The following is a 144,179-nucleotide window of genomic DNA, read 5'->3' as shown; positions in this document are numbered from 1 at the left end:
GAAGTAGATGAGGCATATTAAGAGGAAGAGGACAAAAAGAAGCATGTATTCTTTCTGTGGGATGCAGTGACTTGCAAAATAATATAAATGGCATCCATGGAGGTCTAAGTCAAAGCAAACAGAATAAAAAAAAATGTATGAGATCGCTACTACCTACAATGTAGCTATTAGCCTTTTAGAAGAAAAGGGATTAAACTAGATGACTTCCTAACGTGAAATCCAGAGCTGTCATTCTGTCATTCCATGGTTCTTTGATGTCACAATGCAATTCAGAGCTTTTGAAGCACATTAGAAAACCCAGTATAACTTGCTGTCTCCTGGGCCACAAGCCAACACGAGTCTTGTGAAAGAAAGTGTCAGGATGGCATTCACTGAGGAAGCAAAAATCACTGCAAAAATAGATGAAAGCGGGAATCAGATTGTAAAGGACACACTATGAAGGGAAGTAAATTTTGGAGACATCACACATGCAGGCAGAAACCACCTGCACTAGCAGGCATAAGTGAACACTGGTGCTCACCTGGCTTCACCTGCTTCAGGTACCGCATCTCCAATGCGAAGGGGCTGCTGTGCTCCAGGGCTAGCAATAGGAAGCTGTAGAAATGTCTCTATGTAAACTTGCTAAAAGATTTTGAGAAACCAGGAAACCTTTAGAAGAGAGCGTCTTGATAATAAATGTGTGCATGTGTGAATGCCTCTGTGTGTGTGTGTGTGCGTGTGTGTGTACATACTTGTCTCAGGCAAATTTTAGAAGTTTATAGAAATGTCATTAAAAGAAAATTATTCTGCTGTGAAATGTTTAAAATTCATGCTTTTTTCATAATTCTCATTTTCATGAACTTTTTAAAGAGCCTTTGTATGAATGGATTTCCTGTCTTTTTTTTTTTGCATCAAACTTTCATTTTCATTCTATTTCCAAGAATGTCTGAAACACCCACCCACCCATATGATTAAATTTGAATAAATGTATGGGATGTTGGCACCATCAATGTTTCAAATGAATACTTATGAACGCTCATTAAGAAATTTTCAAAGGCTTTAATCTGGAAATAAGTAAGTAATGAAGAAAATCAAAACGTTTCTCGTCACAACAATATTCAGTCAAACCAGAAGTCAATTCTGGCCCCACGTGTCCTGCAGCTTCCCTCCAGTGCAGCCCATAGTGTAAGATGGCACTCTTGACTCTATATTTCATCTGAGTTTTGCCACTCAGAAGTACTAAAGCTGGACCAGAGGCAAACAAGGAAAGAGATGTCAGGTTATTCCTTTCTGCTCTTTATCTGCTGTCAGCCATTCTTCTAACACTGGCAATACCCTGAGTGGTTCTGCCTTCTTCCAGTGATCACCTTGCTCAGTTGGCATAACATACTGGACAGTTGTCTCCATGGTTTCAGTGTCTCCATGGTTTCAGTTCCCACTGATCCGCAGCAGTTTGGTGGTCTCATAGTATGGCCTTCTCCTCTTGTTTCTGCAAATTCCAAAGTTGCCAATATTTTAGATTTATGACCATTCACTTGACATTTTGGCTCTTCCAGACTCTCTATTAATTCAACTATATTGTGTGGATTCTGTTTCCTGATACCTGAATTCCACTATCTAACAGAAAAAATCAAATTGCAGGGGTTTTTTTGTTGTTGTTGTTTGTTTGTTTCTTCATTTGTTTGAATGAAGACTGGTTTCAAAAGGCAGAGCGACAAGGACAAAGAGAATGAGAGAGAGAGATCTTCTATTCCCTCTTCATCTTCTTCAAAAGGTTGTAACAACTAGAGACAAGTCATGCCAAAACCAGCAGCTTTGAACTTCTTCAAGAGGCTCCCATGCAATTGGTAGGGGCACAAACACTTGAGCCATTGTCCACTACCTCCCCAGGGACATTAGGAGGGGATATTGATGATATAAGCAGTGGTTTTATCTGTTGACTCAGAATATCAGCCCTAAGAATTGTTGATTTTGAATGTTATGGCTGTAATGGTTAGGGAAACTCACTCCTAAATCAAGGAAATTTCAGAGACACCAACACTGAAGCTTGGCCCTCACGATGAGTGGACATCAAGCAGTTAAAAGCTGAGAAAGAATTCAAACCTGGCAGCAACCCATTCAGAGGCACATGGAAGAAACTGAAGCAACACAGTGTGGGAGATAAATGTAGTCTAGACATTCTGTGTCCTGTAATGTTAGAGAACATGACAAGAATACATAGGCAGTTCCAAGTCAATGAAGGAACTCTAAGTTATGTGAAGTAATTTAGATGTTAAGAGACAGACTGAAACACGACGTTACTGGGAACCTAAAAAAACGTCTAACATCACCAGCAGTGGTCAATTTTACATTTGCTCAGTGACTTGTTTAAAGTCACTTTAGAACAAAAACGATTTAAAGGCTTTACATATCTTTTTGGAGACAATGGATGAAAGGAATTTGTTCATTTCAGAGATCGAAAGAAGGGATCAGAATCAGAGGCTGAGAAATATAGTTGTTAGGGTTCTGCTCTGATTGAATGAGAAAAATAAAGAAAGGTGTTTTTTGTTCTAGAGCAGAATGGATAATGGTGATACATTTATGCAAATGAACACTTAGTAAAAAATGTATCTTTTTTAAAAGAATTGTTTATTTTTATTGGAAAGTTAGATATATAGAGAGGAAGATCTTCATCCACTGATTCACTCCCCAAGTGGCTGCAATGGCTGGAGTTGAGCCAATCCAAAGCCAGGAGCCAGGAACCTCTTCTAGGTCTCCCACGCAGGTGCAGGATCTCAAGGCTTTGGGCCAACCTTGACTGCTTTCCCATGCCATAGGCAGGGAGCTGGATGGGAAGCAGAGCCACCAAGATAGGAACCAGCACCCTCATGGGATCCTGGTGCATGTAAGACAAGAATTGTAGACAATAGGTTATCGTGTCAGGCCTGTAAAGATTCATCTTAATGACAAAATGGAACTGGTATGATTAAGTCAATGTTAAATGTGTGTGTGTGTGTGTGTGTGTGTGTGTGTGTATGTATGTCTAAGCTGTTTCAAAGAAATTTTAGAGAAAGTATCTAGAAGGGAGTAGTTTTTAACAACCATGAAGCAAATACAGACACATAGACACTTTAGTTTAGGGAGGTATCAGCACATGCAAGTTAATGGAACTTGGAATCCAAAGATCAAGACAAGAAGATCTTGCTGTAAGAGAAAAGAAGGAAAGAAAAGTAGTACATTTAGAGAGTGGTGATGAAGGAAGAACTAGAAAGGGAAGCTGAACATCAGTGTAACTCAAGTACAAAGAAGAGAACGTATATCACGTCATAAAAATTAACAAAAGAATGTCTGCAGATGAAACAGTTTTCAGGAGTGTTGAATTCTTTTGAGACATAAGTGGAAGAGGAATTGAACATAAATTCCCGTTAGATTTAGCAATGAGTGTGGTAGCTGTGTCCTGGATGAGAGCTATTTTGCAGGCATAAGGCAGATGAAAAGCAGACTTCAGTGGGTTGACAAATGTGTACGCAGTGAACAAAATGAGACAGAGAGTCTAGATCTCTTTATGGAAGTTTATTTCTGGAAAAAGTCAGTTATGGAGGTAGCAGAAGGGAGAAGAAAGGTTCAGCAGAAATTTCGTATGTGTGGAATGGGGGAAGAAAAGACGGATCAAGGATTGTTGGAAAGAACTGGTAGAGATGGAATGGAAAATAAGAAAAAGTCACTGAATTGTTATTCAAGTTTACTCTAGAGAAAACTGATGAGAAATTGTGAATTCCAGAAAATATGCTCAGTAGAGATATGGTGGGTTTGGTAGACATAGTAAGAACAAACTAAAGACTACTAATCCGAGGCTTTGGTTTCATTTGTGTATTTGAGTTTTCTCCTAAAATTTTCCTGGCTAGGCACACATAGAGGCAATCTTTTCTTGCTAACTCTGTCCAAGATTGATATGTGCATCATATAATGAATGCAGAACAAGAGAAAAATCAAAATGTGTATGTCAACCGCTGAATTAGAAAAGCATAAAAAGTGGAATACAAACTGCACAAAGAAGCTGATTCAGGTTTTATTTGCCCTAGACGCTCCACCAGGGGGTAGTTAGTGCCACATAATCCTAACAGATGACTCCTGCACTCATGTGAATATTGCACAACCATGTATTTCCCATCCAATTTGACTATGAAACATGTACCTGAATACTGTCTTTCTCATCTTACATCAAGTAAAAAAGTATGACTGGAACACTCCCATGGTTTAGCAAGCTATGCCTCCACCTGCAGCAACAACATACTATGAGTTCAGTGGGAGTCCTGGCTTTTTCACTTCCAATCCAGCTTCCTGTTGAGTGACGTGGGAGTGTAGCTGAGGAGAGCACGAATCCTTCGAGCCTTGCATGGGGAATGAACCAATAATTGGGAGCTCCCTCTTTCTCTTGCTTTCACTCTGTCTAGCTCTGTCTTTCAAATAAAAAAATAAATGGATCTTTACAAAAATCCTTATGACGGACAAGCTCATCAGTTTTGCTTCTGTTGATATATCAAAAATATAAATTTATAGGATTTTCATCAGATGTAACCATAACATGTTGGTGACAGAACATGAGAGGCAAGTGCCATATGGCTGAAAGCTTCTATATTCTGTTTTAAGTCACAAAATGCTAATTCCAGGAGAGAACATAATTCGTGTGTAATGAAATACCCCAAGCAACCACTGTAACACTATTAAAAATATTGAATAAAAGGTAACAAACCCATGAAAATTGAATTCTGAAGATCAAGTCGGGAGTTGAGAATAAATACAGTAAGGCAAGGTAATCATTAGAGGAAATCAACATTAGAAAGGAAAAAATTAGTCTTACTGACGAAATAGAGATTATCATTGGCAAACAAGCCTGCTAAAGTTTAAAAAGTATAAGCTTGAGATTAACAAATGAATTTGGCAAGATTATACGTGAAAAGATTTAGCAAGGTTATACTGAAAGAAATAGAGGCAAATGATAATAGTAATAGTAAAATTTACTAGCAATTAAAAATAGTTAACATTAAGAAAAAGGAACCACTGACAATAAATATTTAGATGCAAACATAGCAAAATATTTTCATCATTTGTATGTTGAATATTACAAGACACTAAAGAAGGAAATTAAAGCAGTTTTGGATAAATAGAAAGATTAAACTACTCTCTTAAATCACAAACTTGGCAACACCAAGGTGTGAATTCTTCCAAACTTTTGTATACATGTGACAGAATTCCAATGAAAATAAAAGCTGAATCCTTTACAAGAAATCAGCCTTAAGTTATTATTAACAAATACTTCAGAGTGTATCTTGTTAGAGGCTACCACATGAATCCATATAGTATTCAATAAAACCTCAGCTATTAAATGGAAGCAGAAACATAAATCAAACATTTGCGTGTAGTCATACATTGTACTGTTCTAAACAATGTATATAGCGTCCATGAAATGCTGTCTTTGCTATAAATGTGCATTCTTTAACTCATAATGATGATAGAACTAGGATTTGCAGCAGTGAAGTAAAATGGATAGTTTTCTACCTTGTAAGTGGCAGTAAAGTAGAAATATGGCACTTTTGATTATAAAACATTCTACTTTCTCCACTCCTGAATTCCTTTCTAAAGGCTCTTTTATGGATAACTTTTGAGGCTGGCATGGTGGCATAGCAAACTACCCCTCTGCCTGTTAATGCCGCCTTCCCATGTATGGGCGCCAGTTTGAATCCTGGCTGCTCCACTTCTTTGCTTATGGCCTGGGAAAAGTGGAGGTGGAGACTGGGAAGAAGCTCCTGGCTGCCCTCTGCAGGTCAGCTCAGTTTTGGCGGTTGCAACCATTTGGAGAGTCAAAACAAAATAAAACACAGATCAAAGACCTTTCTCTCTTTTATTCCTTCTTCCTCTACAGAATAAATGAAACTTTAAGAAAAATGCATACTTTGCATTTGTAAAATATACATGATATTTACATCACAATGCTGCGTTTGTGTGGTTCCTTAGCTCATGATAATCACCACCCCATACTGCTATTATTTTACACACATATTTTTTCAAATGTTTATGCTATTTTAATTATTTTGGATTTTAATAAGTCCAAATAGTAGAATTTCATTGTAGATATATGAAAGTATTCTTTACATACATTTTACATGAATATACATGAATTTATATTATGTATGTATATACATATCAGTTTTACCATGTACTATGTCTTTGCAAATGTTCACATAATTCTACTCTATATTTAATCAGCTGGTTCTCACTATTTCTAATTTTTGCAGTACTTTGAATAAAATAATTTAAAAGTTTCTTCTCACTATTTCTAATATTTTCATATGTAAGATGATATTGAAGTTACATCTTGTACACTATTACACTATATTTTCCTATACAAGTTCATTTTCTTTTCATTTACTGCCACTACAACTTTCTCAGAATCTGACAATCAAGTATCTTCTCATATTTTTCTTCATAATCACATGGGCTGGTACATAAATGATTCTGAAAGCATGAGATCCAGAGTAAGTGGTTAAGCTAGCAGTTAAGCACCAGTTGAAAAACTCAACCCCACATTGGAATGATTGGTTCAAGTGCTACATCCCTGGCTTCCGCTCCAGTCCTGCTAATGCTCCTGGAACCACCAGACAATGCCCCAAGTACTTGGGTCTCCTTTCCACAGGGAAAACCTGGGTGTAGTTCCAGATGCTAAGCTTCAGCCTGGCTAGGTCCTAGCTGCTGAAAATAAGTGTTAAAACTGCATACTGCTTTTATTTTGTTAAAGATTTATTTTTATTGGAAAGTCAGATATACAGAGAGGAAGAGAGACAGAGACAAAGATCTTCCATCTGATGATTCACTCCTGAAGTGACCACAACGGCCAGAAACCAGGATCTAGGATTCTCCTCCAGGTCTCCCATGCGAGTGCAGGGTTCCAAGGCTTTGGGCCATCCTTGACTGCTTTCCCAGGCCACAAGCAGGGAGCTGGATGGGAACTGGAGCTGCCAAGATTAGAACCAGTGCCCATACGGGATCCTGGTGTGTGCAAAGTGAGGACTAGCCACTAGGCTACTGCACCAGGCCTTGCACATTTTTTTTTAACATGAGTGCTTCATATTTACTCAGCAGTCTCATATTTTTACAAGCATGAGCAACTCTTCCACAGTCATCTTTATGTACAGATGTATTTATTATGTGTTCCTTCAGGAGAGAATGCACCACAAAATAAGTTACTTGGTATAATGCATATTTATTTCTCGTTAGGTTAACTTTCCATGCCCCACTCCTTGGGTTTTGTTTTAACTGATACGAGCCCACAGACTGATGCAGCTTTCTTAATTTTTTTTTCAACAGTCTTTGAACTTTCAAATATTTATTTTATTATCAAGTTTCTCTTGCTCTCTTTCATTACATTTATTTTCAATTTCTTTCACAGATTCCATGCACGAATCCAGAATTCCCAGCTTCTAGCATTATATTTCTGGCACCTCTCTTGGATACTTTTTTAGTTTATGTTTCACATTTACATTGGTTCAGCTTATATTCCTACGGCTCTCTTCATTCTGTTCACATTTTCCTTAAATATGTAAGCATGCTGGTCATGATAATTATATCTCTTTGAGATTTGCTTTCTGTTTTTCTCATCATTTTTATCATTTCTTCATCCTTTTCCCAGGATTTGGAGATTTTTTTTGCTACTTCCTAGCATATATGGTGAGCTTTGATTGGATAACAGGTATCGTGAATTCTAAATATTTGGCTATTAGATTTTTATTGTGTGGCTTTTAACACAGTTTTCGCTGACAGACTGTTGAATTACGTGAAATTCTTTTAACTATTGCAAATGTAAAAGAGAAATCAGTAAACATTGTTTGTTTTGTAAATAGTGAGAGGTATAGCTTTTATGCCTTGTATATAGGTCATTCAGACTCTGTCATAACTATTGAACCCCCATGTTGTACTGCAAAAGCTCCATGGCAAATTCTTTAAAGAGCCTTTCTGCAAATAAACATGATTAGTGGTTCAGACAGGTCCTTGATTTATGGCTTACTGGTCTAAAGTAAGCCAGTCTATGGGGCATTTCAAACGGATCAGTAAAATAAACTTTCTTGCTTCTCTGCTAACTACCCACACATCCAGTGACCTTTCTCCGTATAAGTTTGTGGGATTTGGAGTCAATGGTTATGCTGGAAACACAGAAATTGGTTTCTGTACCTAGAAATCATTTTTTTCTTCTGAAATTGTTTTTCACCAACTTTCACCTTCACATAGAGTTTGGAATTAAATCAAAGATTTCATAGGATTCTAATGTCAATTTCTGGAGCTCTTGTTCTGTGTAGTCCCCTACGTACTGTTGATCTGCTTCTAAACATTCTAGCTCTCTCAATTTCTCACATTCTAAACTGTAAACACTATCTCAAGTCAAACACTCAGATGGTGTTTTGACAGATCACCCCGCAACAGGATTTACAAAATGAAATGCACAGAACACCAAGATGATCGTTCAACGCCACATTTTTTCCCTGGTTTCTGCCAGGGTGACTGTGTGAAATCACCTTGTTTACTTTGTAAATGTCATGGTCTTATGCTGAATTTTTGTCTAGTTTCTGAAAACACATCTTGTCTAATAATCAACGTATGGAGTAAAATAAGACCATGTGAAAGCAGAAGTTCTCTGTAGCTTTCAAGAGGAGCTACTTTGATTTTATTTTTAAATTAAGAAAGTCATTTTCTATGCATATTTCTGCAGGAATATTTGCAGCACCTTTGAGAAAATAAATGGAGAACAGAAATATTATTTTTCTTCCACAAAATGTACAAAAATGTCACCGGCTTGCACCTGTGCTCTGTTTTAGGATGACAGACTCCGACTTTGGAAGTTTACCTTGGGATTTTTACTGTGTCCCAGATTGTTTCTTTGCATCAATTATTTAGCTTAGGTGTCATAAAATTAAATTACAATTACGCAATTTTGAAAATTTATATTGTATTATATGTTATAACTTGTTTATTTATCTGAAAATTCTGAAGCAAGAGACTCTGAGAGAAAAAAAGCCTGATTTTTGTCAGTGATTTTAAAAGACTTCGCCTTACCTTGCCATTCTACATCTATATATAAAAACTTTTTTCTAGAACAGGTGATATTGATATTTTTAGCTGCTTTTAATTCCCTCTTCCATCCTTTCCATTTTCTAATGCAGTATTCTGGGACGTCAGACATAAAAGAAATTGCTTGCATTGTCATTTTCTTGAGAGATAGTTGGTGTGTCATAAAACTGCCCTGGCAATGAAATCAGAAATATAATTTCTCCATTAAACATACTCTGCTCTCGAAGCAGAAAGCATTTAAGGACCTAGGATATGTCTGAGGAAGGAAATGAGTAATTTGATCGTTCTTAGATTTTTTTTTTAAATACACATATATCTAATTTGAATAAGTTTTATATAATTGAAACATTAGGGCTTTCCAGAGGAAGAGAAAAAGTAGGAGGCATGTGTAGGCATGAATATATTGAGAGAGATGTACCATAAAAAATTGGCTCCCTGGATTATAGAGCCTATTAAGTTCTGATTTGCATCCTGGGCTATGAGCTTCAAGACCCAGGAGAGTCAATGGTGCAAGAAAAGTCCAAAATAAGTTTGCAGGAAATTCCCCTTTGCATTTAGAGACCAGGATTTGTGGTATTTGGCAGTCAACTGAATGGCTGAGGTGCTTTCACATATGGAGGAACATTTGTTTTACCCAGATTAAGCAGATTTAAATATTAAAGCCATCCAAAAATGTCCCTCCAAACTGATATTTTAGTATCATTATAGTTTTTATATTAATGTCTCAGGGTTTATGAAATTGGTGTCAAGAAAGTAGACAAGTTACAGCAGATGTGACTGTTGAACTAATAACAAAATATCTGTTTTGGTGTTGATGCGGCGGCGTAGTGGACTGATTCTGCTTACGTGCCTGTTCAAGTCCTAGCTGCTCCACTTCTGTTGCAAGTTCCTGCTGTTGCACCTGGGAAAGCAGCAACAGGTGGCCCAAATGCTTAGGCCTCTGCAACCATTAGACCAGGAAGAAAACCCTGGTTTCTGGCTTTGGGCTAACCCAGCTCAGCTGCTGTGATTATTTGGGGACTGAGCCAAACCAACGCTTAGGAGATTCTCATTCTCTCTCTCTCTCTCTCTCTCTCTCTCTCTCTCTCTCTCTTCTCTCTCTCTCTTTCCTTGTGTGTTTCTGGGTAAATTCATCAATCAAATAAAAAAATAAGCCTTTACAATGCATCTATTTTAGTATACAAATGCAGAAGTGACTTTGTGGGGAGGAGAGAACAGGAGATGCTGGACAGTGTGGAATTAGGCTGGGAAACACTCGGGGGGGGGGGGGGGAACGGGAGGTGAGATAACGGGAAACAGTAGGAATGTTCTGTCTTCTATTGCTTCTATTCTCAAGGGCTTCCTTGAGAATGGCTGTGAGGAGGCATGAGAACTAATGACTTGATATTCTTCAAGGAAAATATGTGAAAGCCTTGCAATCCATGTGATAATTAATTAGCAGTTTTAATCACACAAGGAATTAAAGTGTTTTAACAGTAGCCTTAGGTGCAGACATTCCCACACAATAATGAAATAACTACAGAAATTTCTGTTCTACTGTTCAACCTACCAAAAAAGTCAGATTTATTTATATTTATTTACTTTTCTAATGTTCTCTTGTCAGTCTTAACACAACTGGGAAAGATTCAGTGTATTCTTTTTGCTTATAAACTCATTCGCTTGTTGCCACTGAACAATATAATTTCCCTACTTATTTTTTGATACTAACTTCTTATAAAATACATGGTTTGCAAATAATTTCTCCCATTCTGTAGATTCTTTTTTTATAATACTTATTATTGCCTTTCTGGAAAGAAATTTTAGTTTGGTGCAATTCTAATTGTCTATTTTTAATTTGTTTGTATCTATAGTATCCATATTTTTTAAAGTCCAGAAAAATGTCAAAAAGTGGGGGAAGGGGATGAGGCCACTCTTTGCTGCCAAACTACATAGGCACCCTGGTATGCAAGACAGTCCTTTGATGATGCCTTAGAGACCCCAAAGTAAGGGAGGGTGTCCCAAGGGTGTTACTTGAAGTGTTTTTGACTGTTAAGAGATGTCCAGCTTCATTGCAACATTGTTGATAAAATCCTTCAAGGTCTGTTGGCTGACCAGGTCCACCTTAGGGCATTCACAGGCCCAGGAACATGTTGCAAAGCTTGGCCAGGAGAGTAGTCCTACTTACTCACTTTTCATCCTCTGACCAGGCACTTGTCGTGATCTGCTGGTCTGGAGGTGCTGGTTGTCTGGGCATGCTTTCCACTGTAGTATCAACACCTAAGAAGTCATAGTTTCGATACATGCTGTGTAAGGTCAGACAATATGCATTGTGATTATCCTTTTCTCAAAGCTGAGTGCAGTCCTCCAGTTTGGGAATCCCACCAGAGACCTTAGCTGGGGTGACCACAGAGTTGACTCTTGTGTGATCCAGTGACAGTCAGGTTTGGTCTATCACTGGCATCAGCCAATGCACATATCAGAGGACACAACTGCTTCTCTAATTCACCCACCAGCCCTGTCTGTCACATGAACTGATGGAGGCTGTGGCACAGCCCATCTCAGCCTGCCACAGGCCCACCAATGAGTTGCATGGCCTAATCAGAGAAATTCCCAATAACCCCCACCATGTTCAGTACCAGATGCAGTTCTAAATCACATGTCATCAGGTATGAAGAAATTCACATAAGGGAAAGGGAGTCACATTGTGTATCAGAATAAAGCCATGTGTGTCTAAAATCTTTCTTTGACATGTAATCTGCACTTCATCTATTTTTGCTATGGATGGGAATTTTAAATGAGCTCTGCACTCACAGTTTAATTTTGATGTCAAATATACTGTCTATAACACATTCATTGAAATACAATTTTTATCTTTTACAAAGCCGATGGGCATGCATTTCTCTCAACTACATAAACAATATTAAAATAAAGGACAATTTTTAAAATGAGTAATCCTATTCAGAAGAAATCTAATATCTTGGAATAAATGTAGGCATGAATGTGAAATAGTAAAACAACTAAAATTACCAGATACTAAAGAAGGAAGCTGAAGAATTGACAAAATAATGGAATAGCTTCCAATGCTGGTACATTGGAAAAGTCATTATTAGTAAAACTGCACACTACCAAAACAAAGGTTTATACCTTTAAATAATCCTAATCAAAATATGAATGACTCTTACCACAACATTATAAAATACAATCCTAAAACTCATACTGAAACACAAAATGAACAATGTTAGAATCATTACAATAATCAATTTTGACACAATACAGATCCATAATATCTAAAACAATATGGCACTGGTGTAAAAAAAGAAACCTGGGCCAATAGAAAAGAGTAGCAATAAATGAAATAACCAACATATCTGCAAATAGTCCTCAAAAAAGTCTTACAATGCTAAGTATTTTGAAATTTTTATATGTAATGTTATCTAATATCACTTATTGAAAAGACTATTCTTTCCCCATATGTATTCTTTTTTAAAAAAAGATTTGTTTTATTTTTATTGGAAAGCCAGGTATGCAGAAAGGAGGAAAGACAGAGAGGAAAATCTTCTGTCTGATGGTTCACGCCTCACGTGATTGCAATGCCTATGCTGCATCAAAGTGAAGCCAGGAGCAAGGAGCTTCCTTCAGTTCTCCCAGACAGTACAAGATCCCAAGGCTTTGGGCCATCCTCGACTACTTTCCCAGGCCACAAGCATGGAGCTGGATGGAAAGTGGGGCTGCTGGGACTAGAACCAGTGCCCATATGGGTTCCCCGTTCATTCAAGGCTAGGATTTCAGCCGCTTGGCCACTCTGCCAGGCCCACCCCATATGCATTCTTGACATCCTTGTCAAAATCATCTTATCGGAGATAAATTAATTAATTTCAGTTCTAGAATTCAGTTGGTTTGTACAAGCATATCCATTTTTTCATGTGTGAATTATTAGTATTTGATTGGTAGACCTTTTGTAACACACTGTGAAATCAGGAAATGTGACGGCATCGGCATAACACTTGAACAGAAATCTATCTTAAAAAGCCATATAAACAGTAAATAAGTGCAAGTGAATGCATTGAGCATCATTAATTGTCTGAGAAATATAAATCCAAGTCACAAATACCTATTACCTCACACCGAGTAGAATGGATGTTATTGAAAATTCAAACATTAGTAACAGTAAGTATGTGGGGAAAAAAAAAGAATCCCTGTTCTATAATGTTCATGGGAGATTTTAATTAAATGATACTGTGAATGTTCTAGTAATATTTTAAGCTCCTCACATACCTGAAAATTATTCAGTCTTAAAAATTAGGAAAGAAAGTTTTAGCTTTTGCACTACCATTAAGGACATCAGGCTGAGTAAAACAAACCTGATACAGAAGCCAAATATTGTATGACCTGATGTATATGTAGCATCTAATCTGTTTCAAAGCTAAAGAAAGAGAACATGGGAAAGTTCTACCAAGAAATACAAAATTTTAGTTTGTAAAAGAATGGATTCTCAGGCCTTGCACTGTAGCCCAGTGGCTAAACTCCTCAGCTTGAATGCACCTGGGTCCTATATGGACATTGGTTCCTGTCCTTGCTGCTCCACTTACCTTCCAGCTCCTTGCCTGCGGCCTGGGAAACCAGCAGAGAATGACCGAAAGCCTTGGAACCCTCCACCCAAGTGGGAAATCCAGAAGAAGCTCCTGGCTCCTGGCTTCAGATTGGATTGGCTCTGGTTGTTGCAGCCACAGTGGATGGAGGATCTTTGTCTCTGCTTCTCCTTCTCTCAATAAATCTGCCTGTCCAATGGAAATACATACACCTTTAAATAAAACACATGGATCAGCAGTCTAACATACAGTTTATATATATATATATATATATATATATATATATATATATATACATATACACACACACATACATACACTGAGTGTACATTTAGAGTCTACCAGGATAGTAGGTCTAACGCGTTTCCACAAAATACAAAAGGAACAATAGGAGGGATGTTAATGAGATTGATTGTGATTATTTCCAACTATGTAAAGCATAAAGCTATGCCATAAATACATATAATTTTCAACAGCAGTTAACACTTTGACGTGGCTGAAATAAGAGTTACTTGTGTTCTTAGTTGACTTGTGGAGACCTCTCTTGGTTACCTGGTTTTCTTTTGTCCCAATCCCCAGGAACACTAGGAATCTTTAAAATTCTTATGTTCTCTTGAATTGAACTCTCCCCCCCCCAAAAAAAAATGCTAAATACTTTGCTATGCAATTAAGAAATTTTGTTTCATTTGGGCAATGCCACTGGGTGGGTCTGAAGACAAAGGCACAGCTTCCCTTTTTCTTGATTTCAACCAGGGCACACCAGCAACATACTCCAGGTTTTCAAAAATCTATTGTCACGAGATTTAAAGCACTGCTTAGAAAGCTGCCTCTTATTATATTTCATTAAACTATGAAAAATACTAAAATGGTTCCTGATTCATTGTATTTTCATTTCTTGATTCTTTCAGAATGACATGTAAAATATTAAATGTATTTCAAGATATTTTCTCTGAAGCATTGTGAATCGAATTTCTCTTATAATCTCTCACAGCTTTCATATCACATCTTAGTTTATATTTGAAACAACAGAAAAACCTACATGAACATTAGCGGGATAAATGATGCTAAAATAAAATCAACTAAGCCCGTTTTCATTAATCATATATTCAAATGTGTGCCTCAAGCTTTTTGTATGTGAATGCATCTCATACCAATATGAAAACATTCAGGTAACTGCAGCTGAACATAACGTGCAGCCATGTGATCATTCATAGACATTTCTATGAATTTTTCATTGCTCATCTAAATAAATGCCATTGAGTATTCAATAGGTTTGAATGTGCAATCTCTCACAAAAAGTACTCTTTCCCTAAACTATATATGCATCAACTTACTATACAGCTTTTAAACATTGTGTTAAGAGTATGATTCTGCACATATTATCTTTTAGATTCTGTGTGATGAGCCATATGATGCTCTTATACTCTAGTGCTTGCATCAGTGGACCCACACTTCATTATCTCACTGCAAAGATACAGTAAAGCAGAGCTAACATCATTGACATGAATTTCTCATTTGGATTGCTTCATTTAGACAATAGGTCTCAATAGCATTAAAGTTATCTGAGCTTCAAATATTGTAAGACATATATTTTTTCCAAATTAGTAGTAAGCTTCTGTGAACTGTAAGAACAAAACTAGAGGCAGTAGTTAAGATTTCTCAAAACAGTGGTCAATAGAATGTCACTGGCAATCACTTTCCATAATAAATAATATGATGTCTACTCAGACATTCTGAACTGGATTGAGAAATCTGTTCCTGCCCCTCTTTTGGGAGTGTTTGTATTTAAGGCACTCTAGAAACTCCATTTTGCTAAAGAGAGCATCAGTATTGTGATTACTACACCTCCAAAAATAGGAACTTCTGAATTTCCAACACAAGACTATACAGTGATGACTTTTCTTTCTCAAAGCAAGATGATTCTGAAGGGCCATTTTTTTGTTCTGGTTCCCATGAAACCATAACAGACCAAACCATATCCTTGTTCCTGTATCAGCTTCTCCCTCTACTCATCACTGTGCTTCTAGAAAGTACTGATATCAATGATATTGCCCAGCACACTTTGCACACACCACCTTTATCTCAGAATCCAATTTCAGACAGCTGGAATCAGTATGGTATATGCCAACAAGGTTGAATATGGGACATTTTACCCGGCTTCCTGGGCAACCAGCTGGCAAAAGGAGTACCATTTTGGTAGGAGGTGGAGCAATGAAAAGATGGCAGTACAATTGTTAAAACACTCACCTCTGGCAAATTGGAACTGAAAAGTTGATGTAAGTGAAGGCATTTAAAAATTCAATTCATTATCTCCATTTTTGACTGGCTGACAGAATCGTAGAAGGAAATGGAACCAGATGCTCTGAGCGACATTGATGCATCAGAGAAAGCCAGTGGTTAGTCAACAAGGAGGGTAGGGCATAAATGTAGAAGGTCCCTCTAGAGACTTATTCCTAAAAATGGAGGGCAAGAAAGCAAACTTGCGAATCTTTGTTGATAGTTATTCCAGTAACAGTGAGCCTTTCACAGAAAGTTGCATTGTTAATCTTTCTAACAAAGGCTGTCAATGGAAATGAAAATTAGAGCTGGGAACATTCACCTATTAATCCAAATTCCCCCTGAATACCCCTGGCTTCAAGAAGAAGCCTCTTCCTTCCTGAGAAAGAACTATCCCATCACTTGAAAATTTTGCCAAGACTTCATGAGTAGTCCTCACATCTAAACCCAGCTTTGCTCCTAATCTCCTGGCTCCAGAGACATTAGTCATGTTTAGGAAGATAAGGGACTGTATTTCAAAGAGTCAGAGGGCAGCAGGTCTCAGTTCTCCACAAACTTCCACTGAGTTCTTGAATTAGCTTTGTATTAACTCAGTAAGATGTTGGAATCAAGAAGCTTTTGGAGGAAATGTTAACATCCCAGAGTTTGGAGTTTGAAGTCCAAGAGACGATTTGCAGTTTTGGTCCAGATGAGGGTCTTAAAGGGAAACTGAGGGAAGAAAGAATTACATGATAAACCAGACAGCAGAGAGAGAGTGAGAAAGAGGAGGGGCAGGGAGAGAGGCTGGGTATAGCTAAGCCTTTTATAATAGATTTGCTATAAAAATTGTCTTCAGAAAGGCACACATAAGTCCATCTCCTAAACAGAATCATTGGAGTAAATTCTCACCTCTTTCAACTTATGAAACTGAGGCTTAAATGTCTTCATGAATTGGGGGCCAGATCAGATCCTATATTTATGCATACTTCTAGCTCCGGTTACCTAAATCAGATGTCTTTTTCACACATAATATGTCATCATTATATCTCAAATAATTGAGTTCAACATTTATTTAAAGGTCCAAAACCTCAACTGAGACTCAAGAAAAGTTTGGCAGCTCTGAGCCTCTAACAACAAACACAAGCAAAAATAAGTGATATACTTGCAAGAAACCTAGGTAGGCAGGCACAGGAATGCAGTCCAATTCTAAAACATAGAAATGATCCAGTAGATGGAATACATAAGTCCAAAGGAATGCTGCAATTCATCAGGGAAAACATTAAATCTTCGGCTTCCACATCTGGCCCTCTTAGAACACAGTGTCCGGCTCTGAGCTCCCAAGACTTGAACAATTCCTATGACTTTGCTAATCACAGTCTGTGCTTCAGCCCTCACAGTTTCAAAAGGCACTTCCCTGGTGAGGATTCAGTGGTGATTCTGACCCTGCTTAGCAATACTTTAGCAAAGGCCCTGGGCAGTGACCCCACCGCTGTGATACATGTCTGCCTGAGGTGCTCGGTTATGAAGACACAGTATGGAATTTATATGCAGCTCTCCAAGTCTCCTTGGTACTATGGCTTTCTGTCCATACGACTCCCCTCTGAGGTCTGCACACAGATGTCATGGCTGTCCCAGACTTGTGCAGGATATTGCTGATTGCTCCACTTTTCTGCATTCTCTGCACCACCTTCCCTCTCAAAAAGCCTTGACACATTGCCCCAATCAGGTGTTCTAACCCCATTCTGCAATTCCTCCTGGTCTCCTTGACTTTTCTGTGAAATCGTGATGGCGTTCATGTTCATCCCGTTGCTTTTGCATTGTGCATACCTAATAGTGGGTCAAGCCAACCTGAAGCTGCTTGAATCAACACTATAGTCGGGGAATTCTTTCCTTGCTGAACACAAACAAGACCCTGGGGGGAGGAACTGGGCAAGCTCTTACAAAGTTTCCAGATGTCCCATAAAAGAATTCAGCCCTTTTAGAATGCTGTGCCTGTGATGGAGAACCTCCAAGATTTCTGAGATCTTCTCAAGGCCCTTTCCCCACTGTCTTGCTGCTTGGCACAGGCTTCTCTTTTACTTATGCTAATCTCTGTAGCAAGCAATTTTTCCAACATGGTCACTTGTTCCAACCACTCGTTTTTGCTCTCTCTCTGACCAAACATTGAATCTTTTCAGTTCTTTCATGCCAAATCTTTACTGCAAAATATTCTAATAACAGTCAATGGTAACGAATAAGTCAATTAGCTGTAAGTTTTACCTTTACAAAGTCTCACAAAAGGAACACAATAAAGTCAAGTTCATTATCACGATGCAACAAGCGTGCTTCGACTCCAGATTCCTAAAGGACCCTTCCCTAGTTGCATCTGAAATCTCATGAGCTTGGCTTTTGCCATCCTCAGTTACATCAACTGAATAACAGTTGTCTGAATCCTCATTAGACTCACCTGCACTGCTTTACATATCAGTCGTCTGAAGTTAAATACAACTACCACAGTGAATGGGAAAGTCAGGGTAGCTGGCACTTCGAAGTGATGGAGGAGGTGGTCCATGGCTGGGAGCATCCCTGGGATCTGCTGCTGCCAAAAGTCCTCCTCCACAAGCACAATCGAAAGAAATGTGGTGCAGATGGTCAGTAGGCTGATGGCAGCCTCTCCAATAAAATGACGTGGTTCCTGGACCTATTTGCGAATTGGAACTACATTTCATTGAAAGAAAGCAGGCTGTGGGAGAAAGGGATTAAGGAGGAAGCATTTTGTACACTTCAGAAAGTTACGGGGGACATTTACAAAATGATATGAATGATTGCCATCTCTGAATGGGGCCAGACCACAGAGCAATTGTGCAGCAGATGAAAGTTGGAAAATGGAACATTGACACCAGACCTAACAGATCCTGTTATATTACAGGTTTGGATAATATGAAGTGATTTGTCATGTTTTTAGTGGTAAAACAGAGAATTATACATAATTAAAAATTATTTCTGGCATATAAGTACATCCTGGTACAGAAGTGACCATTTAGTCATAAATTGTAATTGGCTATTGAATAAACAAGGTAAGATATGCAAAAGGCCAGGAAGTTAAAATATGCTTTATTAGAAAAATGGCCCACTTGTCATAACACAACCACCACTATTGAACCAGCTCCACTCCTCTGCCTACATTTATGACCATAAGGGAATTTCTTTTCCCTGGCTCATAAAATAGAAGTTGAATTTCACAATCACCCTTCTCAGGAGTTTCCCTCAAAATTCCAACAATACAAAAGCTTTGCATTGTAAAACTTCAGCATTAATCCTGACTCTAGAAGAGTTAACAATTCACACATCATAATTTACACACCCCTCTGAATTGTTCACCCAAGAAGAAGAATTACATATAAGCTGTGCTTAATTGATTAGAGGAAAAGGATTGATCACAATAAAGATGCTGTAGCAAGTTATACTGCCAGCTCTGATGGCAGCATCCTGTATAAGTGTCAGCTCAAGACCAGGAGCTCTGATTGACCTCCGTCTCCCTGCAAATGTGCCAGGGAAAGCAACAGAAAACAGCCTGAGGCTTAAGGCTTCTGACAACCAGGAGTGAGATAGCAAAAGAATTTCAGGCTTTTGCCAGGCTCAGCCCTGACATGCATGTATAGCCATCAGGTCAGTGAGCGAGAGGAGAGGAGAAGTTTCTCTATCTCTTTGTGTTTGTGAGTCTCTCTTTCTCTCTCACTCTCTATGTAACTCTGCCTTTCAAATAAATAAATCAAATTTTAAATGCATCCTTTACACAAACACACACACACACCCACCATAGTGGATTATCTATGGTGCAGAACTCAAAGTCTCGGTGAGCAGTTTGAGGTCTTCACTTCTCCCTACAGAACACAGTCTGAGAAGGCCAGCCAGTGTTACCCAGCACTACAGGAAAGGTATTCCACCTTGCTATGCTTTTATTGACTAATCACTAGATGTGAGGTCCTTGAGGAAGGCAGAAACAGAGAACCACTCTGCTGACAGTTCTGAAAGAGTCTTTGGATGATCATAACTCAACAAAAAGACTGATTCTAGCACATTGAAGTATGTAGCAGATACAATGACTTAGGATAATGTCAGTTTTCTACCCCCAAAGTCTTGCATCACTATCTATTTCTTGTCTTTTTCCAACACCAGTCTTATCTCCTTCAAACACACATACACACACACATACACACACACACACATCTAGTTGCTAGATTCCTTTCAGGCTTCTATCACAAAATAATAATAATAGTAATAATAATAATAATAAATAATAAATAACAAGATTACAATGAGATTTCCACAACACAAATCAAACTAGGAGTGGATTCTTTGCCTACTGAGGATACTCTTACTGGAGTTCCTAAGTGGCTCTGAGTTTCTATACCAAGAAACTGATCCCATTCATGAAGGCTTCACTCTCAGGACCTAATCACCTTCCAACAGCTTCACCTCCCAAGACTGTGATGCTGGAGGCTCAGAATTTCAGCTTATGAAATTGGTAAAGCAAAAGCATTTAACCTTATTCAAAGAAGGTCTTGCTACTATAGAATTTGGCATGATTCTTCATTTTATGCACATATCTTATGGTTCCCTCACTTCTTTACTTTTGCACTGAGTTAATATTGGTATCATCTCATTATTTCATACTGTCATAGATGACATCATCAAGATAAGTGAAACAAACTATTGCAAATGCATTTTGAGAGTTAGTGATGTGGCACAGCAACTGGGCTTCTGGTAATACAAGCACTCAGAATTGAAACACCAGCACGAATTCCAACCACCCTGTTTACAATCCTGCTCCCTGTTTATTCACTTGGTCAGACAGTGCAGGATGGCCACTGCCACTCCATGACAGTCTTAGATGGAGCTCCTGGCTCTAGACTTTGGCCTGGTCAGGAAGATCTCTGCTTCTGGTCTGAATGGACAATGGACGATTCTCTCTCTCCATCCCTCCCTCCCTCTCTCTCCTCCCTCCATGAAATATTTAAACAACCGTGGAAATTAAATAACATTTTTTAAAGAAGTAAAGATATGCACATAAAGAAATAAATGAGAAAAATAGGAGAGGTGCATTGACTTTTAAAATCTCTCTATGACCCTTGAGAAAAATGGGTAACTCTGAATCCCGGCTTGAATTCCACATGGAAAGAGAGTGAATGATTGCAAATGTACTCCAACTTTAAACAACATTGATGATCAGGCCTCAGCATGTATTTGAATTAATACTGAACACATACAAATACAGAGATTCCAATCTAAATTTTGATGTAGTAATTGATACTGGAATTGCCTTCTTAAAGTAAATAACAATAAAGTGAGTCAAAATATGTATAGCACTCAGACTGAGGCACTATAAGGAGCCAGGAAGCAACTGTTGTGGCAGACATGAGAATGCTCCCACTCGGATCCCCTGCCGGAGGCGTACGGCTGACTGGCATTCACAGCTGCTACACACAGAGTTCACTGCCAGGGCCATGCTGAGCCTGGGCTTCCCCCAAGCTGCTCCCAGCAAATGGCTCAAACTTCACAGTATGATTATGATTTACCAAACAACATTGGCTTAAGGACTTCTCACTACCCTGATCCAATTGTTAGAGCCATGCTTTGGCCCCAGACACTTCCCACAACATCTTCCAGCTGTCCCCAACTCCATCCCAGGAATACCCTCTGTATCTCCTAGCTCATCCTCTTTTCACATTCTGACTTTTTTTCTCTCCTTAGATACTTTGTACATTCAACCTTGTTTTAAACATTTTGCTTTCAGAAAATGTGAGATCATGTGTAAGGTACCAAGGTTTGCATACAAATGCAGGCAGAAGAGCCAGATTTAAAATTAAGCCACTAAACTACCCAGCAAGCAAAGAGAATGCAATCCTGAAAGGATTGGTAGGGACATTTGAGTGGCCCAGCTCCTAACTATTGTACCAGTTGTGACCTGGAAAATTTCACAATGGAAGGGAATACTTTTGCTGGTAGGAAGGGTATACAAAATAGAAGGATATTAGGCCAATAGAAATAGCGAGCAGTATGTGGTCCGCTTGGACACTTCCTGTTACTCTTTCCTCTAATGTAAATGTGACTTGGCATATTCAGCAGCCTTGTTATAAGAAGATTATTGTTACTGAGGGACCAGATCTCTCCCAGACCAAGGTTTGAGGCACATCACATGTACCAATGTGTGCAGAGGTGGTGGCTGTCAATGAGAGGAAGATGGAGCATCTGACTCCAAGGCCAGGCCTGATGGCCAACAACAGCAACAGGGAACCAGACGTCCTTTTATAGAAAGTCCAGCAATAGCAGTGCCAAGTGGTCCACTCTGGGTCTCCACTGCGCCATACCTGCCCATGCCATACTTCCCAAGGGTTGCTCCTGATTCACGAGTAACTATGCTAAAAATGACAATGTCCTCTGAGGGGACTGAAACACACACAGACTTACTCCACTTCCTACAGAGCCTGCCTTCCTTCCATCTGCCTCCGCTGGGGTAAGACTATCCAACACCCTGCTAGCTCCCCTCACCTGCTTCCTCTGACTGCCTCCTCTGGCTCCTCAGCCATTTCCTCCAGTACATCTTTCACATGGCTGAGTGTGTCGTGGCTTCTGCTTCTCAGAGGAATGACACTAACACAGCTGTAAAGCCTAGAAGGGAAATGCTTGAGGTAAGATTCGTGTTCACACTAGTATCTGAACGCAGACATTTTCTGAATTCAAATATAGGACATCTTAGGCCAAGTAGAACACAGCTTGCTGAACTTCAGGGAAGATTCTGGACTTGTGAATAAGCATCACTTGAATATAAGTAACAAGAGCCACAGAAATATGCAGTGACTCCAGAGTACTGCATGCAATCTCACACATATTATTGATAAGAGCAGAGCAGTGCACAAGCAGTTGAGCCTTATTAAAACCTAAAAGACACAAGCTGTTTCAGGGTACAAGCTAAATCACCCTCAAGAAGTCGTTGAGGAGGTTAACAGTATCTCCAACACTACCCATAAAGTATTAATTTGCTCCACTGGCCAGCATAAAATTAAAAATAAATAAATAAATAAAATGTATGAAGCATAAAGTACAAAGTATGAGGTATGATCCAAATACAGAGAAAGGACAATATAGAGAGATATACTTCAAGATTGCCCGGAGACAGAAGTTGTTATGAAAAATTGTAAAATAGTTGTAATTAGGACAGGCTCCATGACTCAACAGGCTAGTACTATCATTCCACATGTCTGCCGATTTTATTGAATGTTTTAATGAATCAGAAAACAGTAAGATGCTGTAGCTGGTCAGAAGAGAGTGTTAAGAACTGGGCGTATGAAAGCAGGAAGGAAGATGGAAATGAACTTCCACATGCAGACTAAAATGACCTGTCCATAGGGAATAATCAACTGGGATTTATGGAACATGAATCATTTGCGTTTTTATAGAATCAGATGCCATAAACTCTGCAGTTTAAGTCCCAATTGTTCTACTTCCAATCCAGCTCTCTACTCATGAGCACCTGCACCCACACAGGAGACCTCAAAGCCGCTCCCAGCTCCTGGCTTCTGATCAACCCAGCTCTGGTCTTAGATCATGTGGGGAGATAATCAGCAATAGATTTGCCTTTCTGTCTCTCATTCTCTCTCTCTAGATAGTCTGATGATACTGATGCCACACATATAAATATCCCTCACTCTCTACATTTCACATGAATATGTAAATGTATCTTTATAAAAAATTCCCCCTGAAATTAAAAATAAGTAGAAAGTGAAAGAGAAATGATATGCTGTACAAAAAAATAAGAGTAGAAGTGCTGGCCTTGGGTATTGCTACTATACGGAACAAACCTCAAGAAAGCAAATATCACCAGATTAAAATACTTCATAATGATAGAAAGATTATTCAAGGAAAAGCCATGTGATTCTATACACTTATGTATCTAATTATCGAGTTGTAAAATTAAGTGAACAAAGCTTAACAGGCATAAAGGAAGAGAGAGAAAACAAATTCAAAGTCATGATTAGAATCTTTAAAATTATTCTCAAATTTGTTATAAAAAGAAAACAATAATGCCATAGAAAAATATTCTAAATGTTTACTCATTTGAAAGCAGAGTTACAGAAAAAGGAGAAACAGCCAGAGAAAGAGATCTTCTATCTACTGGTTTTCTCCTCAAAAGGTCTTCAGGACTAGAGTTGGGTCAGGCCAAAGCCAGGGCGAGTTTCAAGTATTTGGAGCTTCTTTTGTAGCTTTCCATGTGAGAATAGCAAGAGCCCGGATGGGAAGAACAGTAGCTAGGACTGGAATCAGCACCTACAAAGGAGGCCAGCTTCATTTGCGTCAACTATACTGACTCGGAAGATTTGAACCAACTGTCAGAGAATCTGAGCCATATGACATTAATAAAACATCATATCCAACAACTATAAAATGCACAGCATTTTTAAGTACATGTTAAGATAGATCATATGAATTATGTAAGTTAACTTCCAAAGTACATTAAATGATTTATTTTACAGTCTATTGTCTGTTTATAATGGAATTGATATCAAAGTTAGAATTAAATTGTCAAGATCTGTGGCATATAATAAATTCAGTGCTCAAAAGACATTTACAATTTTACATAGTTATAACAGAAAAGCTTAGAAATGCATATGTATATATACATATACGTATATGTAATACATATATAAAACTTTACATATTGATGGTCTTGTATAAGGAGAACATGGTATTGGCATTTTGAGGGCTGGTTTACTTCACTATATGTGTGTGTGTGTCTGTGTGTGTATATTTTTAACATGAAATTCCAATCAGCAAAAATCTGAAAAAAACCTCAATCCACCCTTGAAACACAAGTCCTACACAAGCCTATCTTTATTAATCTAAAAATCAGTTAAATGTATGATGAGATAAATAATGAAGACTAATTGACTGGAGATTAATGAGGACTGTATGGAAAAAGGAGAAAAGGAAGTTTCTTGGCTTGGCATTGCCCAATTGCTGGCTGTTACTTAAGATTTTATCTGGCTTACCACACTCTACCCTTTAGAACAGTGTATTTCAATGAGTGGAATTTATTATGTCAACAAAAAGTGACTACAACTGAGTTCCTGAGTGGACAGTGGGAAATGACTATTAACTTCATTGATTTCTTTCTGTGTCACAGTTAATTGCTTTAAGTAAATCTTTCTGCCCTGATTTATGAAATATTTTGAGTGGTTGATTGTAATATTCAGTATTGTTAATGTCTGTCTTTCAGATATAAATGTAAGTAAATTTTTAAGGTGGGACATTTTATCAGTGAGAAGTCACGATGTCCAGTCAAGGGAAGATGTCCATGTGGGTTACCAGGACATATCCGCAACACCTCTCATTCTCCATTGGAGACAAGGTTATCAAAGATAGCTCTGTCTTCTGCCTCGCTCACTGTCACCTACAGAAGACCCTGTTCACTGTCAGTAACTAGAGTTTGTGCAAAGCCTGTCATTCAAATCTACTCCCATCCTTACTCCTTCCTCTTTACCATCTCTGTACCTACTGGATTACTGTTTACCTCTCTTGATCATCTGATAAGCCATCCAAAATTATCAGCTATCTGTTTCTTTACTACCTTACCTCTACCAACACTGGCTTTCCTCTCAGCATAATTTTCAGTTCCTTAGAAACGCTGTTACATCAATGGTACTATGTCTTCCTGAGAAATCCAAGTTGAAATCACTCCACTCTTGAAATTTCTTCGAATTTTATTCTGTGGAGTTGGGTACCTTTAGGTACCCATTGCTGTGTTTTTTCACTCCCCTTTCTGTAATCCAAGATTTGGTAGCTTACCTATATAATGGTGAATATTTAAATACTTCCGGCTCTTCTTTTTCTACCTTTGCCATGATTGTCTGGCAAAGTTTCAAATGCTAGTTGAATTCAAAAAACTGTCTTTGTATACATACATACACACGTACAAATTTATATTTATTTGTACTGTATGTATTGTCTATCTAAAATCTGCATAAATCATTTCCACAGGAAATCACCACAACCCACACTGAGAGACCTCCATTAAGCTCATGAACTCAACTCTCTAACAGGTAAGCAACATTATCTAAAAAAAATAGTTCTTTACCTACTCTGTAAATAGACTTTTCTAGGAGTTCATAAAAAGCTTTCAAAATTTTCTTTACTAAATCCCTTCTTACATGGTCCTATTCCTGAATTTATCATACTTTATGTAATGATTCCACTGTAACTTTTTATTTTCTGACATATCTGTCCAGATATTTTCCACTTCCTCATCTTTGCACCTGCCATTTGCTTAAAATATAATGCAGCTGCCTAGTTCTATCCACAATCCACTCCTTCATACTGTCTGGGTCTTTTTTTAATAGTAATGATTCATTTTATTTTTCATGATGTTTACATAGCTGAGAGGGATGCAAGCCCGTGTGAACCACTGATAAGAGAGGGGAGGGTCGAGAAATGAAGGAAAGCAGATAAGACAACTTCCTCTAATCTCTTTATTCTTTCTGTATCTGAGGAAAGTGAGTAGAGAAGGAGAGAGGGCTGCTTCCAGCAACCCAACTGCATCAGTACCCACGAATGGGGGCTGGCCACCTGCTGTCATCACAGGGTTCCCAATGGGAAGTATGTTCAGAAGGTATTTCATAAGTGATTTTCATAGTTCTGAGATCCTGTGCATTTTGTTGCTCCAAGATTGAGGAAATCCTTCCAAGGTCAATTTGCAGGCATAGTACACCTTAGAGTCTCGATTTGCCCAGACACTGTCACAGCTTGTCTGGGAGAGTTGTCCGATTTGTTCTACCTTCCATGGTACTAGATGTCCTCTGCAGACCTCAGTAAATTGTTTGTCTTATTCTCTCTCTTCTTTTTAAGATTTATTTATTTTTATTGCAAAGTCAAATACAGAGAGAGAGAGGAGGAGAGACAGAAAGGAAGATCTTCTATCTGATGGTTCATTCTCCAAGCGGCCGCAATGACTGGAACTGCGCTGGTCTGAAGCCAGGACACAGAGGCTCTTCCTGATCTTTCACGCGAGTGCAGGGTCCCAAGGCTTTGGGCTGTGCAGGGCTGCCGGGATTAGAACCAGTGCCCGTATGGGATCCCGGGGCATTTAAGGCGAGGACTTTAGCTGCTAGGCCACCGTGCTGCGCCCAGTTGTCATATTCTTTATAAGCGTCTGGTCATATCATCTACTGCACAAACTTCAGCAACTGTGGATGCCCAGTTCTGAGATACACTCTATGATCCTGTGATTTTCACTGTGGATGGAGTCTGAATCCAGTGATCCAATTTTTTAGGGAAAATTCCCAAAGAATCTTCGCTGCAGATGACCCCAACATCAGCTTACACACACAGTGGTGGCTGCAGTCACTTGGTCAATTCTCTCCACAGCCCCATTTCAAAAGCAAGCCAATGGATGATGCAGCCCAGACTGAGCCTGCCCACCACACACTTGGCCTTCACACACACCAGGAACTGCACCCTAGTTGGAGTAATCCCCAATAACTGCCACCAGGTTTGCCCCAGCTCCAGTTCCTATGCATGCCAGTATGTGTAGCAGACTGGTCCAGTCTGTCCCACATCCCATTTGGTTCTTGGGCATTGCGTCAGCACAACTCACCCAACTATCCAGTCCATTTTCATGCTGGCAGGCACCATTGTTTGTCCAGCCAGACCAGCTCCCAGCCCTGGCTCTCATACTCATCAATAGGAACTGCATTCCATCAGTAGTATGCCCACAACTTCCCTACTAGGCTCACTCCCAGCCCTGAATCTAGTGCTTTCCAGGTGGTTCAAGGGTCTAACCTGACAGAACTTGCACCCAATCCCAGTACCTACTAGCAGATCCTGTGGCAAAGTCCAACCAACCTGTACTTATTCTGGCTCGTGCATGCACCAGTAGTTATGGCCACTTAGCCTAGTCTAGCTCTCCCCCTAAATCAGCTCACATAGAGGCCAGTGGGCTTTGTAGTTGCCTAACCTGGTCTGCCCCCAAACACCCAGAGCTCCACTACTAGACTTGCCCCTCGTCCTGGGTCTTGCATGTGTTGGTTGTAGCTGCGACCCAGACTGCCATGGCTCACCTCACCTCTACATTCACCAGCAGGTGCTGCAGCCTGGCCCAGCCTAGCCTACTCCCAGTTCTTGCCCATTATGGTGAGTATGGTGGCCTATCCCAGGCCAGCCAGACCCCAGTCCCATCCCTAATGTGAACTGGCTGACTTTGTGGACCAACCAGGCATGTCTTGCACCTCATCCTTGGTCCAGGTTCTCACATCTGCCAGTGGGTCCTGTGAACTGGCCCATACTGGTGTGCCCCCAGACCAGACCCACACCTGTGCCAGTGAGTACTGTAACATGGCTTGGTTCTTGCGTTCGCCTGCACAGGGGAGTTCCCCAAGCTCCTTTATCAGATCATCTCCTAGTGGCAGATCTTGCTCATGCCAGTGGTTCTTTGTCTCAGCCTGATTTGTTCCATCTCCTGTCCTGTCAAGTAAGTGGCTTTTTCCGACCATCCCACACCCATTCCAGCTCTTATTGTTGGAATCTCTAGTCTTGGGATTCAAGCATTTAGTCTATAAGGAATAACTCGGTCACTTCATCGACTACTCAATTTATAAAAACTAAGACAGTTAAAATTCCAATTCATTGAATAAACTAATCATGATGTATCTCCTAATAGAATTATTTACTTTAGAAATTACAAACTCAAACTTGTGCATGAGCCAGAAAACTAAAACAATGATGAAAAATTCAAAATAAGCAAAAATTTTATGGATAATTAAATTACACAGCTGCTACTTAATTTATTCTCCAAGAAGATTTGTCTTGTAGTAGCACATCTTAAGTTTTTTTTTTTTTTTAAATTTGAAGTGCTGATAACTTATTGTGTGCTTAATTTCAACGTGTTTCTGGGGGAAAAAATCTTCTGCAAATTATTTGCACCATCAGTTTGTCAGCTGCTTATGACCTCAGTATCATTTTTAAGGGTAGCTAAATAACAAACTTTAAAAGATTGTCTAAAATTTCTTAGGGGATTACCACTGTGGCGTAGCAAGTAAAGCCACTTTTTGTGCCATCATCCCACATGTGTGTTGGTTTGTGGGCCAGTTGTTCTACTTCTCATCCAACTCCCTGCTAACGTACCTGGCCAAGCAGCATAGGCCCCTGTATCCATGTGAGACACCTTGAAGAAACTTTTAGCTCATCATTATAAAATCCATGGCTTTGGCCTGGCCCAGACACGGTCTGGGAGTGATCCAACAGGTGAACAACTTCTCAGTCAGTATCTCCTTGTCTCTCTGCAATGCTGCTTTCTAAATAAACAAATCTTAAAAGTGATTGAATCATTTAAAATACATATTTTTTGAAATCAGATATTAACATATAGTAAAAAAATGTGGTGTCTAATATGAACAAAAAGTTGCGCATTAATGTGTTTCTTGCATTTCTGAATATTTATTCACAACTAAAAGTTAAAGCATTGTTAAATCATCATGAGTTTTAACAGAACCTTTTGTATAATTAATTTTCTGTACCTACTAGGATTATCGGTGGTATTCAGGTATGTGGTCAAAAATGAGTCTGAATGTTGATGTAAAGCTATTTTTAAAGAAACACAGTTTTTAAAGTGGTGAATTAGATTAACCTCCCTAACGTGAGTGAATCTAACCCAATCTGTCGAAGGCTTGATCCCTGGTACCTGATCCCAGGGACAGAAGATTCTTCAGACTATTTTTGGATCGGAACCTCAAGACTGCCTTGGATTCCAATTGTTGTACCAACTCTTCCATGGAGCAGGCTAGCTTCTCCTGTAAACTTAAACTCTGTGTTCATGAGAAGAAAAATTCAACAATGTTGTCATACAAATTCTTCCTTACTTGAGTTATAGATTCAGTGCAAACCCAACGTAAATCTCATCAAGTTAATATGTGGATATCACAGAACAAAATCTAGAGTTAATTTGAAAAGGTAAAGATTCATAATAGCAACAGAATATTGGAGAAGAACAAAGTTGGTGAACGAATTCAAGATTTAATAACACTAAATAATACAGTTCAGTATTGTTGGAAGAATAAACAAACAGATCAGCAAAAAACCAAAAGATAACCAAAAAAAGAAACTTATGCAAATATATTCAAATGATCTTTAATGAAGGAGCCAAACAATACCGTGGAGAAAGGATGGGCTTTCCAACAGAGGTTATTGGAATGCCTACATATCCATATGAAAATATATATTGGGTTAATATATACTAATAGTGAAATAGACTTTTATATCTCACATAGACGCAAGCATAAAACATTAAACAATAAAAACATCTAGAAGATAGCATACAAGAAAATATAGATGACCTTGGGATTAGATTTTGCTTTGTTGTTAAATAGATCAGCAGAGTTACAGAGACACAGAGAGAATCTGCCATGCACTGATTCACTCCCCAAATGGAAGCAACAGCTGGGGACGGACATGGCTGAAAACAACAAGCAAAAACTCCTAGGTCTCTCAATTAGCTTCAGGGAGAGAAAGAGAGAGAAGGAAGTTCCATTTATTTGTTGCACCCAAAATGGAAAAGAGAGAGAGAAAGAGAGAGAGAGAGAGAGAAACACTTCCATGTATTGATTGTGCCCCAAATGGGCACAACAGCACAGCGTTGCACCAGGCTGAAACCAGGAGCCTCCAGCAATCTCTTAAATGGATAGCAGGGAACAAGGACTTGGTCCATCGTCTGCTGTTTTCCAAGGCTTCTGGGAGCTGGGCCAGGGAACTGGATCAGAAGTAGAGCTGCAGGGACTCAAAAGAGTTTTCTGAGACAAGAATAGATGGGGTACAGAGGATTTGGGGGGCAGTGGAATTACTTTGTAATGCACTATAATATGTGGGTACATGTCAGTATTCTTCTCAAAGCCAACAGAATGTATAACATCAAAATTAAACCGTAATGTAAACCATGAACTGTCAGTAAAAGTTAAGCATTGATACAGATTTATTGATTTTGAAAAAATGGAATGCTTGGATGATTTGGTAATGACAGTTGCTATATTCTGCTCACTTTTGCTGCAAATATAACATTGTTTTAAAAAAACAGTCCATTGGAAACATTGGTTGTTTAAATCCTCACTGTGAGATTGTAAATATCTATTTCTTGCCACTGAATTTGAGGAGATAGTCAGCAAAGCATACATCTCTATCATGTCAAATGATAAAGCAGTATTTTAAAGCCAGCTGCCATTACTTGCATTGTTTATTTATAGAGTACTATATAATGGTAGTGTTGTGCTGAATAAAAACAAATCACCTTTGTTTATTAAATAGCTTAAAATATAAAGATAGAATGGAAATTTAGAAACAATTTATTCGCTCAAGATCATCGAACTGGGCATTGTAATAGAATGAAGTTATTCAAAAGACATGTTGTGTGACCAACATTTCTTATCTAATACTCATGTCTTCCCTTTGACCTAAGTGTTGGCTTACGTATATAGTTTTAATTGGCAAATTCTGATGGATGCATTTTTCATGAGTCTAATAACACCGAACAAAGGGTATTAAATTACACTCCACACATTAAATTGTTTTAATATCGTGAGTGAGATCCCTTGAGTCTCATCAGACCTTAATCAATCATGCAGAATGATTCACTTCAACCCAGAAATTTCTGTACTTAATCATTTCAGCAGAAAGGGCAGCCTTGCACATTTGGAGAAGTTAATCTTTTTCTATTTTAGAGATCTGGGTTGTATCTATATCCGTGACTAGTTCCTGGAATGCTTTTGTCCTTTGGTTTATTCTGTGCTGCTTGGCCCAGGTCCATTGCTTTCTCTAATGTCATTGAAAATTTAATACAAGAACTAAACACACTTTCCTCTTGAAGATTTTCTTGATTTTCCTTTGGAGAAACCCGTTCTCAGCCGTGGAGCTGTTAAATGACCTGATCACCCTGAAAAGTTACACACCAGCACTTCCCCTCCCACTTCCTGCTCCTGCACTGCTGAACTCTAGCTGGCTCCCCAGGGCTCCTGCTTCATGCCTATCTGAAGTTGCACACACTTCTTCCTCAACTTACCATGGTCTATCTTCCCTCCAGCTGACTCCCGCCTGAACTTTGAAAGCCCCAAGTAAGTGTTCTCTCTACCAGGAAGCTCCTCTTTTCAGCTCTGAAAGATGTCAACACTTCATTTATAGCTATTCAAATGATTCTTCCAGTTCATATTGCGATATTGCCAATTCCTTATTAGAAAAGCTGTCCCTTTCTGAGTGAGTGAGCAGCATGTCTGATTGCTCAGCGGCTATATTTACTTCATGTCTGTGTTCTTCTCTCACACGTTGCCTGGCAATAACGAATGGATTTAACTTTACTCCAGCAGTGTAAAAGTGATATTGTAAAATCCAAAATGCTGTTTACTTGCTGCTTAAAAAAAAAAAATCAAGCCTTAAAGGATTTAGTCTGGTAACCACACAGTAGCCTTCTTCCCTTTTCTAGTTCCCTTTTTAACATGAATGAGAAACTGTTTTATCCTTTTGCAGCTTCTGCAAGTGGAGAAGTCAGCTAACAGAAATACACTAACGCAAGCGGGATTTGCCTAGACATCAATAAACTCGAAAGGCTCCCAGCGGGCCACTTGTAGTGTCAATATAGGCTCATAATTACTTGCTCCTTGGAGCATTTTAGACTCAACCCCTGAGTTCACTCTGCCTCAGTGAAGAAAGCTGGAGAGCTCAGAGGTTCTTAACTTCTTAAGTCCTAGGCAAAGAACAGCAAGCACTGTCAGGGACCTCAGAGTCAATGAAGGGGAGGTTGTTGGCTGTTGTCCTGTTAAACCCTCACCCTGAGGAGGAACTTGGTTCCCCAGGTCCCCATGGCGTCAGCACACGTCCATCAGAGCGAAGGAGAGTAACCCATGGTGGAGCCTCCATTCCACCGGAAAGAATAAGGGGCTCCACCAGAGATTCTGTGAGGTGGAGGAACCCGTGACCTGTGCGCATGTGTACCGATGGGGGATTTTTGTCTGTTGGGCATCTTGTCACGCCAGAGGTACCCACTGGCGTCCCAACCAACCAGGTAGGGACAAAACCCAGGCGTGGCCCCCTGCTCGCACAGATAGGGTCTCCCCCAGAGGACCAATTGAAGTAGGATAACTGCACTCGGAAAAGTGACCCCGTCCCAACAAAGCAGGAAAGAATTTGTGCTTTCTTGCTTCCCTTCCCTCCCTCCTCTCAGAGAGAGAGAGAGAGAGAGAGAGAGAGAGAAGAGAGAGAGTTTGATTCTGGCAATTGAGCTTCAAAGAGAAGCCTATGGTAGCTGCCGTGAGAACCCTGTTTCTCTGCAGTGAAGTTTAACTGGGATTGGAGTTTCCTTGACTTCAGCGTGAGGAATTTCCAATCAACAAGGAAAGAAATCCATTTAGACGCAAATCGAGTTCCCAGTGAAACCCCTGCCCTCCCAGGCTTCCTGCGGGATCGGGAACCAAGCAGCCAGCCACCTCCAACTCTGGGCCAGCAAGTTGCTCGGCCCTTGCGTGGACCTGCACTTTCCGGGCTGAGGTGCTCACTGAGTAACGTACTCTCTCCTTTGCCTGGCTCCCCGCTCCTTGCGCTCCACTTGCGGGTGCGAGTGGGTTACAGGAGACATTTGTGCACTCACGTGTTCGGCGAAATCGCTATCAAGTAGTTACTTGTAAACCCGCCCCGGGGGCTCCGTCCCCCAGGGGCACCCCACTCCCCCCAGGCTCCATCCTAGGCATTCCTCCTGCGGGATCGGTCTCTAAGGTATCTCCCAACGTGAACCTCCCTCTCCACGCGGATGCTGATGGGCCAGCTCAAGGCTCCCTGCGTCGCATCCCGATAGCTGACGCTTCGCGTGTGTCTGTGTCTGTGTATGTATCCGATGGGAGGGGTGTGTGTGTGTGTGTGTGTGTGTGTGTGTGTGTGTGTGACCCTGAGTCCGGGTGTGCGCGGGTGCGCGAGCGCGCACGGCTGGGAGCTTCCTCTCCGGCACAGCTAGCTTGGCGAACAGCCTCCGCCCCTCCGCGCCGTGATTGGCTGCTTCTGCTCTTCGTTTCCCTGCTAGCAAGAGGGAAGGGCCAGTGACGCCCCCAGCCCAGCTGCAGAAGCGGCCGCCACCTCCGTTGCACAAGGTGTCTGGTCTGGCAAGCAGCTCGAGCCCCAGGGAGGCGGCACGGAGAGATTCTGGCTGGGCTGGCGGAGCCACGCGGGAGGACGCCGCGCGGCGCTCCAGGACTGGAGCTGCCTGGCCTCTGAGGACCCTTAGCGACCTGATCCCGGGATCCCGCTCCACGCTGTTCTCGCGTTTCACGGATTCCCCCCACCCCGCCCCGCTGCCTGCGACCATCTCCCCAAAACGGAGCCTTCGTATCAAGAGAAGGTGCGGGAGTCGGGGCATCCAGGACTTTTCCGGACACCCAAGATGCGCTCTATTAGGAAGAGGTGGACCATCTGCACCATAAGTCTGCTACTGATATTTTATAAGACAAAAGAAATAGCAAGAACTGAGGAGCACCAGGAAACGCAACTCGCTGGGTAAATGCAAAGCTTCATTTCAGGATATGACCCAGAAAACAAAAAAGTCCAGTCGCGAATGAAACGGGGTCTAGATGAATAGAGCGATGACTGGGGTCGTGTGTGTGTGTGTGTGTGTGTGTGTGTGTGTGGTGCGCGCGCGCGTTGGAAATTGCTTGTGCTGGGTGCCCTGTGTTCAATAACAAAGGCTGCTGCCGCCGAGGTGCGTGTGCCGCCCTGCGCTGTGCGCGGCGCCCAGTTCAACTTGCCCTGTGCCGGGTAGTGACACTTGTGCTGGAGCGAGGCTAGCTCGCACACCGAGAAGCCGCCAGCACAAGTGTCAACAAAGACCGTGCGCCCTTGTCCTTGTCATCTGCGCGGCGTTCTCGCACATTGGGCGCCCTTCCTGCTTTCTAAGCCTCAGCTCTCTGGGGACATACTAGAGAACGCGGGTTTTCTAAAAGGCTCAAGTTTAAAGTCCCAAAGCAGGAAATAGGTCTCTTGAGTTTCAATACTTCTTATGTATGATTATTGTGATTTTAATACACCTGGATGGCTTCGTGCCCTGTGATCTGGTTTACAAACTCCAACACCAGACAGGACACTTCCACATTTATTCTTCCACCACTAAAACCTAGAGGTGTCACGCACGGTCCCAGTGTGAGCAAGAAACCGGGTCCTCTGTCTTGTCTCTCTAGTTTGTCTGAGTGAGTTTAGAATCTTCCCCCCGCCCGACGGAGTTTTCTAAATATCACACTTCCTTCCTCCCTCCCCCCTGGCCTCCGCGCCTGCCTTTGAAGTCCACTCAGGAGGTGGTGCCTTTTGGTGTGGCTCTGGCACGGCTTGCAAGCGTTTTCTGGCGGATTTGGAAGCGTTTTCTAAGGATTTGTGCCAGGTTGTCAACTCTGCCCAAACTCCCCTTTGGGAGATCCTCCGCGGGCCAGGGGGAAATGCCCTCCCGGGGTTCCTTGTTTTCTGACATGCATTCAAACGGAGAAGGGGTGGCCCTGCCATTGTGTGTTGGGGCGAGTGGGTGCGCGCGAGCGCGCGCGACACAGAACTGCCGAGACACACACTCGAACTCTTCAACTTCGGGCACTCCCATTTCTCATCCAGATGCTCCTGCCTCAGTCGGGAGCCTGTGAGCAGGACGCTGGGCTGACCTTAGAGAACAGGGCTCCACCATGGCAACCCAGGACGGTTGTGTGGGGCTGGGAGTAAGGCAGCGAGAGGGAACAGGCGAATGAGGATGGGGCCGAATGGTTGTTAGCCATTAGCTGTGCACGGTTTATTCTGGGGCTGGAGGGGGTACCCCAGCTGTGGGTGGAGGTTGGTGCAGGAATCAGTGCTATGGAATTCCAGTTTGGTATAATTGTCAGAAGACAGGAGTTTGGGCGTGGATGTGGACATCCGCGGTAAACCTGGGTTTTCCAGGCAGACAAAGGGGTCTTACGGAAGGTGCTGAATGCGCGCGTGGGAGCTCTGGTGAGAGGCGGAGGCGGGGGCGTGAGGGTCGAGGCTCTTTGTTTCCTTCCGAGCTGGTGGGCACGGAGGTAATGACAAAGCCACAGAGCCTAGCCAGGACTCCGAGGTCCGGGCCAGGGTGCTGTGGACCCTGGAGACCAGGAGTGGGCGGGGCGAGTGGGAAAAGATTGGAGAGGGGGCACCGATGCCCCCGCGGTGTCCCCCTCTGTCTTGCGTTCCTGAGAGGAAAGAACAGAGCCCAGACACACCGCATTTCTCGCGCTTGTCTCCTGTGTCCCTTTTCTGGAGGCTGTGGGCCGGTGGGCGCGGCCCCGAGCGCCAAAGAAGAACCCGGAGGTAGGCAGGGGCGCTGTTGCCGTGGCCCACCCTTGCAAGGATTTCTCCCGCGCCCTTTGCAAGCCCATCTGAGGGTTTCCTCTCGGCTCCCGGCAGAAGCCGTGGGGGCAGGAGCTTGGGTTAAGTGAACAGAAAGAGAGGTGCACATTAGGCTTATCCCTCCTCCTGGGAAGATGTGGGGAAGGGTGAGAGAACGAGGGGGTGGGGGCAGCAAAAGCCTTTGTAGCTGGAATCAGAATTCCTCCTTTATCACTTTCCCTGCTCAGCGGGTAACTCAGCTGCTTAATTAAAGCCAGCAATGGCAGTCCTGCAGAGGCGGGGCAGAGACTGGCACCCCAGCCCAAGATGCTTCCTGGGTGCCTTGGCCACCACCCAGCTCATCCGGACTCCGGAGAGTGGGCGCTGCTGTGAGCTGTGCCCCGGAGCGCTCTCCTGTTTCCCCGGAGGAAGCTTTCAGCCTGTCATCTAAGCTCCGGGTTGAACTCCAGCGTGCTTCCGGAACAGTCCATGCACTGGTCTGATCTCATCATTTCCTTGGCTCTCTTTCCATCCAAGCCACGTGAAGAGGCCAGGGCTGAGATGAGTATAAGGTGCCCCTCAGCCCAGACCAACGCTGTATTTTTGCAAAAGTGATAAAACCGAAGTGGTCTCTGGCCTTTGGGGGGCACTGCGTGCCTTGCGGGTGGGCAGCAATTTCACCGAAGACCTGTCTTGGGAGCCTTTAATCTCCTAACATTCCCCCAGCCCCACATTCAACTCTGCTGCTCCTGTTATTCCAATACAGACGGCGAGCTCCTTGCTCTGTTTGGCCCCCTGTGCCCTCTGGCCTGGAGGATCCAACTAGAGTTAGTGTAACTTCACTCCTCTTGTGGAAAGCCCTGAGCATTCCTCCCATTCCCATTTCCAATGAGCAGGGGGAGGGCCCCAGCAGGAAATTTCCAACAGAGAGTTATTCCCGTTTTTCGGTTACAATAAGGAATTACTCTAATATAAGTGAATTAATAATTCTTGGCTCTGAAAGTAGGTGTTCTTCACATGAAAACACACCAATTGGCTCTAATCCTGCCTTAATAGTATTTCAAAGGCTACCCAGACTACTAAGTGGTCTATTCATGTTATTTATTTATTTATATTGGAAAGGCAGATTTACAGAGAGTAGGAAATACAGGAGAAAGATCTTGCATCCTCTGATGATTCACTCCCCAAGTGGCTGCAGTGGCCAATGCTGTCGATCTGAAACCAGGAGCCAGGAGCTTCTTCTGGGTCTCCCACATGGGTGCAGGGTCCCAAGACTTTGGGCAGCCTTAGACTGCCTTCCCAGGCCACAAGCAGGGAGCTGGATAGGAAGTGAAGCAGCAGGAGTATGTACTGGCATCCATATGGGATCCCTGGACATGCAGGGCAAGAACTTCAGCCACTAGGCTACCGCACCTGGGGCCTTGTTTTTAGTTAATGAGCCCCCCAATTGATCTAAAATTTTTCTGGGTCTGTATAATCTTTTGTGCTTCAGGGGAAATGTATCTTAACGCCGCCATAGGGAGAAAATTGAGTTATTCTCATTTACTGTAACCTTAGTTACATGAAGCACAACATAAACTTTGATAACCTACAAATGTTTGTTTTATTATTTTTCAAAGCTCTTTACACATCCCCCCACTGTGAACCACAAATAAGAAAGATTTCAGCATATTTTTCTTATTATCTAGTACTTTAATTCGACTAGTACTTTACGTTAATGTGATAAATGATACATAGTACTAGTTCTGCACTTAGGATCAAATCAGCAGCAAGGAACGCCATGGCTGTTTCCAGCAACTCATTTGATGGGAAAATAGACCCCTTTCAATCAAGAATTCCAGAATTTATTCTTTATTTCATTTACATTTGCAGTGCTAGCTGAAGTTCTGAGTGAAAATTGAAGGTGTGACTCATTAGCTTTAAACCTTTTGCATGTAAGTAATGAAAATGCACAAATATCTGCTATTTGTGCCAGGCTTTGAGTAAGAGTACCTTCTTCTTTTTGAATTCTTGTATAAAGAAGCAAGGGTAACATGGTCCAACAGGAGCACAGTCATTTGAAAGCCAAGTTTCAGAGGAGTTCCATGAAGGAATTTTGGGAACAAACTTCATGAAGTGAAAGTAATCATACTTGTTATTAATACAGAACTGATAGTATAAAGTGTGGCAGAACCTGGAATCTCACATGTCATGTATGTGCAGATACAAGGTAATAATCACTGGTTAATGATCACTATCAATGATCACTAATGATTACGTCCTGGGACTGATATCACATGGATGATCAACTCCGTGAATTTCTCTCAATACCATGTAATGAAGACTGCTTTGTATTGCTGTTAGACTGAATGGTGTGTTTGACAAACTTTGTTATTTTCTGTTTAAAAATACTTGATGAGTTTTCTTGTAGCTAGCTCTGTGTAAGAAGCTCCTTTTGGTGCAGCTGTCCAGAAGTCAAGAGCTGTCTGGAATGAGAAATAAGCAGGGGTGGGAACATCCTTCATGCCTTGCATTCATGGGAAGGAAAAGCATTTTCTAAATCAGAATGCTACCAAGGTCAAGTATGACAAATCCCTGGGGATCCACTGAACTCTGTACAAGGAAATCTGCTCCGGAGTCTCACGTGACACTGAGCCTGCCTCTTCCCACATGAATTCATGAATTCTGTGGATTATCAGAAATAGCAGTATGATGAGATGGAAGTACTTCCATTTCAAGTACTCTCCAATGATAAAAAAAAAAATCAGGCATATTTCTTCAATCAGCCATGGCTGTTGGAGAAATATATGAAATAAACCAATGGATAGATCTTACTGCCCCACTCTCTTTCTCTCTCTTCCCTGCAACTCTGCTTTTCAAATAAAAATAAGTAAACCTTAAAAAAAAAAATAGACTTCTTAAAGCACATTTTAAAACATCTTGGAAGTTCTTGAAAGGTTCTCTCCAACGGAGCGCATCCTAGTGGTCATTCTAGCAGTAGGAACAGATGTCCATGTCAATAAGTGAATCTTCCAGAAATTAAAAAAAATTCTGGCCAATTCATACATCTGTTTATCATATGAAATGTTGCTAGTAGAGGAAGTAATTTGTAATCATGGAAATGTGGGGTTGGGAATGGATGATACTGACAGACCAAATATTAGTGGAATGAAGTTTAAAAAGCTCCCACCACCCTTCCAAAGATTTGAGGATATTTTGTATGTGTTTTCTTGAAGGTATATTTTTCTCATATAACTGCATACAAATGAAATAATTTCAGAAGCTAAACTTTATGTTTTGATTTGTGTATAGTTATTATATATTATTATATGTAATATACTGTTATTTATATGTGTATATGCTATGCTATATATGTATGTAAATGTGATGTATATGTGTGTATATATATATATATTATAGAATTTATTTCTAGACCACTGAGAGGTTAAAAAAATTTATACTCTGTGTTTCTTTGTGTCCTTCATGACCTTTAAGAAATTCTTCTTATTATTCATGCAAAAGTATGCAAATGTATACTTTTTTATCAGTAGAACAGTTCAAAAACACTAATTTCATGAAGTCCTGAATTCCACAGAGAGAAAATACATATGATCCTTTGCACTGCTTCAAATTTAAACTACATATTTAAAAGAGACTGCAAACCAAAATACCACACTCTAAGCCTCCAATAGCAGAATTTATCCAACAGCTGTTACACAAGCCAAGTTTCCTTTGATGGTAGGAGAAGATTGCCCACAGAATAAACACAGATTTAAACAACTTGATGGAGCAGACAGTCATGCTTCTTTTTAACTTCTAAGAGCTGGAAAATTTATAGATTGAGGTGTAACAAATCAGATGAACATATTGGGGGGCTGCGATTTGCTTTCGAGTGTGCCAGGAAGTGTCTTTTTGATTCACTCAGTGTGGGTTTATATTTATAAAGTCCAGGTGAGCCTTTAGAAGTAGGTTCTTGCTGTAGCTAGAATGTGCTAATGGCATACATGACTCACAGATGATGTCTCTCTGGTATCTTTATCACCTGCAGCACCGTTACTGCCATTCCCAGGATGTGCCATGGACACTGGCGGTCAACCTTGCTCAAAGGCTAAGCCTATTCCTTACGCCCATTGAATGAGTCTTCTGCCTGGCAGTCTCTATTCTCCCCAGTAACAACTGTCAGGAAATTGTCTCATTGTTGAGATGTTTTAAGACCCACATTGTTTTTAAAATTAGCACTTGAATAGTGTTTTGAAAATTACTTTCCTGTACAGAATCCCACTTATCTTCATGAGTTCATTGAATATTAGCAATGTAATTTTAATTTTCCAGGTAAAGTAAGGCCATGTGGAAGTGAAAGAGAAGATTTTAAAGAACGCAAGGATAGAAAGTCATAGAATCATTAACACCCCCGGAATACCTGAAATCCTGAAATTATATTACTTCAGCACAGAAGTTTTTTTTTTTTCTGTTATGTATGTGTGTGTACTTGTGTTCCTTCTAAAAATAGCATTAATTTTGGAAGTCGCAACTTTAGAAAGGCAGGTTTATTTATCAAAAAATCCCGTGCCTATTTTGTAAACAAAATTAATGGGAGTTCTGTTTTCCTTTATGTATCGCAGAATCTATTTCTTCATATGAAAATCTTTTTCTAAGAAGCAATAAATCTAGATGTCTGTCCTCATAAATCGTTTTTCTTAACCCTTATAAATGTTTCATCATGCTTATACCTTCTGATACAGAGAACAATGTACTTGCAATATTTCACCAATAATCTGAACACAATTATGCATTGTCCTACATAGAAAAAGTGCTTCTTGTTTTGACAAAGCTTACATTTTTGTTTTCTTTCAGAGATGGAGAGTTGTGTTTGAGCCGATCACTTGTCAATACCACTGATAAAGTCACTCGGAAGGCTGGTTCAACAATCTTTCAGCACTCTGTAGAAGGTTGGAAGATCAATTCTTCTTTAGTTGTGGAGATAAGGTGGGTTTTCTGAATACGGCATAATAAATTTTACATGATGGACTAGGATAAGTTGGGCTTGGCAACTTGATTTATAGTTTAAGTAGAAATACTTTCATGAAAAAGAGAACCACCTCTAATGTTCTTCACCAAGGAATGTGAAATTAACCAACTGAAATCACTGTACAATTAGTTTAAGAATAAATATGGAAATCTTTATTGTTTGAAGGCACTATCCTTATACTAATGGGATAAGGTATCCAATTAAGTAATATGATCTAATGTATTTTATTCAGTTGCTGAGAATGGATATATAATTTGTGATGTTTTCATATTGAGACTTAATTTGAATGGCTGTTTCCTCAGATGGAACAGAAGCTACTCAACATCTATTTTGTGGAAATTGTAAATTTGACTACACTTTTGAATGAGCTTATATAAAAACAAAGGCATAAAACAAGTTTCCTAAACAGCCACATTATTTTACAAGGCAAGATATCTTTTTTAAAAATTGTTTATTTTTATTGGAAAGACAGACATATAGAGAGGAAGAGACAGAGAGGAAGATCTTTCGTCCGATGATTCACTCCACAAGTGGCCACCATGGCTGGTGCTGCACTGATCCGAAGCCAGGAGCCCAGATCTACTTCCGGGTCTGCCAAGTGGGTGCAGGGTACCAACACTTTGGGATGTCCTCAACTGCTTTCCCTGGCCACAATAAGGGAGCTGGATTGGAAGTGGGGCTGCCAGGATTAGAACTGGTGACCATATGGGATCCTGGCATGTTCAGGGCGAGGACTTTAGCCACTAGACCACCATGCTGGGCCCAAGACAAAATATCTTAAGTGTAACAAATTATTGGAATCAAATTCAAAATCTACATATATCCATTATGCCATTTTCTTCCATTACTCTCCTGCTATTCATAAGAAATATAGGATCATGATTCCCTAAATGTGAAGAAAGCAAATCAAATATCTTCTCTTTGGCTTTATTGCATTACTGTGTTGACTTATCATATGTTTAAGTTAGAGCATTTTAGTAAATCAGAACTGCAGAAGTTCAGGAACATGCTGCTTTTTCACATAATATTCATTTTTCTAGTTTTTGGCAATATCTTAATTATTTGGTGGCTGAATATTAACAGATGGATTTTAGAAGAGTGGCTTAGAGATGCAGGAATTTTAAAGCCTGATCTATTTGTTTTTCTACACACTCCTTGAGTCAGCTCTACACATGAGATAAACTAGAAGCAACATGAAGAGTTAATTACTCTCATTGTTGAATGCATGTAACAACTCTTCATACACATTGCAGCAAAGGTACTCGCTGTATATTGGACTTCACCTGTTAGGAACCTGGCAATTAGAGAAATGCAAGAATGGCTAGATCCCATAGGATTAGAAGTAACTGGGAATGGAAATAGGAATGAAACTAAGGGGCCTGTTTGGTAACTCTTAGGTTAGGGTGAGCTTTCTACACCAGGGGTCTTCAAAACTAAAGGAAATATCACTTTTCAACTTTTTGGCTAAGATCAAGTGTAAAACTAAAGGAAAATGCATGTTATGAAACACTACACATAAGTCCTAAAACATTGTAACATAAAATAAACTCAAAGTTCAATCCCATTTTCTGTGATTATTTTGAAGCACTCTTGTACTGATTGTCCTAAAATAGAATGAAGTATGTGGAGAGTGTGATGATAAACTTTGTAAATCTGTTTTCTGAATAGTCTGTGACTTGAAACAAGATTTATTTCAAATGGACAGTTGTTTTTTAAAGCCGATATTAAAATCAGCTCCCTTATAAAAACATAAATATTTGGAAACTTTTTGAGTTCTGGAGATTTTGAGGAATTGATATATTTTAATATCATTTACATATTTGAAGTTATGCTGCCCAAGTGGGACTCTGATTGATGGGGGGTGGGAGATTCAGGTGGGTGGAAGGTGGGAGAGACAGAAGTTTCAGGTTTTTGGATTTTTTCCTCTTGTGTTGGCAGTGAAGGAGGGGAATTTAAGGTAAAGAATTCTGTATTCTCTCTGCCTTTTATAGACATAATGAAACATGAAACATTAAGCATTTTTTTCTTTGAGGGGATCGTAGAAAGTGGGGTATTTGGGATCACTCTCTATACTTTGCAAAACTTGACTTCTGACTTACATGTCCCACAATAACTTTGTTCATGCGTGCTATATTTCAACTATAGGATTTGTCATACAGTGTTCTCAATGCAGTTAACAATGTCATTTAGATTACACTTCAGTTTGTACAGCATATATACTTGTTGACAAGAAATTTGCAGAGAGCAGTGACATGTGATGATAGGTCAGCTATATTTAACATGTCGCAAGTGAAAACACCTATTAGTACATGACTTCTCTGGGACTCAGGGCTGCTATTTGAGGTGATGGGTGAGGCTGAAAGGGAAGTTCTGGTTGAAAATTCAGTTGAAACGTTTCTGTGAAGATACTATTCCTGTCAGTTTAACAGCTGAAACTAACCTTTCAGTTCAAGCCAACCTCGCCTAACCAAACAATATTTGTATGACTAAGATTTTCAGTTTTACTGAAAGCAAAACCTCTTGAGATTCTTTCAGTTACCGTTTACGTGAAGACAGTTACTGAATTTAGGTGTTTGTTTATGTCATGCATTTTCAAAAGCTGCATTAGGATCACAAGATGGCTGTTGAAGATTGATCAGGAGTCTTTTTCATTGTTGCTTCTCATTTAAGTCACAAAGAACACAGAAAACCCCCTGATTTGAGTATCTAGTTAGATCTTGACTTTGTGTTAGGATCAGTCTTATTCTGACCAACTGCTACTCCACGTTAGCTTTGACACTTCATGAGTTTGTTTTTTTTTTTCATTCCTGGAATAATTTTGCGTAACCTGTTAAAATTATATTTGCATTGATTATCTTCTAAGCCAAAGCAGACCTATTTTCTTCCTGGTGCTTAATATGGTTTCAACTCAGTGTTAAACATAGTGGTTTTAAATTTCTCCAATGATGTCTTGCTAATTATATTTCTGTACTACTTTTTTTAATCACATATTTGTAGTGGAAACAGCAACTAGACTTAGAAGTCAACTATATTTATAGTTGATTACAGATATAGTATTAAAAAATATCTTCAGCAGTTAGGGGGAGAAGCGAGTAACCTTTCGGTACTGTCTTTAAGAAGTATTAAGCACCTAAGTCATAACATTATTCACTCCATGTAGTTAGTTTCTATCTTGTGTCTTACAAGCTAGAATAATTTCACATATGAGACTAATGGCATAGATTTGGGGCTTGCATGGTGGCACAGTGGCCTAATTTTTCATCTTCAAGTGCTGGTGTCCCATAGGGACGCCAGTTCAAATCTTGGCTAACCCATTTCCAGTATGGCTCCTTGTTTGTGGCCTGGGAAGTTACTGGGGGTGGCTCGAGTTCTAGGAAACCTGCACCCACATGGGAGACCCAGAAGAAACTCCCGCATTGAGGCTTTGGATCAACTCAGCTCTGGCCATCTCAGTCAATTGAGTGTACCAGTGGATTGAAGATTTCTCTCTCTCTCATTTTCTGTAAAATCCGCCTTCCAAATAAAAATAAGACTTAAAAGAATATAGATTTTAAAGAAAAAACATGTTATTTTTATTGGAAAGTCAGATATACAGAGAGAAGAAGAGAGAGAGAAGATCTTCCATCTGTTGATTCACTACCCAACTGGCTGCAACAGCCGGAGCTGAGCCAATCTGAAGGCAGGAACCCGGAGCCTCTTTTGGCTCTCCCATGTGCATGCAGAGTCCCAAGGCTTTGCGCCATCCTTGACTTCTTTCCTAGGCCACAAGCAGGGAGCTGGATGGGAAATGAGCCTGATCCCAGTCCCAGTCCCTGGTGGGTGACAGAGGTCCAAGTGTCTCCAAAACTCAGACAATGCTACATGGGCTGTGGGCATCTCACACAGCATCTTCTTTTTTGTTAAATATTTATTTATTTTTATTACAAAGTCAGATATATATAGAGAGGAGGAGAGATAGAGAGGAAGATCTTCCATCCGATGATTCACTCCCCAAAGTGAGCGCAACCGCCGGTGTTGTGCCAATCCGAGGCCAGGAGCCAGGAACTTTCTCCAGGTCTCCCACGCGAGTGCAGGGTCCCAAGGCTTTGTGCTGTCCTGGACTGCTTTCCCAGGCCACAAGCAGGGAGCTGGATGGGAAGTGGAGCTGCCTGGATTAGAACCGGCGCCCATATGGGATTCCGGCGTGTTCAAGGCGAGGACTTCAGCCGCTAGGCCCCTCACACAGCATCTTAACCAGGGCAGCACATGCCTGGCATCCCTTTTCAGGTGTACCCGGAAAATCTCACACCAACGATGCTCAGCATTTTGTCTTAGAAGCTGTTTACAATTTTATATTTTGATTATTTTACACAAGCTATTTTTTTCTTGTTTTAAAGTATACTTCCACTAATTTCATAATTCCTTTAAAATAAACTATTGAGGTATGATGGCTCAAATGGCTAATCCTCTGACTGCAATTGCTGGGATCCCATATGGGTGACTGTTCTGTCCCAGCTGTTCCATTTCTGTTCCAGTTTCCTGCTTGTGGCCTGGGAAAGCAGTACAGGATCACCCAAAGCCTTGAGTCCCTGAATCTATGCAAGAAAGCTGGGAGAAGCACCTGGCTAACGGCTTTGCATCAGTTCAGCTCTGACCCTTGGGCCCATTTTAGGAGTAAGCCAGCAAATGGAGGATCTTTCTGTCTCTTATTCTTAGTATAAATCAACCTTTCCAATAAATACTTAAATAAATCTTTTAAAATATACTGGACAGGCAGATTTACAGAGATGAGAGGGAGAGAGAAAGATCTTCCATCAGCTGGTTCACTCCCAACGTAGCTGCAATGGCTGGAGCTGATCTGATCCAAAGCCAGGAGCTTTTGCTGGGTCTCCCACATGGGTACAGTGTCCCAAGGCTTTGGGCCATTCTCTACTGCTTTCCATTGCCACAGGTAGGGAACTGAAAGGGAAGTGGACCAGCTGGGATAACAACCAGCACCCATATAGGATCCCAGTGCATATAAGGCGAGGACTTTAGCTACTGGACTACTGTGCCGGACCCAATAAATAAGTCTTTAAAAAGTAAACTTTTGAGCCTATAACACATTGGAAGATAAATTCTACATATATATACATATGTATGTATATATATAGTTAACAATTTATCCCATTAGTCACTGTTTTCTTCCAAATGTTACACAAAATTTTTTCACAGCTCAATTCTTCAGTTCTCCTTAATACTATTTCCCCTATTAATGAGGGAATGAAAGATTCTCAGTGTTGCTTGGGAATTTGGAAGCTAATTACTAAATTATTTTTTGCTGCCAACTTTCTATAAGGCAGCCAAACCACTTTTATTGAAGTGGTCCTCTTGCTCTTAGTTGACAGACATATAACTTGTTTGACCTAATTAAAGGCCTTTACCCTTTTGAATCACCAGGCCATAGAGTCGTTTTTAAGAGTTTGACTTTAGTCTACTAACTTGAAGTTGCAAATATGTTTCTATTGTAATTGTAAACCTTTAAACACGTCTATAGCAACCCATTTGAATCAGGTCCAGATTAATAGTGTAATACCATGTAGTCTGATGATTTGACCATATCTGTGCATGCAGTATGTTCTAAAAGCCACCTTCACTTTTTTCACAGGAAATGAACAGGTTCAGGCATTACTTGGTCTTCTTCAGACAAATAAATAATGAATGTGTACAGATATTTCCATGAGACTTTGATGCAAGTGGCTAAATTTGTGAAGCATTGCTCTGTGCTTGGCATAATGAAAAACATTCTGGACTTCTGCTTTTCTTTTTTTTGTTTTTTTTTAGTTCTTTGTTTAATTATCACTGTTTTATGATATAGTTTCATAGGCTCTGGGATTCCCTTTCCCCCTCCCCAAGTTCCCTTTCCCACCCCTCATTGATTTCCCCTCTAGTATTACAATGGGTGGTCCTTCATGAACAGTCTATCATGTCACAAACTTCTGCTTTTCATAAATTCTTTATTTGCCAAGTTTATTTCCAGTCTTCTCATATAATCTGCACTTTGTTAAAAACTCATGTAAGGGTTCATGATATTTATACCAGTTTTGTGGTTTTATATACATATCAACTGTAGTAGTATATCCTTACTGGTACATCATTGGTTTGACGAAGGTACACAATAAACAGATAAAATTGTAGCTGCAGAAATACTAATGTACACAAGCATTTCTTTTTTCATTTTCTTTCAATTTTGGCTGCAAACATGTAAGGGATAACATGTAATATATGTCTTTCTGTACAAATTAACCTGATATTCAGAATACATGAGGAGAAATTCAGTAAAGTAATCATTTTTAGAAAGCCAAAAAGCTTTTCTCTTTTAGGTTAAATCTACCCAAAGTTTTAAAGCTCTTATTTTAATAATTAGGTAACACATTAAACTGGAACCAATTAGAACAAATCAAAAATAAACAGAAGAGCAGATACGAGTGACTTTCCAGCTTTCGTCACTCTTGCTGGTATGTGCTAGTTATGACATGATTCCCTGATAGCATTATAAGAGCAAGCCATAGTTTGCTCTTAACAATATGATTTAGCAATTGGGATATAGCTTCCATGAAAATTGTACTAGAGGAGAAATGCATCTGTCCTATCTCAAACATTAGGGTAATAAATTATGTTAACTAGCTTGAAAAAGCAAGCTGACAAGGAGAGCTCTTAAGTAGTTTTGATTTTCACCCACATTTGGCACTTTCTCGTATTTCGTTTGCCTGATATATGTTTGATAGCTGAAGGGTTGAGCACATGATTCCAGTCTATAATCTCTCAGGCAATAAAATTCCATTACAGATATATTTGGCTGCAAGGCCATTTCCTTATAGTTAGTTTGATGTGTCAATAACCTCTGCCCAAGATTTCTTCTGAACACAACCTTTAAGCCTCTACTTAGCTCTAAATGCTCTAGCCTTTCCCTCTGTTCTTTCCATTCAATCATGGATAATTTTAAATCATTGGAATCCGCACACATATTTGGAAAATCAGTATCCCTCTTGTTGTTGGATTAGCTCCAGTTACAGAGCGTCTCATGAACTGGCACAGACCTATATGTGAGGTCCTGATCCCTGAACTGTCACACAATTCAGAATACAGCTCACTCTTTTGTCTTAACTTGCCTGACTTTACCTCTTTTAGTGCTTTACAAAAGGGAGCAGTACACATTGGCAACATATACTTCTTGATCAATTGCCCAAGAGTAACATACTTATTAGACATACGATATAATATCTAAATTATCATTGAGAACTTTATTAAGTGTATTGCTATACCACATTAGGGATCACCAATTCTCCAGTATCTGTTTCTATTTCTCACTTTTCATCGTCTAACTACTTAGTATATGGATATATTTTATGTTTATATAGCATTTACATATATTATTAGTTTATACATTAGGTGTTGAATGGGCTAAGCTTCCGTGAAACAACAACCTAAAGTGACCGCACAAATTGGTTGTTGATTCCTGATTTGTTATATACAGGACACACACATATCCAGTTAAGGAAAAATAAGTCTTATGAGCAAAGCAACTGTACTTGAATTTGGAAACACAGAAATGTTCTAGTTGGGCATCCATGAGCCCATATAAAAGTTAAAAGTTACCAACACTAAAATGAGAAAGGGAAAGAAACGCACAGAGAAGAGAATTCTCTGTACGTACAATGAAGATTCTACGTATGGGACTTCTCTAATATTCCCTTCTCACTTCCTAGATGCTTCAGCTTAGAAGAATATGTCAATATGCATTTAATTGCACATCTTTAGTTCTTATTTAAATAATTATATATAATTTGTGTGAATGTGTATTTGCCACTTAAACTTATAATAGAATTATCTATGGTGTAATTCAAAACAGTTTAAATTATCTCCATATCAATGATAAAGCATTAAACATAATGACTATAGACTATTATCTGAAAGTAGTTGAAGATCTAATGATGCAAATTCAAGTCATTGAAACTATATTTACTTAATAAACCAATTTTCATACAGTATAATTTGACAAAATATGTTTTTCGCTCCATAAATAGGTGTAGGTACCATATTTATTTCTTAATGTCACTGAGTAATTCTAGGCATATGACTTAAAATATATTCTACTTCCTATGGAGTTGATTTAATTGGGTCGTTTCATTGTCACCTGATACCCATGTTGTTTCATCATGGTAATTTGTAAATGTAATCACCATTTCTTGGCTCGCCTGTCATTAATGTAGAACTTTGCTTGTTTATTCCAAATCTAGGAAGAACATTCTTCGTTTCTTAGATGCGGAACGGGATGTCTCCGTTGTCAAGAGCAGTTTTAAGCCTGGTGACGTCATACACTATGTACTCGACAGGCGCCGGACATTAAATATTTCTCACGATCTGCACAGCCTCCTCCCCGAAGTTTCACCAATGAAAAACCGCAGGTTTAAGACTTGTGCAGTTGTTGGAAATTCTGGCATTCTGCTAGATAGTGGATGTGGCAAGGAAATTGACAGTCACAATTTTGTAATAAGGTGAGTCTTCTGTTCTCAGAGGTTGTAATTTCTTCAAGTATATTTTGCTTAGTAATAGGAACGTAGCCAAAGCACATACATTTAGTATCGCCATCAATATTACTGCGAGGGTAACCAAATATTTATCTATATCATTTTATTTGCAATGTCTAATTTTACATTTACTCTAAAATACAAAATTAAGATGATTTTGACATTGCAATACCAGATCATGCTATTGTAGAAAAGTACTCCCATCAGCTTCATGGAGGCACCAAATGACAGGTGCAACAGACTTAACATAGGGAAACGTTTTCTGCACACTCATGATTCGGATCTCATTGCTTACAGAAATATTATGAGTATTATGAGTTATATATATTGAAATATGAAAGAATATGTTTAAGGAGAAAAGTATGCTAAAATTGACATTTTTGAAGACACCTGAATTCGCTTGAATAACAGTCTGGGAATAAATTTAAAAAACAAATTATCTTTGAAATAAAACTACAAAAGTAAAGATGATTGTGGCCACTGAGTTAAGACACCATTTGTAACTTCAACATCCCGTGTGTGCAAGTGCCTGCTGCTTTGCTCTGATCCCACTTCCTGCTGATGTCCCTCGAAAGGCAGAGGAAGATGGAGCTTCTACCAAATGCTTGGACTCCAATCATGTGAATGGGAGACCTGGAGGGAGTGTCTGGCTCCTGCCTGCAGCCTTGCTCACTTCCTGCCATGGTGACCACTTTGGGAATGCTAATCCCTGGGTGGAAGACATCTCTCTCCTTTGTTGCTGTCATTCTCTCTCTCTGTCCCTCTGCCTTTCAGATAAATAATTTTAACATGATAATTATGTATACATTAATCATGAACAGATAACTGCTTTATTCATCATAAAATAATAGCCATAAAAATCACTCTCTTCTGAGGTAGATATAATACATAATAGCAAATGTAACTGCAATTATCTTACCTTGCTAACTTGCAGCTCCTGTTTTGGATGCATGGTGAAAGATGGACATGAAACCCAAAGAGCCTTTTAAAAACCTGAGCCTGTAACTTGATTTCACTGTGAGAGAAACATTATCAATCATGTAGGGTTTAAAAATTCATTTATTTTCATTTGAAAGGCAGATTTTACAGAGAGAAAAGGAGAGACAGAGAGAAGATGTTCCATTGGGTGTTTCACTCCTCAAATGGCCACAGTGGCCAGAGTTGACCTGATCATAAGCTAGAAGCCAGGAGCCTCCTCTGAGTCTCGCAAGTGGTTGCAGGGTCCTAAGGCCTCAGGCCATCCTCTTCTGCCCTCCCAGGCTATAAGCAGAAAGCTGGATCAGAAATGGAGCTGCCAGGACATGAGCTAGAATCCATAAGGGATGATGAGGACACAGAGTGTAGGATTAGCTTGCTGAGCCACCCTGCCTGCTCTAAGCATGCAGATTTGCCAAGGAACTTGTATACAAAGAAGAGATAAAACTATTTGGTTAAAAAAATACAGTGGATGTTGAGGAAATGAGCTTCAAACATTGAGGGTTGTGTGAAGGATGATTATGAAGAAAATGCTAGGCTTCTAAAACTCCTGAAACGATTAAAGACAAAGTAGAAATTGTTGCAAGGGGAACGATGTAATTTTTGTATTTTTTAAGTATTTGGAAGGCAGCAAGTTTTTCTTTTTTTTCTTCTTTCCAGACAGTAAGGGAAAGAAGAAAAAGAAAGAGCAAGAGAGAGAGAGAGAGAACTTTTATTTTCTGATTTACTCCCCAAATGCCTATCACGAGTCAAAACCAGGAGCTAGCGCTCTATCAGGACTTTCCATTTAACAGAAGGGATCTGAGTTCTTGAGCCATTAGATACTGCACCCGATGCTACGCATTCCTAGTAATATGAAATCCTAGTAATATGAAAATTCCTAGTAATATGAAATCATTTACTTTAATACGGAAGTTAGTCAAGCATCAGATTCAACATACACCCATAAACACATGCAGTTATCTTCATAAAATGCTTGTCATAATAAATATGCATAAGAAAATATAATTATCATAAAAGTACGCTTTACTCCTTTCTCTTATTAACATCTAACTACCAACCCATCAGCCAATTTTATAGTTGTAACTTTCAAAATCTGTTCTGTTCTGCTTCCTCTGCTACAACCCCAGTTTATGTCAGTGTCATCATTTGCTTAGAACTCTGTAATGACTCTTAGCTTATATCTCCCTTTGTACCTAATAAAAGCAAAATCTCACTTTATCACTTAGTAGCTTCTCACTATACTCTGCATAGACTATAAATATCCGTCAGGATCCATAGATTAGATCATCGGGAACTTAAAACACTTGTCATCATCTTTATGTGAAACTCTGACATGTGCACTTTAGCACTTCATTTGAGGCACAGGGTCTCTTTTCCGACTTAACTATCTGCTTGCATTTTTTTTTTTGCATTCTAAGATTATGTCTCTATTGTATGCATTCCCGTGTGAAGTGTAAAGGGGAATCATTACATACATTGCTCCATTTCTAGTTTCAGTTCCAAGAAAAATTTTTAAAGTTAACCATATTTATATATTCTGTAATATTTGGTAGAGAAAGAAAGGCAGTAAAAAAGGTAAATACCAGATGGAAGAAAGCAAGAGAAAAGCTGGAGAGAATAATGAAAAGTAGAAATATTTCACAATCTGTGATCGGTATGGATGCATACAGCTGGCTCACAGCTGAGTGTTCCCCTCACCTGGTACATGATTGACTGGGGTGATTCTTTAAAGCTGTGGTCCATATAGCTGTGATCTCCCTTGGAATCAGGTGGCCAGGTCTCAGACAGGTTGTCGTTACGGAGTAAGGAGTAAGGGACAATGGACGTGGTCTTTCTTGTTCTTATTTTAATGTACCATCTCATCAAACAAAACTTGAGCATCTCTGTGTTGGTTGTTTATATGGTTCTATTTTAAGCAAAGTTCTGTGGCTCATAATCCAAAATTTGCAGAATCTTCCTTATTATATACGTTCCATAAAAGTGAATTTACTTACATTCAGAAGATTATAACTTAGAGATGTGTTGTAGAATAAAGGCTACTATACATGTGAACATTTAGAATCTTTTTTGTAACCAGCGTTTTCCCTAAGCCATCATTATCTTTGTAGCTTAAAGACAAAACATTTCTAAAAATGAAGATAAAGTTGAGAACAAATCTATTGAGCCTGAGATGGTGAAATTTTTCTGAGCTTCAATTTCAGGAGCGGTTTCTGAACCTTTCTCTACAAACCTGTGAAATGCAAATGAGGTTATGAGACACAGAGTTCACTGGCTGTTGTTTGAACATTTGTGTATGCCAAAGTCCTTTTAGGATTAGAACTTCAAGAACTGTTTATACTATTTGAATTTATGATCAGCTTTAAAACTTATTTTTTTAAAAAAGATTTGTCTGTCTATTTAAAAGGCAAAATTACAGAGAGAGAGTGAGAGAGAGAGAGAGAGAGAGAGAGAGATCAAGAAATCTTCCATCTGCTGGTTCTCTTTCCAAATGGTTGTGATTGCTGATGCTAGAACAGAGCTGTTTCTTCTGAGTCACCCACAAGAGTGCAGGGGCCTGAGCGCTTGGACCATTCTCTGCTGCTTTCCAAGGCACTCCAGTAGGGAACTAGATTGGGAACATGTATCATTACCTGTATGCAATGGCAGTACAGGAAACAGTGGCTATGCCCATCGTGCTGCAACACTGACCCCCAAACTTATTTTTTTAAGAACTAAATGGCAACCAATCCTAGAAGTTTGTAACTGACATATATACTTAGAAGCATACAATGTACAAACAGCTTAACTAAGATCTGAATGTCACCATAAACTAATTTTTATTTCTATGAATGAAACACATGCTAAGGAGATACAGAGAAGAACTTTCTGATTTTCAGGGAAATTTTTTGGAGAGTTAACTTTTTAGGAAAAGATTTATTTATTTGGAAAGCCAATGTTACAAAGAGAAAGGGAGAGTCACACAGACAACTGTCATCTCATGTTTCACTAACCACATGGCTGCGGTGGCCAGGGCTGGACCAGGGAGAAACCTGGAGATAGGAACTTCATCTGGATCTCTACAGAAAATGACTATATTTATTATTTAATAGCTTGTTAGGGAATACATTTATTTGGGTTTCGTTTCATCCATCTTAATATGGGTTTGTAAGATCAGTTAGTGTAATCTGCAATATCCAGTGTGAACCATCTTTGGAAGCTTTTCTAGATAAACACGGACTAAAATAGCTACAACATTAAGAACGACAAAGTCCCTTGGTTATTACTCCACAGTTGATGATTGTGATTAAGTTCAATTATCACTTACAAACCATTATTCCAAATGAAAAAATAAGTAAAGTAAGTCATGTGACTAGGAACTTTGCCACTCCAAAATAAAGCTATTATTTTATTTATTACTTTTTTTTTGCTAAAGAGTATATAGTCCCATTTCCTTCATTTTATTAATCAAGATACTGCCAAGTGCATAATATCCTTCAAGCTAGTGAGCCAAAAAAACGTGCTGCTATGTCTGGCAATATTCATGATATCCAAATTTTCCCAGTGACCAACTTTACTTTGAATTATGTCATTTTAAAAGATTCATTAATAGGCATGTAGGTCTCTGAAGTTAAGGGATTAAGTCAGCAATAATAAGGTGTGAGGAATAAAATACAATTTAATGGCATCCATTCTTCCTTGAAGACAAAAGTAAGGTGATTTCACCTCAATAATATTGATTAGTAACCTTTGATAGGTGAGAAGAGTAATCATAAAGATTTTATGCATGAGTCATGTGTAAAAGACATCAAATTCTAAATTAGTAATACTTTTATAATAGAAGAGAGTTTCCTAAGTTCCTTTGTAACCAACCTTTAAATTTAAAAAAAAATTTTATAACAAAATTGCCATGGTATTATGCATTTATAATAACACTTTCCATGGCACTATAATTGTTTTCTATTTTGAAGGACATATTGTGTTACCACTTAACAATTTTACACAACTAATAATTCTTAGAAAACCAGAATTCTCATCTGCTTTAGAAACAACACTAAATATTGTGGATGTGGGTCTTTGATGGTGTCCACTTGTATCAGATATCTATAATTCTTCCCAGCTTTTATCATTTCAATGGATCGTCATTTGTGGGTCAAATACCAGGAATCTTTGGACTTTAGTTACTGCACATGATTTATCTCCACCCTGTCAATTTCAGAATGGATCTTATCTTAAAATTCAATCAAAATGTCATTCTTTCTGGAAATAAGTTACTATTTATGTCAAACTACTGAATGTTATTACAGAATTTAGTTATAATTTTTAGTACATTTTACATTTCTTAGAGGTGAGCTCTGTGTCTGTGCGTACAGCATGAATATGGTTGATGGGCTGGCTGTGTTTCCAGCTCATATATTCATTTGTCACTTTCCCTGTTAGATAGCAAGCGTATTGATGGAGAGATATGTCTGATCTGGTTGATATGCTTACTGATTAGCATACTGATCCCTCAAGCATCATGGTTACCAAGGTCTTTGGTTCCTCCCGACCTGTAACTTCATGAAGCAAAAGGCTATTTTAAAATAAAATATTTAACATTAATTAGAACTTTAACTAAAACTTTACCTTTAACTAGAACTTTACCTTTCCTTAGAAATCTTTGAAAAAACAAAACCCTCTCTTTATAAAATATGTACCAAAATTCACTACCAAATGTCAAGAAGAATCTCTCTTTCTGCAAATAATTATCCTGTGGGTAAAAAAGTCAATGACAGATAAGTGATATCATTTTCCCTAGTAGTGTATTTTAGAAAATGTTATTTTTCATGACCATGTGAACTATCTCAAAGCTAACCTGGGAAACATTCCCATGCAAACTTTTGCAAATCCGAAATACACTTTTCCTTTCATTCCCTTCCTTATGGGTGATGCTATTCTGTCTCTGTGGTTGTTTATGTCATTCATTAATCTATTATTCTACCAATTAATCTCATTGATATCTTATTCAGTTAATGTCATTACACAAAGTTTAAACAACACAAACACAAGAAAATATATTAAGGCATAATTTTGATTCTCCTTCTCTGGGCTCCCTAAGTATTGTAGAAAGATGACATTTCACTGTTAGTTTTCCATAATAAAGAAATATTGTTCATCCACAAAACAAGTCAGTCTGGTTCTACATTGAACTGACTTAGAATCTGAGACTCTAGGGGATGGAATAATTAACAATTTTAATTGTTCACATGTTCTTGCACCTTGATAACCAGAGGTGCTAAAAACAGTGAGTCAAATGGGAGTGGTTTAGAAATTGTGCATTAAATTCAACAAAACAATTTCTTTTGTGAGTCATGGATACTTAGGTAGAGGCTCTAATTTAACTGTATTTGTCACTTTCCTTCTGTCTTTCCTCTACCCCCATTCCTACTTTATGTTTACTCCCTTTTCACTTCTTAATGAGCATCTTCTGCCCATGCAAGATTATTTTTCTTCCTTTTTGTTATTTCACCCTGACTTCTCCTTGGAATACAATCCTTATTTAAGAAAGAACAATAATGACTGGTCATTTATGACAGGACTTTCCATGTGTATATACGTATGTAAGCAAATAATTACAGCTCCAGTTTTAACCCTGAACTGTCAGCTTTAGTATCATTTGGGAGTTTGTGAGAAATACAGAATCGGAATGGGGAGCATTTGTCGTAGCAAGCAAGGCACCACTGATGATGCCAGGATCCCATATGGGTGCATGATTTTGGAGTCCTCGTTGAGGTTCTGATTCCGGCTTCCTTCAAATGTATACCCTTTCAGTCATCAGATGATATCAAGTGACTGGGGGAGATTCAGGTTCAATTCCCATCTCCTGGATTCAACCTCACTCAGCTTTGGGTGTTTCAAACATTTGGCTCATAAACTAGCAGACAGGAAGTTTGCTCTCTTTTATGCTCTCTTTTATGCTCTTTTATGCCCTCTTTTATCATATATATATACTATATCTGTATCTATGTTAAATCCAAACAGTTATCCTGATCCTTATTTTCTACCTATTCATCTATCCATCTTTTCCTATCAAATGACAAAAAGCACAACAAAATGAAAACAAACCAACACAGAAAGCCCACCCTGCACCACATCCATTGAATTAGGATGTAAACTTGAGTAAAGTGGCCCTGTGATTTATTTTATAAAAGATTTATTCACTTATCTTAAAGTCATAATTACAGAGAAAGGAGGAAAAAACAGATGTTCTATCCACTGGTGCATTCCTGGTAGGGCCTTGGTGGCGGCTTTAGATACTACGTAACAATGCCAGATCTTCCTCTGTGATCCTGAACTGTAAAATCTTTTGAGGTTTCCATGCCTAGACAAATGTGTTCAGCAAAGCAGTAGTTTCTCACCTGTCAGAATTATGAAGTTTGTGTCTGTAGGACATAGCAAAAAGATACTTAAATTGAGGTTTAGACCATTTATTTACAGGTGCATACATTACTTAGTTAATTGATGTAGAATTTGAAGATTTATTTAGTAATTTATTCTATTGGAAAGTCAGATATACAGAGAGAAGGAGATACAGAAAGGAAGATCTTCTATCTACTGGTTTAATACCCAAGTGGCTGCTATGACCTGAGCTTAGCCAATCTGAAGCCAGGAGCCAGGAGCTTCTTCCGGGTCTCCAACACGGGTACAGGGTCCCAAGTCTTTAGGTCTTCCTCTACTGCTTTCCTAGGCAACCAGCAGGGACCTGGATGGGAAGTGGAGTGGACAGGACATGAACTGGCACTTATATGAAATCTCGGCAGATGCCAGACAAGTATTTAGCCACTGGACTATTGCACCATTCCCAATTAATGTAAGAATTGAAAACAAATTGTGCATATTCACATATTTGTTTTCTTAGAATTTATACAATATTGAATTCTAAAATGAATAAATAAAGCAGGGCATAGATTTATCTAAATAATTTGAACCCTTATAAGACATTACAGAAATATAGAGTAGAAGGAAAAAAGGTCTTAGGGATTGAAAATTAGACTCTGACAATTCCTAAGAATTACTCATGGCATCTCATTTAAAAATCATCATTCATTCCACTGTACAATGAGACAAATTATACCAGGTGTGTCCTTTCCAGGGTATTTTTATAAACTATAAGATAAGAATATATAGTCAATAAAACTATATTGTAAAGTCACATTAAATGAATGATACTAAAATACACCCTGCTGGCTGATTTCAATGGGCCAATGTCTTTGGCACAGTATTTCCTAAGAGCCATGGTTAAAGCAGACTAGGAATGCAAATTCCAATTGTCTAGTGATAACAGAGAGCCAAACTTTCCCCAGTTTATCAAATATGTATAATATTAGCTCAGAATTATTATTATAACTGACACTAACATATTAGTCAATTATATTACACGTGAGGAAACACTCTTCAGTGCTGAGCGTTTACAAAATATGAGTTATTAAAACTAGATATATATCTCTCCTTAGCAAACCAGAGTGATACAATAAAGATATTCTACTTTACGTTGATGTATTTTCCTAAGAAAAAAGCTGATATATTTCAAAAAGAAAAAAGTGAAAGAATTGATCGGCGCAGTGTGTCCTTATAACTCAATTTTGAGCCATAACTGGTGGATAATTTATGACAAATCCTAATTCAGCCTCTTGACTGTCCATAACAATGTCAATTCCTTTATGGAAAAAAAAGACTCTTTTCCAAGAGAAAACAAAATCTCATTCTCAAGGTGTGTTTACAAAGAATGTCTTTAATTCTTTCCCCTTCCACTCAACTCAAACAGCAAATAGCAGGCAATCGTGTTCAACATAGAGAGCCAGATGTGGGACATTTTAAAGATTGTTAAACATTAGTATTATTCTAAATAGCCATTTTCAATTTTTAGAATGGTAGCAATGCTTAGGGCATATTGGTTGTATATATTTTCTACCTTCTGCTTAAAATTCTCTCAAAGATTTGCAACTTTCTATTCAATTATCTTTCTTGTTTTTTATCTATTACCTTTTATCATAAAATTCATTCTTCATGTATAAGCAGTAAAAGTATATTTTATTCTAGTCATTCACTTCTTATTTTGAAAATGCTAAATGTGAAATTTAAGGCTTGCAATATGGAATACTGCTATTTTCTGACTATGGTCTTCAACAAGCTTGTGTAAAATACTCATTATGAGAAAAGAAGTGAATAGATGCTGAAATTTTTGGAGTTTTTGTGCTTTAATTCCGTTTTCCATGTTTTTGAAGCCCATTTGTACATCTGGATTTTAGTCAATTTAAAAAAAAGATTGATTTATTTATTTTTAAAAAGGCAGATCTATAGAAAGAAGAAATGACAGAGAAAAATATCTTTTGTCCACTCTCTTACTTAGCAAGTGGCTGCAAAAATGGGTATGAGCTGATCTGAAGCCAGGAACTTCTTTTTTTTTATTTTTAAGATTTATTTATTTTATTACAAAGTCAGATATACAGAGGGAGGAGACACAGAGAGGAAGATCTTCCATCTGATGATTCACACCCCAGGCAACCGCAACGGCCGGTGCTGTGCCAATCCGTAGCCGGGAACCAGGTACAGTGTCCCAAGGCTTTGGGCTGTCCCTGATTGCCTTCCCAGGCCAGAAGCAGGGAGCTAGATGGGAAGTGGAACTGCTGGGATTAGAACCGGCGCCCATATGGATCCTGGCAAGTTCACGGCGAGAACTTTAGCTGCTAGGCCATGCCGCTGGGCCCAAAAGCCAGGAACTTCTTGCGGGTCTCCCACCTGGGTGCTGGTTCCCAATGCTTTGGACTATTTCCCCTTACTTTCCCAGGCCACAAACAGGGATCTGGAAGGGAAGTGGAGCAGCTGGGACACAAACTATCATCAATATGGCATCCCAGCATGTGCAAGACTAGGATTTAAGCACTAAACCGTTGTGCCAGACCCAATATTAGTCATTAATCAAGTGGGAAAGAGGAATTCCAGGTAATGTGCCCAGGAAGCTTTTTATAGTTGTAGGGTAAGAGTTTGGTATTATTCTAGTACGAGTTTTTAAAACAAGCATGGCATTGGCAGGTGATCATAAAAGGTGTACTGAAATGAAATGATGAAAGGCCATCAAGTATGAAATTCTGTTACGTTATAATTGTCCAAGTAGTGACATTAGACTCTGGGAGACACGTCAGTTGACTTGTTTTATTCTTCTCTGAATTGTATGGCTGTTCTTGCTATCAATAGAAGAGGTACACTGAAAGATATAAAAGCTGGAACATGTTTTACAGATGGAAGTTTTTGATGACGAATAAATGCAAGATGTGAAAAACAGGAACACTCTATCAGGAAGACACCAGAGCGGCAAGAGTGATTAGAATCAGGCCATCGCGTGAGCAGCATGGGGTGACTCAGCTTCATGTGGCACATTACAGAGATCATTCTTCCCTGACATAAAATTTTCAAAATACAGCTTTTGTTGTTGGTTTCAACTATTATTTTTTCAGTGATCAAACTCATCTTTAAATGGAAAGAGGCTTGCAAAATATACTCTGAGTGGAATCATTTTTCAGAACCTGTTGTTTCAAGTGACATGTATCACAAATTCCAATCTTACAATTTTCCTTCATTAATTCATTTATCAAATTAAAATAAAGTAGTAAATATATATACTACATATATTATATATATATATATATATATATGTATATACATATATATGGAGAGAGAGGAGAGAGACAGAGCATGTATACTTTTGAGGTTGTCCTAGTGCAATGAAGGAGGTAAATTTAGGTTTAATAATGTGCAAATTGTTTTATTTGAGATATTGACAGAGCTAAGCACTGGTGATAAGGCAGAGAACAGTCGTAAACCAGATGGTTCAGGACAGTTCCTTGAAAGGGACAGCACCTGACTAGCAGTGCTAGAGGGGCTTGGGTCAGTTGAAGAAGGTAAGGTTCGAGAGACAGAGGCCAAGACACAGGTGATACAGAGTCTCCTAGATAAACCTAATTTTTCCCATAATCTGAGGAACCATTTAGTAAAGGAATAGCATAATAAAACGTACATTTCATGCTTTTGAGGTAACATATGAATGGTGGGAGTTATACAAAGTTTGAGTATCCCTTATCTGAAATGCTTGGTACCTGCTATGTTTTTGATTTGCGGCTTTTTGGGATTTTAGAAAATTTCCATGTAAATAATGAAATATGTTACAAATGAGAGCAAACTCTAAACATGAAATGAAATTTGCTTCTATATATATAAATTAGAGGTAATCTTATTTCATATTTTAAGGTGTTTCGATTTTGCATTCCACTCCTTACAGGAAATACAGTTTGCACTCGTGGCATCATGTCACTGATCAAAATGTTTTTACCTCTTGGAGCTTCTTCAGTTTTTCATTTGCGATTGGGGATACACAGTCTGTATTATCACAAACCATATGGATGTGGAGACAGCAAGTGACAGCTGCAGTTGGGGGTTGAAGGCAAATGAGCATCTAGAAGACAGCAACAATATGGGTTGTTATGATAAATGGAGAGGGCAAATGGTGATGAACAAAATAGGCCACTTTCTAAAATGCTTAACTTGTAGGACAGTAAACGAATCCAAATTGGTTCTTAGCTTCCTAGTTCAATCAAACACACTTCCCACAGAACAAGAGGTTTGAGTGTACCCAGCAAGTTAGCAAAACAACAGTACAACTTTCCTCTCTTTCACTTCAAAATCCAGTATTTTTGATGATTTTTTTTTGTAAGCTGGAAGTAACAAAAGGGCTTAGGTGTACCCGTGTATTTACTCTGAAAAGTAAAGGGCTTTTTACTCTGGAGAATGGACACTTGTCAACCGTGGTACACTTCACATGTTGATGGCACCCTGACTCAGGAGACTGCCATCTTATCCTCTGACCTTGGAAGAAACTACAGGATATTTTTCACAGTACATGCTATCGAAACAATTTAAAACAATTAGAGAAAATGAAAACTAAAACACATACACACACATCAAACTCAATTTTGTCACGTTAATCTCCATTTATAGTCTGTGAACCACATTGTGGGAATTCCTTTATTTCACCATGAGCATAATGTGCACCAAAAAATATATTAAAATATTCTGAAGAAAAGATGAACAGGAAACTTGCTTTTTCTCTTAAACAAGTTATCAACTGAATCAGCTGACTAAAAATCTAAATCAAGTGTTCAAATCCTAGCTTTCTCTATTTATATGTTCCATTTAGAGAAATTTCGTAACTTTTCTAGTCCCCAATTTCTTTCCGTGAAATATGAGGAAAGTTATCTTCATCTTCTATTTTACTTCTGTTTCTAGAAGCAAAATGCGAGTATCATGCACAAAAGCATAATTTAGTTATCTAGTGACTACGAATCTTTATGATGGTTCAGAATGAGTTTAATTGTGATATACTCACGCTGTGAAGTCTATCTGACTTTATACAGGGAGAGTGTAAACATTTTACAATAAATGGCCACTGTTGTTATACAGCACATACTGTCCCATGAATTATAGTTAAAATTATCATCGCTGGAGAATTAAGAAATGCGGCTCTGCCGATTGGTGTGGCAGCTAAATATAGCGTGACTTTCAGCAAACAATATAAGCCACTTCGGGTTTCAGCTTCATCATTGGGTCTGCCAAGTGAGAGAGTTGAACAGAAGATCTTGTAAATTCTGTGTGGCTGTAGAATTCTGTGAGTTTGGTTTTATCAGATTAGATTCCTTTGGAACTGGTCCCATCAGCTTCCTTTGCAGATTCAATCTTTTTTTTTTTTTTCCCCTCTTGTTGCCCTATTTTATGGATAAACTTCCTTTCCAGGGTTAAGAACATGGAAGGTAGTATTTTTTACAAATCCTGATCTGGCTTTTTGTTTCCTTTTGTCCAGGGTTGTTTCTCTTTCTGATGAATGCAAACAAGTGTTAGTACTTTTGAGCAGGATAAGAACACTGCTGCTTAGTCAAACCAAAACAGAACTCAGTGTAATGATTCACGCGATGATTGTAACTGGGATGAGGTCAGAGCCTTGGAAAGTCACTGGGATGCCCCCCCCACCAAAAAAAAAGCAAAGAAGAACCAATAAATACAAAGGCTATTAGAAGAAGGAGAAGTTGTTTTCTGTCACCATCAGTTAATACAGGTTTGGAGAAAAGACCCTGGCATTTTTTTCCAAGGGCATCTTCACATTTATAGTCCACTGGTAACCACCCCAAGTTTTCCAACTACAGAAAACAATCCTTCAGCATTGTTGAACTCACAGCACTCCTGGAGGCACTGAAAAGGCTATAAACAGCCAGACAATGCCGAATATTAACAGGAACTGTATTCTCTTTTAGAGGGCGACTCACAAGTGGTTTTAGCTTTCATGTGTGGTAGTTAATCTGCCTTCTTTTTTCTTTCTGGTAGAGTGTTTTCCAGTGTTAGTCTGTGACTGTGTTTGTGTATCTGTGATCTTCCCTATCAGTTAACTACTGATACTGTCTTTAAATTGAGGATAAATAGTCATTTAAAAAAGAACTAAAAAAAAAAAAAAAAACAAGAATATGCATGGGAACATGATGCTGTTCTAGAGCTGTGTTGGCACTTGAACTCTCACATTACGTACCCTGGTACACACTGGCCTGAGTGTCCCCTCAAAATCCATGATCAAAGGCTGGATCTCAAGATGGTGATGGATCCTTTGGCAGGTGATGGATCCTTTGATGGCAGCCCTCATGGGAGATGTTTAGCTAGGCATGAGCCCAGGGGATTGTTTTTAAATGAAGGTATAACAACTTTTTCTATAACAAGAAAGAACAAGATTTGTTCTGCTGGCTTTTTTTTTTTTCACACAACCTGAGATGAAATCCATGCCCCTGGTGGGCCATTATCATTTCTTTAACAGCTATTCTACTACTTACTGTAGCAATGCAAAGCTAATTCCTAATTGCCTAAGTGAGGTTGATTTTTTTTTCTCTAGAATAAATGCTAAACTTATGGGGTCTTGTACTCTGTAATTTTGAATATTCTCTTATAGGCAACCAGTATTTCTTTATTCTTGTTTTTACATTGCCCTGTGTTTGTAAGGGAGAATATATATTTTAGACACTCCAAAAAATTGAGAATGCAGTACCAACTGCAACAAATGTTGGGTATAGTTCAACTCAAGCTCTAAATGTTTGTGAATGAAAGTGAGATTTCTTTCATTTTTCCTTTATTACTTTTCAAAGATTTATCTATTTTTATTTGAAAGGTAGATTTGCAGACGGAAGGATATATAGAAAGATCTTCCATTCACTAATTCATTTTCCAAGTGGCCACAACAAGCAGAGCTTAGCATATCTGAAGCCAGGAGCCAGGAGTCTCTTTCAGGTCTTCCGCATGGGTGCAGGATCCCAAGGCTTTTGGCCGTCCTCTATTGCTTTCCCAGGCCACAAAAATGGAGCACAATATGAAGTGGAAGACCAGAACTATACAGAATCTCTGCGAATACAAGGCAAATATTTAGCTACTGAGCCATTGTTCTTGGCAATTTCTTCATGATTAAAATGTTATTACCAATACACTGCTCCATGGATCTTCAGTATTTGAACAAAAGAGATGTGTGGTCCCTAGCAGATGGCGGTAACAGATAGGTATTGTATTTAGTAAACTTAATAAATGATCCAATAGTGCCACAGTATTGAGTTGAGCCAAAGCACAATGGTCCTAATCGATTTGAGGGTCACATTTTGTGCTTCATGTATTGTTTAGGGAAATGTTTAAAATTAGAATCTTGCAGTTAATTTTTGAGTACTGGTGTTACATTTCCCATGAATGAATGGCTTTCAAATAAAACTAACTTTTTTAGTCTTAAAAATTATTTGAAGTCTTCAAAATTCAAGCAGTAATTCCCCTAATATATTGTTAATTTAATTTCACAAGTATTTCATTGAGTTAGTGAATAATTATCAGACAGCTACTAGGTATCAATTTCTGGGCAACCTTTGAAAGTATTAGGGATACACAGATAAATGAGAGTGTCTAATCTGATTGGAGTTGGAGATCAATGAATGGGATGGGCAAGTAGAAAGGAATAACGAGGTAACAGAGTGAAAGTACCAATGGAGCTGGAAGCAAAGCCCTGCAGACAGGAAAGTTACTTATAAAAATAAAGCTAAATATCAAGGTGATCTCATTAGACATATGCCCTGGTTGTTGCAGCTATTTAAGAACTGAACCAGAGGATAGAAGATATCTCTTTGTAACTCTGTCTTCAAAAGAAGTCAATAAATCTTCAAAAAAACTAGATAAGGGAGATGTAGAGAGAATGTTCTGGAAAGTTGTAAGTGTCCTAATGAGGGATTTTTAAAAATTGAAACCTTCAAGATACGTGTTTATGATTAAGATAGAGGTTAAATAATTTACTGACATAATTTTTATTTCTACTGATTGAAGTTGAGAGGACTTTTAAAAGTAGCTAGTTAGAACAGTATCTTTCATTGTCTTTTAGCAAGTATACCAAAACCAGCACTTCATATTGTGATCAGCAACTCCACTACCTATTGGCACCTATAGGTACTTCCTGTTCCCTACATTTAAATATACACACATGAATATCTGACACAGATTTCCATAATCTTCAGGAGATTCTATTATTTTCTACTATAAGTCATTCTGTTCATTTTCATTCTTTCACAGTTGCTGAAAAATATCTCCAAAATAATTCCACTAAATATCCACTAAGGTCCATGAAGGATCCTGGCTCATTGAAAAAAATGACTGAGAACTTATTGAAAGAATAGTTTCAAGAAATGTGATGATGGGCACCTAAATTCAAACATTATCAATTATTATGAATGTGGGAATACATTTAGGAGGATTTTTTAAAAATTTTATTTTCTTGTTATTATAAAGGCAGATTTAGAGAGAGAAGGAGACAGAGAAAAAAATCTTTTGTCCAATGGTTTACTCCCAAGTGGCTGAAAAGGCTGCAGCTGAACCAATCTGAAACCAGGAGCCAGGAGCTTCTTCTAGGTCTCCCATGTGGGTGCAGAGTCCCAAAGTTTTGAGCTCTTGTCCACTGCATTCCTAGGCCACAAGTAGGAAGCTGAAAGTTAAGTGGAGTAGCTGTGATGTGAATCAGCGTCCGTGTGGGATCCTGAGGCATGTAAGGCAAGGATTTAGCCATTGAGCCATCTCACTGAACAGGAAGTATATTTTGAGACTAATGTTCAGGGTTTAGGAATGAGCCTGGCATGAGGGCCTCTTAGACAAGGGAAAATATGACTCTGTTACAGTCAAACTTGAGAGTTGTCCCTTAAGAATTAAATATGATGAAAGAATGTGAATTTGCCATGGACTGTTCTATGATATCAGAAATCAGAGGTGTTTATTTTTCTAGACTCACATAATAGTTTTCTGAGTGGCTGATTGTTTTCAGAATGTTTAAATCTTCTGGGCATCACACTGACTCTTTCTGACTCAGTATTGCCTAAATCATATATATTAAGTTAGAAAACAGTTCCACCTTGGATTGCAAAAATCAGGGAAAAGATATGTCCATATGAATGATAGAATCATTTCAAAATATTCTTAAATAAAAAATTAAATGTCAAAGTAATGTTTCTGTGAGGAGCTTGATGGTATAATCATTGAAGAGAACACAAAGATATCTTTCCTACAATCACTACAAGGACCTCATTGTATATAGTTTACTACATCATGAACTGCAGAGAAATACAGTATTATTTTTCTGCCCTTGTTTTCCAGCATGGGCGATTCAAGTATCAATAGTAACATTTCATAAATTCTCATTCCTTCTTAGATTCATGCACACTATGATTGTTAAGGACATACATACATGCTAAATCGGTTTTTTACTTCCGTAATGTAGTAGGTAACTGCTCAAAAAACACCTATGTTAGGAAGAAAGGTCAAGGGCAGTGATGAGTCAGCTCTTAGCATTCATGGGGATTGGATGGTGTTGTATTTGCATATAATCTGTGATCATCATCCAATGTACTTTAAACCATTTCTAGAGCACTTAGAGTATTTAAACAATGTGAATGCTGAGTAGAAGATTGTTATATTGTTTAGGGAAATGTGGTCAGAAAAATAGTCTGTAGACACTTTTTGCTTTGTGTGGCTGGTTGATTTATGGATACACATCTCTGTATAAACATCTATATATATGTGCATACATATGTATGCACACATGTATAGATAGATTGATAGATGGAATTATAGCATATCTGTAACTTATGAAACAGAACGTGGCATTTTAAACTCTATATTTATTAGAATGAAAACAAAGTCGTCTACTTTGTAATAGTAATTAGAAGAAAACATATTTCACATTAATTCATTTAAGGTGTCTCTACTTTTTCCATATAATATATGTGAAGGGAAATGTGAAAATGAAACATATAACTGATCAAACAATAGCCTGCTTAACATTAATTTTTCCATTCATTTTGTATATGTTTTGCCAATGTAATTACATGCAAATGTACACCACTGAACTTGACCGTGCTGTAGATAAATTATAATTATTATAAAAATCTAGGCAAGACATAATTAAATTTGGATAGTAGCAATGAAAGTAAGAATGGTCATATTTGTTAGGAGTAATGCTGTGTGTGAGACTAAATTCGGTGACCAAAATGATATAGAAAATATCCGAAAGAAAAAAAAAAAACGTAAAACATGTCCCAGATTTTCTTTTTCTGTTTTGGAGACACAGTGTTTGAAAATAAAAAGAAACAAGCAGTTTCTGGAGGATACAAGAGAACCTACAATTACTGATTTTCATCTTGAAAGTGCTGACAAGGGGAAAACTATTAAGGTTCAGTAACTGACTATAGAAATAAGAGTGTGGCATTGAAACTCAACAAGCTGTGGAGGAACTGAGTCTACCCCAGAGGCAAAGTGATTGCCACCAATTTCTGGCAATTAAAGTTTTTCATGATTAATAATTAGTTGAATAGCTGATATATTTTGGAAACCACTGAATAGCTGACTGACTGCTCCTGTCATTTGATGACATCCCATAAACGCATGGAAAGGGTCTCTAACATTTACCTCCAAAAGCAAAAAATGTAACAGATGTTTTCATTCTTCTCTTCCTGACATGAAAAGAATGGGAAATTGACCCAAAATAACCAAGACTAGATTTTTCTCATCATGGCCTTATGTTTAAGGAGATGAGAGTTAATAAAAGTCCAGCCATGCCCTAATAATGAGGGATATCTCAGAACTCAATGGCAAGTTAACAGACTCAGGCCATTATCTTACTAGAGAATTCTGTTGCACAGACTTCTAAATTGGCTGAATTTGATTTCTGACTGTAGAGAACAAGTGATCAGAGGATTGAAAAGTAGAAGCACAATAAACTCTCATCACTGAAATCTGCAAGGTCCAATATCATGCAAAATCCATTTAAAAAAGGAAGATTTTAAATATTGATGGATGGAATAACAGACCATGTAATATATAGTTAATTTGTATAAAATTCACTGACATTGCTACTTACTGATTTTAACAAATAATGGACATATATTCACTTGACATAATTAGTGAGCATTCATTATAAGAGTGTTAGGCAATAGGAATGCTGTAATGAAACAACTAAATTAGCTCCTCACACTGGGAGAACCTATCTTAGATTTTGCTATTACTGTTTACAGTTATGTTGCCAGCACCAGGTAGTGAAAAGTGGTTAAAATTTCTGCTATTCAAATATCTTTAATATCCCTAGATTTTAATATCCCTAGATTAACTTACTTTTGAAAATTTATTTATTTCAAAGTCAGAAAAACAAAGAGGAAGAGATGTAGAGAAAGAAGAAGATAGGAGAGAGAAATCTAATATTGGCTTCATTTCACAAAGTGACTATAATGGGCTGGATCAGGCTGCAGTGAAGAAGTTGGAACTTGCTTCAAATCTCCCATGGCAGTGCACAAGCCCGAGAACTGAGCCTTATTCAGCTGCTCTCCGAGGCATCGTAGCAGGGATCTGGATAGAAAGTGGAACATCCAATCACCTGTTTGTGATGCTGGTGTTCCAGAGAGCAGCTTCATGTACTGTGCCACAACACCAATTCTATAGACCTTACTTTTAAAAATTTCAGTTGCCACTTTAAAAAGTACACATTTTTCAGAAACTATGTGATGTTTCACAATTTTATACATAATGTACATATATATGTACTATGATGTCCAATTTAGATAAACATATCTAACTCTTCAAACATTCAACATTTTAAGATTTATTTTATTGGAAAGACAGATATACAGATAAAAGGAGATACAGAAAAAAAAAGATCTTCCATCTGTTGGTTCACTCCCCAAGTTGCAGCAGTGGCTAGAGCTGAGCCAATCAGAAGCCAGGAGCCTGAAGCCAGGAACCAGGAGCTTCTGGATCTCCCACGTGGGTGTTGGGTCCCAAGACTTTAGGACATCCTCTACTGCTTTCCTAGGCCAGAGACAGGGAACTGGATCAGCTGGGATGTGAACCAATGCACATATGGGATCCCAGTGCGTGCGCAGTGAGAATTTGGTCTCTAGGTACCCTAACATTTTCTTTTTTTCAGAAGAGTTATTCATTTATTTAAAAGGCAGATTTGCAAAGAGAGAAAGATAGGCAGAGAGAGAGAGACAGAGAGAGAGGGAGAGAGAGAGAGAGAGATTATCCTCTACTGGTTCATCTTGGAATGAGGTATTTTCTCTAAAATCTAAACTCTTTCATAATAGCTATGCAATAGAAGGAAAACTTAACCAATAATTCCATGTTTGTTTTGAATGAAGTGTAAGGATGACATAACCTTATGAGTTAATATTCATCTTTTTCCTTTTCTAAAATGAGTCTGATTATTTTTCATTCTGCGATTTTTCTGGAAATTATGACATTCTTTTTCCCACCCTTGCTACAAACACAAACAAATCTGTTTCATCATTATTTCATGATGTATGTCATTTATATTTACTTCTGTCTAGTTGAGGATTTGACTAACTGTTCTCTTGGTAGCAAATATCAAGTGTGCTGTGTATGGAGTTCTGTGTGCATTTTTGTATGTCCATCTGCTGCATAAAATTAATTTTGGGGGATAGTTTTTCATCGTTATTTCTTACTCTTTGCTACACAATCATCTTCTAATCCATGTTTTGTGTTTCAGGAAAGCATTTTAATTAGTTAACACTTTTAGTAACACTTTCAGAATATTTATTGTCAAACGGTATGAAACGTAGAAATATGATTGTGTTTTACATGTTTAATCAGATACTTTGCTAATATCTGCTCAGGATCAGACAACAACCTGGCTGAGTAGTCATGTAGAGTACACTACATTCTGTTAGCCTTAGGACTATATCCTCTGGACAGGTGATAAAGCACTCGTTCACTGCAGAAAGTTTGCTGTGAAGGATCAATATGCAGACATTTAGCCTAGTTATGGAGGAAATTTCATGCTTGAAGAGCTTTGGCTTAAGCTCCTATCCTAGAGTCATTTTGAACTAGGTTATGTGTTTCTTAAACCATTTTCCCCTTGGCACGTGACTCTCTCACTGTGCCTTACTTACCATACAGGTAGAGCTAATACTACTTCTTACCTCAAAGTAAAAATGATTGGTTTTGGGTCTATTTAGTGCCTACTTCCTTCACTTCAAGAGGATTGCAAAGACTGATAACGGTTCATATTCCAATTCATCCAACAGTTACAAGAGGATGATCACAAACTCTTGTGTAAAATGATTTTCACAAACTTGACTCTCTTGGCTCTCCAGACTGAGGAGTAAAAGACATTAGAGAATCCAGGAGCTTTCTCTTGGAGCAGCCAAGATAAGGGCTCTTCTGCTTCAGACTGGATTAGCAACGGTCGCCCCACTGGTAGTGATAAGACATTTCAGGGCTCATTCAGGGAAAGAAAATTCACAGTTAAAGCCTCCAAATGAAACATAGGACAAAACTAGGTGTCTGGATCTTGTTTGAATATTAGTCAAAGATAGAGAGAGAAAAGATTCTTTAATCCACTGAACATTGTTCTGTATACATTTAATCTGTGTCGTAATAACCTGCAATGATCAACTGGTTTTCCTCATTTGGTGTCTTAAGTGGCTAACTGTTTTTACAAACAGCACTAATACATAAAGTATACCATCAAGTGAGTTTAAACATGACTAAATTAATAAGCATTATCCTATTTATGTAATAATGACTTCTGTTAAGATTGTATATACATAGAAAATTATATTGTTATGAAATCATGCAAATAATGTCAGAAGCATTGTTCTGAACACCTCATTTGTACCGTTTGCAGAATAAACTCTCCTAAATGCCAGTTGAGTAAATGAAAATAAGACTTTCTAGTTCCTTAAATTATTGAGCTGTAATTTAAGGAAATTGAAGAGAATATTGAAAAAATATCAAGAAAATTTCTCCCTGGGAAATTTTGTGTTCATGAGTCATTTATTATTAAATAAGCATCAACTCACCTTATAAATTTTTAAATAAGTACTTTTATAACCTTGAAGTAAGTGAACATACCTAAGAGTCTGCATAGGAGGAATATTGAAAAGCTATCACATGTGATATGAGATCACAAGAGAATCAACAGATACAGAGCACAGAAGGGGCTGGCTGCATTTTTTGCATCTGTTTATTCAGTAATGGACAATTAGGAAAATACACTGAGAACTAATGAACTTTCAGCAAATAGGGGTTTTAGTTAATGTATTTCATTCTGTACAGCTGTTTTCCTGTCCCTGATATGCAAAAATTATTTAGAGGACAAGTATGTATAGTTCAGTGGCTTAAGAATTCAATTGGATCACCTACACCCCATGAATCAGAGTGACTGGGCACAAATCTTGGCCCTGCTACTGCCTGCTCCTGCTAATAGGTAACAGGGTGGCTACAAGTGACAGTTCAGAATTGAGTCCCTGCCACCCACTAAGAGACCTGAGTTGAATGCCTAGCTCCTGGTGTCAGCCTGGTGTAGGTCTAGTTTCTGCAGGCTGTTGGGGAGGGGGGCAAAAAAGAGAATGGAGGGTCTTTCCCTTGGGCTGTATGCCTCTGTGTGTTTTTATGTGTGTCTCGCTGTGTGTGTTCACATGCATAAGTCCCTTTTCTTTTTTGACTAAAATAAATGAAAAAGTAATAAAAAGAAGTTGAGCCGCAAAGCAAGGCATTTTATTTGGTCCATGATAATGGGCTTAAATGTATTAAGTATTCATGTACACATAGCACTTTTGACTCACAAAAAAAAGTCATTTAAGAATTGGTCGTTTTTAAATTTAAGAGATTTGAGAATAACATGAGTTGCCATGCACCAATTTATAAACACTTGAGACACACACTTGCCAGAAAGTTGAAAATGTTGTGATTGCAAATAGATTTGTAACCTTGCTCGGTCAGCATTATCGCTTCTGGGAACACTCTAAAGCTCCCAAGCCCACAGGACTGAGGGCTGGAAGCACAGCTGGGTGATTACTTTGGTTTCTTGATTCTTTTCCTTGAATATGTGACATCCAGGCAATTATATCATTCAATATCTGACTCAATCACATAGTAATTTCCTGGCCACATATGGAGATGCTGTGACTCTTTCCTTTGAATGAATGAAGCATACACATAACTCCTGGAACATGAAGAAACTGCACTTTTAGATGTAGCATCAGTTGTGCTATATGATGTGTCTTTTCTTGTTGTTTTCCAGTGGCTCAGTTACCATTCGTCACAAAACTGCCCAACACTCCACAGATGGACTTACTGCTGCTTATTTCCAGTAAACTCATGTAGTGTCTGTTCATCACGTCAAATGCCTAGATTTGTCTTCTGGACAAACCATATTCCTCCAAAACATTCTGTTAGCTTTGTTTGCTTCCAAAATGGAAAGTACCTGCCTTTCTAACCTTAGCCTTAATGTATGGATATACTCCTAAGGGATACAGAGAGTCATTTTTCAGAATAATACTCAATTCTAACAGTGAGTGTTGACAAAAGATGGAGTAAGAAGTAGGACTCTTAAATATATTGTAAGTAAAGCAAATAAAAGTGTAGAGATAGTCTATGATTTCTTACTTAAAAAATACACCCATATGAAATAATATGTCCTGTGTTTGAACGGGTTAGTTTTGGTGAATTTATAAGTAAAGACAAATGAATATAAGTATGATTTCTCTTCAGTGGGGGTCCTATGAAGGAAGCTGCTGAGAATTGTTATAGTAGGAAGTGATGTCTAAATCTATCTCCTTAGACAGGACTATATTAATTGTGATGTTTGATAAGTGCTTGCCATGCTTGTCTGTAGATTTGTTTGTGATAGAGATGCCAGAATGCACATTTACCCACATTATCAAAGTTCATGTTATCATCAGCTTGATTAGTTTTTTTTCCTGTCATTTAAAAATATTTTATTTTGTTTTATGATACAGTTCCATTGGCCCTGGGCTTGCCTGTGTCCTTCCCCCAACCCCACTGATTTCCCCTCTAGTTTTACAATGGATGGCCTTCATGAACAGTCACAAGTCCATCATGCTGCTATTGAAGTGTTTCCTAACAATGTAGGCATGGGTAATGTCAGAGAGTCCATCATCTTACTGTTAGGATGTATTCAGTTCTTTCACTGGGAATCCATCTTTAATCTGCATGCATAAAGACATACAGCACTTTGTCTCCAGTTATTAGGATTCAGATCATTTTAAAGATGTATTCATTTATATTGGGAAAGCAGATTTATAGAGAGAAGAAGAGAAAGAGGGAAGGATCTTTAATCTGTTGGTTTTCTCCCCAAATGGCTTGCTTCTGGAGATGAGCCAGTTAGAAGCCAGGAGCTGGGAGCTTCTCCGGGGTCGTCCATGTGAGTTCAGGATCTCAAGGCTTTGAGCCATCCTCCATTGCTTTCCCAAGTCATAACCAAGGAGCTGGATCAGAAGTGGAACAGCTAAAATACAAACCAGTGCCTCTGTTGGATACTGGAGCTTGCAGGTAGAGAATTAACCAGTTCAGCCATGGTGCTGGCATCAGGTTTTAGATCATTTTATTGCTTGTTTGGGTCACATATTTTAATGCTTTAGAGATTAGCAAGGTCTAAATCTTCATGACTCCCCACAGTAAAATGATTCCTTTGACCTTTGTGAATGCATGGTAATTTTTTCTCCTGTTAGTTTAATCCTTGGTGTCCTTGCCATGATGGAAAAAAATAAAATCTAAATTCAATATTGGCACATCATAGGTAGAAACAAACAGATACTGTATCACAAAACAGTGGAATAATTGAGATACTTAAATTGAAAATGTACTAACATTTAATCTGCAATTTCTTCGTAGTATCACATGTTACTATCTGTGACTTTTTTGCTGTAACAGGAGCTCGCTCCATCGAATTTGCTTAATCAGGTGAAAATGAAGATTATTGTTATAGCTAAATGCTTTGAGAGATCTAGGAAGTAATAAGATAAAGTAGGAAGAAAAAAAATCACAGTAAAGAAACCAGTATTTCTAATAGGAGAACCTGCTTTTACTTTTTAATTAAAATTTAAGTTAAGAAATGATACGCCAGAAAGAACTTTCACAAGGTAACCAAATGGCAAAGTGAAGGAACACAAAATCAATTTGTTTGTTCCTTATCTTCAAAGTCTTCTGGAAGAAAGGAGAGAATATCAATTTCTCTTTCTTACACACGCACATATACACATGTAAAAGATTCTTTTTTTTTTTCAGTAAACACTTGCTTACTACATATATAACCTAGGGAAATAAGCACTGTGGTGCTAAGTCACTGTTTGGTTTCCCATAACCTGTAACAGTGTGCCTTGCTTGGTTCCTGTCTCCATTTCCAGTTCAGCTGCTGGGTAATGCATCTTGGGGGCAGCAATAGAAAGCTCAAGTACTTGGGTCCCTGCCACCCACATGTGAAATCTGTATGGAATTCTTGGTTCCTAGCTTTAGCCTGGCCCACATCTGGCTACTATAAGCATTTGGAGAGTCAAATGACAGATGGAAGATTCCTCACTCTGTTTTGTTCTCACTCTTTCTGTTGCTCTGTGTTTCAAATCAACAAGAATAAATAGTTTCAAAGGTATAACTCATCCTTTCTTAATGGAATTCAGTTTCAGAAAGTAAAATGAAAAAAAATTTTAAGCCAAATCGTTTAAGCCAACTATGCAAGATCTATGTGACAGAATCAAAGAAACATCACAGATTGTTTAAAAGAAAAACTCAAAGTCAAAAGCTTTGTTAAAATACAAAGTTGAACCAAGGCACATGAATGAAATCAGATCGAGACAGTGTTAAGGTTCAGTGGGTCTGGCGAGACAGCAAGACGAGGAGTCTTCTCCTTTCCACACATGGCTTCCCTTAGCAATTCACGTACCCTAGCACATAAGCGTATGTTTAGCTAATATTCTAGCACTTTAGCATTAGGCCGTTGGGAGATTTATTCAAAAGGAGCAAGAGTGATAGTTGATCTTACAGTAAGAACTTTCTACAATTACTTAAAATATTTAAATGCATATTAAATATGCCATGTCTGTTACATATTTCTTTACCATTTTTTATCTCCAGAAGGCATTTTTGAAGGAATTATAGGAAAATACTGTAATAAATTATATTTTCTCATAGACAGCATATAAGTAATATTCATGTATTTATGTTTTCCAAACACTTGACAAGTGGTGTAGGCTACCAAGTCTGTTGCATTATACTTACTCATGAAGCTGGACATGCTTAAATTGCCTAGGGCCTAGCTAAATAATCTGGATGATATACTATTATTCTCTCTACTATTAATTCATAGCTTGTAGTTTTGTGAAGATAAAAGCAAAGTGTACACTTAAGCAAAGATTGCACTATCATATGTGACAATTAGAGACTTATTTACTAAATGCAATGATCCTGTATGTCTGGTGAACTATTATAAAAGTAATTTTGCTGAGAAGATGATCTTTTCTAATCTGCTGAAAAAAATGTAGTAATTCCTCATTCTTTTTTTCATGCGCATCATTTTGTGAGTGGATATTTCATATTTATTTTTCATGTGTCCATTAATGTTTCCCTCTTCAGGTGTAATCTAGCCCCTGTGGTGGAGTTTGCTGCAGATGTGGGAACTAAATCAGATTTTATTACCATGAACCCATCAGTTGTACAAAGAGCATTTGGAGGCTTTCGGAATGAGAGTGACAGAGAAAAGTTTGTGCATAGACTGTCCATGCTGAATGACAGTGTCCTTTGGATTCCTGCTTTCATGGTCAAAGGAGGAGAGAAGCACGTGGAATGGGTTAATGCATTAATCCTTAAGAATAAACTGAAAGTGCGCACTGCCTATCCATCATTGAGACTTATTCATGCTGTCAGAGGGTAAGTGACTGCAAAAGACCAGGCTGTCCTTGGCACAATGGAATACATAACTAACTCTTTTTCCTTACCCAGGAAGGAACCTCAGTAAAATCTCCAAATGGTTACATGCTTCCTTTATTTTGCAACAGCTACTCCATTCACATGATCGAGTTTTGTTTGTATACCATATTATTTTAACACATGCTTTTCATAAAAAAAAGTGATCTGTTGATTTTGGCGTTTATTTGTGTCTGATCATGAAGAACTGCAGATTGTTAATGCTTTCAATGCTAAAGAAAAATAGAATTCATAGTACAATTGATGAATTTTGGGTAGGAAAACTCCAACAGAAGTGCTAAATGGCTAGTGGGCAAGATTGTGCAAGCATAAATGTTAGATGTATTTAAGGAGCAATTAAGTCCCATCTGTAGCTAAGAAACTTACTGGGGAGAGGGAAAACTGGCTGAGATAATATGCCTTAATGTTACCTCCTTCAAAGTCACAGATGCTATTTTTATGAATTAACATTTCCCTTTTATTATCACAAGCACAAGGGGGAAAATGTTAAGAAATAAACTCTTAAAAATGACAAACGAATAAAAGGCGACTTTCAGTCATGTAGATGTGTAAATGTGTAAAGTGATTAACCAACAAATAAACAAGTATGTGTCTATATTGAACAAAGATTGAGTGACAAACACTGTAATACCATTGCTGCCTGTAAGCTATGTCTGTGCTCTGTGGTGCAGAGACGTACAGAACTCACCAAAAGCCCAAGGGCATATATCGTGACGGATCTAAATTTTTCAAGTTCATATAGACAGCTAAAATATGGATTGAATGATTAAACTGGATTTTAGATACAGCATAGCAATTTTGAAGTAAAAACTACATTAATAAAGGATGAGAGAAATGAAGGATGGAGGGAGGGAATCAAACAAAAAATGCTATTGCATCACTGCAAAGAATACAGCAAAGAAATATTGAAGGACACAGTAAGTATAAGGAATAATGGAATTCATATACTGCATTGGAATTAAAAGTTAGAAACATACAGTAAGATATGGTGGAGAAGGAAAATCATTTCATCTTTTGTGAAACATAATTAGATGTCTGAATTTTGAAGCATAATTCTAGTGATGGAAGACAGCTTCTGACAAGAAGCGATATGCATAAAATCAGCTCGTTTTCTTGATCAATTTACCACAGGAAGATAAAGCTGTAGGGTGGATTGAGTGGACATGGAAATGAAGACAGTCTAGAACACTAATTAAATATGACAAATACAAGTGCTAAAACGAAAGGGTTCCCAAATCCAGGGTCAAAAATAATTTGCTTCATAAACTACGGTTGGGGCTGAAGTTTTGTTATTGACACACGTCTTGTGAAAGAATTTGCCAGATTCTGTATAAATTTCTGGAGACTTTCTTGAGGTCTTCTGCCTACAACTAAATCATACTCTTTTAATTAAGCCATGTTATTCAATAGGTATTCTCTAGGTTTCTGACAGAAAGTTTTCATAGAATAAGATAAAATACATGGGTTTGCATAATAAGTCACTCACTTATTTTTGTAAGTTAAAAAAATTCCTGGTAATCACAACTTAACTCATAACACAGAGTGATTTTACAGACCATTGTGTTAAGAAAACACTATTTTCTTTGCCAGACCAATATTCAGTACCATCTGATTCATACAAAAATGTGAAGGCATCACTTTCTTGTCTTCAGCAAACACAACCTTCAAAGATAACTGAATAATATTAAATAAATAACTGATATAAAATTAAATAAATCACAGATATTTTAAAGTAAGCACTTAACTATAGACACAAAAGCACATTTTTTAATATTTCCCTGAATAAGTAATGTTAGTCCCTACATTACTGTTTTAGTTTTCAATGCCAAAATCAAACTTGGAGTTTCCCATCAGTTAGAATACATATACAATTATATGTAATTATGAACAGGAAATTTATATAGACTGTTATGTATTTTAAACAGAAGAATTAAATATCACTTTAGTAATTTATCATAAATCTTCTATGTGCTGTCATTTTTCTTGCACAACCGTGAGTTTATCATCCATTTCACTACTTCCTAAGTCTTTTGTTCTGAAGTGTCACAGTTGAGCCTTCTAACCACTGCTGGAGGAATGATGCACGTTCTTCTGTTTACTGAACTATGGCTGTTTCTGAAGAGGCTCATTCTGAGTTCTCCAGAAATAACACACTTCACCACTTGCATGCTCTCACACATCTGTTTATTCACACTGTAAATGTCAGTCAACTAAGTTCTGAACCATAACCAGGGACAGAAAAAGTAGCCCCAGAATGGCCTGTGATCTTCCCACTCAGATCAATGTATGTCTGGAAGGTACTTTCATTTATGGAGTTATTGAAGTCATATGTTAATGCATGCAATATTGCATTTTGCCATGATATGTGCACTCTGCAAAGCTCCTAGAATTCTGGAAGAAAATCAGGAAGTGTGAACAATGATGAAGCAAAGATTGACGTGAAATGAAAGCAAGGGCAAACTCCCCCAAAGGCATGTTTTTAAAATATATGTTTGATTTCTCCTCTGATTTACTTCTCTGAAATCCTGTGGTTGTAAAATTCAACAAGGTAGTTTAGAGAATTTCATGTTCTCTATTGATTACTGGAATTTGCTGACGTTCCTGGAAGGTCACATAGCCCAGGACATACATTTTAAAGGTAGAGATAATCAAGATGCTAAAATTTAAAGATGTTTCCAAGCACTATAACTACAAATAGAAAATTGAAGTGATTTATAAGTCATGGCTCTGAATACCAGGAGGATAAGGTCATTAAGATGGTATTTCTTTCGGTGAGACTTCATCATTTATGATCTTTCCACTCTGAAAATTATGAAGCCTTACTAACTTTAAGACCTAGTTAATTTTAGGGATTTTTAATGCTCCAAAAATTAAATCATCAGTTACAAAATTCAGACACTCTAAGATTATCTTTTAATGGATGGTCATTCCTCAAAAGTCACATTAAGCAAAATACCAGTGGAAAACGAATAGCTAGATTTATAATTTAAAAGCAACCTTGCAAAATAACGAAAGAATCATCTCATGGGGACAAATAGAATACATAATTGCAAGTTTAAGAGAATGCATTAAATTGAGGGGGTATTCTAATCTTTGTATTAGTATTTCTTCAGAAACTACTTATAAGCAACATTTCAACATCATTTTGCTGCTTTCCTTGTCAAAAGATAATCATCCATAAGATTTCTTGAATGAAGAGAGAACTTGGAAACTTTGGAATTACTGAAGAATACAACCATGTAACACAAAAGAAGTCAGTTATTGATAAATTATGCTGATTATCAATGTACTTTTTAAAACACCTGGTAACAGACCTATTCAACGTAAATATATTTTCAGTTGTTATCCAAACACACCTCAGAGTAACTTCAGGATAGAGGGTTAGGTCATAGGATGTTTTCATAAATATTTTGATTTAATTTTTAAAAGATGATTTTTTTGTGGAATAATCTTAGCATGGTTTGAAAGAAACATCATATATTGCACATAGTGGATCCTCAATTTTACTATTAAATTTCCGTATTTAATTTCTTATTAATGCTTCTAGGAAATAGATTAGAAGGATAGAGTAATATATACAGGCATATTTTATTATTTGTTTTTATGTACACACTTAAATAGGAAATTGTCTTAATAAATGCACACATGTAAAAATATAGTCATACATACTATTCCACATTTGTGTTTTTGTTCTTGTTGTTTGCTATTTGTGTTTTGTAATAAAACTCCCTAGGCTCAATGATTTCTCCTTTCATTTACCTTACTACTCCCTCCTCCCGCTGCTTTCCTCCATATTATCACAATGGTATAGTCCTCCAGTAGCAATTACAAGTCCATCCTTCTGCTATGTAAGTGACAATGACATTGTAGGCTTAGGGTGGCAGAAAGTGCAATACCTACATTTGTTTTTATCCATTGATATGCCTTGTTATTTTCTTATGATCACTCATTGTAACTCATTCTTTTTTTTTATTAGGAAAATATATCCTACTTGTGTACTTTCCCATTACTTTTGAATATTACACTAAATACATTTTTATTTATTAAAAAATATTTTCAATGACAGAGAAAATGAGAATGGAGGAAGAGGAAGCAAATGTGCAACTCCGATTTTATTGACTTGTTTTATATACTAATAGTAATTTGCTGGAATAAGGATGGGGCTTCTGAACTGATGTAGGTGATACATTTCCAATACTATGGATTATTGGTACTAAGAGGGTGGAGGCTTTACCTAAATGTGAAGTTTAGCAATTGTTCCTATAGGTAGATTCTTAGCTCTCTGAGGATGGGTTGTAGGTCCTATGGGAAGTTGGTGACGGAAGCTGGGTTTGGACCCAGTTGCTATTCTAGCTCCCTGGCTCATCATAATTTTCTTGCCTACAAGGGGAAACTGGTGAAACTTGAAAACCTTGGGCATAAATGACCCTCAGTTCTTCCTATACAGCTCGATTAGGTCCTTAGTTGTCGCCACATGTACAGTGTAAAATACAAAGCTAGTGTATCATTGCAATAATACTTCTAGGAAAAAAAGACAGTCGGTAAGCATCTTCAGAAATATGCTCTCCGCAGCCGTTTAAAGGAACATATTTAACTTTAAGTCATCATGAGAACTGAAGTCAAATACTATAGCAACTTTATAAAAGCTATTTTTCTTTTTGCTATTTAAACATTCTTCATATATTCTAATGTTATAATTAGTTATTATTAATTGTTATTAACATGATCAATTGTATTTCCTCCTGACAGGAAATGATTTTATATATATATATGCATATATACAAAAATGAACATATTCTTACACACTTATTTTTATGTATAGATATATAAGAAAATATTATATAAATAACAATTATAGTATATTTTTAGATTACTAACGGAAGAAAATGAACACCAAGTAAGTAGTTTTTAAAACGCTGGATAATAAAGTAGAAGAAGAAGCCCAAAGAGACACATTGGGACTTGAAGGTGGTTGCCTAATGATTCCTCATCAAAACTGACTCACTTTGATGTGGGGAATGGTTAGCAGTATTGTCATGGTGAGAAGGAGTTCCTGGGAAAGCTTGCTTGGGCGTTTTTCCTCTGAAAGCTCTGACTTTCTCCAAACCCTCTAATAAAGCCGTATTGTCCGTACTTAGTTTTGGAGAGCATCTTTTGAACATTCCGGAACACCATTTCCTTGATCTTTCTTCTTGAATGTCTACTTGACTGGATCTCTTCCACCGCTTTGTCGTCATGATCCTGCTGTTGAAGCCTGTCTCGCCGCCTGGTTAACAGCTCTTTACAGACTTTATTCAGGATCATAATCTCACTTGTTTGAAAGTTCCCTTGAGAGCTCTGCGCTTGTCCCCAGTTGGTCTATGCACGACACTTTTGATGCCCTTCATGCAAAATGCTTGCTTAGTTTTATTAGTCAAAGCTTTTTAACATTAGTGAAACGACAAATATTCCATTAGTGAAATCACAAATGTATTTGTGATAACCTTACATGCTGACAGAGACAGGAAGAGCTACCATCTACTGGTTCATTCTAACGCCCAGCAGTTAGGAGAAAGCTGGGCCTGACGCTAGAAACGGGCGATCAACTACTGAAATCACAGCTCCTGCTTCCTCAGGTGTGCCTGGACAGAAAGCTGGACTTCAGAACCAGTCAATTCATCTGGGACCAGTGGATCTTAATCCTAAATGTAAACAACAACAACAAAAAAATTGTTGAATGAACCAATCGATGTATTTTTGGTTAGTGGTTATTAGTTGCGTTATTTAATTTTGGGAAAAAAATGTTTTCTTTTTGTCACAAATCAGTGCTCACGATCTGTCACTATAGGCTTCATCTTCATAATTATCCCATCCCTTCTTAAAATGGGTTTTGAATATGTGAACTGTATTTACTTGTGCATTGTGCCCCAAAACTTTTTGTAAAGCATCAATGATTGCACCATGCTCTCAGCTAGACTTCACTATTCATTGAGTATCTGTTCCTAGGTTAATTTCAATAGAATTCTTACGGTTATTGGTGGTGGTGGTGGGGGGGGATGTTGTTGCAGAATGATGTCTCATTCTTTCTAGACCTCATACTAGGTCCTGTTTAGAAATATTGTATCAAGTTAGAACAAGTTTATAATGGTGCAGAATATTTTTTCAAATTGATGCACTTTTTTCAGAATATACAGCTTATAGCATTAACTTTTAGTAGTATTAGGATTATTATAAAAATACCATTTATCAGATTCCTGTAACTGCACTTACTTTCATATATGAAAACCAATTTTAAATCTACATGAGAGTGAAAGACCATATAATATGATCTTTTGAAGGCTAACTTCATATGAATGTCAGGGGCATGTGAACTTGTCTGAATCAAACCAGTTTCCTAATAAAGTACCTACTAAAGTATAGGCTGAAATACATCATCAGTAAGCCTCGGCATATTTAATTTATCATAGTGTTCCCATGGGTTGCTTTAGAATGTTGAGTCAACACAAAGTCACATGAAAAGCAATTAAAACACGAAATTGAAAATAAAAATATCCATTCCAAGTATTCTTTAAAGATGATTTGTTTTAAATGTAGTCTTATCACATTCATTATTCAGTCGCACGTTATTTAGCTCCCTGGTGCTTGAATTTTTTGTTAACTGTATTCCCGTTGGTTTTGTTTTATGACTTCTCATTTAAGAGAATGTAGAGTAACTGTGTAATAGAGACTATCATATCCAGATGTGAAGATACAATGCAAGATGCATCTGTACTTCCAATTCAAAGATAAACTCCCAGTGAAACTGTTGGATGTATCTTGAAAAGAGGATGCTGAACGCTCTGTCAGTGTCTGTACCTGCAACATCAGGACACAATTAAATAGCAAAATGATGGTCTTATGACTGCTTATGAAGGACTATACTATTGTAATAATATAGGATAGATCAGTTAGGGGGAGAAAACTGGGGGGGAGAAGGGGAAATCCCAGAACCTATGAATTGCATCATAAAAATAAAAAATAATACAGAGAGGAAAATAAAATTAAATATGAATACATATATATGTAATTAAGTTTAATCTCATGCTAAAAACATTTCGATATGGCCTCTATTTTGAACTGAGAGCAACACAGCTATAATATGCTCCATAAATCATGTGTTCTAAACTAGCTACTGCATCATACCTATTTTAAATCAGAGGAAATGTTCATTCTAGAATGTTGCTTCCTTTGCTTAGGGAGTCTGGTATACACATTCCTTACATTTCACATGAAATTTTCATGTTGATATGGTTACTCTTCGATCACCATAATTTCCCGCAGCGTGCCTTGCTCATCCTGCATAGTGGATATGAAAATGTAAACAGCTCATATTTGAAAACACATTCTCAAGTGGGTGATTCAGACAGAAACTTACGGAAAGGAACTTTCAGGCTGCCCTTGGATGGTTTTTCAGTTCTTGGTTATCTCTCTTGTAGCTGGGAAGATTTACATTGACATAGGCTGGTTTTATTTCGTGGCATGTATTTTCTTCTCTTCTTCACATAAATCATTTGTTCTCCTCCATCAATTGGAGCAAATTTCTCATTCTTGTTCTTTCAGTGAAACTGAACTGAATTCTCTTCTTTGTATTATCTCCACAAGCGATGCATCTCTGTATCAGCGGTCGTAAAAACTCACCTTACATAAATTTAGGCTGTAAATTTCCTGGCAGCATGGTTTGGTTTATCACATTCCCCTAATGTTGAATAACCACATTAATTACCTGTAGGTTTTATGGAATATATATGTGTTTATACATATTTACCTTAGAAATATTAACATAGTATGTTTCTAGTGGGTAAAAGGTTAACTCAAACACTTTAGGCAAAAAAAAATCGTTTTTTGTCATTTTAAAAAATTTAGATTGAGATATGATTAGAGCAGGGGTTTGTACTGCTGTATGAAAGACTTATGGGGAAAACTCATGAATTTATTTGAGAAATCATTAATTACATGATGGCTTGTTCTGTTTACCATTCTACTTTCATATTCCAATTCTCTAATAAGTGATAGTAAGTGCAAAAATCTCAGAAATCCCCATGTTTCTTTGACCTTTAAGGAAGAAAGAGGAACATTGATCGATCTGAAAGTTAATTTGCAAAAATATTATAATCGGCGTACAGCTTACTCCACAATCATTTCAGATGGAATTTTTAATATCCGTTATTTAGCTGTGAAGTTAAAGTAAAATTTATGCAGAACATTGTTGATGTTGCATAGTTTACTGAGAAAGGTTATTGGATTGTCTCAGAAATCTTCAGCTTCTTATCCTCTTAGAATATAATTTAGAAGCAATTTAGCTAGATAGTAATCATTTTAGATTAAATGTGTCCACGTGACCGATCACAGTCAACAAGATAATTCTAATTCCCAACGTGGTTGATAACATAGTAACAGACTCAGATCACATTTTCAAGTCAGAGATATAGATATTGTAATGCCTGTTCAATATACCAATCATAAATGAGAGAATACATTAAATAATGTGGTGCTTGAGTGCTAGAATCACCATGTCACAAACTAATGATTACAGCATCCATGGCCCACGTCAAGGACCAGGATTCTCACAGACCAGACATCAGCAGAACAGCCATCTCCACCTTCTCTTTTCTTAATAGCCTTGTCCTGAAACCACAGGAAAAGCCAGATCCCTAAAGAAGTAGGCGTAGCTGAATAAGTTTAAAGACTGGGTATTCAAGTATTTTTTTAATATTCTTAATTCTTAAGATTCTCTTTAGTTCTATAGTTACAAAAAGCTGGCGTAGCAAAACAGTTGGCTAACCCCAAGATGGATGTTCAGTTTGTTGATGGTTTCAGTTTGAGTTACACACCTGTATTTGACTTCTCAGAAATAAGCTATTTGCATTTTCACATTCATGAATAAAGTCAGTCAAGAAGATGGTTCAGAAAGCCAACAGAGTGCTAGAGTCCTATTTAAGACAAGCATTCAGTGGCAGGAATGGAAACCATATACAGGTGGTTTGGGTCTGACCCATGTTCTCTCCTACTTTCATCAACGCACATCCAACAGAGCCAATGTCATTTCCTGTTCCCCACTAATATGCTGCATGGTAGTCCATGTTTATGCATTAAGAAGCAAATATACTATTCCGTCAAAATAGGGCTTCCATCAAGATAGTTTGTTTTCTGAAGACAGTATTTATTTGTGTGCTTTTTTAAATGAGTTTTCAACACAAGACTTCGGTAATTCAGTAAAAATGTTGTTCAGCATTTCCCCCGAAATAAGTTTTTCTTGTGAAAATATCAGATGAAAGCTATCACCTTAAGCGCTCAAATTCTCTACCTCAGTTCAGTCCACTGTCCTCAGTGACAAATGGATGGATACAGGGTTGGATACAGGGATTGCGCTGGCAACAATTACCTTTTTATGAATCTCTTACCAAGTAAAAAGTGGTTTGTTTCAGAAGGTATAAATGTTCATTGCTGACACCAAGTTGCATTCATGAGAAATATGATTTACATTGTGCCATTATTTAACAATTCATTCAAGGCATACTGTTGCTTTTCACCACTTCAGAGACTAACATCATTAAAATTCGTTTTACCTTCTGCAAAAAAGAAAAATACACTCCTAAAGTGATACTCTAGTAATTAGGAATTCTTAGATTCATGACTGTGGCAAATCTCTTCAATGCCTTGTATGGACTCAGATTGCTTGGCCATTATAAAAAAAAATTGCAGCAAAATTTTCCAAAATCAATTAAGCAGTAACAAAAGCAACTGGAATCATATACAGAGCTTTCTTATTCCATATGCTCAATGACTCTTGTACCAGTTACCAAGTCGAATGAAGTTATGTAGTTAAAATAATGATATGCCAACTAGATTCATCTTAACCTAATCTAAAATCCCAGTGATTCTCTTACTCTCCATATTTTTCATAATTTGGCCAAATAGTAGCTAACTTCTTTTCTTAGTAGTTTCTTTTCTAAGATTCCCCCAGACATGCAGCTGAAGTATATGATGTTGCACTTTATTTTATTGATTATCTGGCTTTTCTGAAAAGAGTCCAGTAAGCCTTCTTTTGGAAACTATTTTATAGTCATATATAAAATATTCACAATATCATAAGCAGAACTTAAAATATCTGATTCTTGATGTATGTAAGGAATGATATTACTATAAATGTTTGATTACTTATTTTTAAATATAAGAGTTAGGTCAAGAGTGTTTGGAAGGATATAGTCTCTTCAGTGTAATTCTCATCTTTGTTTTATTTCAGAATGGCCAGCAATTTAACAACTAAAAGAAAAATTTTAAAAAGAGCTTGATAACCTTTGGCAACCACGTGAACTATAGTAAAATAATCCATCAAAAGATCTTCATTAATAAAAATCACTAGTTGGAGGAATAAATTCTGCTAACACTTTGTAGTTCACTCAGCTGGAAACAATTTTCTCTTTTCATTTTTGCTTGGAACAGATGTCTACTGCAGAATTACTGTCAGTTTCAAAATTAGCAAGCTGATTATTTTATGAGAAATAATTAACACAGAATATGTTCATACAAATATTTTAGTACTGCACCGACTATTGCATTTCTATCAGACAGGACAAAAAGAAATACTGATTTTTAATTCTAAAAGCTCTTATTGAAGCAGCAAAACACTTGAATCACATTGTTCCACAACATTTGGAAAATATGACTGATTATCTTCTTGCTATATTGCATTAATTCTTTCAACAAACACTTACAGAATCTTATCACATGCCAGGAGCTGGGCTAGTGCTCAAGTTGAAATGAAGCTGACGAAAGTATTGGCTTCCTTGGTGGCCAGAATTCCCAGTTTCATAGCCAGAGATTTTAATAAGGAGGGGTAAAGTTATTTAGGCATGTTAGACTAATGGATTTGGAAAGTGTTTGGAATAGATCCAAATACAAAATGAGCTTTCACTGATTAGAAATTCACAGGAGAATTTCATTTCAGGATTAAGGTGAGCTATAGAAAAAGAATGTGCAGAAACACATATCCACAAGTAGTGTGAGAACTGTCCACTGCGTATGGCTTTTCTTTTGATGAAACTGAAGAATTCAAAAATTGTATAATTTGAATTTTAAAGACAATATTAATCAGAGTTCTTAGTTACAGAAACTTCAGGATCCCAACTATCATTGTCTTCACTAAAACTTGTTCTAGAAATGAGTGAATAGCGATAAGAATAAAAAAAAATGTCACAAGTGAAATAACTTTTAGAAATAATTCAAAGTGACATGAAAATTATGTTTCAAATAGATTTAGCAGTCTCTTTTTTCTGTTACATCATGTATGGTACAGTTGGTGTTTCTCTCTTTTTTTTTTTCAAGTACTCATCTAAAGGAAGTAAGTAGTAAGTTCTCAGTGTGATAATGAGGAGGCATATGATGGCAAATAGACTAAGTCAGGTCAAGGAAGAGAGCATTTATTGGAGAATAGAACCAACAGAAACAAATTTTAAAAGAGGACAAATGATTATCTTTAATTGTCCTATTGTTTGGGATCTGTAGACTAAGAAAACACGGATTTTATATATATATATATGTATTCCTAAGTAACCAACAGATAGAGATGCAATGAGCACAAACAGACTGAGATGCAAAAAAACTCTATGACAGACAATATAAGTATATAGAAAGATAAATACATGATACAGAAATTTCTGCTCAGTTGAGCAGGACATGATAGTGCATCCAGCTTCCCTGTGTTCAAAAACTGACTGCACACTTTCCAGTCTCTGTGATTCATGCTGACATACGCTGCTTCAGGGGATTTCTCAGCCTGCTCAATGTCTGGACCTTCTAATACAGAGGTTTGATCAGGGGATTTTTCTAACTATGTTCATGGTTGATGATTAAGGAACATTTTCATGGTTTGGGACTTTATTCTATTACCAATACAAAGGAAACTTCATTGTCTCTTCCAAAATCTTCCATCCATTATCCTAAAGGAAAATAAAATTAACATGGAACACAGATTTAATTATTTCTTTAAAATAACATTATAATCCTTCATAAAATATTTGAAATTATTTTAACATATATATTTAATTTATTTTTATTGGAAAGGCAGATTTACAGAGAGAGAGAGAGGGAGACAAAGACAAGGATCTTCCATCTGCTGGTTCACTCCCCAAGTGGCTGTAACAGCTAGAGCTGAGCCAATCTGATCTGAAGGCAGGAGCCAGGAGCTTGGTCCAGATCTCCCATCCTCTACTGTTTTCCCAGGCCATAATCAGGTAGTTGGATGGAGGCAGAGCAGCCGGGACAGGAGCTGTCACCCATGTGGGATCTTGGTGCATGCAAGGCGGGGATTTAGCCACTGGGCCCTGAAAATATTTTGAAGCGTGGAAAAAAAAAAGATGAGAGGAAATTCATAACGACTTGGAGACATCTCAACACTTTTGAAAAACCTAAAAGATTCTCATTTTAAGCATTAGAAAAGCTTGGTGGGCCGTGGGGATAATACCAGGCAGAAAATGGTCTGATGCAAGATATAACAAGACCAGAAATGGGATCTGGAATGCTTTCTAAAAACATAGTAGACATATGTTGGAATTCGGGAATTGGAACAGATTATAGTGGGCCTTTGACATAGTTTAGTGAAATTCCACATTTTATACAGGAGTCTGTTGATGTCCAAGTCTAATTTAAGGTTAGAAACTCAGTGACAAACCCAAAGCACTGGTTGCAGGAATACCTGTCTTCCAACAGTGTCTCTCTCAACAGTGTAACTTCATTTTATTGTGTCAGTATTTGTGCCACCTTATCATTAGTTTCAAAGCATTTTTATTAAAATAAAACTTATCCATTGTATATCTTTGTATGCTACAAAACAACATTGAAAGAATTGATCTGGTTCTATTTATCTACTTGTCACAGGTCTGAGCGGTTCCTGACTTGTGTTTCCCAGACAGAGATAAAGTTTGTTTTTCAGTGTGTGAGAGAGGAACCATCCACATAAAGTGCTCATCATGCTGAGGACTTACAGTCCAAAGTTCAGACCCAAGTTTTTAAAATAATTTAAAATTGAAATTCCAGTAGCATTTCTTTTTCCAGCATTGAAAGAGATAACTCCGACTCTATAGCTGCATTCTGAAGCATTTCATTAAATTTAAGTTCATTTATCTACTCAGGCTCTCAGCTGACATCTGGATAGCAAAATCAAGATCTCTTTTGGAAAAGTGATTGATAGTATGCCGTATTATTTGTCATGTCCAAACGGTTTACATTTGGAATCCTTTGCTTGAAATGAAATAAGAAAAAGTGAGAAAAAGTGAGAGCTGTGTTGTAACCATTGATCCATTTGTGTGTGTGTCCAAGTTGGTGAAAGATCTTCAGAATTTTAACGTCTTGTTTTCAGGATAGGACTTTATTAATGTTTCAGGAAGTCTAATGTAGATGGCATAAGATTAGAAACAGAATCTCATCGTTTTATAACTGTTTGATTCAGCCTAACAGAACTTTTGCTTTCTACTGTACATATTTACTGTTCTATTCAGAGCAAATATGCATAAGGAATTCCCAAAGAAACTACTAGAGGATATATTCTAAGTTTCTAGAACGATGGTGGTTTCACAGCTGAATGCAGAATTGCAAAAATTAAAATTTCATGTTAATTTAAGATTAAAGCAATTGTATTTTTAATAGAGAAAGAGAGTGAAGGAGAGAGCTGCTGAAGTTGTGGCATAGTGGGCAAAGCTGCTATATATGGTGCCAGCATCTACTATGGGTTACAGATTTATTGCAGCTGCTCCAATTCTAATTCAATAGCCATAATATTAATGGCCCACAAGAGGCCTGTGAGGATCCCACAAGTGCTTAGGCACTTCTTATCCACAAGGGAGACCTGGAAAATCTTGCCCTGGCCTCAGTCTGGCCCAGCCCAGGCTATTGCAGCCATTTGTTAAGTGTACCAGATGAGGGAAGATGTCTCTCTTCTGTCTCTCCCTCTCTGTGTAGTTCTGAATTTCAAGTAAATGTGTCTATTTGAAAAATAGAAACAGAAAATGCTTTCATCTGCTGGGTGACTGTCCAAATGCCCACGATCACCAGAGCTATGTACCCAGCTGAAGCCAGGAGCAAGGAATTCTAGCTGGGTTTCCCATTAGGACGGTAGGAGCCCAAACACCCAGGCTGTTATCCACTGCTTCGCAGACGTACTAACAGAAACCTCAGCCAGAAAAATGAGGTGGGCTGGAACGGAACCAGTTACTCTGATATGGGAGTTGGGCACCTCAGGCAGAAGCTTAACACACTACACCACAGTGTCAGCCTCTGTGACTGTGTCCTTGCAGATAAATAGGCAAACAAGTGTGGTAGCATAGCTTATACTTTATTACTCATTTTTATGTGTGCGTTCTATTTTTAATCTAGTTTTCACATGTACCACTGACACTATAGCACAGCATACTTTAGGGATTATTAAAAGTCTGTAGACAGTCTGGAATGTTATTAGTCAGTTTCTTCTGGACACTTACCTATTTGTGAACATGTAAGTAAAAGAGTTCATCTTCCTTAAAATCCCTGATTCCTTTCATTTCTCCTTTAGAAAACCCCAATGCCATTTGTGTTCCTCTTTGTAGTTGCAGGGGAAGGCAGCAAACTAATGACTAACAGTGTGTTTCCAGTCTACTGACCTATTTAACAACACAGTGAGTTGCCAACCTTTAAGAATCACAAGATTTCAAGTAGACATTTCCACTTCCAGTGATTCTTTTTAAAATGTGAAGACATGTTAACATAGAGGCTTCCTATTTTCCAGCCTGTTGCACACCTTCATCTTGGGCTTGACCTAACTCTGTAACTATGAGCTTCATTGGTGTGAGCTGGGCAGGGTAATAAGCTAGAAGCATATATATTCCTGGACAATGGCATTGATAGAAATGAAGACTGAAGAGTCACTGTACATGGTCTCCTTTAGGACATCTTGCGCAGGTTCACTGGCTTATCAGGAAAACAAATATCCAGCTTGGTTTCAACTCCATATCATGTAACGCCAGTTTGAGAAACTTAGTGCCAAATAGTCTCAGGGAATTAGGGAGTGGGTTACTAAAGGAGGATCCATTCCTTCAGTGTGTGTTATCAAATGCTAACAGCCCGTCTTCTTGGAAAACAAGCCTTATTGTGATAGCATTGGCTGATTTTCATATTGGAAATACTCTTACATATGCAATTTGAAGTTAATGATGTTAGCCACCCTACAAATTTCCTGAAAATACAGAGTGATTCTGAAAATAAAATCCAACTTCAGCAGAACAAAATAAGTATATCATTCAAGGAGTTTTGCATACATTAGGTGAAGAAAAATTGAACCCATTATTATACAGCCTTTTTAAGCAAAAATTCTTTCTGTGTCACTAATAACTCTAACAGAATTATTTATCTCACTTCTTAAAGTGTTTTCTTTTTATTAACTCTGTTCATCATAGTTTAAATTAGCTAATTCAAACACCCTGGCAACAGTAATATCTGTAAAAGGAAAATCAATATATGTTATATAATTCATTCCTTCTTGTTTATTATTCTAGTCAAATATAAGCATGCATAATAGATATTGTGTATAATTATGCCTAAACTGAAGTCTCTAAAACGGTATTGACCAACAAAAAGTGCTTAAATTGTTCACCTTGTTGTAGCATCTGGCCTGGTTCAATGCTTTTGAGCAGCATTTGGATTTTATGAAATTTACCAAATGAATGCTTACCCTAAACCTATTATTGGCCTAGATTTTTATGTATTTTTTCTAACGTCTAAAAAATAGCATTAAGAATAGCTTTCCTTATTATTATTATCACTCCAAAGTTTTCTGAAAGTTTGAAGAGGACTGAGAATTTGCTCTAACAGTCAAAATGGCAGTTAAGATTCTTTGTGTTGATCCTAGTACACATCCATCTCCAGCAATATAGCGGTGATGCCCGAAGTAGCTTTTTCCCTGCTATCTCTGTGGGAACTGAATTGTAGTCAGGAGCCAGGAGCCTGACAGGCTCGTGCGTGTGTGGCGGAACCAAAACACTTGTGCCATCCTCCACTGCATTTCCCAAATTGTAATCAAAGAACTGGAGTGGAAGTGGATCAGCTAGGACTTGAGGTGCTGCCCAAAAGCTACACCCTTGACCACTGTCCAAAATCTGTTAGATTAAGAATTGAAATACTACTTTCTCTTCATTCCATAACAAAAAAAAAATCTCACCAACAAAGACAATCAGAACCAAACGAATTGCAACAGTACTTTAGGTCATGCAAAGCTCCCTGTTTACCTAGCAAGTTTAATGTTATAATTTTAGAGATATAATTTGTCAAGGAAATGGATTTTGTGGCACACTACTGACAATGTAAGATAGACGCATGTCATCTAAATGTTTTAAAATGAATTATCCAGTTGAGTGTGGTTCCATTGTAGCCACTGAATGTAAAATACTTCACCCTTTTAGGAAGAAGGCTGGTCCAAGGCCGCAGAATTGTTAAGTGTTACAGATAAGAATTTGTGTTGTTTCTTTCCAATAACTGTGGCATCTGGAAGAGAAGGACAATATGTAAGGTAATAGGCAAAAGTAAGGTTTGAATTCTACAGAGCAAAGAAAGCTACCATTTGCTGATGAAGAAACATTAGTGAAATGGTGTTCCCATACTCAGGTCTTTAACATTGCATGTTACATTTACTTTAAATGGAAAGATTAGTAAAGCAAACAAAAAATGTGGAGTGTATGTGTGTGTGTGTGTGTGTGTGTGTTGCAGGAATTACTTGAAGCAGCTATTAAACAGATCCCCTGTTGTTATAGCTCCTCACATGTAGCATAAAAGAAATCACCCTTTTGCTCAAAGGTGTAGAGAAGATTGTACTTTACACTGGGTAAAAACTCATCCAAAAAGACTTAGAAAAGTGACCCCTCTGTGCACTACTATTTTGGCATTCTGTTCAAGGCTGAATTTGGAGTGGAAATCATCGCAAAAGGTTGAAAACTAAATTGGATTTATATTTTTTGTAGGTTTTGCCACAATTTTAATTATAAAGAATGGTGTGAATCGTCTATCAATTTATCTGTATTTTTTTTCTCTTTCTCTGAAACACAATTCAACCTATCTCCCTGAGGACGTACGACATTACCAATAATTCAGATTTTCCAAGTGGAAATCAGAGCTAATAGTAAGATCGGTACATTTTCTCAAGTATCATGTTTGTGTGTGCGTGCGTGCGTGTGTGTGTTGTTCCTGTGTGTGTGTGTGTGTGTGTGTGTGTGTGTTGTTCCTGTGTGTGTATGTACTTTAGCAGCTAATAAGAAAATTCCCTAGACTTTCTTTATAGTGCCTCTGAGTACAGTCTATAATGATAGTTGGTGATGTGGGAATATTTTAACTGGAAATTGGAAAATAAGTCTCCAAAATATCCCGTTTTAATGTGAGCACAAAGCAGTAACAATTTTCTCTGATTTCATTCTTTTCTAAGAAACACTGTTAATGCCAAATCTAAATTAGGGTCTAAAATGATAAAAATTAAAAAGTTCTCTTTTTTTCAATTATAAATAGTTCTGCTTAGTAACTGATTTTTATTATTATTTCTAAAAATCATTTGTCTCTCTTGAACATAAGGAATGAAATTTTTATGAGTTACAAAAATCTGTGTGGACTTTAATGTATTATTGAAAACTTAGTTACTTATTTCTAGGTTTTACTTAGCAAGAAGGGTGACATGCCTCGTCAAAGTATATATAGTCTCTTTTCCACAGCAGCTTTGGAAGGTTTCTGTTTTTCTGTGTGTTTCATTAGCTAGTGCCAAACACCAAATCAGTAATTTGAAAAGAATGCCTCCACTTTATCTTCTTTTTTTCATTTCAAAGATTTATTTTATATTTATTGGAAAGGCATAGTTCTACAGATAGAAGGAGGGACTGGGAGAGGGGTCTTTAATTCACTGCTTCCCTCAGCAGGTGGCTTCCCTGGCCAGAGCCGAGCCCAGCTGAAGACAGAAACCAGGCGCCTTCTCCAGGTCTCCCATGTGGGTGCGGGTCCCAAGGACTTGACCCACCCTCTGTTGCTTTCTCAGGCCATTATCAAGAAGCTGAATCAGAACGATGCCTGCGTTGCAGGCTGAGCTCAGCCTAACAAGACGAGGTGCCAAGCTCACATTTTGAGTCTAATTCCAATGATATTTTATACTTTGATTCTGTTGAAGATTAATAATGGATGAACATATGGAATGGATCCCCCAGTAGAAAAATATATCTGTTCCAAGCATGACAGATTGTCTCTTCATTGGTTACTGGTATATCTCTATTATCGATTTCCATGTTATTTCTTAAGTACTGATTAACCTCCACAGTGTCTATGGCTGTTTTCCATTTTGATATTCAATTGACCTTTGTATAAGACTAATGTGAATTACTTTGGATGCTAAATTTATTATGAATGAACAGGAATTATTAGAGAAGCTTACTTCTGTTACAGGCAGTGTCAGTAAGCCAGTTGATTGCTCAATGTTTATCCTTTATTGCAAGTCCATTTTTCAATGTGAAGTGGTCACATTTATTTTGCCTGAAAGAAAAGAATTAAAACAGTGTATTATTTTTCAAGCAGTTTCCTATTTTTAACTCATTTTTGTATGAGTATAGTGCAATTTGACTACCTATTAAAATGGCAACTTTTTTCAAAATTGATAGGAAGCTATGTGTGGCTGTCTCAAATGTATATATCACACAGACATAAGTAATTGACTAAAACCCTGTATAGTAACACAGAGGAGAGATATCTCATTATATATTTAATGAAATACCATTGGCTAAGAAGTCTGAAGTTATGGGCCATGTAGAATCTGTGACTGGCAACTCTAAGCACCAGAGAAAACTGGAAGCCTAAGATGTAAATATGCTACCCTGGTAAACACTAGGATATATACTGGTAGATTCTCAGCTCCAATTCCTTCTCTTTTCTGATTTCACCCTTGTTTTATCATACTGCAAGAAACTCCTCCCAGGAAGGACAAGTCATCAGTTTGGTGAGAAGTAAATTTTTGTGTAGGGAAAACAAAAGAAGAAAATATTTTAAAGCAGTCAGAAACTCAAAACTATCAAGTCCCAGAATAAGATTTTCTAACAATTATGATTCAATGTTGTCATTAAATGTCAATTTGCAGGAACTGTCACAAACAGGAACATTTATTTTAATGTGGCATGAGTAAAATGAAGTGTAATTAATATTCAAATGAAACTTTAAAAAATTTCTTCCCTATAATTGTGCTCTTTCCATGCCCCACAAAGCAACAATAGCTTCTTTAATCACTGAGAAGTTGGATGTTTTATTGTTCTTTCATCTTCTACCTTTCCACACCATTAAGAAGAGATCACAGTAACATATACATGTGCATTATGTGTATGTACCTGTGTATGTATATATGTCTGTATGTGTAAGTATTGGAATTGGATTTTACATCACTTAAACTTTGATTCTCATTTGATTAAGATAATTTCTTGATAACTTTCATGTTCTTTTATTCTCTCATCTGTTCATTCAACCAGTGTTTGTTGAGAAGATGTTACATATCAGATAGTCTTTTTGACCTGGATACAAATATGGTTTTTATAATTACATCTGTTCCCACAGGGTGAGAATTTTGTCAGCACTGGGAAATCACAGTGCCATGGGAAACTGAGAGTTGGTGGAGCACACCTGCTCTGTGAGGGTCCTTTCTGGTAGAAATGAGCTGGAGGACTAACCAGAAAAAGCCCACAAGTGGGAACAGCACAATGATTCAGTGCCTAAATTCTCACTTTGCAATCGACAGTATCCCATATGGGTCCCAATTCATGTCCAGGTTGATTCACTTCCCATCCAGCTCCAAGCCTGTGGCCAGGGAAAGCAGTAGAGGATGATCCAAAGGTGTGGCCTTTGGACCCTGCACCTGTGTGGGAGACCAGGGGAGGCTCATGACTTTAAATCAGTTCAGCTTTGGTCGTTGTGGCTACTTGGGTATTAACTAGTAGACAAATCTTTCTCTCTGTCTTTCCTTCTTTCTGTAAATCTGGCCTACCTTTCCAATAAAATAAAAAAGTCCAGAAAAAAAGAAAAAAAAAGGAAGGAAGAAAGGAAGTCCCAGAATAATTACTGATGCGTTCATTAATGCCCAGAATAGACAGCAGTGTTTCAGGCTTAGAAAATGACATATGTAAAACCAGATGCTTTTTAAGAAATCACTTTGTTGTGTACTATCAGCTGTCGGCCATCCGACACTTAATGTGTGTCAATCATTATTGCAAGGGATGTTGACACTATATCAAAAACTCTGTGAGCTAGGCCTGTTATTACTCCACATGAAGAAACTGAAGAAGGAATTAGTAACTGGTCCAGATTTATGGCGCTAGTGAAATGTAGAGGCAAAACACAAGAAAGCAGCTTGATTCTGTCCTTTGTACTCTTCCTTGTAATTCCATTCTGCCATTTACAATGGCAATATACTAAAGAAAGAAACAATACTATAGTACATAGTCATTTACAGCCCACTGAAATATGGATACTTATTCTAGGGGACACTTTATATAGGTGACATAGTACAAATCACCGAGAAACCTGAATTTCATGTATCAGGAACTAGAAGACAGGAACAAAGCTAGGAATTCACTGTTCTGAAACAAAAGCTCATTGTCTTTCTCTATCTGTAGCACCCTGGGCTCGATACTAAAGATTATATGATCAGACATTTTTGTCTCTGCTCTTAAGGAGCTGGTAATTTTTCTTGCAAAGGCACTATGTTAACCAATGCAAGCATACAAAACCTCCAACAAATACAACCAAACACATAGCTGTGCACAATACGACAGCCTGATTTGCCTTGAATTCAGAGCAGAGTATGTGACTTCTGATTAAAAGTGGAATGAACAAATCAATATATGGTCTAAAGAGAATTGCATGCTATATCAGGACCAATCATGAGCTTTTCATATAGGAAGGCATTTGTGGCCCTGAATAGTGAATGGCTATTTGGTAGATAGCATAGATGGAATTTATCACACAGAGGGGAAGATGAATAAAAAGGATTAAATTAGAAAAGTTGGAGTATTGAATATTAACAGTGAGAAAATCAACTAAACAGTTTGCTGTATGTCTAGGGAGCCCTAATGACATAATTCAGAGCTTTATAATTTTGAAAGTAGGAGTTTTTGAGCAAAAATGTGTTCTTTTGTGAAACTGATGTTTTGCTATGTAAGTACATATATGAGAGCATTTTAGAGGATAATTTGTCAATCTCTGTACATATTGAAGTGGTCTAAAGCAGGCCAATAAAACCAAGAAGAGAAGGAAGAGAGATGATGTGAAAGTAGGGCTGTACGTTGAACTTGACTGGACAATAAGATGCTGGACTCTATGTTTGGTATATGCTTACAATGGGGGAATCTCAACTGAACTTGAACTGTGGTTATGCAACAAGGTGGAGGAATCCACCATGGTGGGAGGGTTTGGGGAGGGGTGGGGAGAATCCAAGTACCTATGAAACTGTGTCACATAATACAATGTAATTAATGAATTAAAAATTAAAAAAAGAAAGTAGGGCTGTAGTTAGTTTTTAGAATACTGCAGTGTATTTTAGTGTACTGACCTACATTGCTTGAAAGAGCCCAACTCTGAAAGTAAGCACAATTTCTTTCTTCTAATTGATAACAATGTCAACTCTTTCTTCCTCTTGAGGTTTCTTTGCCCAAAGCAAGTTTTAAAAGGAAATATTTCTGATACTTAAATGTCTTCAATATTTGTAAGGACCAGGCAGGCTTCCGTGGGGCATATGTCCCGGGTAGACAGTGTCATATGCAAGCTGTACTTTAATAACTGTGACACCACCAGCAGAACCACCAAACCAAGACTGGTCCATGTGGAGCTAATTCAAACCCAAACCCAAAGCAAACAAACAAGGCATTGAATGATTTGTAGTAAAGCTCCTACTTCAAGCATAAATGAATATCAAACATTAAATCTATCCCAATGTGAAATCTTTCCTACAGAGACTCACTATCAGTTCAGACAATGACTATTTTTTAAGTTATGCTTAATTAATTCTCTTTAGAATGCATGTGCAAGTATTTTCTAAGTGTTTGCTAAAACCAGGGTTTGCAATAACATGTGATTCTGGATGCTGGGAATGCTTTTACATATTCCTCGTTTGTGTGTATATATATTCCCAAATAAACTAACACATAATGTCACCAACCCAGCACTCTCCAGTTCCCAAGTTACAAAATAGTTATCAAAAAGTTGGATCAAGAGTCACAAAGGGGCCAGGTTCAAGTAGCCTACTGGCTAAAGTCCTTGCCTTGCATGTGCCAGGATCCATATGGGCACCGGTTCTAATCCCAGCAGCACCAGTTCACATCCAGCTCCCTGCTTGTGGCCTGGCAAAGCAATAGAAGCCAGCCCAAAGTCTTGGGTTCCTGCACCTGTGTGGGATACCCAGAGGAGGCTCCAGGCTCCTGGCTTCAGATCTGCTTAGCTCCTGCCTTTGTGACTGCTTGGGGAGTGAAGCAATGGACAGAGTATCTCCTCTCTGTCCTCTCTGTATATCTGCCTTTCAATTAAAAAAAGTCGTAAAAGGGAAATTGTTAAAATAAAATGGATTGTTTGGACTTTCTCAGAAATCGTTAGTACTAGTGTATCCAGGGACACTCTAGCTAAGAAATAATTTGAAACTCCAATTGAATGAGAACAGTGCAGCAAGGAGTGATGGAGAAATAAAAAGAATGGGCATAATCAGTCAAGATGCCAGTGGGGAAATTCATTGGAGAGGAGCTGTGTGTCTACAGAGGTGCAGGACAAAGACCTCCCTATTGAAATATTTGTTTTGTCATTTATGCGTCACAACAAAGAGTTTTGTTTGAAGTTTCTATTTGGGGATGAGAAGAATAAATTCAGAAAGTATTAGATGGGAAATTAGGTGTAGAATTGAGATGTGTTTTATGTGTTTTGTGTGTGATGCTATTACATTTTGGAGCTTTTCTTAACATAGTGCATTTAAGGCAGTCCATACTATTTCTTATTAGGCTTATACACAGCACACTGGACCCTTAATTATGGAGTGGAGATTACTGCACTAGGGGAATGATCCCATCTGTCTTTACATGGGGTTATTCATCACTAACAGTGTCTGGGCAATAGTAAACCCTTAAAGTGACTGTTGGACAGGAGCAATAAATAAAAAAAAGAAATGATTACAAAATCAATGTATGTATACAAATATAAGTGTGTAGTATGACATGATTTACTGATAACTCACAATTTCACTTTCAATTATAAATCTGTTAGTAAATAAACATTTGTTAAGCATGATAAGCAACAGATTAAAATTTATGAGTCAATGCTTTGGTCTTTGTCATGATAAATTGTGTTGGAATATAATATATAATTATAAACTACATAAACATATAGAGATATAATATTTATACTTGAAGTCATTTGTAAGTGTAGTTACACTTATGTTTACACAGAGACATATAAAAGTAAAATTCAGCCTTTCAAACAGATATCTTTGACTAATACAAATCTGGTCCTGGCACTTTTTTTTTTAAGATGTATTTATTTCTATTGGAAAGACAGATATACAGAGAGGAGGAGAGACAGAGAGGAAGAGCTTCTGCCCAATGATTCACTCCCCAAGCAGCTGCAAGGGCTGGAGCTGAGCAAATCCGAAGCCAGTAGCTAGGAGCTTCTTCGGGTCTCCCACGCGGGTGCAGGGTCCCAAGGCTTCTGGCCGTCTTTGACTGCTTTTGCAGGCCACAAGCAGGGAACTGGATGGGAAGCGGACCCACAGGGATTAGAACCAGCAAATATGCGATCCTGGTGTGTGCAAGGCAAGGACTTTAGCCGCTAGGCTACTGCATCATGCCTCCTGGCAGTTCTGATATTGTATCCTTAAATATTTGCCTGAACTCAAAAGTTTGTTATATTACCTTCACAGATATGATAAGACATAAATAGACAAAGGGTTTGAAGGGATATCCTAAATGCAAAACAAAATCTTATCAGTTTTTGCTACATATGCAGTTTCTAATATGGGAATGGACTAGGCTTCCAAAATGTGAAACTCAAATAAGAAGATATTGGCTGTATTCAACAATAAATCCTATGGCATCAAGCATTTACCAGGCACTGTTTGAAGCACTTTTCAAACTCTGTTTAGACTGTGTAACAATCCTTTAGGGCAAACATCATTTCCTTTATACTGAAGATGCAATGAAGCCTATAACATTACATCTCTTGTATAGGTTCACACAGTTGTGGTTGCACTGAACTTTGATGTGTGATAACCAGACTCCATAAAGTGTGTCTATGATTTCTGCACAAGAGTATGTCTTTGCTAATTGCTGCTGCTTTTCATTTGTTTGCCCTTGCAGCAAGTCTTCTTAAATAATAATAATATTATAAATGCTAGCTAATTATGAGCTAGATGATTTAAGCCCTTTGTAAGATTTACATTTGCAGCCAAAGATTAAAAAAAGGAGTGATTTTATACTTAGGCATGCAACATAAATTATATTTATATTTCTTTATGGTTAGCAGTTGTGCTTCAGAAAGATCAGATTTGCTAGAGAATATGTTGCTAACTAGAACTGTGATAACCATATGATTTACTGGTCAGAAATAAGCAATTTGTTATGTCTGTTATTCTGTTCAACTTTACAACTTTTTCTTTTTTGCTAGTATAGATTGTACCACTGCTGATACCATTTGTTCTTCCACCTTTAATTTTACTGTAAAATGGAATCAAGGCAAAGGAACAATGTTCCAGCAAGTGGAAAAGATTCATCCAAGAAAAATGAATCAGAAACAGTGTGTGTATATATATATATATATACACTAGAGTTTATATTTCTAATCCACGAGAGCAGAAAAAAAGGAGATGGAGATTAAGCCTAAAGATAATTTTTTTTTGAAAGCAAAGAGACTTCTCATGGAAAGGATTCTTGGCTTACTGTGTTCTTACAGGGAACGTTTCTCCACCCCAGGTTCAGCTGTCCTTTGAGATTCCTTGAGCAATTAGCCCAAGAAGCCAGAGCTTGAGCATGCCCAAAGGGGTGGCACGGAAGCGCACAGACGCTGTCATACCAGATACCCACAGTTCACAGGCACAGATGTGGTAACTGAGACTATTGAAATGACTACCAGTGCCTGGGCACACATTGTATCGGTAGGTCACTAGTTTGGGTATTACCTATGAACAGTCTTAAAAAAAAACTTCGTGGAAAACATGGAATATGAAAAGAACCTAGGCAAGAAAGTTCAAGATGTGTTTGCACCAATATACATTATTCATTTCATTTTCCATGAACTTTTTGAAGGGCTTTTCTTCTTTTTGCCTAAGAAATCCCAATCATTTCACGCTTGATTTCTTTCCTGTCTGCAGTCATTAACCTACTTAAATTTTTCATCTCAGAACAATTAAGAAATTTTGATGCAAATCTGAGCCTTTGACAAATCTAAACATTTCCTCTGCTCAAATAGTGATATTTTATCATTTGACTTGAGTCAATGTTTGTTATCCAGGAATCCTGCAAACCTTGTATAAACCATGCGAATCGGTTCTCCTGTAGAATTCTGAGCCTTCCAGCTAGAGTTTCAACAAGCAGTGTTCAGGTTTTATTAAGGAAATAGACCCTAGATTCCTCTGGAGTCATACAATTGAAGAAACCTAGGGTCCAGTCTTGGTTTTTGGAAAGATCTGCAAAGGATGGTTGCTTTCCCAGACTACAGCAGTGGAGCCTGGACTCGGCCTACAGGTTCTGAGAACTGCTCTCACGTGCTCTGGGCCAATGTCTTGAAAAGCTGCCTGCCTGGCCTAACGGAGGTTCTGTGAGAGGCTGAGGCAAATCCTCATCATGTTAGTGTGAGTCCGTGTGTTACCCTGCAGATCAGGGATCGGTTTAGGTTGATCCCGGTTGGGAATAAATCCTGCAGGTGAAGACTAACTGTTCATCTCCAGATCTTGCTGCTGGCGAAGCAACGGCTCTTCTAGAACAAGTCAATTGCTTTGTTGTAAAATGGAGTGGACACTGTTGTCATCGCAACCTTGGGACTGGTGTGATTGGTGATTATCTAAAGTCTTTCATTCTGGCTTTGGTGTATACATCTGTGCATCAGGGATAAATCAGTGTTGACGCAGATTTGAGGATTAAAACTGAATCACTTAACCAGTTTTTATCCACTTTATACAGGATGCCAAAGCCGCCTGAGGCATCAGGGCAAACCGTTACAAGAAACCTCAGGGCAGCTGTGGTGTTAAAGGGTATTTTGCACGCTTCTGGGAGAGCTGCAGACATGCCTGCCATGAAAGCCCGTGCTATTTAGGGAGGCACTACATTGGCCAAGGTGCATTCTGGGCTTCTTAAGAGTTGACTGTGGCCACACGTGCAGCTTGTCACTGAAGTCAGAGGAGGCTGATTAAATACGGGGCCAACCCACTGTGCAGACTCTCTGGCATCCCAGCTGCCATTCAGATTGTGAAATCCAGGATATGACCTGTCAAGATGAGCCACTTCAGCATATTGTGGCAATGCAGCTGTCACTGGGATACATGAGTCTCCAGAGGAAGGCATTCAAAGTGTTTCCATGGTGGGATGAATACAGATGCACCGCTCCGCTCACATTGAAATGTGATTTTTTTCCAACAGGATGGTATATATTAAATACGCAGATGAGGGAAAGTCACTCCAGGACCTCTCCTCTTTAATCGTTGAGCATTTTCCGGAGACAACTGTTTCCTTATCTATATTGAGAAAGAGAACATTTGAAAGACTCAGGATAAGCAGTTGCTATTTACTTTTCTCAATGAAGAAAACAATCTTGCAAACCCTCCAAGAGATTTTGATGAATCATCTGCAAAAAGAAAGGCTTTCAAAACCTAAACTTAAAAGAATTATTCTATGCTTCCACCTTGACATTGAACTTTATTTAATAGTATTAGATATTAGCACTGACACAGATTTCATAAATTTGAAAACATTTAACTTCCGGCACAAATGTAGAAAGAATCCAAAAGGGCAAGATTAATGGTTGCATAATCATTTTTTTCCAGCATTAAATGAACAAACATCCTCGAGGTGTGTCCAAATAAGTAGCAATGAAGAAGTTAAGGAGCAAAATTACTACAATGTTATAATGTAAAATTCTGATAAGTAGGAAGAAGAAGCATTTACCAAATTCACTGTGGAATTCGCTATCTTGCTTTCCAACATCACCTACTGGTTCACTCCCTATTTGACCACAGTAGCCAGGTAAGAACCAGGCTGACACCAAGAGCCAGGGACTCTATTTGGACCTCCATCATAGGTGGCAGTGAATCTAGGACTTGGGCTACGTTTTGCTAATGTTCCAAGCACACTATCAATAAGCTGGATCAGATGCAGAGCACGCTGGCAAGATATGCTGGCATCACAAGCTGCCGTTTTGTCTGGAGCATCACAATACTTGCCCTTGAATCTAGTACCTTGTTGAGGAAACGGGGTTCTCATACGTCTCAAAACAAAGATATCTGCTCTTACAGCTTTGTAGGAAACAATGCAGACCTGATTTGGCAACCACAGACTTGTAGAACCATAAAGAAAGTGAGAGAAATGCTTGATTTAATGTACTGTAATTAAAAAGCAACTTGATATTCTGCATTTTTTTATTTTAAGGCAATATCATCAACTGTGCATTCTACCGCTTCATTAGTTATTCAAGCATTCATTTACTTAGTTAATTGGGAGAAAGAGAGGAGAAAAGGAAGGGAAAGGAAGACAGACTCAGATCTCCCAGTCGCTGTCTCACAATGCAAATTCCTGCTTAGTGCAAGGCTAGACCAGGACACTGTCAGGATCTAGATTCTCCGTCTGGAACTCCTACCTGAGCAGAATGACCGAACTACTGGAGTCATTCCCACTGCTTTCAGGTGTGTACCTGAGGAGGAAGTTGGAAGAAAAAGGGGATCTGTTTCTTGAAACCAGGTTCTCCCACATGTAGTACATACGTCAATCATTACAGGAAATGCCAACTACATAACTGTGATATACATATATATATATGATATATGCCTTATGAAATTTCTGTGTATGCACTTCAGATCTTTTCACATCAAAATAAATCACCTTTCAATTCAATTTTCTATGTGTTCAAAATTTTAAAGTTCCTTTACCTATGACCTAACATATTTAACAGTAACCTGTAATGAATGGAAGCTTATTTTCTTAATTAGAATGAAATATCCTGTCATCTATGACAACTTTTTTTGCACTTGCTTATCTTAGAAACTTTTGATTCCAATAACTCATTAATGTATTTAACAAGTAATCTCATGACTCCTACACTAAAGTAGTTGGTAGATAAAACTTATATTTTGCATGAGTACAAATTATGTATTTAGGATTTTTACACCCAAATATCTGAAAGTCATCACTGAGGTATGAACTAACCTTAAGACTTCCACACATGTTATTTCTTTGTTGCACCGTGACATATTTTTCCCCTGAACACCTATCATATTCCCCAGATGGCTTTGCTATCATTACTGGCAGATTATGAATAATGTTTCAAGTTGAGCAGATGTAAGAAATTTGTGATTTTTCCCCTTTCTGAACCAGCTTTGTTTTGATGAATCAACTGGAACTTGAAACTTACGTAGAACTTCTGTTTGTGAAGAAGCAATGTTTTCCCACAGTGGAATATATAGAAAAGAAACAAGGAACAAGGACTATGTTTGAGGTGTGTGACAATAACAGAACAATATCGTCAATTAGCATTCTGATAGAGTTCCAGGAGTTTCAATTTCTTTAGTCTATAGAATTGCATGAAGAGAGATTGCTCCAAACCAATCAGTCTTTCATCAGGTTGCCTATTTTCGATATCATAAGAAAACTCTTCAAAAACGCTGGGAATAGGTAGTGAACCCAACTCTACTGGCAACAATGTTTTATTTGCTGAATTATATGTCAAACTATTTTACACATATGATTGCATTTTTCACCCAAATTTAATCAACTCAAACTGAACCTTCCTGGCAAAGCAGTGTCACAGAAAACTTCACAATTTGTTGAGCAGTATTTTTTAAAGTCATAAGAAATAGTTACCTATGAGTAATCTTAATACTAAGTTAAAATATATATGTGTTTGTATACATTGTTATATCATTTCTAACCAATATATTGTCTTTCCAAATAGTAGTTGCCAGCACAAACATTTTCTTATTGTCTAGGATCCAGTCCCTATCCTTCACATGAGAGTATAACTCAGATCGGATAGTTCTTCCAATAGAAACAGTAACTGTAACAGAATCCTTAGATCTGTCTTACTGGAAATCGGTCTGGAATAGGTAACTCCAAATTCTTCTTCTTTTTTTGTGAAATTGGGAATTTTATAACTTACAAAAAGAATCCAGTAACCAAAGTATGACCTGTCAAACAACAGCAAATAATTCATAAGATTTTTTTTCTGTGCTCATTAAATTATTTCAATATCACTGATTAAGGAAGTTTAACATTGACACTGTAAAATGTGATGATGTAGAATTACAGACTACCCTCAATTTTTATTTTAATCTTTACCCCTCTTGGCAACGATAGAATCATGTTCTCTTAAACAGTATGATTTAAGCTTTTTCTAAACAGTTATATCGATTTCTGTGTATTCACCTCTCTCTCCTTCACATTCCTGTCCTTCCTCGTGAATTATCACTGATTCCATTTAAAATCTTGTTTATCCTGTCTCTTCAGTTAGTAGCCATTTGCCAAGCAAAATAGATACATTTTCTCATTTATTTAAAGAACTAAATGAAATAGTTCATGTTAGTTCCCCTGCCAGCTTATACTTATAATGTCACTTAAATAGACGACTCGGTCCCTGAATCCTAGAGGTGCCTTTGAAATACAGCCGTGAGTCCCAATGGGAGAAGAATGTTTTGCAACTTTACAATATAAAGGTCGGTGCTTTCTTGCAGTGCTTCTATCCATGGTAAGAAGGAGTGTGCTTCTTTACTGCTGAATTTCACTTAGCCTCCTTGTTTGAAATGATGACTCTTCATACAGCGACTGAAACATTTGGAGGTATTTTGTTACACCATACTGGTGTGATTCTTTCACATTTTGCTGGTAGGACAATACAATTAATTTTACAGCAGTTTCTATTTCTTTTGGCGGAAGCTTTCTAGGGATTCTCTCTCCCCGATTCATTGCTTGTCTTCTGCACTGTACACTTACCTCATGCATCATGGAATTTATACATAAAACTTGAGTCAGCACACAAAGCGATGTCATGTGAATATTCTAACAGAGAAACAGATGGTCAAGAACACTGCACACAAGCTTTGTAAAACAGCTCCCACTGATTGTCTCTCTATTTTCCCCCAACTAGAACCAATCATCAAACAAGTGATTGGAGAAGTTTTATTATGGAAATAGTCCTCTTGAACAATACAGCAACAAAAAGCCATCTAAATCTCATTTTCATTATAAAGCAAGTTGTACTTCATGCTTTTTAGTGTTAAGAAGTTTGGGCTAATTATCTCTATCAACTTATATTCTTATTCAAAGAGTTTGTGTTAAAAAAATGTGATTCTGACTCTTGAATTCTTATTATATCAGTGTAGCTAACAGAACACAAATTGCAGAAAATAAATGGTTGTCTTGGTGCCTACAAATTTATGTGAATTTCATGATTGCTGTGTTAAGTTGAATGTAGGGTTCATAGTCTAGCTGGATACCACATGTTCATTTTCCCCTGCCTTTGAAAATTTTTGAAGTCCAACAGAAGCAAGTGTTGGGGCTTTTGTTATTTCGTTTGTTGTGTTTTCTTTGCCAGATAATCTTCAAACCCTGGTTGTATAAAGCAGGCAAAATTTCGTTAAATTATTTATACAAACACAAGAGATAAACTAAGCTGGCTCTAAGTTCACTGGTTGCTTTGGGTGCCAAGACGATGCAACCAAGCTTCCTAATTTGATGTTGCATCAACTTGTTCCATTAAATTTCATTTGTATATAAATTCATAATTGAGAGTGGACTGTAGCTGGCATGACATAATTGAATTCTAACAGCATTCCAGCAAGATGTGTTAGCCTCAATTTAGACATCGGGAATCAGACACACACAGACATGAAAAAGGACCAGGTATCAAAAGCAAGGCCAGGCTCACACTGAGAGCTGGCTTCTTTCTGTGGCCTGAAGTGTTTCATTGTGTCAAAGATGCTCGGTTGTTCAATTCGTTGACAATTCATTGTTTCTGAATCATTTGATGAACCATTTAATAGCATTAGAAAAAAATACTGTGTAACAGAAACTGATAGCCTTACCAATGTGAGGTAAATACCTAGGATATTTTTAGCATTCCAGTTTGCTCGATAGGTAATTTATATATCACATACTTGATTTAAAGGATACAGTTAAATAGTTTTTGGTTTGTAACATTTTCTTCATCCAAAATGAAGCCTCGTATTCATTTACAGTCAGTCGCAATTTCTCTTGTGTCCTTTGCTATTGCCGTTGGCCAACATCAATTACTGTCATGCCTAAATGGATTGATTCTGTGCTAGACATTTCACATAAATGAAATTCGATAATTTGTGCTTTTTAGATAACAGCCTTCTTCCACTTACACTAATATTTTCAAGGTTCAGCACATAGTAGGATGGGTTAGTGTACATTTGAGTTATCATTTGCTATACATTATATGGAAACATCATGTTTTATTCATGTAGTTTTCACTTGAAGAAGCCATGAATACTTTTCCCCATTGGGTTATTAAAAATAATGTTGCTTTCAGTATTTGTATACAAGTTTTTCTGCTGATGTATATATTTTTTCTATTTTATTAGAGGGAAATAGTCACTAGTAAAGACATATTTTGTTTAATAACCATCGTAATACTGGAAAAGAGATCTCATCAAATCAGGCTTTCTTTTGAATGCATCAGGACAAGTGGGATCTAAAGCTCAGGAGGAGGAGAGCAGGGAACGGAAATCACTAAGAAAAGGCTTCATGATGAAGGGAATTCTTGCTCCCGACAGCTAACAGGTTTAGGAGTTACAGTGGAGGATGAGGAACTTGGTGACATACAGAGACGGTCAGCTGCTGGGAGCAGGGCAGAGATGTGCGCTATCCTGGTTTAGCAATGTTTTTGCTAAAATTAGACTCACCAATATAGACTTGGAAGGAAAGGAAGCTGGTTTCTGGTGGATGCCTAACTGAAGCTGGATCAAGGATAGAGTTTTAGTGTGTGCACAGGACTACAATGGCCTTATCATGTAGTGACTTTGTGTTTAGCTTTCTGAGGAGCACTCACATTGATTTCCACAAGAGCTATGCATTTTTACTTTCTTTTCTGCAAAGCACAATGAAATCCAATCCCAAGGCATCTTCAACACTAAGAATTACTCCAGGCATTCCATCTGATAAAAATTTGTGCTTCCTCATGACTTTTGACTAGCATCTTCTGAAGGCTGAGGATCCCTTCATGCAAATATTAGTCATTTTGATGTCTTTTCTGGAAGTAGATCTATTCAGATCATTTGTCTATTTCATCAGTATGGATACCATTTCATGATTGAGTTATTAGGTTTGTTTTTATATTGTGGATGCAAGTCCATTACCAGATACATTATTTGCAAACGCTTACATGTATATGGATCTTCATTTTTGATGGCATGCATTGAAGCATGAAAGCTTTTAGTTTTGATAAAGCCTAATTTGTCCATCATTTTTTAGGCTACTTGTGTTTTGCTGTAAGATGCATGAAGTATTACAGTTTCCATTCTTTCATTTATATATGGTGTGTTGATACTATTCTACTGTGTTCTTTAAATACTACATTTTAAATGAGTGGGAAGTATCATAAGAAGGGTAACTCTTAAAATAGTTTGTTCTACAATGGCCTAATTTCATATTAATTTTCCCAGTTTTTGATTGCAAAGAATAGTGTATTTTATTATCTAATTATCTTTTTAGTCATATATCTGGTTGTGTTATTTTTGGGGGGGAACAAGAATATTATTGTTATTAAAATTTATTTTTATTGGAAAAGAAGAAATTTGGGGGGAAAATACTTTCATTTTTATATTAAAAAAGCTTTGTTTAAAAAACATCTTATTTTCTTATACCAACTGAACACCAAGCTCTGTATACGAAGAATGCATAAGAAGATGAAATGCATATAATTATAACCACTTAAAAGCAGTTATTAGTCACTATCATGACAGTCCCAAATACTTGAAGAAGCATTATTCAAATTTGTGGGGGAAATTCTTACTCTTTGATTCAAGGTTAAAGACTTCAGTATTTGCAACGTGGTTAAGTAAGTTATTTATTGAAACTGCAACATGATCTTCTGAGTTCACATGTGTCTGTGAGTGTATTTGAGAAAAGTGGATCCTTTACGGAGAAAAACCCAACAATACATTCATGCACAAAATACATCATCATTGATTCTGGCTCTATCATCACCAAAGTATCATACAAATCTTTGCTCTCAACTTGCAGGGAACTCTGTTGAAGTTCCCAAGGGGAGTATTTGTTTCAAGATGAATGTTCTTGAGAAGCTCAAGTATCAAAGAAAGCATTTTGTGCCTTCACATTAGAATAAATACAGCCAGATAGACCTGAAGTTAAAGCCAAGAGATGTAAGCCACAGTCCTTCTTTCTTCAGTTATTAGCACCCTCACCCCTACCCCATCAACTTTCACAGGTTAATAAAGGAGGTAATTGAAAAAGAAAAAAGGTGTAGACTCCTTAACACGCTATCTGGTCTACTATACATACTCAACAGAATATCACTTTTATTACTACTGCCTAACGCACTTTCAGCAATTGATAGGGAAAGAGCAGTGGTGTACCCATCAAACAGTGTGTTTTGATAAATGTAGCATCATCATTGATGGTCTCTACTAGATTTCTGGAGGTGGAGAGGAGAGATGGATGAAGCTATCTCCCACAAAAACAAATTGTAGCGAAAGCTAACAATTTTATAACATCTAAAATGTTGCCAACCTATGCGGAACCAGGAATTATACAACTTACACTTTGTAGAGTTTTCCTGTGGAACCAAAGACAAAACTCAGTTGTAGCTGGGTAAGAAAAGAAATGAAATAAAGAAGCCTCGGAACAATGATTGTGAAGGTACATTTATCAGTTTAATTTCACTTTACAGACTTTTGCTTGTAATATAGCATTTATTTTTAAGACTTAGTTTATTTATTTATTTATTTTTATTTTTATGTTTTTATTGGACAGTCAGGTATACAGAGAGGAAGAGAGAGAGAGGAAGAGCTTCTGCCCAATGATTCACTCCCCAGGTGGCTGCAATGACCGGAGCTGGGCTCTGATCCAAAGCCAGGAGCCAGGAGCTTCTTCTGAGTCTCCCATGAGGGTGCAGTGTCCCACGGCCTTGGGCCAGCCTAGACTGCTTTCCCAGGCCACAATCAGGAAACTGGATGGGAAACAGGACAACCAGGAATAGAACTAGAGCCCATATGGGATCCCGGTGTGTTCAAGGCAAGGACTTTAGCCACTAGGCTACCGTGTCAGGCCCATGGATTTCGTTTATTCATTTGAAATAAAGTTGTGCAGACAGAGATGAAAGAGATGAAGGGAAGAGAGAGAGAGAAAGAGATAGAGGATCTGTCTTCCATCCCTTCTTCACTTCCTAAGTGGTTACAATGGCCAGGGCAAAGCCAGGTCAAAGCTAGGAACCAGGAGCTTCTTCCGGATCTCCCATATGAGTGCAGAGCCTCAAGTGCTCAGTCCAGCCTCTGCTGCTTTCTCAGCTGCATTATGCAGAGCAGCTCAGACTCAAACCAGTGCCCATATGGGATACTGGTATAGCTTAACCTGTTATGCCAAAACACTGACACCCTAATGTTAAAATTCTTCTGCAAAGAATCCTGTGTGGCTTTTATGGAGGAGTATAATATTTCAAAAAGGAATGAAATGTGAATTCATCATTTAAATAGAAACACAAATTAATATTTCTCATTTGACATATTTAATGTGAACTGTCATCAGTGTTCTCAATGTTGCTTATTGTGACTTTTTAACTTTTCTTCCTAAAAATGTAGACACTTGAAATAGCATTATGTTGGCTCTTCAGATATTCTAATATGTGGTTTATTGGGAAACAACATTCTAAATATTTTCTGGGTTTGAATTAAGAAGAAATAATTACTGCCTTCTTTGCTTTGCAATACATTAAAACCCGAAAGAAGGTAATGAAATCAGAATGGTGAGAGGAAAGCAGAGGCGGGCTATGAAGATTTCACACTGTGTGGTGAGAAGAGATGATTTGAAACTCACATCTAGTTTTATAGAGGAAACCCCAAAGTCATCAGCTCCAATGTTTCTCTTTCCCAACTAAGGAAATATATCCACTCAAGTTATAGGACATAACCACAACTGTCCAGCTAATAAGTTATCATTTCCAAGAGATCACTGGAATTCGTGAGTAGGGTCGAAGAACAGGCTTTTCAGGGTGAATATGGAGGAGAAAACTCAACCTTACTAGGGTGTGTCAAGAACTGTGCCACGCCTTTTACATATCTCTTCTACATTATCACATCAATCTTATGGGTTAAATGCTAATTGTGGTATGTGGAAGGGTAGCGAGTTTCCAAAGAACTGATAAGCATCATGTCACAGATTCAAATCCAAGTCTCCTGACCATAGCACATGGATTGGGTGGTTAGAGGCACTCCAAGTTTTGAGTTAATATAATGGCAGATGAGTAAATATCTTGATATCTTGCTATATAAGATATTTTGATATCTTGCTATCTTGATATCTTGCTGTGCCAGCGTTGCATGCTGGAAGTAGCAGGAGCTTTGGGGATGATCACATTTATAAAAAGTTATAAATGGTCAAAGTACTCAAAATTTTGAGCAAATTTGTTTCATATGGTAGGATACAGCATTATCATAATTTCTGAAGTCTCTTTCCCATTATTTTCAAACAGGCTGGTTTCCAATCATTTTCATTTTTAAAAAACTTCACTGACTACATCACTGATTTTTCTATTTCTGGTATCTCATGAGATTTCCTGTTCAATAAAGGTTTAGTTCTTGAATATCTCTGACAAGGTTGTGAAGCACCACAGCAATGATTTTGCCTTTAGCATCTCTTCCTGACATGGAAGTTAGGATTTTGTACTGCATCTAAATATGTCCATATTCATCTATAATTATTTGCACTTCTGGGAAATCTTCACAGAAGTGGGAAATAGGAAACACACATATTGATAATAGAATCTTGGAGTTATGTGCAAATAATGTAGCATTATATAATTGCCTGCCATATTTTGCATAATTTACTGCATAACTTGCATGTTGAAACATTATTGACTTTTTTTTCTATGGGGTTAATATTTTTTAGACTGACTTTGGATTTATTTCTACTTCTTCAAAAAAATTTTTTTAAAAAATATTATTTACTTACTTCAAAACACAGAGCTGGGGAGAGGTCTTTTACTAATGGTTTACTATCCCAATGGCCTAGGGCTAGGCTGGGCTGGAACCAGAAGCCAAGAACTTTCTTCAGATCTCCCCAATGGGTGGCGATGGCCCAAATACATGGGCCTTCTTCCACTGCTTCTCTCAGGTTATCAGCAGGGAGTATAACTAGAAGTAGGGCAGCTGAGACACAAATTGGCACCTTTATAGGAGACTGGTGTTGCAGGCAGCAACTGTGCCCAATATAGCACAATGCCAAATAAATATATTAAAAATATTTTAAATTGTTTTCACCCATTTAGAAGGCAGAGAAAGAGGAAAAAGAAAGAGAGGAGAGGCAAGGAGAGAGAAAGAATACCTCTCCCTGCCACAAATGACCACAACACGTATGCCTGGGACAAGTTGAAGAGTCAGGAGCCCAGAACTCAATCTATGTGTTGTGCATAGATTTCAGGCACCCAAGTTAGCGATATCATTTGTTGCCTTCCAGGGTTAGTATCAGAAAAAGCTGAAATAGTCATCTGAACCAGAACTAGAACTTATCTCTCTTTGTTCAGGATGTCATTGACCCAACTTGTATCTTTTTTATTCATTAATTACATTGTATTATGTGGTATAGTTTCATAGGTACTGGGATTCTGCCCACCCCTCTTCAGACCCTCCCCCCATGGTGGATCACTCCACCTTGTTGCATAACCGCAGTTCAAGTTCAGTTGAGATTCCCTCTTTGCAAGCATAAACTAAACATAGAGTCCAGCATCTTATAGTCCCCAACTGGTATCTTTACTGTGCCAAACACGTACCTCCAAATTCATGTTTAACTAACCAACCTACATTTGCAACCACGCTCAGATCACACAGAACTTCTGTATAGTAATCCTTTCACGTTAAGACCGCCTGCTTTCTTTGAACTTACAAGGCTTTACAATCTCTTCAGAGCCTTCAAATGACAGCTTAATCATGTCCCTTGCATTGAATTACAGTCTGTGGTTTCTTCATGATATAACAAATTTACAGGTGATAGCTCTGCTCATCCAACTACCTTTGGATTATGAGAAAACTGTTAGATGCTTCTCTCTGAAAATTTACACATATTTCTTATTGAGACCTGGCTTTCTTAAAGCCACTGTGGTCACAAAAGTTTTATCATGCATTTTACATAACACGAAATGTTTAACCAGTGACTTTCCCCAGAAGAGGAAGGAAAATTGTGAATATGTAAATTATTGTTTAAAGGATGAAACCAAGAATGATAATTACCAAATGTACTTTCCCTGCTTCTGATGTGTCTAGTGACGTTTCAAAGTACAGAATTCATTCAAGCAAATAAAGCCAAAAGAACATCTGACCACTCTTTCGAGTTTATTCTCTTTCTATGTGTTTGTAAGACAGGAAGAGACAGACCTTCTTTTCCTTCTTGCTCTTTATTCCCCAAACGTCTGCAATAAAAGGAGCCGAACAGGCCGAAAGAATGCTTAATGCAATCCAGGTCTCCAACACCGTAGCAGACCCCCTGCCAGGGTCTTAGCAGGAAGCCCTAATTAGAAGCAAAGCTGGATATCAAACTCCACTACACTGATATAAGTCCTGAGTAGCCCAGAGGACCTCTTTAACTGCCAGGCCTATTACCAACACTTTTATTTTTCATATTCCTTATCAAATGTGTACTTTGTGTTCCTGAAAAGTATTGTGAAATCTGTTAGAAAAACGTAAAAAATAGTTTGCACATTAGAAGCGACTGTATTAACTATCGTGATGAGCAGAATCTTAACAAACAAGAAATTAATAGTAAGTACAAAAAAAAAATCCCAACAATTTACTAAATACAGTTTTATCAACACGTTTGAATGCCAGGAAAGAACTATAGTCTTCCTCTTTCAGCCATTTTTAGGTGACATCATTGTCTTAATAACATGAGTTTGCCAAGAAGTTTTGGAAACTCCCTAGTTACTAAAAGATGAGTGACTTAGGTCTAAGCCTGGCAACAGTGATGGATCTAAACATTTTGAAGCATATTATTGCCTTTGTAAATAAATACTACAGAATATTTGCTAACATTGAAATATATATTGACCTAAAGTCAAGTGAATTTTTTGTCAGTTATTCTGCAATTCTAAGTGATTTGTGCTTTGTTATGGCTATTCATTTATTTGTTTTCAAGATTTACTCATTTATTTGAAACAGCGAGTGACAAGAGAGGATGTGGGACAGAGATTTTCCATCTACTGGCTGACAATTCAAATGTTCATTACAGCAGCCGGGGCTAGGCCAGGCTGAAGCTAGGATATAGGAACCTCATCAAGCCCTCCCATGCAGCAACTCAAGAACTTGAGCCATCATCTGATACCTCCCCTGTGCATCAGCCACAAGCTGCTTGGAGGCACAGAACAGCCCGACCTGGAGTCAGATCGAGTGATACGGATGCAACTGTCCCAAGACTCGGCTTAACCCTGCCTCAACCCTAGCCCTGGTTGCTATTTTTATGTGGGTTAGGGCAGTGTTTTACATTTACTTTAACAGAATATGATTTGGATAGTTGAAATTGAAAATGTCAGTTTTCATTATGCAGGTTAGGTAGTATTTTTTTTGTATTTTGAATGGAAATAGTCTATGTAATTTTAAAAAGTATACTTGTAATTTGAAATATTTTATAGCAATTTCTTAATATCAACCCAATTGTATCTTTTGCTGTCATTTTTTAGCCTCCTTGAGAAGACTAAATTCCATTTTATACACACATACACACACACATATATATATAAAATTTGCTGCTCATTCATTTCAAATGTGGGATTCCAAAATATTTATCTAATTTGCAGGTTCTTGACTATATGACCACAGAACAAGCAAGAAAATAAAGGGCAATGACAAATGAAATCAAGGTGTTAAAATTTCTAAATGCTGAAAAATATGATTTTTGCAGTAATATATTAAAAGTATTATTCTTAAAGATACTTCCTAAATGGTCTGTGTAGTATTCTTACTGTGACTACTCTGAGCTTTCTCTAAATTCTTGCCTTCTGTTTTTCATTGTGTTTCTTCCAGTTACTGGCTGACAAACAAAGTGCCCATCAAAAGACCCAGCACAGGTCTCCTCATGTATACTCTCGCGACAAGATTCTGTGATGAAATTCACCTGTATGGATTCTGGCCATTCCCCAAGGATTTGAATGGAAAGCCTGTAAAATATCATTACTATGATGACTTAAAATATAGGTACTTTTCCAACGCAAGTCCTCACAGAATGCCGTTAGAATTCAAAACATTAAATGTGCTACATAATAGAGGAGCTCTCAAACTGACGACAGGAAAGTGTGTAAAGCAATAAAGCACATTTAAAAGACATAAGCAGAGTGAACATGCCCTTCGTTTCTGAAGAGGCTTCTGAAGATTTCACAGTAGGATCCAAAACAAGGCTGGGTTTCAGCATTCACCAATTAACTGAAAAGTTGATGAAGGATATTCACTGGAGAAATCCACTACCAGCTGATGAAAATACCTGCAAAGTGCTCTAAAAATTTAATATTTTGACTTCAAGGGTCCTAGTAAGTGCCACTTCCACTAAGACTACAGTTTGAATGTATAATCAGTAGTGTTTACAAGATCCAACAATGCACTTGTCGTTAGTTAATGAGGCGAACACATCCATCGTTCTCGGGCTGCAGCTGCAACATCAAGCACATCAGAAGAGGAACCCAGGACCTCAGCTCCGCCTTGGGCAGTTCACCATCCTTGTCAGCAGAAAGGAACACCGAGACCGTTCCAACAGTGAATTCCACAAGAAGAAACAACTCAAGTAAATGCCTTCAGTCAGGACTCTGAGTCTCATCATGAATGTTGTGCTTTCCAGTTTATGTTTCTGTTTGTCCTCTGGAATCTCTTTTAGTTGGGGTATGTGGGTGCTTAGAAATCCTTTCTGTGAGGTAGAAATGAGAACCCTAAGAACAGGAAAAAATTATGTCAAGTCATTCTTTCTAAAGTAGTATTTTCAAAGAGCAATCGCAAAAGGCTTTTTTTTTTTTAATTATGTTGCACAACTTGAAACCTCCAGATTACTTTTTCAGTGGGTAGAAGGTACCACCAAAACCATACAACTTGGTAATAGTGAGTCACTCTCAAGACAGTACATGTCATGTCATCTGAGATGGCAAAACTAACAGGAACAACATGCCCTTTGGTTACCAAAGATTATGTTCATTTTCTACACAACAAACCATTCTCTTTTCAAGAAAATAGTGAATTAATACCATGAATATGCGACTAATGTGAATGTTGTTTCCAAACACTTTAAAATGTCTAAATTCAAATTTATTTTTATTTGAAGGAAGACTTACATGCTTTTCATATCTCACAATCATTTTGCGGAAGCATTTTACCCATTGGAATAAATCATTGATGAAGCCAAAATGTGACTTCCAGGTTTTTTTTAATCCCTTTATTATCCAGACAGAAAGATTGGCATACTTGCTATATCCTTGTTAAATCTCTTGAAAAATTTGCAGAAATAACATGATTAGTAGAATGTTGTTTTCATAATGGAGATGATTATTTTTGAAGATAGTCAACAATTCGTGTTAACACAATTTCGTGTTAAAATTTTGCACCTAAAATAAATTCAAGTGACTAACGTTTTTGTGTAGTTCAATTTAGCCACATTTTATCACATTAGAGATTTTTTAAAGAAACACAAAAATCATACAAATGGCTTTAAGATAATTTAGCGTAGTGAAGCATGACCAATAGGTCAGTTTTCTCACCAGTCATACTATGGGTGGAAGGTGATACTGAAAGTAATTTTTTTTTTCCATCAGAAAGCAGAAGCATGGTCTTCTCACTTCTACTTTGGCCTGGAACAACTTTACGTGACTTCTTGTTTCTTAGGGAAGGCAATGGGAAGAAAGAAGAAATAGCATGGAACATATGTATGTTTGTTTCATAAGGAAGGTACTCTGAGAAATGAAGAAAGAGCATGAACAATATATATATACATATTGCATATATATATTCATGAAAAAAGTTGCACAAGTGTCTATTTCTCAGTATTTAAGTACTTGGAGTGTTATTTTAAGGAATATGGTAGAACCCTGACATCCGGAAGACTCTATTTTCTGAGAATCCACGTGTCTAAAAAAGAAAAGTTGAACACTTCCAGGAAAGTGATAGTTAAAAATGAATGGAATATTAACAGAGTTTTATCAATCAACAGCTTGTAAAAATGTTTAAAGAGCTAGGTACATTTTTAATGCAGAGCAGAAAAGTACAACTTATTTAATGCATCAAAAAGTAAATATTTTATAGAAATGTGATTTGGAATCCTTGCGGAGATAAGCTGTGTCAGTTGCCTTTCATTTGAATTTAGTAGAAATCTAGAAGTCATGCGTCAGTTGGTACAACTGTATCCCATTTTGGCAGTCCTTCAAAATTTGTCTTAGCAAGCGCTATTGACATTTCACTGGGCTTAAACGATAAGCCAGTCTAAGGCCACAGCGAACACACCTCAACTCCCCACAGTGTTGTGTACACTGTTGTTGATCTCGTAGAGACATTGAGTAGTGCCTTTTTAGCTCCTTCGCATCGCTTTCTTACTCTGTGCTTTGCGTTCTCTGTGTCTTCTGCCCAGTTCTGAAAATTGCCTGGTAGAAAAAAGGGCTTCAGTGTCAGCGGAGACTACTATTTTTCATCTCAGGGAACTTTCAATACTCAAGAATGAACTTGATGAAAGGTATTTAGTGTTCAAACAAGACAGATTCTACAAGACCATCTCATTCCCTATTGTCTAAGCTTCCATCTGCCCTCCCCCTTAGCTGTAGTCTGGGTTTTTTCATAAGATTGGAACAAATATCTCATGGAAGGCCAACAAAAAGATGGAGAACCGAGACTTAACTAGCAAGGGGGCATAAGGAATCATAGCAAAAAATCTAAGTACATACTTGAAATACCTGGGTTTGTTTAGTTTTGTTTGGGCAATGATCATCCATGCACAGCTTTATTTTGTACATCTTTCACAGCTTCATCCTCCATCTGGCGATGCTGAGGCAGCTGATTGTGAAATATCCCTTTGCTTTAGATACTACGGTTGTTGCTGTGCTGTTGACATGAATAGGCCATGAAACATGTTCCCCATTATTATTCAGCCTGTTCTATAGTCAATATTAAGTTGCTGAAACAAAGCAAATCAGTAACAGATTTTTCTTTTTCTGGGCAAATTCAATGATTCAGCCCACAGGATGGATACAATGACTGTGGAAGTTTTCTATCTGGAAGGTGCTGGGCATTCAACTGTCTTCATATAATGTATATCATATGAATTGTACATCCATTGCTAATGGGAATTTCTATATATATGCTTACAGTAGCGATTTATTTAATTATTGCTGGGGGTGATGTACATACCAACTAGTCTCTAAGCTACTATGAAGGGAAAGGGTAAACAGAATAACTTATGTCGATTGAGCCAGTTAATCATAATGCACATAATGTGGTATTTGGTTCATAAAAGAATTGTTTTTATGTGGTTATTGTAAGGGTATTTATAATGTGGAAGGGTGTGGGGAGAGTTATGTATAGTTAGTTGTTGCCTCCACAAGTTTGGACGCTTTCTCCATCAAACATTATCAGTTTACCAATGTTTTAAAAACTGAATAAGGGTTGTTATTCATATCTGAGAAAAGCCAATCCAAATAAGCCCACCTAGAAATAGATACTTTATTATATATGTGCTATAGGTATATCTATATAGTACAAATAGACATGTGTGATGCATATATACAATGTTATATATGTGTACCTGTGTGTATACACACTGAATTGTAATACGTACACAATAGATTTGTGTTAATGGTGATCCCTTCAGGGTCTGCCCTCTGAACAGCCCTGGAGATTAATAAGACCACTGTAGAGTAAAGTTCTTTTGAGACTTCAGTTATTAATCTGCTTTAAAAAGGATCTGCTGAATTCTGTGTTGTTCACGCCTAGAATTACATGAAGGATCTTCTAGTATGTCGAATCTTAACAATAAAAGAAAAAGGAAAAAATATTTCTTCAAGCTGGCAATATATTGGAATTAGAGTTTTCAGATTGTGGCCCTAGGTCTGTGTTCCTCATTGAAGTAGCACTTTTTAAATAAATACTGTTTTATTGTGTAGGCAAAAGCACAAGAGTTTGAAGTGTATATAGCAAGAGAGAAGAGTTTACAGAGATAGCCTTGCTGCACAGGATAATGCTACTGAGTATTTCTTACGCCATTTGTGGAACTGAAAGATAAGGTTTATTCTGTCAGGTTCATTTTGTTCAACACTGTTTCCCTATTGTTTGGGCATAGAAATCTGGTATCATTGTTTTATCATTTGTAAAATTGTAAAATAAATTAAATTCTTTTTTCCAATTGCTTTTTTTCTCATCTCTTATATTCAACCCAGAAGTCCCACTTTCTTTTTCAGTATCAGGTGATTATTTGCTTTGCATGTGAAAAGATACAAAGGGGAAATGAAAACTCCTTCTCTTGGTTTACTCTCCAAACACTGGGGATGGTCATGGAGCAGGTCAAAGCCAGGAACCTAAAACTCAGTCCCAGTTTCCTGTATGATCGACAGGGATCCAGCCGCGTGAATCATCACCTGCTTCTTTGCAGTGTGGGCATCGACTGGAACTAGAGTTTTGGAGGGAGGTTAGGAATAGAATTTGGCTACTTCCTGTGATGATGCAAGCATTGCAAGCAGCGTCTTAAGCTATAAGACAAACATACGATCAGGCTTATTTGTACAAATGGTACAGGAGGACAGCAGGCGTCACACCAGTCCATCTGTCCCATCAGTGGCTGGCAGAAACTGTCACTACTGAGCCTTCGTCGGGGGGAGGGGGCTGGGCATCTTTAGAAGGCTGCGCTGGAGCAGGTGCTGCAGGTGCACCTGGTCTGGGGTTTTGGCCTTGCCTTTGATCTGAGACTTGGTCTCAGCCTTTGTCCAGGACAGCCTGCAGTCATGAGCACAGTTCCCGAGTTTGGGGTGGGTAATATAAACAAGTCGATCAAGCTTGCAGCTGACTCCCTTGAGGATGGTGGACTTCACTTCCTTTGGTTTGACCATGGCCTTGATGGCCTCGGCCCGGGCACTCAAGGCCTTGGCATTGTTGGGCTGTATCTTCTTCAGGCCCTGTCGGGTCCACACCTTTAAGAGATTTGTATCTTTGTGATTGGGGCTTCTTGATGCCATTTCTGTGCCACTTTTGGGACTGGCTGCATGTGGTGTGGTTCTTGGACTTGGCCATGTCTACACCATAACCACAGCTGCTGAAGCCCCTGGGACTTGAAAAAAGTCCAGTGATAACTTTTTAACAATAATGTTTTTTTAACACTTCCATCTTCCTTGCAGCCCATGTCATTGGCCTTCCGGCACACTATTTTAAAGTATATTCACACAGAAAAATGATTACTCTCCGTAGGTCCGTTGGTATCAATAATTCATAAGTAATGTTTGTGTGTCACATTCAGTTTGTGACCGAGGGAATGGGGGATTGTTCCCGTCGCAGTGATGGTATTCAGTGTATACCCACACCGACCTGAGCCTCACGGCTCACGAGAGCAACATCTCCTTACCAATGGCAGATTCCTGGGTTGCCCATCGACTTGTGATGTCTACTTCCACAGGCTGCTACTTGCAGTCTGCCTCCAGGAGCTGCTGATGAAGAACAGTATGCTCAAATCTCCTTAAGCTTTCTTTTGTTTTTTAAAGATTTATTTATTTTTATTACAAAGTCAGATATACAGAGAGGAGGAGAGACAGAGAGGAAGATCTTCCATCAGATAATTCACGCCCCAAGTGATCGCAGCGGCCGGTGCTGCGCCGATCCGGAGCCAGGAGCCAGGAACCAGGAACCTCCTCCAGGTCTCCCACGCGGGTGCAGGGTCCTTCCCAGGCCACAAGCAGGGAGCTGGATGGGAAGTGGAGCTGCCGAGATTAGAACCGGCACCCATATGGGATCCTGGCACGTTCAGGGCAAGGACTTTAGCCACTAGGCCACCGCGCCAGGCCCTCCTTAAGCTTTCTATAACTCACAGGGTTATGTCCTATTTGCAGAATCTGTGTTGTTTTCTGCAGGAATTCTTAACTTGTTTCATGAGATCACTTTAAGTTCTTTGCAACTTTGAAGCATTTGCCAGGGACCAACACAGGACTAGGAAGAAGGATTACTGAATAGAGGTGTTGCTTATATTTGCAGCATTAAAGTTTTACTTCAAAACATCCATATACTGCGCATTGTCCTCTTCTATTCTTGGAATATAAGCAAATATCATCACCCAGAACTCTGGGGTTTTTTTTGTTTTGTTTTGTTTTGTTTTTTTGATGTTACAGGAGAGTTTCAGGATTTTGGTGTGATTTTAATTTGGCTTTCTCTAAAGTCATGTTAAAGTATAATTTATTTTTTCGGTCATGTATTGTTTTAAAGTGTGTGTTCTTTCAAATACAGGTAAAGGAAAAGATCGTACGCCAGATTTCACTTCGTTCAGTAGTTAGAGAAACGAGACATGAGTCCATTGATTTCTAGATCTGTAAACTGAGCCATTATGTTTGGATGCTGCCTTTCCTAACTAAAAAAGGTTCCCTGCAAAATAAAAAAAAAAAAGTAGTAAAATGTTACTACTAAGAAAACACAGATTGAAAGTATTGGTAGGTAAAGAAAAAAGAAATAAAATTTTGGGCCCAGTACAATGGCTCATTATGCTAATCTTTCTATTTAAACTACCCATATGGGCTCCAGTTTGTGTCCTGGCTTACCATCCAGCTCTCTGACTGTGGCCTGGGAAGGCATGGGAAGATGGCCAAAGGCCTTAGGATCCTGCACCCATGTAGGAGACCCTGAAGAGGTTCTTGGCTCCTGGCTTTGCATTGGCTCAGCTCTGGCTGTTGTGACCACTTTGGGAGTGAACCAGCAGATGGAAGATTGAATGCCTCTGCCTCTCTCTCTAAATCTGCCTTTTTAATAAAATTAAATAAAATTTTAGAAAAAAGAAAAAGAAACGTGACAAAAGAGAAACACAGTGCTCACTTTGGGAAAGTTTAATAAATGACAACTTACCCAAAAATGTATGAATATTTCTGTTAAAAAAAAACAGTTTTGTGTCTTCCACACATCAGTTAGAGATAAGCAAACAGATGTGCTGATTTTTTGCTCAAAACTCTTGCTATTACATTGTTTTTTGTAAGCTGTAATTTCTGTATATAAAATTGCTTTATATGTAATATTGTTTCATATATATTAAGGTCCTTAACAGCACAGCCGGTTTAAAGTATAAGATGCCTTTCCAAATATTTGGATTGAATTTGGATGTTACATTCAGTCCTGATGGCAACTGTTTACAGAAACCTTTACCAGAAAGTCTCTGTAAATTCCACCTTCCTTCATTTGACACTTATTTCCATTCCTCTCATTTCATTATTTTTTTTCTTTTCTCAAGTTTCTCACTAATACATGTCTCTTCCGGGGAGTGAGAGTAACTGGATTGCAAATTAAGGGACATTTTAATGATTTTGCAATTTAAACCTATAAAAACAACAAAAAATCAAGAATAATAATTTCAGTGTAAGATTAGAACTACGACTGAATTCAAAATGACTTAGTTGCTTAATCATGGTCATCTGAAAGCAAAACAATACATTAAAATGTGTTATCAATATCTCTATAATTATTTGTTTCTAGATTGTTTCTAGGTTTACTAAGGTAAAATTATTCAAGTAAGCCTGAATATGTGCTAGTTTATGCAATTTTGTACCAAGATATATTCAGTAAATGACGATTTACTGCTGTACTTTTTGGAGATTTAGAAAATACATTAGCATAGTAAAAGAACTAGTATCTTTCCATAAAGGGAAAAAAAAATCCTGCACTTGAAAAGCCATAGATAATTTTATAAATTACTTCTATTAGCTGCAATATTATTTTCTTTGAGAGCACACCTCATATTCCACTTCTGAATATAACAAATAGCACTAGAGAAAACAAATGGGGAGCATTTGCAAAAGCTCCTACTTGCTTTATTTAGAATTTTTACATAGACCAAATATTTTCATGATAATATTTACAAATATGAAAAAACACTTAGACGAATATATTTGCATTTTCTCTAAATACCTTGTCAATAGCATAAATGCATTTGCAAGAGCAATTCCATACCTTGTCTCCTTCTAGGTGACACAAATAGTCAGTCTCACAGGAAAGCAACTGTTCATTTGTGCTTTGTGGAACAACTGGGACTCTCAAAGCAAGTTCATGCTCTGCTGTCTGTCCAGCTCAGCCTCCTTGGTCACAGCCTCCCTGAACCACACAGATGGGCTGATTCTATGCACATCTGGCTTGGCTGCTAGAATGTAAACACACTCAGCTGGCAGCAGATGTTTTTCAAGAAAGCTCACTGCTACTGGAGCCCCTCTGCTGTGGAGCCCCCCAGCTGATCTGTGGCAAGACCTAAGTCGATTCTGGCCAAGCAGACAATTCCTCTCTCAAACACAGCGCAGCCACAGAGCAGGTGCAGCCTCCTCTGTACCATCGTCATGATGCCCGCACAGGGGGAACAGCAAATACTCTCCCAGTAGATTAGAATATTTCATTTACTAGAAAATATTTTCAAAATGGGATTTTTCTCATTTTGTTTTCTAATTTTCTCCTTTATACTGTTCTTCAAAACTCGTGTGTTAATAGAAAAAGGATAAATATCTTTTCTGCTTTTCACTGTGGTAATTCAGGTTTGTATTTTTCTGTAATACTTTAATAATCTGCATTTATAGGGAGAATTCTATGGTATAATGCTATTTAATGTTATTAAATTATTTTATATTTGTTTTATGTGAGTGTATTAACTCTTCACAATGCAACAGATATCTATATTAAATATATATAGATGTATAAATGTACATATGCATTTGAAAATCTCGATGCCATTAATATAAAATATATAAAATCTGTATTTATATATAGTACAGAGGAGTCCTATTGACCACAACATCAATCTTAGTCTATAGAGATGGATAGTCAAGCAAATGTATTCTGATCACCAACTACTGTACTACATGCTAAAGTGTATCATGAATTCAATTCATCAAACATTTATTGACTGCTGATAATGTGCTCGTAGCAGGAGCTAGCAATTTTTACATCTGTGCAGATTTATTTCTGTTGTTCGAATGACATGCGACTGGGAACTCCAATTATCTAAGACTACACTAGTTGATTAGGCAGGACTTGGAGCAGAAAGAATATGGAAAAATATCTGAGACTCAGATGAACAGGTCGCTTTGTGGATAAACTGTCGTGGTACATTCGCTGTAGCTTTGAGATACTCTGAGTACTGGGTGTGGGCTGAATTGAATACAATCTACAGTCAAATGGTAAAATCAAATCAAGCACTACTCCATTGACAAGGCAATGATGATGCATGAACACAGAAGACCCACATAACAAAAACTCAGTCATGTTTTCATTCCTTTTTCTTAGTTCGAAATAGATTATCACCATAGACAATTGACATAATTAACAATCCTTTCTTTAGAACTTATACAGCACTGATTATACAGATTACATCTCCAAGGTTTATTTTACCAAAGATATAGTTATCTGAGAAGGAGAGAAAGGAGTAAAAGAACTTGTATCTGCTGGTTCACTCCCAGAAGGCAGCAACAGGCCAAAATCGGGATCCAGAAGTTCAATCTGGTCTCCCACAGGGCTGGCAGGGTCCCAAGCTCTTGAAACATCTTCTGCTGGTTTCCCAAATACATACGCAGAAAGCTGGGTGGAAGTGCAGCTTGTGAAATGAACTCACGCTCACACAGGATGCTGGTGTCTCAGGCAGTGCTTTAATCCAACGCGCCACATTCTTCCCTCTATTTTTTATCGTTACAAGTTTAAATGAAATTGAAGCCCACCCTATACCAAATATTTACCACCAAAACCACTTGTAATTGTAACCATAAAGCTTCTGGTGTTAAACATTATGCAGTATCATCCACTTTCAAAAGATAACTCTTTTTTTAAGATTTACGTTTTGTTTTCTGATGGAAGAAATACAACATTAAAAACCCCATGCTTCTTTTTAATAAGTAATGATGTTTTAGTAATATATCTTTGTCACATCAATAGGTGTTTTCAAGCGATCCTGGTTTTTATATTTGATTTTAGAATGACTCCAGAATCTGAAAATTCACCTGACAAAAATGTTGAAGATATTGAAATTGAAACTTGTTATATTGTTTCTCTTCCAATGATCATCCCAGCATGCTCTTCTGTAGTCTCATTTTACATCTTTATTAAATATACTGTATTTCTGGAAGATTTGTCACCGGTCCCTTTTCTTTTATATCCTTCCCTGCAGAAATCTTATGCATCCTGATGCTCCATAATGCTTGGCAGATGTATGGATATACCTTGAGGGTGAAAATAAAATCAATGAATATATTTGTATAAAATGTATATACTTATGTCCCATCCAGTTTCCCCTTCATATAGAACTCAAGGGAGTTTTCATGCAAATAGCGTATTTGGTAAACATGTCTAGGAAGAAATGAGGAATTAGGGAACATTAAAAGCAAGGAAAGAAGCTCACAGAAAGATGTTTTCAACCTGTCTGTTTCTGAGGAGCAGTGTTCAGTCCCACAAGGGCTAGTGGAATGGTCTAAGGAGAAGCATCAGAGGATTCCAAGGATGAGAGAAACAGTCAACACACGCAAGCCCCCACACTCCCACTGAAATTGTCTGCTGCAGTCATTCACTTTCTCAGCTCAGAGTTGTGCTTATTAATTGTGGTTTTCATGTACTGCATGTTGGGGGAAAGTGCTGACATAACTCAAGTAGCCAAAATGCCAATTTGAAACCAGGCTCTGTCTAAACAACACAGTTTGTTAAATCAGTGGTGGGAGTAACGGTACAGAGAGAAAAATGAGGTGCCACAGAGGTGTTTAATAATAGCATTCTCTGTGCATAATACACAAAAGGTTTTTGCCTTCCATTAGTTCTAAGCTTTATCTGACTTTCCACATTGTTATAAGGCTGTCAAGCTTACATAAGATCATTGAGGGGCACAATTTGGTCAATTCTATTACTCAGGTTTATTAGAACTCATCTCCCTTTCTCAACTATTTTAAATCCTCCTCACTTTGGTTGTTGTGAGTTGCTTAACTAAAAGGCCACCCAATTGTTCATTTCAGTGAGTCTGAGAACTTACTTGATTTGCATAAATTCTAATTGTTTCAATTGGTCATAGAAATTGATTTCTGGGCACTGAAGTTCCATGAGAAACTCAAAACTTTTTCTAGGTCCCAGACAGGTGTACTCTTCTCTCACTGGACTCTACAGCGTGAGCTCTAATTCTTTGTAATGGTCAGTAACCATTACATATTGATTCATTGTCACGAGAAGCCCACTTAATGAGGTAGTAGCTTTAGCTTTGGGTTCAGAGAGGTCTTTGTTAAATTCCTCAAAAGTATTCTCCCATTAGGAACCAAAACTTCGAATCCAGAAAAGTCTGCATCATTAATACAGGAAACACAAATTTCTGAATTAGATGAACAAGATGAGCCAATAATTCCTTCATTAGAACACGAGTTATGGAACTGATACTTTATGTATCGAGGGCATAACACTGTATCGGTCATTAGTTTAATGTGTATAATACATCTTAAAGACAGTATCCCAAATCCATAAGGTTGTGATGAACAGTTAAGAAGATGTTCCGTTATGTTCTACTAGCACTTTTCGGCAATAAGGTACATAGTGAGGTAGGTGGATAACGCAGTAATGATAATGCATGCATTGTTTCACTTTATGTGCTATGAAATTGCTCATTAGTTTAAGGAAATGTTATACAGGAGCCCATTGTAATAAAGCAGCGATTATATAAGAGACTGAATTAGAAGTCTGGGAGATGCACTATACCTGGAAAAGCATTTCTATATCCAGAATTACAGCAATTCTGAGAAACTACATCCAGAGCTATGAGAATCCAACAGAAATTCATCTTCCTTCATCGCAACATGTCTCAAAATTATCCAGCTGGAATTGGTTCCATATTAGAGTGTACTCAATGACTGTCATTCAGAGAAGCAGCAAATTAGCCTTCATTAACAGAGAACCCACACTGTTGGGACACGAACAGTTCCATCTCTTTCATCCTAAATAATATATAGGTTGTTACACAAACACTGCATACATGAGAACAGATGACTTCAGCAGAACCTGAATTACTGCCTGTCACAGAGGGTTTCTGACACCTTACTGTGAAAACCACCTGAAAATTCTGTGTTTTCTCCCATATCCATCTTCATATAATATTCTACATCAACCATGTGCCTCCTCCCCACCCTCACCTCCACCAACACCCTTGCCCATCTTTGTCTGTTTAGGTCTCTGCTCAACTAGTACAATTCAAGGTGAATGACCAAGGTTATTTCTCCTCATTCTGTTCCCTACAAGGACTTCCCCTTCCCCATGCTATACAACCAAATCTGGGTTGGACTGCTGTGCAACAGCAGGGCATTTACAGCTCTCATCAAAAGACCAGACCTGAACCAGCCTTCTCTAGCTCCAGGTCCTAAGGGACTCCATTGAAGTTTATAGCTATAAACTGAGGGAAAAGAAGGACTAAATGGAAACTCTTGACAATGGACGTTTTGTAATATACTACGTCAATAATATACTACCTGTAATATATGTCTTGTAATATACTACTGTAATATACTACTTGTAATATACTACTTCAGTAATATACTACTGAACCATGGTCAAATTAGACCCTGCCATGATCTGGATGTTTGTTTCCATCCAATCTTCATGGGTAGACACCTTAGCCCACAACGTAATGATATCAAGATAGGGATCTTTAGAAGATCACCATGACATTCCGGCAGCATAATTATAAAGAGGCATGATGCAGTTTGCTCAACCCCAAGAGGACATAGAGAAAAGAAAGCCATCTATGAATTGGGAAAAGAAGTCCAAACTAGTGTCCACCTTACTGAGTGGATACCTTAGGTATGTGGGGACCTGAGGGTGAGATAATCATGGACAAAGTGAAGGAAACCACAGATACCTAAAGAAAAAGAATCTGGTGCAGTTAGAGTAAAGCGAACAGGATGAGAGTAATGAGAGATCAAATTTGTGCAGTAATCAAATGGGGCACATTCTGGTATGATTTTAATTAGGATGAATGATAAATCTTGTCACACTACTGAGAATGAACCTGTCTGAGGTAACAGTGATGTGAACCCCGCTAGTGGTAATGACTATAGGGAGATGAACATCTCTCTTTTTCATTGCAGATGCACCCTTTTTCAAAGTTAGAGGTAACAATATTCACTAATATGTTCAATTTAAAACATGAGTGGATGATTTGAATCATGGGTGACTCAGTATACTTTGTCTTCAGCATCTGTAAAAATGACCACTTGGATAGATGGGTGCCCATTTCAGGAGAAATTCCAAATGGAATAATTGGTGTGTTTATGGAGAAGTTACTACATGTGTTCCAGCTTCCATCAGACAGGTTTAGGTTTTTAGACCTTCAGTATCTGCACCAGCCCTAGAGAGTGGTCCTACCTTGTGTCATTCCAACATCAGGGCATTCAATGCTAAGTCCTTGTCTGAGGCTGGTTCATGAAGGGTCAGTCATAGTGCTCTCACTTGACAATGATGGTGAACTCTGGAGCTTTGCTCCATCCACCTGTGACTGACAAAGGAGCTCTGTTAGAATTTTATCATCCCCTCTGCTCTTCCTCACGTTACCTCACAGGTGCTGTTCCTTAATAAATAAACAAATAGAAAGCTCCATCCGTTGCAGCTTTAAGAGAATTCAAACCTAGGCAGTTGGTGCTGGTAGTTGCAGAGAAGTGGAACAATAGGATGCCACCTCCCAGGAAAAAGAGGAACTTATTTCTGTTACTATTAGGTGGAGGAAGGATATCTGCTAGTATAACGTGCTTTCAACTATTGCTACTCTAACACAGAAAAATCGGGAGCTACACTAGGGCCCTTTAACAGGTAGAGGAAAATAGCAGAATGGTCCAGCCCAAAATAAGATATCTGTGTGGAATAAGGGAGCTTGTGGTGTCATAATCAGGACCTTGTTAGGGAAAAAGTGAATTGGATATGTGGGTTGATGCATCCAAAAATACGTTATTTCTGAATTTTCCTGAGCTGCATATGAAGTATCCAGCAGCAGCAGAGCTAATGACTATTGACTTGGACAATAAAGTTCAAAACATTTCTTCTTGATAAATTGTGGGAGAACTTTAACAAGTAGCAATTAAGTTGTGTCCACACAGAAAATAGCTCTGGGTTACAGAACAAAAGGTCACATCTATTCTTGGTTCTCTCATTCATCTGCTGTGAAATCTTTGATTTTCACCTTATCAGTTACTGGAGAGAGTAATAAATAGCCCATAGAGCCTAACAAATAGACTACGATGTGAAAATTGGCAGGAAATAATTTTAATGATGGGAAAAATTTTGTGATATGCTGACAGTACTGGAAAGTAAATGGTGGAAAAAACATTCAACTTCTTAAACAGAATAATGTAATCTATGTACATTTAGATTGAAAACAAGAAGTAATGTAGATTGCCTAATCTCACACAATCATTTTACCATATCAAACAACCTGGTAGCTATTTTGCCTGGTTTTGAGTTCAATAAGAGTGAAATTATACTGTCATCTTACTAATCAATTTTCTCTTGGCATGCTGTATGTTATCTTGATGTTGATCTATACGTCACTATTTGGTGTATTTTCACTACCATTCACTCTTCTGTTTTACAGACACACATTTTTAACCCCTTTCCTTCGGAAGACTCAGCTGTCAGGATGATTCTCAGGCAGCTTCCTTCTGCTGGATTTGTAGACGTGATGTCAATTTCTCTGCGTGTGTGCAGGGGCACTGCAGGTGCAGAGCTTATGACTCCCTCAAAACATTCTCATAATTGTAGGTTGCTTCTCTAAGTCAACGTTTTCCTTCCCTACAAACATTTAATTCTATTTTCTCCAAAGGAAGCCAGATATCTCAAGGAGAAGACGCATTCAGTTTGCCTGGGACCCTGATTGTACTAAACGACAGCCATTGTAGAGCTCAGTGCAGTTTCTTCATTAGTCTCTCCTTACAAAGCTTTAGGGAACCTCTATGCTTCTGTGTCTTTTGCTACGTGTCTTAATTCCTAAACTTTATAGCCTAAAAGGAAAGGATTTTTTTCTTCATCCATCACTGGGTTTGTGGCTGTGACCTCTATAATAAAAGTCAGATTAATAAAAGTATACATATTTATTCACTATAAATATTAAATAGTACAGGAACCTTCAAACCTCAAAGAAGGAGAGAAATCTGTGGCTTTGTGTGCTTAGGTCTGATGAAGAAGGAACAGTCAGTGGGAACCATGGTTTGGCCAAGGGTTGTGATTTCATAGGTATGAACCAGCAAGAACTTAGCAAGTCCTGTTCATCTAGATTCTTCTCTGCGACTCTATGTCTTTAGAGATGTTCCTTTCTGCCATTTGTAGACCAAGCACCTCTCAAACGAGGGCCCATGTATTTATTTTAAAAGAGAGAGGCAGGGGGTGAGACCTTTCACCTGTTGGCTCACTGGGATTGATTTTGGCTAGAGCAAGGAGTCACACACCTCATCTGGTTCTGCAGTGTTGGAGGCAAGGGAACAGATACTTCAGTCATCATCTGCTGCCTTTCCAGGAACATTATGAGAAAGGTGGATCAAAAGAAGAGAGCAGGACTGGAACCAGCATTCTGATATATGAAGCTGGTGATGTAACTCATGGCTTAACCCCCTATGTCACGACACTGACGCCTCATCCAGGATTTTCAAAGAATTCTGCAACCCAGTATTAAGAGAACCATATTACAGTTTAGAAACAGAAAAGGACATGAGCAGGTATTATCCAAAGATGATGTTAAAATAGACAATAGGTAGCTGAAAAGATACTCAACATCAATTGCAGGAAAACAGAAATCAAAACCACTTTAAACTCTCTTTTAACCCCTGTTAGGATGAAATTTGGCCAAATGGTGGGAAAGAAAACACATGTAGACAAAGATGTGAAGAAAAGAAAATCTTTCACACTATTGGTTTGAATCTACTTCTCTGAAGCTGTTATGAAAAATATTGTTGGAGTTCCCAATGACTTCAAGTCAGAATTACCATATGGTTCAAAAATCCTTCTTGGTATATGTCTAAAACAAGTCAAGTCACCTCTTTCTAAAAGTATCTTCAATTAAGTGTTCATTGTAGCATTATATGTACTTACCAAAGTTTGGAAAACACCCAGATGTCCTTCACTAAGTAAATAGATTTTTTAAAAAACCTGAGATGTATACACCTAATGCAATGTCACACACTTGAATTTGAGGAGATTCTTTCAGTTACAATGAAGATGGAACTGGAAGATATTATGCTAAGTAAAATAAACCAAATTTATTTCACATTTATGTGAAATCTGAAGATGACCAAGCATTATTCGTCAGTAGTATATATAGTTCTTTCAATTATAAAGTCAATTAAAAGTATGTAATAAAATTAAAGAAAAAATGAGAAGGGAAGAAAAGGGAGAGAGGGGTCAAAACTGTGTAAACGAAACATATTAAAATTTGTTACCCTTATATAAGTAAATTAAATAATTTTAAAAAGAACAGATAAAATACAGACATTAAAGCAGAGGGTATTCAAGAGTCCGGATTGTGTGCTAGAAAATAGAGTGGTGTACTTTTTAGGACACAAAGTAGCAGATATTTATTATAAAGAGGTTAAAAATCTAATGAACAACATGAAAACTGTTGTGAATATCAATGTTTTGAATTCAGGATTCTTAATTAAAAAGTAGATTATTTATAGCTGCACCTTACCAAGGAATGGGAAGTGATTAAGTATCTGAAATAGGCACACATTTTTCTACTACAATAACTACATATATATATATATGTGTGTGTGTGTATTTGTTGTACATGAATCTTTTATCACCTTACATTTTTGTATGTGCTTTATCAATGTGTTATAGATTTTACATATAAATGATATAGTACATATGTAAATATGTATCTTTTAAAATGGTGTGAGAGAAATAGGAAAATTGAAACATAAGAAGAAATTAAAATTTCTGTTTTGTGTTTGTGATTGAGCAGCATTGGTTTCTTCAAAGAATATTCAGTTTCAAGGAGATTCGTTGGGGTTTGAAGGGAGGTTCTGGCTAACTTTGAGGTGAGTACATAACAATTAGACCTTAATCAGGCTTATTCAGCCATTCCTACATGGATGCCAAGTGGTTGACTGAATCGTTCATACAGAAACGCAGGAATGAGGGCAGTGGTGTGTAGAATTTGTTGCAACAGGTGAAGTCTCAGTGAAACAAGCTAGTTCCTCATATTTGCTTTGTCATTTACAGATGGGTCTCTAATAGAAACGTGCACACACAGTAACACACGTAAAAGGGTCAGACCTTCAAGCCTGTTAGACCTGAGATGATTCTCTAATTGAAAGAGTTAAGAAATTAGTGCGATTTTATTTTTAACCTCTATAAAGCAAGATGCAGCAGTCATGTTTTTCCATCATCTGTTTTTCTTGGGAAACTGTTAGTTTTAGGAACCATGAAGTTTGTGGGGAAAAAGTTTAAGTGCCTGTATCTACTGCTAATTAAGATGATGGAAATTCTTGATCATGTCAAGTCTATTTAGGCATAACATAGCAATCATTTTGACATTAAATTCTCATTAGTATGTTTCCCAAGTGTGATTGTTTTACAGACATGTGTGAAATGCTGACAACAGTGGTTCCTTAAATGCCATTCCCTTGTCTACTATTTCTTGATATCTCACTCCTCTTCTGCACCACGGATACCTTTCTGTGGTACAAAGTTTGCAACTCACATAGAAACGAATTAAAAATCAGCAGAAGCAAGTAATCTTCACTTCCTGTGAGTTTATGTAAAAAGAAAAAAAAAAGGCAAGCACCGGTTGGTAAAGACACTGTTTGACACAGAAGACTCTAAGAACCTCCTTCAGGTTTCTTGAGGCTCACTGAGGACAGGAAGTGGCATGCGCATTGCTATGTGGTGAAGAACGCAGCCCCACCACACAGCTACCCAGGCCATGGCGATGCGTGCAGGTCTGTGATATAAACTCATCCAATCCGCAGTTACCTTAACCACCAAAGCTTAGCATGAAAGTGCTGCTGATGGTCCCTGGTGCACCTGAGGCCAGCTGCCTGACGATGTACCGAAAACTTGCTCCTTTATGACACACACAATGCCCTGAACTTCTCTGCCCTTTGCTCTTGAGAAAAGCTGACCTGTACAACTTCAGACAATGAAACCTTAAAGAAGCCAGCAGGCTGCATTGTCTCCTTTAAACATCCATTCTGGAAGAAGTCAATTTGCTATAATCATCACCGTAACTCCCTCCTGGACCGGACAGCAAGGTCAGCTCTGTAAAGGAGTCCTGTGCTGCAGACATGAGCAAAAGATAAGAATATTTGACTTCAAACCTCCCAGCGATTTTCATTAAAAGATAAACCCACCTCAATCTATTTTGAGCTTGGGTTTTTATAACACAAAAATGAAATGGGCAGTGCGAAAAAGACTTCATTTCATTTGCCACAATTTTTCCTACTGTTCGTTCCAGTCTACAAATGCATTTAGCAAGTCTGAAGGCAATTGTAAAGTGTGTAGCATATGGTAGCTTTGAAGCCTGGTGAAATACTGCTCAATCAGGTTAGAAAAGTTAAGATCTGATTCACCAGAGGGGATTTCTCTGTTCATTTCTGAGAACATAACCAAAGTCAACGTACTTTCAATCTGAGTCTCATTGTGTGAAGTGACAGCATGATCCAAGTCAGCGTTGTATGCAAACACAAGGAGAAGCAAAATGTCACCTATCATTTCAAAGCTGTATACTTCAGAGTGCTTGAGTCTGAGACAACCTGCATGGATTATTTCAGTGAGCAAAGCTTGCCTTCCATAGGGATGTGTTTCAGAGTCAATGGTATGCCACGCGGAAAGGAGAAACTGACTTCCTGTATGTCTTCCGATGCACAGGATTAGATTGGAAAAGGAAGGGCATGATTAGAACTGATGGAATCATCAACAGACTGTACAGTTCCTGGGATAAACATAAAACCTGGCAGCACCTAGAGATTAATTAGTTCTTGACTTTTCAAAAGACTTTTAATACATAGAGAATATGAACTGCAATTAAAATCAACATGTAAATCGTATCGAATGGGTTGTGGCTAGCTTGGCCATTTAGATGTCACTCGGGACACACATACCCCAAATTGAAGTGCAAGATTTGAATTCAGACCCCAGTTTGGACTCTAGCTTCCAATGACTGCAGAACCTGGAGGCAGCAACTGAAGGCTATGATGGTTGGGCCACCTCCTTACAGGAAACGCAGGTGTTGTTCTCGGCACCTAGCTTTGGTCTGATCCAGCTGAACTCTTGTATGTGTTGGGAAGTAAACCAGTGGATGGTAGAATTGTCTATATGTGTCTCTCTGCCTTTCAAATAAATGCAAGAAAGAAAGAAAACACTTTGAGTAAATCGGCATGCAATGAAGCTTTGGATTCTAACAAAAGATCTGTTGTGATATTAAGGATCTCGATACCAATAAATGATGAACAGGCTCAAGTGCAATGATTCATGTTTTGTTTCATTTTTAAGGAAACGACCTTGTCATTTTTGTCTCAAGTACTTTAATTTCCCTTTAATTCTTGCGAATGTTCAATAATTTCTTCTTCTTTTTTTTTTCCTAACCCTACTCCATTATCCATAAAACAAACATGCTTCTCAGGCATCCCTTTTCATTAAATTTTGTTAAGATTCGAATAAAAAAGCCTAGTATAAAGTGATTATTTTTACATGACACACAGTCATGAACTGTGTCACATTTCAGTTAACAATGGAATTAATTTGCATAGGTGATAGTCCCCTCATAAGGTTATATTGCTGGTGATGTCATTGGCACTTTAGTTTGCATAGGAAAGTTCTGTGATGTTCAAGAAAAAGTGACATCAGTTAATGACCGGCTTTTCAATTCATCATCATTGTTAGGTGACATGTATTTCCCCTGGCCCCTGCTTGAGGTATCTGCTGCCAGGATCTTATGAGCAGGTCCCAAGGAAAGAATACGAAGGTTGTGACATTCTTTCCTTCCTGGCAAGGCCAGAGCTAGTAGTCATCAGCTAAGAACTCTCGGAAAGGATAGACAACCAATCAAATCAGAAAATGATACCGGATTTTATAATTTTACTATGCAAAAACTCTTTACTTCAAAAGACACTTAATTACACAGATTAATTTTCATGTTTTGAGACTGGAAGACTATCAACCGTACATAACGTATAATATGCAATGACTGATCCCAGGTGAGCCTCTGCCCTGCACCTCGTCCCATGCTGCATGTTCTTGGTAAGTAAACTCATCCGCTTCTATGATTTCAGTGGTGTCTGTTTATACCCATATATTTAAGAATTCAGAATCTAGTCCAGAACCGTTTTATAACTCAAAATTCATATAGACAACTGAAAATAGAACACATTCAAAGCTAAAAATTTATTCCAAATTTCCATCATTCTTTCTTGTAATAATTCCCAAATTAAAAAAAAAATGGTAACATCATCCACCAGTTTAGGTGCATTGACCAAAAGTTACCGATGTACATGCAAGGAGAGATAGAAACAGAATGATTACATGCTGCTGGTTCACTCACCAAATGCTCTAAGCAATGGGAACTGGAACAAGATGAAGCAAGGAGATAGGAACTCAAAGTAGATTCTTACATGGGATGCGAGAATCCAAGTACACGAGCTGTCACCTACTGTTGACCTGCATATTAGCAGAAAGTCAATCAGTGTGAAGTTAACACTTTAACCTAACACTGAGAGGGAGGGTGGGTGTCCTAAGTGCTTTAACTGCTGCACCAATGCCCTTCTCCATCAAACCTGTGACAAGCTCAATACTCTTTAATTTGCCCTGTAAAACTCTTACTTATTTGGTCCCTTCAAATTTTTCCATCTTTGTTTTTTTCCTTTAGAAAAGCCAAATTTTGAGATTTCGTTCTCTGACAGAGCTAATTTTCTGTCACCTACACATGCTGTTTATTTTCCTTCTACACACCAACCTCATCCCTTCAGTCTAAGAAAGTTGGCCAATCACTCAAGTAGTCATTTTAAGCATCACACACTTTCAATGTTGCAGCTTCTCCTAGAATCTATTACAAACGCCACATTATTTTTAATTTTTATTTTTGATGATGTTTGCGTAAGTGATCAGGATGGAAAGGATCTAGGCTTAGTGGAAAGTTGCTGAGACCATTGTTTTCAAATTTTCTTTTTGTTCTTTCTGTTGGTGGGGGGAAGAGGAGGATAAGGAGAGAAGCCACAGCTAGCCTCTGAACTGCCTGAACACCCAGGGAAGTGGAATTGTCAACCATAGGGAAAAAAACATCTTGAAATAACACATTTGATAGTACATAGTACATGTGAACACGTAAGACTTGGGAATGACTTTATAACATCAACAGATGCAGAAGTCTGGACATGGTGAAAATTACAGAACCACAGAAGGTAGTAAATATGAGATAGGAGTACTTTGTTGGACTGTCTTCGTGTGACTCTCAAAAGTCCCCTTGGTAACCGACCCTGGATGAGACACAGGTGGAAACAGCCCTTCCTTGACTATTCATTTTTATTGCAGGCTGTTGGAATAGACTTGCAGCGCTGCTCTGGCGTAGTCTTTTAATTCCTTCCTGATCAAATTTTACAGGTCTGTGATTCAAATTATTCCACGTTGTCAGCTGCAAGACTTCATCAGGACTGAATTTGTTCTGCTTGGAATCTTTCGTTAGTATTCGAGAAAGACCTCTGTGATTAGCCAAATCAAAACCTTTCAGAGCAGCAGCCACGTTTCAGACTAAGTCTCTGCAGCTGACTTTCCCAACAAAACATCCTCCTCTCTTTAATCAAGGGCTAAAACATATGATTCTGTTTCTCATTTTCAGCAAATAATCGAACTGCAAAGCAAAATGTGAAATCTGAAGGAGCTGGATGGAGCCCCACCGCAGGTGAGTTGAGTGCTGTGGCTTCTCAAGGCTGCTCCCGGATTCAGTGCTCTCAGTTCCCTCAACCAGGCTCCACACAGAGAACCTATCAAGTGAGAACCCCAGCAGCCTTCTGCCATAGGGAGCTGCCAAGTGAGACCTCCCAGCAGCCTTTTGCCATGGCAAGATGCTGAATGCAGTCAATTCAAGTGTCTGTGAAATAATGTAATCACCAAAGTCAGCCTGACCACACTGAAGACTTTTCTTCTTAGTGACCACAATCTGTTGTGTTTAATATAAAATAGCTTATGCCCCGTAGTTTCTGGAAGTCATAGCTTCTCTCCTCTAGAGAAGGTAATGGGGATATTTTCCTAGGTCCTAATGGGAATTCTTGCTATTGTCTCTTTTGTTTTATTTTGAAGATTTATTTTATTTTTATTTCTAAGTCAGATATGCAGAGAGGAAGAGAGACAGAGAGGAAGATCTTCCATCCAATGATTCACTCCCTAAGTGACCACAACGACCGGTGCTACGCCAATCCAAAGCCAGGAGCCAGGAGCCAGGAGCCAGGAACTTCTTCCAGGTCTCCCACATGGGTGCAAGGTTCCAATGCTTTGGGCCGTCTTCGACTGCTTTCCCAGGTCACATGCAGGGAGCTGGATGGGGAGCAGGGTTGCCAGGATTAGAAGCGGAGCCCATATGGGATCCCGGTGCGTTTAAGGTGAGGACTTTAGATGCTAGGCCACCGTGCTGCGCCACCTCCGCCCTTTTTTTTTTTAAGAAAAGCTCCTTCACTGGCATTTCTCCTGGGATAGATATGCACACCAGTAAAAGATTCAGATTTCTTATTTCATGCACGGTTAGTTGTTTACTGTTATTATTTACTGGTCTGCTAAGTTCTTTGATGACTTCAGAAGGGAAGCAAGTACCTCCAATTTATGGCTCAGTACCCTGGCTAGTTTGCGTGGGGTTGCACCAAGTGGGACCTTGTTTGTACGTCTGGTGTTTGCTCGTGGCTTTGTGTTGCTTTCACTTCTGCTTCAAATGGAGCAGTTAATCAAGGCATCCGGCAAGTCCTGCAGGATGGCGCTGGGACAGCGACAGCCCAGCATCACCTGCCCCTTGGTCCTGCAGAGAGTGATGGGTCACGAGTATTACAGGACACATACTTGCATGCTATCCTACTTGTAACCAATCCTCGCCCTCCTGCATGTGGGTATTCTCTTTTATTTTCAAATGTTCTTTATTTATTTACCTCTATTGTAGAAGCAAGGAGACAGATAAGCAAAAAGAGCTCTCATATGCTGGTCCAAACCTCAAATGGCCCCCAACTGTAAAGATGGCCACAAGAAAGCGAGAGGCTGGGAATTCAGCCTGGGACTCCCCTGGGTGTGGTAGAGACGTCACTCCTTCAGCTATCACCTGGTACCTTACAGGAAGCACATTGCACAGGGAGCTGGATTGGGAGCAAAGCCAGGACTCAAATACAGAAACTGTGATATCAGCAAGACACATCACAACTGCTGTATCAAACGCCAAGTCCTGCCTGACTTCCTTTGGGACAGTCATCAGTTAACTAGATGTCTGAGGTGAAACCTGTGACCCTCAGCAAAAATAATAATGATCATAATTAAAAGCTGCTCCTCATTAATCCTTCCTATGTAATACTAATAATAACCAAAAGAATTAGCCAAAGCTACCTTTATTGCATTTTTGAAAAAGTAAAATGAAACCAGGTTAAAAGATAGCTAAAATAGATGCAATGCTATTAGTAAAATTTTTCTTAGTTTTTCTGTCTTGATCTTCAAAAACAAGCAGCTTATTCAACAAGAAAAATAAGGAAATAGCTCATTTCTGGTCCCAGAAAGGCAACCAAAGATGGCCAAGTGTTTGGGCTTCTGCAACATAAATGGGAGACCAGGCAAAGCTCCTGGCTCCATGGTGGCCCTTTGAGGACTGTACCCATGGATGGAAGCTCTCTGTTTCTTTTGGTAACTGACTCTGAAATTAAGATCATGGATCTTAAAACAAAAAACAAAACAAGCAAACAAAAACACATATAGCGCCTCAAACACTTCTAATGTCCAACCAGATGAGATAGACAAAAATCTTCCATTCACTGGTTGACCCTCCAAAGGGCCACAGCTACCAGGCCTCTCTCTCTCTCTTTCTGTCATTCAAATAAATAAATACATCTGAAGAAAACATCTTAGAGTAGCATAAAAGGCCCTCATGGACTCACTTCAGCCTCACATTTACTTCCGACTACTGCTGCATCCGATTTGCCCATGGCTCTAACCTCTGGACTATTGTATGTGAAAACCTCACCACACTCCTTCATTTCTTATGTTTCCAGGTCTTCTCTCCTCTAACGTACAGTATATGAATTTATTTTAAAAATGAACTTGCTCAAATACTGCTTTTTAGTATCCTTTTAAATGAATTAATTAAATTCTCATTTGTTGGAATTAATTCCCCTCTTCCCCTTGCTCTCTGGCCACATTGCCTCCATGTTATGTCACACAATAGAGGGTGTTTTCTGGTTCATTTTGAACATAAAATAGCTTTGAAGTTCTTTCTCTCGGACTAGAATGTGTTGCTGAGATGACACATTTAAGTTTTGATATCTGTGTATCACACACACTATCTAGTGTCTGTATGAGTAAGTACTTATGAATTTTTGGGCTGACTTCAGCTGAATTGACTAGCACTAAAATAGAAACATCAATTACATAAATTAGAAAAATAAATCCTGGGAACCTCGTAAATACTTTTCCATAAGAGGTGTGTGTTGACTTTCAGTACCACTCCCGGGACTCTCTTTCACTTATAAGTGCTTATTATTGTTTTGCAGTTCTAAGATGATCCAATAAACAAATACACACATCTTTTGAACCCCTTTATCTGTCAAAATCAAGCAATTAAAATAATACCCTAAGAGAAAAGGTAGTTCCTCTAACAAAATTGCCTTTTTTTCATTTGGGATTTAAGGCGAACTATAAACTAATCAGTTTTGATTTGGCCCAGCATTTTGTTAGAGCTACTAGATGTATCTCTCTATATAATAATTTTGGTAATGGTTGCTTCTGAATGACTGTAGGTTTAAAATAGTTTTTAGAAAGAGCCCTCTTAAGGGTTTACTTCCTCCTCTCCTAGTTTTGTCATGTGAAAGTCAAAATTGGTCTCATTGTGTTGCTCAGGTTATACTGTGCATTAAGGACAACTTCTGCTAGAATAAATACTGAAAAACGTTCCTAGTCACACATCTTCTGCTTGCATAAAGACCCATCTGGAGGGGTCCTGGTCAGTTCCTGCTTCCCTGGGTGTAGACGTGCTACAGTGCATGGAGGGTGGCTTTCATTAGAGCACTCCTTTTTTTTTCTATTTTTCTACTGACTTATTGGCAGTCACCTTTCTAACTTGAGTGCAAAAATCATTTATTAATGAGACTTTCTAATATCAAATTATATTCTATGTTAGCAAAAACAATTCAATAGTTATTATTTGCCCCTCTGTATTTATAAAGAGTTTCCTTTCTGGTTTGATAGTTTCTCTATCAAGAAACTGTTTTTATTTTTGTCCAAGAACAACCATGCTGTTTGAGCACAATAACCAAAATGTACTTTGCAGTTAATACCTGTGAATTAGTATGTAATTCCTTTTGGCAAGTCAAAAATTCAAATGCATGCTGACATTTTGGCGAATAGTATTTTCAATGGGAGTTAAACTGATGGAACTGAATTGTATGAGATTGGTGGTGATGACAGGAACCTTGAAATCCAATAATCACTTGTCACATACGGCTTTGTTTTTCTGTGGAACTATACAGCAAAACGGAGATCATTGAAAGGTTATATGCATGATTCTATTTAGGACACTTGGTCATGGACCTATTCCTGTATCTAAAGTGTGAAAATAAAACATCTCTCACCTGTCTTGGTTTCTTTGGGAGAGGGGGTATTATGGTATGTTTACCCACTGTTGGTTTAACAAGGTAGAAAACCAGAATTCTGATCACAAATGCTTTTCTTTGCATTTCCATCTGTCTTACTTACTTTTTCCTTAACAGCATTTTTTGTACTAGCTTCTCTAAACAATCAGAAACCATTTTCCAAAGGACAGTGTTATAAAATAGAGGGTTAACCTGCTTCCTGCAAAGCCAGTATCCTACAACAGAGCATTAATTCTAATCCCAATGAAAGATCTCTCTCTCTCTCTCTCTCTCTCTCTCTCTCTCTCTCTCTCTCTCTGTTTCTGTAACCTTCTCAAGTGAAACAAATAGTAAATATTTGAAAATGGCCAAAATAAAGAACCAACTAATGTGTTCATCAGATGAATGGATATATTTAGTAGGACCCAGAAAGGCAAGTATCAATATTCTTACACAAGCAGAAAACTGAAAAAAAAATTTTTAAATGTCTTATTAGTATTACTACGAATTCCATTTCATCAGAGTTCATTTCATATCTTTGTCAAACCAATGATTAAGAATGTTATTTTATTATAGTTTTTACTGATCTTGATTACTGTGAATTCTGTCGATGGGTGACACAATCATTTTTTTCTGTTTGCTTATGGTTTATGGTCCTTGCCTACATTTTCACAAAACCAGGATATTTTAACTATATACTTACTTAACTTTATTTACTGGAGCATTTAACCCTTGACTAAAATGCAAATTTAAAAAATGCTATGTCAGATGGCCCAGTGCAATGGCCTAGTAGCTAATGCCCTTATCTTGTATGTGCCAGGACCCCATGTGGGCACTGGTTTGTGTCCCAGCTGCTCAGCTTGCCTTCCACCTCCCTGCTTGTGGCCTGGGAAAGCTGTAAAGGATGACACAAAGGACCCTGTACCCATGTGGGACACCTTGGGGAAGCCCCTGACTCCTGGCTTCAGGGTGACTCAGCTCCAGCTGCTGAAGCATCAGAGGAATTAACCAGTAGATGGAAGATTTTTCTCTGTCTCTCATTCCCTCTTTAAATCTGACTTTACAATAAAAAATAAATGAATCTTAAAATCATTATTGCAGAAATGAAAGGGAGAGAGAGGAAGAATGATAAAGGAAGGAGAGAGGAAACAGCATTGCTTTTTCAGAACTGTGTCTGAACTGCATTGTTGCTGTTAAAAAAGAAGAGAAATTAAAATATATAAGTTACATATATACATATATTTATATACAGATTTATCCACTCACGTAGATCTTTAGTTCCTTGTGAATGCTCACATGCAAACTTATATTTAAAAATATGATTTTCAAAGGTATTAGATGAAACTGAGTGTTTGGATCAACAACCTTTATTAGGTAGCTGACATGTCAGAAATTCTCTCATTTTTCTATTAATCTTCCATGAAAACTTAGAAAACTTAGGAAAGCCTGTGTACTCTCCTCACTTGTGCTTCTTCTCTGTAATTATACAGATGTTTGTGAATCGGTGAATGCAGATTTTAGAATTTTTAAAAGTGCCAGGGAAGAAATGTTAAAGACTGGGTCAAGCTACATGAAGTTTAAAACTGGGCTGATAATAGATGAGCAGAAATATGGTAGAAGGATTACAACTTTGGTAGGCAATTGAACACCATGCATAGTGGCGGATTAAGTTGATGCGATGCTAACAAGAAATTTCTCCCATAACCTTTGCATAAACTGGCAAATTCACTGACATCTCAAGGATCAGCTGGAGGCGTGGTGTTGGCTCATTCTGCCTCACTTGGAAACAGGCTCTGAACAGTCGCTACGGCCAGGAGCTCTGTGGGTATCTAGCTTAAAAACTGACCAAAAATATACAGACAGGTAGGTGGGGTTGTGCCATGGATTAACCTGTCAACTGAGCCATCCACATACCATGGCAGTGTGTCCCTTTGAGTCACATCTGCTCTGCTTCTGATCCAGCATCCCGATAATATTCCTGGGAGCTGTAGGACTTGAAACTTGGAAGGGAATTCCAGGTTGCTGGCTTAACTTACTCAACAACTATTGCTGACATATGGGGCGTGAGCTGATGCATAGATCTTTCTGTTGATATGTCTTTCAAATATATATACAAACCTCCTTTGGATAGAATGATACAGGGAGACAGAGAAATGACCTTGGAGTGAAGGCAATAGCAAAACAGTGTGTGTTTAACAATGCCAATTGAATGAAGGAAAGGAAACTATTCACTAGCATATGTGAACCTGGTGCATTCAAGGCAAGGACTTTAGCAGCCAGGCTACCGCATCGGGCCCTAATTTTTTTAATAGAATCTATATGTAGCTTCACGATTTGCTGTTCAATTTATAATCAATAAATGCACACAAGGTTATTTGGTTTTTGATTTTCCACCAAGAAATATTTCTAATATCTAATATCCACTTTTTGGATCTTTCTACAATTCATTTTGTTTGCAATTCTTATTCCTCACTCCCCAAATTTTGGCTGTATTTTTATTAGACTTGGTTATGTTGCACATAATTTATTTTGGAACACATGAATTTCCCATTCTAACCTATTCAGGATGCATGCATTTCTCCTTACACA

At 38.0% G+C, this 144,179-nt stretch overlaps 2 protein-coding genes and 1 long non-coding RNA gene across 4 annotated transcripts; 2 read left to right on the top strand and 1 right to left on the bottom strand.

The window, feature by feature from the left end:
- The first annotated feature begins 34,008 nt into the window (after nt 1–34,008).
- ST8SIA4 (ST8 alpha-N-acetyl-neuraminide alpha-2,8-sialyltransferase 4) lies at nt 34,009–117,156 on the top strand. Of its 2 annotated transcripts, XM_004586184.2 has the most exons (5): nt 34,009–34,451; nt 41,103–41,234; nt 49,536–49,793; nt 75,801–76,094; nt 115,639–117,156. In XM_004586184.2, the coding sequence occupies exons 1-5, from the start codon at nt 34,339–34,341 to the stop codon at nt 115,919–115,921; spliced, it is 1,080 nt and encodes a 359-aa protein (XP_004586241.1). In that variant the 5' UTR covers nt 34,009–34,338; the 3' UTR covers nt 115,922–117,156. The 2 variants fall into 2 exon arrangements, with proteins under 2 accessions (XP_004586241.1, XP_058512324.1); XM_058656341.1 differs by lacking the exon at nt 75,801–76,094.
- Nucleotides 117,157–117,180: 24 nt separating this feature from the next.
- On the top strand, nt 117,181–119,977 carry LOC131478198 (uncharacterized). Its single transcript, XR_009244349.1, has 2 exons — nt 117,181–119,822; nt 119,854–119,977. It is a non-coding gene; the product is annotated as an uncharacterized LOC131478198 (long non-coding RNA).
- A 448-nt stretch (nt 119,978–120,425) lies between these two features.
- LOC101516911 (large ribosomal subunit protein eL29-like) lies at nt 120,426–120,803 on the bottom strand. Its single transcript, XM_012927270.2, has one exon. It carries the CDS (start codon nt 120,801–120,803, stop codon nt 120,426–120,428), a length of 378 nt encoding a protein of 125 aa, XP_012782724.2.
- Between the last annotated feature and the right edge of the window lie 23,376 nt (nt 120,804–144,179).

This window comes from Ochotona princeps, chromosome 28 (genome assembly GCF_030435755.1).
Source record: "Ochotona princeps isolate mOchPri1 chromosome 28, mOchPri1.hap1, whole genome shotgun sequence".
NCBI classification, from domain to species: domain Eukaryota; kingdom Metazoa; phylum Chordata; class Mammalia; order Lagomorpha; family Ochotonidae; genus Ochotona; species Ochotona princeps.
This window is presented reverse-complemented; position numbering and strand designations above follow the sequence as displayed.

Coding starts and splice junctions, on each gene's coding strand:
- ST8SIA4 (XM_004586184.2), top strand. CDS start 34,339: ATGCGCTCTATTAGGAAGAGGTGGACCATCTGCACCATAAGTCTGCTA. Junction 34,452..41,102: donor CAGGAAACGCAACTCGCTGG/GTAAATGCAAAG, acceptor GTTTTCTTTCAG/AGATGGAGAGTTGTGTTTGA. Junction 41,235..49,535: donor TCTTTAGTTGTGGAGATAAG/GTGGGTTTTCTG, acceptor TTCCAAATCTAG/GAAGAACATTCTTCGTTTCT.
- LOC101516911 (XM_012927270.2), bottom strand. CDS start 120,803: ATGGCATCAAGAAGCCCCAATCACAAAGATACAAATCTCTTAAAGGTG.